This window comes from Culex quinquefasciatus, chromosome 3, assembly GCF_015732765.1.
Source record: "Culex quinquefasciatus strain JHB chromosome 3, VPISU_Cqui_1.0_pri_paternal, whole genome shotgun sequence".
Classification (NCBI taxonomy): domain Eukaryota; kingdom Metazoa; phylum Arthropoda; class Insecta; order Diptera; family Culicidae; genus Culex; species Culex quinquefasciatus.
The window spans coordinates 14,953,254-15,067,013 of record NC_051863.1 but is presented as its reverse complement, the minus strand read 5'-3'; the positions used below and the strand labels follow the sequence as shown (position 1 = coordinate 15,067,013).

General features: G+C 34.7%; 2 protein-coding genes across 4 annotated transcripts; both read left to right on the top strand.

The window, feature by feature from the left end:
- Window positions 1-2,266: 2,266 nt before the first annotated feature.
- Window positions 2,267-9,737, top strand: LOC6042879 (exonuclease 3'-5' domain-containing protein 2). Its single transcript, XM_001853627.2, has 5 exons — window positions 2,267-3,064; window positions 3,123-3,275; window positions 3,335-3,660; window positions 8,394-8,889; window positions 8,949-9,737. Exons 1-5 carry the CDS (start codon window positions 2,391-2,393, stop codon window positions 9,565-9,567), a joined length of 2,268 nt encoding a protein of 755 aa, XP_001853674.2. The 5' UTR covers window positions 2,267-2,390; the 3' UTR covers window positions 9,568-9,737.
- An 8,107-nt stretch (window positions 9,738-17,844) lies between these two features.
- Window positions 17,845-109,036, top strand: LOC6053665 (serine/threonine-protein kinase minibrain). Of its 3 annotated transcripts, none has more exons than XM_038260333.1 (10): window positions 17,845-18,566; window positions 32,135-33,665; window positions 76,427-76,548; window positions 76,615-76,752; window positions 92,696-92,864; window positions 92,931-93,098; window positions 93,170-93,343; window positions 93,408-93,520; window positions 93,579-94,200; window positions 108,019-109,036. In XM_038260333.1, the coding sequence occupies exons 2-10, from the start codon at window positions 32,942-32,944 to the stop codon at window positions 108,894-108,896; spliced, it is 3,108 nt and encodes a 1,035-aa protein (XP_038116261.1). In that variant the 5' UTR covers window positions 17,845-18,566; window positions 32,135-32,941; the 3' UTR covers window positions 108,897-109,036. The 3 variants fall into 3 exon arrangements, with proteins under 3 accessions (XP_038116261.1, XP_038116262.1, XP_038116260.1); XM_038260334.1 differs by lacking the exon at window positions 17,845-18,566 and adding an exon at window positions 20,854-21,216; XM_038260332.1 differs by lacking the exon at window positions 17,845-18,566 and adding an exon at window positions 20,854-21,444.
- The last annotated feature ends 4,724 nt before the right edge of the window (window positions 109,037-113,760 follow it).

The window sequence follows — 113,760 nt, the reverse complement described above, 5'->3', positions numbered from 1 at the left end:
TTTAGAGGTTAACTAAAATCAGATAGTTTTTTATCGTAAAAATCATAACCCCATGGTTTTTCTTCTAAATTTTGTGAACATTAAAAAAAATCAATCTGAAATCAAAAACAAAATTTTGGGTATTTTTTTAATATGGAAAAAAAAATGTTTTTTTTATAATTTCAATTTAATTATTCGAAGTGTTAGTAAATTTATTTGAGCAGGATTCTGTTAAAACCAGCTCTGCTAAAATATTTTATGACTGGGAAAACTGTAGCCTGTCAAAAGACGTCACGACGAAAAACATTTTTCTTGAAATATAACACTAAACAGAACCCGCCCTGTATTTTAAAGTATTTCGTGTAGAAAGCTATTAAGCTATAAAGCTAAATATTTGGATTTCCGGATAATTTACATTTTTTGCAAACAAAATTAATGTTGATCATTTGCGAAAAACCTAACCCAAAGAAAAGTATAATTAAAATCGTACTGACCTGACCTATACACTGCAACCCCGATGAGTTGGCATAGGTTGTTGTCTAACCATATCGGGGTCCATTGATAGAGTTTTTTAAAGGACCTATAACACAGAGTAACTCTGCGCCTTTAAGCTATTGTCTTTCATATTTTTATTAGGACCTATAGAGTTATCTACGTGCGCATGTATTGCGTGTACGTACACGAAAAAGATTGAGGTTAAATTTTGTACCCGCCAGCAAAACAAAGGGGGTGCTAGTGTGCGTGAGCTCGGGCTAAGCTATTTAAACTCTATTTAAAAAAATCAAGATTTTTAGTTGGACACACCTTTCACGCGGTGCTAAACAATAATAAATATTTTTTTCTCGTGTTGTACCCCCGGTCAACCCCCGGTGGTTGGTCACTTTTTCGTTTGACACTTTTTTAGTTTGTACCCCGTTGGTTGATCTAAGTCAAACTAAAAAGTGACGAACTGTCACTTTTTACACAGCGCTCACGCCTCGGCTCACGCACACTATCACAACAATCGTTTGGTAGTGCGTGTGAACTCCGTGTAAAAGGGGTGTCAAACTAAAAAGTGACCCCGTTCGTTTGACAACAATTGGTGTCAAACCATCGGGGTTTGAGTGTACTTTGTTTGTACACTCAAACCCCGATGGTTTGACACCAACTATCACACTAAGATTTTTTTACCGTACTCGGTAAAATTTTTACCGAAATCTCAACAGCCGAGTGCTCGGTACTCAGCTCGGTAAAAGTTTAAACTACCGAGAGCTCAGTAAACGCAAATCTGACAGCTGGTTTGAACTTTTACAGAAGACCTCGGTAAAAAATTACCGTTTGGTCGGTACAAATGCTGAATTTTTACTGTGCTTACGGTAATGCTTTTTTTATGAATTGAATTTATTTGCTTTTTATTTATTCGATAAGAAGACAACATTTATTTTCAAATAATATCTACATACATTCACAATAACATAACAACTTATTTTTTCCTTGATTTGTGCAAATGACGACATAAACCAGCTTCTTCTATAAACGGCTCAGGAGATGAAGCTTCGACGTGAGCTGAAAGAAAAATGATAATTCTAAATAGTAAATAATTGAATTTCCTTTAATAAAATTACACATACCTGTTATTTTGTCACAATTTCAAGTATTAAACTACTTTAAGTTACTTTTTCTGATGGTAGTCAGAAAACAGCCCGACAACAGCGTGCAAATACAAAAAGTGACTGCTACAAAATGACATAAGTTTCAACTATGAGACTCGGTAAATCTTTACTGAGCTTTCAGTAAAACACAAGGTTATTAGCTGAGTACTCGGTAATTAAATTACCGATTACCTATAATTTACCGGAAACTAGCGTTTACTGAGAAGTTCAGTGAATGAAATACTGAAGTACGGTACTTTCAGCGATTTTTATACCGTAGCTCAGTATATTTCCTAAATTCAACCGACAGCTCAGTAAAATTTGATTTTTACAGGGCAATTTCGGTAATTTTTTTACCGAGTATTGCGTTCCTGATTTAGTGTGATTGTCAAACACACACATCAAATACACGGAGTTCACACACATTACCAAAAGTTTGTTTTGATAATGTGCGTGAGTGCCGTGTAAAAAGTGACAGTTCGTCACTTTTTTGTTTGACTTTGTCAAACCTCAAACCAACGGGGTACAAACTAAAAAAGTGTCAAACGAAAAAAGTGACCAACCACCGGGGTTGAGTGTACCCACATTTGATTAAAATTTTAAATTTTCTTTTTTGAGATGCGTCCATTACTTTGCTTGACCGTGTAGCGATGACATCTCGCAATGTTTACCTTTTTTCGGTGTTGTCCAGAAGTGTGTTTTTCAGAAAATTTATTGTGAAATAAATATGTATAATTAGTTTGTAGTAATTAAGTATTTTGAATCACCTTTCGCTGGGCCATGGGTTTTACGGATCGCGAGCGAACCATCGCCGCCACGGTGGCCGTCGTCGGAGTTGGCACAGCCGCCGTTTTGGTCGCGTTGTGCAACAAGCGCAAGATAATCCAGCGCTTCCGGGGTCCTCTGTACGACCAGACCATCCGGGTGGTGACGAACGCGGAGGAATGCCAGCAGGTTGTTGGGACGTTGCGGAACCATTGCCGGGACTATAGGATTCTGGGCTTTGACTGCGAGTGGGTTACGGAGAAGGGCAAGCGTCATCCGGTGGCGTTGCTGCAGTTGGCCTCGCACCAGGGCTTGTGCGCGTTGATCCGGCTGTGCCAGATGAAGCGGATTCCGCCGGAGTTGGGGGAGCTGCTGAACGATCCGGGGATACTGAAGGTCGGCATCGGGGCGATTGAGGATGCCCAGCTGTTGAGGTCGGACTATAATTTGAAGGTGGAGAGTGCGCTGGATTTGCGCCATCTGGCGGAACGGTGTCGCGTCCCGGGACCGTACGGGATGGCGCGGTTGGCGGAGAAGTCGCTGGGGTTGCAGCTGGATAAGCATTGGAGGGTGCGGGCTTCGGATTGGGAGGCGTTGGAGTTGTCCGAGCGGCAGCTCAAGTACGCGGCGAATGATGCTCACGTGGCGGTCGAGCTGTTCCGGCTTTACGCTGATCGGGTACTGAGATGGTAGGGTTGGCGGAGTGCGACTCATTGGCTTTGCTTACAGAAATTTACTTTCTTCCAGCGGCATCTTTACGACTAGGAAGAAATGGTTCGATTCTTTGATGACCGAGATTGAGTGCTTCCTGGACCAGCGATACAAAGATCCTCCAAAGTCCCAGAAAGGAGCGACTAGCGGAGGCAAAAATGGCAAGAAAAAACTGCTGGATTCGAAGAAGTAATTTGTGTGATCCTCAAATTATTCGACAAAGCTTATAACAAAATTCCTATCAACAGTTCCGTCCTCGAGCTCAAGCGCTCAATGTCGACGAGGGCCAAACCGCTGTACGACAACTGCATCATGACGGCCCCGGACGGGGAAGTCCTCTGCACCTGCGACCGCAAAAAGGCCGAGTGGTACGTCATCAAGGAGCTGGCGGACATCGTGTCCGATCAGCCCACCTACACGATCCGGCTGCGCTTCGAGCCGAAGGGGCGCGCCGTCGGCGAAGTTGGCAAGTACTACCAAACGCCAAAGGAGAACAAGTGCGTCGTGTGCGGCGAGAAGGATTCCTACATCCGGAAGAACGTGGTGCCGCGCGACTACCGGAGACACTTTCCACGTGAGTGTTGTTGCTTTTGGAGCGTTTCGCTTTTCTTTCCCTTCTTTCGGGCTCGGTGGAGTATGCTTTGTTACGGGGTTTTGGGGTAGAGGCTAGGACAAATTTTGTAGTCAATAAAAAGAGATTGCTTTTGAGTTTTGCCTTTGTTTGGTTTATCTCTCACTGCTATACGTTTCGTGAATCGACAATCTGGACAATCTGGTATATTTCAAAAATCTACAACATTTTTTTCTACTATGTATTCCTTGTGTGAGAACTATCATTCCTACCACTCAAACCGGGCACTCCATTGCTGGTTTTGAGCATGAGCATGAGCATGAGCATGGTTGACTGCCAATGAGCTGCTACTCCGTTATTGACAGATCAGCTGAAGTTAAACAATGAATCAAAAATGATCAGTGGGAGCCAACCATCCGTTCACTGTTTAACCTCTGAAGACCCCGACTTTATTAGTCAATACCGGCGCCCTCCCAAGAAGCCTGCAGTTCAACGAAAGGGAGGAATGTTAGTCCGATAGTTGAAGTTGCAGACTCATCAAGCACACAGTTTTTCGCTATATACTTGTTGATACCGCTTGAGACCGTTGAATCCACAGCATCTCCTTCAAGCATCACGTGATAAATATTTTTTCGGGTTAGTAAGATAAGGTATTGGCTTTTCGATGCCTCCCGAGCTACGATGCTATGGGGAGGACTTTCATAACAGACCCGTCGGCGAGCCTTCCGAGCAACGATGCTATGGGAAGGTCTTTTTGGTTAACTCACAAAGTCACTCACACACAATTATTTCACTCCACTATTAATTAATCCAAAATGTCAGTGCGTCTTTCGATCATTCTATAGAAATGGCTTTTTCACCATAAAAAATAAAACCTTATTCAAAAAATTAAACACAATTTACCCGACGCCGTGCCTTCCGATCAACGATGATATAGGAAGGGCTTTGAAAATCACAAAACAATTAAGATTAATTAATTAAGATCACAAAAAAAATCACCAAACAAACACCTACTACTCAACGAAACTTACGCTCAAGACATTAATAATTCAGTAAGTCATGCTATTATTCGATTAACACAATCACTCACCCCATACGCATAGCGACACAAAAGCACACACATAAATTAACCTGCATAATCACGATTTCGCGTTCCCACTTCCAGCACACCAATCTCGGGCACTCCATTGCTGGTTTTGACGAAAAATTTTGTCCTAAGATATGGTTGAAAGTTCTTTGCATATTGGTCTTGGTGTGACATAGTCTCCTGCATCTTTTTATGGTTGTATTACGCCTCGCTACCCAATTGCGCTAATTTTGTTGAAAGCAAAACTTGGATTCTCTTGCTTTTTCCTTCTTTTGTTTTGTTTCGGTTTTTTTTTTGTAATGTTTAGTTAAGTTTGCCTCGTCTGTTTTTATTGTATCACCAATATACTTCAACCTCCAATGATTACGTTTTGCCTTTTTTTCTTGTTAAATATTTTCTGTTTACTTTTCTAATATTTGCTTGTTTTTCACATTTTTGGCAATGTCCCGTTAAGGCAATAACGTTATTGTTAGTGTTTTTATTTCGAAAACAGTATTTTTTTAAATGCTTGTATTTCATAATTCGCCAAACGACGTGAATTTTTTTTATGAATTTTTATTATAATATTTTTTTGTGATTTTTTTTGTGTTAAATACTTTTTTTACAACTTACCGTACTTTAGAAAATACGCATAGTTAGAAATTTGCAAAATGGGTAATAAACGATGTCAAAACAGCATATTATGAAAATTTAAGTAAGCAATTTAAAAAACAAAAAAAGCATACAAAACTTCGAATCGCTTAGTACCGAAATTGAAATCCAGAAATTTAGAAGTGTAAAATTTTACAATTCCAAATTCAAAATCCTAAATTTAGAAATTCAACTTTAAAATTATAAATACAAAGTTTCAAAAAATTCAGAAGTTAAAAATATAAAAATGTAAACATCCGAAGATTAAAAAAAACAAATTGAAATTTGTAAAATTATCAATTTACTCACTAACAAACTTTCACTCCGGATAATCGAAACACGAATTTCTCAAAATTTGGGTTTTTGAATTAAAACATGAATCCGAACATTCTTTATATTTTCAGGCTTTCTGTAATCTAAGATGACTGCATTCAAGTACTTTAAAATTTATGAATTTAGATATTTTAGAAATTTAAATCTTTAAACTCAAGAAATTCAGTTTTTTTTTAAACATTAAATATCCTTTTTTTCTGAAAACACTAAACTGACTTTTTCAAATCACAATAAAGTTCTAGAGTTTTTTAAAGGTCCTATAAACTATTTAGCAACTCTCTCTGATTTCGGTCATTCGATTTTTCTTTTTTGTATTTTTTAATCCGGCTAAAACTTTTTTGGTGCCTTCGGTATGTCCAAACAATCCATTTTGCGCTATTAGATTGTCCATATAATTTTCCATACAAATTTGGCAGCTGTCCATACAAAAATGATGCATGAAAATTCAAAAATCTGTGTCTTTTGAAGGAATTTTATGATCGATTTGGCGTCTTCGGCAAAGTTGTAGGTATGGATATGGACTACACTAAAAAAAATACACGGTAAAAAACACTTTTTTTTTATTTATATGTTTTAGGGGACATCAAATGCCAACCTTTTAGAAATTTCCGTTCCGAAAAATCTTTGAACGTGTTATGAATTTTTGAAACAATATTGATTTTTTCAAAAAAAATCGAAATATTGGTCGCAAAAATTACTCAGAAAGTACTTCAGTGAAATTTTGATAAAGTGCACTGTTTTCAAGTTATTTCTATTGTTATGTAACTCTTTTTAAAATAGTCGCAGTTTTTATTTTTTTTAATTATGCGAAATTTTTTTTTTAAGAGCTGAGAAAATTCTCTATGTTTTGCTTTTTTGAACTTTGTCGATACGACCCTTAGTTGCTGAGATATTGCCATGCAAAGGTTTGAATACAAGAAAAAAAATTCTTCAAGTTTTCTAAGTCTCACCCAATTAATCTACCATTTTCGATATCTCAGCAACTAATGGTCCGATTTTCACTGTTAAAATATGAAATTTTCGTGAAATTTTTCGATCTTTTCGAAAACAATATTTTCAAAAAAATAAAATTAAATTAAGACTAACATTTCAAAAGGGCGTAATATTGAATGTTTGGCCCTTTTGAAATGTTAGTCTGGATTTAAAAAAATAATAAAGATCGAAAAAATTCACGAATGTTTCATATTTTACCATTGTTAAAACAATAATTCTTCATATTCTAATATTACTGCGGGCGTTTATAATTAGAGTTCACGCGCGGTGATACTACCGCAAGATAATGGTCGCATGACAGCCGCATGACAACCGCAGAACAAATTGTTGGCTGTTGTCAAAGGTTGCATTGAGTTTTCAGCTAACTATTTGGAAAATATTCAAAACAAATCAAATTGACAGCCAAATCAACGCAGAATTTCAGTTCAACTTGCTGATTTTTACACTGCGGTATTTAGGCGGCAATAATCTCCTGTCATTCACAGCAATGGAAAAACGTGATTTTATCTCGCAATAAGCAATATTTAAATGCCAAAAAAGCACTGAAAATACCTGAAATTTAAAAAAAAACTTATCTTGATAGTTGATTTTTTTTGTAATGTTTAGTTTAGTTTGCCTCGTCTGTTTTTATTGTATAAAAAATCGAAATACTGGTCGCAAAAATTACTCAGAAAGTTCTTCAGTGAAATTTTGATAAAGTGCACGGTTTTCAAGTTATTTCTATTTTTAGGTAACTTTTTAGAAAATTGGGTACTAAAGCCCTATGTCAATTTTTATGTACACGATTAAAAGCCATTTCTGATCACTTTTTTTCATTTTAATGCAATTTTTTTTTTGAAAAGACAACATTTTTTCGATTGATTAACTATGGTCCCCTTGGAACGAGCTGTCAAGTAGGACCTTTGCTGTCAAGAAGGACTGCGAGGTTAATTTTTCAAAATTGATTGAAAAATCCATTTTAAACTCTTTGTGGTCGTACAAAGGGTCATTGTACTCAGAAAAATAAGCTTTATCGCTGTAAACAATAATATCAGCAATCTAAGCTTCATTTTAGGACCCAATTGTCGCAGTTTTTAATTTTTTTTAATTATGCGAAAAATTTTTTTTGAAGAGCTGAGAAAATTCTCTATGTTTTGCTTTTTTGAACTTTGTTAATAATAAAGATCGGAAAATTTCACGAATGTTTCATATTTTACCATTGTTAAAACAATAATTCTTCATATTCTAATATTTAAATGCCAAAAAAGCACTGAAAATACCTGAAATTTCAAAAAAAAAAAATTATCTTGATAGTTGATTTTTTTCAGCTTCATAGATTTTTTTTTCGTTGGTCCGCAAACTCATGTGAGCTTCAAATATGGCCCGCCACTCAAAAACTTTGAGCATCCCTGTTTTAAACCTTTGCATGTCAATATCTCAGTAACTAAGGGTCGTACCAACAAAGTTCAAAAAATTAAAATATAGAGAATTTTTTCAACTTTTCAAAAACATTTTTTTTTTTTCAATGGTGGACAAATATGTGCACTAATTTTAAAAATTAAAAAATTGCTACCATTTTGAAAAAAGGTACCTAAAAATGGCAATAACTTGAAAACGGTGCAATTCATCAAAATTTTACTAAAGTAATTTATCTAATTTTTTACCGTATTATACAAACTAACAATTTGCCTAATTTTTATCCCATCCACCCCAGTGGTCATGAAGGAGCACATCTCGCACGACGTGCTGCTGCTGTGCGCGCCCTGCCACCGTCGGAGCACCATGAACGACGAAAACATGCGCCTCAAGCTGGCCTCGCTCTGTACGGCCCCGTTCACCGCCAACGACAACCCGAAGGAGATCCGCGTCGAATCGATGGCCGAACTGCGCAAGGCGGCCCGAGCCCTCGTTTACTGCGCCGACCGGATTCCGCCGGAACGGCTCGCGAGTCTTCGGCGCAAAATGCAACGGCTGCTGGGAGGGGGGCAAGGGGTGCAGCTGACGCGGGAGGTGCTGGAACATTATGCTAACATCCAGACGGCCATTCCTAACGGGGATTACTTTGCGCACGGGGAGAAGGTCGTGGAGTACTTTAAGGAGCAGCCGGGTGGGATTGGGGAGCTGGAACGGATGTGGCGGGAGCACTTTTTGCACAGCATGAAGCCGAAATTTATGCCGGATCTGTGGTCCGTCGAGCATAATGTTAAGAGGTGAGTTGGGGTGAAGGTTGGAAGTTCTTCAAAGTTATATCTCTATACCTTATTTTTAGATTGGAAATTCGCGCCGACGAGGGTCGCGTCAACGAGGAAGACCTCGCGATGGCCGGAGTGAGTCGTCCCATCCGAAAGCCAACCCAGTCCGCAACCAACAGCAGCAGCAGCAACAGCAACGGAAGCACGACCCAAACTTCGGAGTCAACCCATTCTTCGGCGGTGACCTCGTCCTCGTCCTCATCTTCGGCGGTTCTCCCTCTACTAAGTGACAACGACAGCACCGCCCGGGACGTTTCTTCCTACCGTGACGAGGAGGCCACACTCGAACCACAATCGAAAACCGACAAAACAACATTCTACTCAAACCGCGAAGACTCGCGCACTCTGTACGCCTCGGCCGCCGCTACCAACAAACCGTCAGCCTCCGAAACGGACCAATTCCGCACCGTTCGCCCCGAGGACGACCCCGAGGAGCTGGCCACGGCCAACGATTTCGAGTCGCTCGAGTCGAGCTACGATTCGGACGACTCCGACTCGACGCTGTCGCAACCCTCGATGACGCTGCTCAACTCGACCGACGACTGGGAGGCGGAAGTGGCGGCGAACGAACCGGCCGGCGTCAACGGGACCGTTGCGCTGGAGGGGAGCTCGACGTCGTCGCGAAGGTGGAACTAGAATGCAGGCATGCATGGCAGAAGCGTTTGAATTCGAAAAGCATTAGCTTGAACAACGACAAAAATTGCAATTGCACACACACACTTGTTGAAAGCATTTATCGTTCGCGACGAAATCAATTTTTGCGTTTATCTATCAAATTAACGTGTTAACATACAATGACGAAAAAACTAGAATGTTACAATAAAGTTTTAACTCCAAAAGAGGTTTTTTTTTTATTTTGTGAAAAAGCGAACGCCTAATTTAGCAACAGTGAAAAATGTAATACCGATCTAAACATATTATATATAATATCTATATGCGATTTTTCCCCTTTTAGCATAGCATAGCATTGGTGTCTACCCGTAGCTGCTACTTCGTTATTGACCAGGACCCCCAAACATTGCTCCGTGGATCACAGATGAAAAGTAGGAACCAATCATCACCCCTTCGCAATTTTCAAAGGTCCCTATCGTGCTGATCAATACCGACGCCGGCCACGACCAGAGGTAAGACATAAAGTGCCTAATAGAAAGTGAGGACAAGGCACTCAAAATGCAATGCCACTCACAGTTGGTCACTCAAAATATACCAAGCGTTTAAATGGAAGGTGTTCATTTTTTGACAAAACCTATGGAAGAAGTAGAGATTGTAAGCACCTTATCTGTAAGAGTAAGGTTTTGTCAAAAAATGAACACCTTCCATTTAAACGCTTGGTATATTTTGAGTGACCAACTGTGAGTGGCATTGCATTTTGAGTGCCTTGTCCTCACTTTCTATTAGGCACTTTAGATGAGAATGTTAGCCGATACTTGAGTGATGGGACCGCTAAATCGGCTGCGTCTCCGACAAAGTATCACATGAGTTTTTTGGGGTTAGAAAGATGGGTATGAGGTCAGGATTCACTGTGGTAGGTGATGCGACCATAAGCAATTTGTTTATCGGTTGAAATTTTAAAAATCTTAGGCAGCCGGCTGCGGAAAGATACCTATCTAGGGATTTAAATATAGTATTAATTCGACCGCGTTTCTCCAGAAATTCTCCGTCGACGTGCCTTCCGATCCTCGATGATATGGAAAGAACTTAATCCAGCAATACGACTTGCTTGTCTCAAAAAACAAAAATCGGATCGTTTCTATCGAAAACTATATAAAGAGAAAAAAAAATTCAACGGCCGACGAACGCGCGAACTAAAAAAAATGAAAAAAGAAGAAGAAGAAATCCAATCACACCATGTACACAAATAACGGCACAAAAGAGACGAAAATAACACGAAAAACAGGACTGCGCGTCCTCCAGGCACCGCACTACTAATCAATATCTATATGCGATTTTTCCCCTTTTGAAAAAAAAAAGAAAATTCTACATCAGAGCAATTCTCTGAGATTTCTTTCATTCGATATTTTTTTGCTGTATTTTATAATCCGACTGAAACTTTTTTGGTACCTTTGGTATGCCCAGAGAAGCCATTTTGCATCATTAGTTTGTCCATATAATTTTCCATAAAAATTTGGAAGCTATCCACACAAAAATGTTGTATGAAAATTAAAAAATCTGTATCTTTTGAAGGATTTTTTTGAGTGTGTCACGTTCCCCAGAAAACCATTCCCCCAAATCCACCATTCCCCAGAAAAGTTTCTTTCTCGAAAAATCAAAGTAGTTTCAAATATTAGTTTGTTTGAAATTTCTTAGAAAATATAAAAATTAGACAAGGTTATTTTATCCATGCCAAGAAATTTTCCTTTTTTTGACAACAATTCTTGAGAAAATAACAGAAAATGTTAATTCGGCTTATGATTCGTTCTATTATCCTAAGAAATTTACCCTTCTTTTTCAGTCATGTTTAATTTGTTATACCAATGCCGAATAAATTGCAGTTTCTTTTTATTTCTTGTTTTCCGTGAATGCTATTTTTATTTTGCAAAGAATAAAAATGTTTGTTAAAATTAAAATATGATTATGGGTGTTATTGGTATATTTCCATTTGACATATTGGACATTTGGCATATTGCTCATTTTGCACGATGATTTAAATTTTCTAAATTTGATTTAAGGTGACAAAATTTAATTTATCATTTTTGGAAGAAGAAAACTCTCTTGACTTACAATAACTGACTAATTTTTCCTTCATTTAAGGTCTCCTGACACAAGTTGAATTTCACCTTCTTTAAAGAAAGGAAAACTGTCTTGACTTGTGATATCTGCTAACAGAAGTTGAATTTTCGCTTTAAAGTTTTTTTTTCTTGTATTCTTTCTTGTTTCCATAAGGAAAAACTCTCTTGACTAGTGATAACAAATTTAAAAAGTTGTGTAAGTGGTCAAGTATTTTTTCCCTTACTTAAAGAAGGGAAAATTAAACCCGTGTCAGCAGTTATAATAACAAGGCTATACAATGTATAGTATACATTTTTCCCTTCCTTAAAGAAGGGAAAACTCTCCTCCTCCCGTTTAAAGGTAAAATTCAACTTGTATCAGTCAGTAAAGTCTTTCTTTCAGTCAGTAAAACTTTCTAGCCTTGTAATAACTGCTGACACAAGTTAACGTGGTGATTAATACACTCGAGCGTAATATTTCAATCTTTATTTCTCGCATCACGTTCGAGATTTTTCGATCTAAATATTATGATCATAATTTGTCAATGGTAAGTCAAAAAGTCAAATTAAAAACATTTTCAAAATTCTCAAAAAAAAAAATCAAAAAGTTTGGAAATCAAAATTAAAGAGAAAAGAAATTTTAAAATTAAAAAAAAATCAAATATTATGAATTTTATTTTTTTTAGTTTTTTGAAAATTTGAAATTATGGGAATTTCGATTTTTTTTTTGAATTTTTCGAAAATTCTGGAAATTTAGGTAATTTTGAAAATTTTGTAAATTTTAAAAATTTTAGAAAATTTTGGATAATTTGGAAATTTTGGAAATTTTGGAAATTTTGGAAATTTCGGAAATTTTGGAAATTTTGGAAATTTTGGAAATTTTAGAAATTTTGGGAATTTTGGAAATTTTAGAAATTTTGAAAATTTTGAAAATTTTGGAAATTTTAGAAATTTTGAATATTTTGGAAATTTTGAATATTTTAGAAATTTTGCAAATTTGGAAAATTTTGAAAACATTCAGAAATTTGAAAATTATGGATTTTCTTTTAATTTTGGAAATAATTATAATCACCACGATAAATATTTCTGGGGAACGGTACATTCTGGGGAATGGTTTTCTGGGGAACGGTTCATTCTGGGGAATTGATTTCTGGGGAATGGTATTCGGGGGAATGGTTTTCTGGGGAACTTGACACAATCATTTTTTTATCGATTTGGTGTCTTCGGCAAAGTTGTAGGTATGACTAAGACTACGCTGAAAAAAATTATACACAGTAAAATACTTTTGGTGATTTTTAATTTAACTTTTTGTCACTAAAACTTTATATGTTTTAGGGGACATCAAATGCCAACTTTTCAGAAATTTCTAGAACGGGCAAAAAATCTTTTACCGAATTATGATTTTTTTAAATCGAATTATTGATCGCAAAACATTTTCAACTTCATTTATCGGTGTAAAATCGAATTTGCAATCAAAAAGTACTTGAGAGAAATTTTGATACAGTGCACCGTTTTCAAGTTAAAGCCAATTTTAGGTAACTTTTTTGAAAATAGTCGCAGTTTCCATTTTTTTTAATTAATGCACATGTTTGCCCACGTTTGAAAAAATATTTTTGAAAGGCTGAGAAAATTCTCTATATTTGGCTTTTTTGAACTTTGTTGATACGACCTTTAGTTGCTGAGATATTGCCGTGCAAAGGTTTAAAAACAGGAAAATTATTGTTTTCTAAGTCTCACCCAAACAACCCACCATCTTCTAACGGCGATATTTCAGCAACTAATCTTTTCGAAAACAATACTTCCAAAATAAATTATTCAAGACTAACATTTCAAAAGGGCGTAATATTGAATGTTTGGCCCTTTTGAAATGTAAGTCTTGGTTTAAAAAAATTTAAAATACTGTTTTCGAAACGGTCGGAAAATTTCACGAAAGTTTCATATTTTAACATTTTAAATCGGACCATTAGTTGTTGAGATATCGACGTTACAAAATGGTGGGTTGTTTGGGTGAGACTTAGGAAACATCAATTTTCTAAATATGCAATATGAGTATCAAAAGATGTTTCGTTAGTATCAACTCATATTGCAAATAATAGTAAATTTGAGCATTTTAAAAAATCACAGAAATTTGTGACAATTTTACTGTAAAAAAAAGTGCATTTGCATTCAAAATTTCGCTTCGTTTGATAGCCTTATGACGAATTATAAAAATTTAAGTATATTCGAAATAATACGGCATTCTGTGAAATTTTTAGTATTTTAACAGATATCAACACTAATAAAATAAAAATGCTCTACAAATTTCGATTCGTTTGGTTCCCATAACCCACATATTGAAAATTTTAAAAATTTGTGTATTTTCGAAAAATACGGTATTTTGTGAAAATTTTAGTTAAAAAAAACTCTAGTAAAGTTAAAAGGCATAAACAATTTTGCTTGGTGTGATACCCATAACCAAAATATAACAACTAACATAACATTATCATAATTATAATCAACAACGTAAAACAATTGAAAAAACGTTAAAAAAATTGAAATTAGAAAGTTTTAAATCAGTTTATAATAAATCAAAATTCGGAAATTAAGAAGTTTATAAAAAAAATATTAAAAAATTCAAAAATAGAGCCGTTTTTATTAAAATACTAAAATGTTCACAAAATGCCGTTTATTTTCGTTTGTACTTAAATTTTAATAATTACAATATGGGTATCAAACGAAGCGACATTTTTAATGCATTTGATCTTTTTTTTTGTAAAAGAGCTCAAATCAGGAATTTTTCTGGTACTTTTGTACCCGACCCTCTCCGATTTCAATGAAACTTTCTAGACATGTTATCCTAGGCCTATATAAGCCATTTTTGTGTATATGGAGCCAATAGTACTCGAAAATAACATTTGAGAAGGGCGTAAGGTATTCAAATATTTTTGTATTTTGTAATTTAAAAATTACTGTATCTCGAAGCCGTTGTGTCGTATCAAAAAGTGGTCAAAGACAAACTTGTAGGAAATCGGACGGGCTTTCTGAAAAAATACACTCAAACAAAAATACACGCCACATCAATGAGATTTTTTGATTTTTAAGACTAAAACTTAAATGTAAAGGTGATGTTACGATTTTTTTTCGCTCAAAATTTTTGAGGAAATAGCTTGAGATGTTACCAAAAGACTGACGAAAAATGCAGGATGGTATGTCTCTCCTAAAAAAATATAAAAATTATTTACTAAAACTGTTTTTTTGAAAAGTGGTCTAAACATCAAAATTTTTAAAAACCAGTAGTGGGAATCGATTCTCCAGACAACTTTACATAAAAGTCTTCATATTGACCATTGTCCTATGTCCAATCCGTGGGAAGATACAGCGGTTTTAAAAATAAAAATGTTGAACAACGGGTTTTTTTTGTGGTTTTTGGCAATTTCTATATGACAGACTTGGTTTTTCAGTCTCGTAAATATTTTTACCGGAAAGCTCGTCCAATTTCCCACACCCAAAATTCAGAATCGAGATAATCGTTCTCTCAAAATTTATTGAGGGATCAGTGCCAAAATCGATAGAATAATGGTACCAACTCACACCATCATAACAAATGAGTTCATTCGTTAGTTGAATCAATAAATCTCCAACAAGTGTCATACATCGACTTCTGACTTCTCCATGGTCACCAAGCTGTGGTGGCCGAGGCAGCTAAGTCATTGGATTGGTTTGTCAAAGGTCTCTGGTTCGATTCCCGTTGTCGACACTTTTGGTTTTTTGTTTGACGGATGAACTTTTTTTGCAAATGAACCTCGAGAGAATAGTTCTATCGCCCATCTCGAGCTGTGTTCTCTGCGTCCGTGAATGGTACCACTATTCTCTCGAATCAAGACAATCATTCTCTCGGACTAGCGCTGCCAGTTTTGGGTGCATAAGTTTGCCTTTGACAGCTTTTTGATTTATATCGTTTTTATATTAACGTAAGCAAATTTACTATCCTAGTTTCTACCACACTGAAAAAAATATTCTATTTTCAGTTATGAGCAATGTAATTAGCTTATATCTGTAAGCCCATACATCCAATTGAAATGTGGTCAAAGACAAACTTATGGGAAATTGGACGAGCTTTCCGGTAAAAATATTTTCGAGAGTAAAAAATCAAGTCTGTCATATAGAAATTCAAAAAAAAACATCAAAAAATCTATTTTTTCAACATTTTTATTTTTAAACCCGCTGTAACTTTACAAGGATTGGACTTAGGACAATGGACAATATGGAAATTTTTATGTAAAATTGTCTGGAGAATCGACTCTCTTATCCGGTTTTTGAAAAAAAAAACAGTTTCAGTAAATGGTTTTTGTATTTTTTTCAGGTGAGTTGATCCATCCTGCATTTTTCGTGAGTCTTTTTGTAACATCTTAGGCTATTTTCACAAAAAATTTGAACGAAAAAAATCGTGGGCTCACTCTTAAAATTGGCTTTTAAACTTAAAAATAAAAAAAATCTACAAAGTTTCATGGAAATCGGAGAGGGTCGAGAAAAAAAAAACCTGAAAAATTCCTGTTTTGGGCTTGAATTTCTCACTAGCGTTATCGTGATCGATAATTTTATCGTTAACAATCTTGCCTTTCTCGTGACTAACTTAGGAACAATTTTGAGTCATATTTTTAACCAGAATTTTCGATTTTTTGAACTTTTTCAATTTTTAAACTTCTGCATTTTAAAATTATTGATTTTTGTTTCTAATTTTGTATAAAGAAACAATAATTTTACAAATTTTGATTTTTATTTGTTTTAATTAATTTTTTATTTTTGTGTTTCGATTTTTTAATTTTAAATATTTGATTTCATGAATTTTTAAATTTTGTGTTTCTTATTTTTTAATATTTGTTCAGGTGTGGGGTCGAATTTTACTACTTGACAGCTCATTCCAATGGGTTGGTAATGCATCGTAAAAATGTTGATTTTGTCATTTTTTTGCATTTTTATGAAAAAAGTGGTCAGAAATTGTTTTTAAATGTGCTTTTACCGTTATACATACAAATCGCTTGAAATCTTTATTTAGATTTTTTTCTTAATTTTTTTCAAGTAATGTTTTTTGCCCCTAATTTTTAGAGTGATTATGACCGACATAAACTTAAAAAAAATACAATGGCCATTAAATTTTTGATTTTCAATATTTTACAATATTAAAATTTTTGATTTCTTAAGATATTCGTTTTAAAATTAAATGATTATTTTTATGGCAGAAAATAGCAAAAAATAAAATTTGAATTTAAATGCTTTGCGATCGTTTATAGGGTCATTGTACTCAGACAAATAAGCTTTATCGTTGTGAACAATAATATCACAAATTTCAGCTTGATTTTAGGACCCAATTTTCAGCATTTCTAGATTCAACGTGTTGAGACTCGGCCATATGAGGTTCGTGACCCTAAAATTGAAATAAATATAATATCAAATCCACAAAATTTGAAGATCAATTAATATTTTTTTGAAATTTTAAATTAAAAAACATGAAATTTTAAAATTATTAAATTCTAATAAGAAATAAATTTTCAGATACAGAAAAAAAACTTTGGAGTATTTTAGAATTGTATTTTAGGTTAAAACCTAAATTTTGAGAAAATAAAAAAATCTTGTCGGATATCCAACCTACGAACTGTATTTTTTTCAATTTTTTTTTATTTCAATACCGCGAAGTAAATTTTTAAAAATTGATTTTAGGATATCACAGATTTAAACTTAGTTTTAGGACCCAATTGGGTCCTTAAATGAAGCTTAGATTGCTGATATTATTGTTTACAGCGATAAAGCTTATTTTTCTGAGTACAATGACCCTTTGTACGACCACAAAGAGTTAAAAATTGATTTTTAAATCAATTTTGAAAAATTAACCTCGTGGTCCTTCTTGACAGAAAAGCTTCTACTTGACAGCTCGTTCCAAGGGGACCATAGTTGATCCATCGAAAAAATGTTGTGTTGTCAAAAATTTTTTTTGCATTAAAATGAAAAATAGTGATCAGAAATGGTTTTTAATCGTGTTTTTTACCGTTGTACATAAAAATTGGCATAGGGCTTTAGTACCCAATTACCAAGCTGTTCTCGCGTGGAATTTAAATCCGCACCCAAAATATCTGTCCAATCCAACGAAAAAAAATCTGCAACTCCACCCCAACATCTGCCACTCTGGCACCGCTGCGAACAACAACAAGAGCAGAGCAGCCAACAAGAAGCGGTGCAAGAAGAAGAATTCCGTGTGTCCGCGATTTGGCCGTGTCCGACGGAGGCGACGACGTTCCGCGAGTCTGTTCCAGATTGCACGGTGCAAAGTGCCGCGATTCTGGTCTGACCCAACCGCGTCCGCAAGCGTACGGCTGTCCGCGCCGAAAGTGAGTCACGAGTGGCCGGGGCGGTGTCTCCGGCGTTGGAAGCGGGTTCCTCCGCCGCACTGACAGCACCAAGTTGGGTGAAAATTTTCTCACATTTTTTTTCGGCTCGTGTGTGTGTGTGTGCGTGTCTAGTTCCGATTCGATTGGGGACCGTGCGTTGCCGTTCGGACGGCCGGAAGTGGCCAGCTTTGATCCGGTTTGAGAGATTGAGTTTGGAGTGGAAAATGTGAATCAATCGCTGGATGTTTGGAAGATATTTTTTTTTCTCCCTTTGGAATTGTGCTGGAAGAAGTGGTGAGACGCGGTGGGGTGGTGCTTCGCAGAATCCGTGTCTGAGCAAGAGTGTATCTGTGTGTCTGCCCAACTTGAGGGAAAGAGAGAAAGCAAACAGCTAAACACATATTGCTCTCTTGTGAGAGCGAGTGGGACAGTGTGAAAGCAGTGGTAAACAGAGAGAGAAAGGGAGTGAGATTTTGAGTGAAAAGAAGGCATCGTGCGGTGTACAGATTTTCGGGAATCCAACAAGTGTTGCCAGGACGCGGAACAATAGGAAGCCGTGTTGACGGTAAGAAAATGTCAAAATTAAATCTATAGAGTTATCTACGTGCGCATGTATTGCGTGTACGTACACGAAAAAAAGTGAGGTTAAATTTTGTACCAGCCAGCAAAACAAATGGTGTGCTAGTGTGTGTGAGATCGGGCTTAGATAGCTCTATAGAGCTATCTAAGCCCGATCTCACCCACACTAGCTTACCATTTGTTTTTGCTGGCGGGTACAAATTTTAACCTAAAAACCCTTCGTGTACAAACACTCAATACATGCGCACGTAGATAACTCTATCGAGAAATTAAAAGTGAGAGTGTGTGCAACATGGAGTTAAACTTTCTATGAAGATGCTGTGAAGGTTACCATGACTCTTTGAAAAGTTTAACTCCATGTTGCACGCACACACTCTCACTTTTAATTTCTCGATAGAGTTATTTACGTGCGCATGTATTGCGTGTACGTACACGAAAAAAGTTAGGTTAAATTTTGTACCGTCCAGCAAAACAAATGGCGTGCTAGTGTGCGTGAGAGCGGGCTTAGATAACTCTATTGTTGTTCACTATTATTTTTTTAGTTTGCTCATTTTTAATAATTGATTTTCAGGTACGTCTAGAAAGATTTGAGATTCAAGCAAAACATTGTAAATGGATCAAAGACGAAGTGTAAACAAATAGTGCGACCTGCTTATCCAGATGTAAACATCAACTCGAAACCACTTCACCATGAAGCAGGACGATCTGTTTGTTTACATAACTTCTTCGTTGTTCAATGTTTTGCTGGATTTGATTTTTTTCCAGAAATTTGTGTTACAGATTATCGAAGCCAGATTCTTAGGTACGTTTTTAGGAACCATACCATCGTCCAGGTTTACGACCCAAATGATCCTGTCAACTTGCCGGAGAAGGGGCTGTTTTACGGTCAGCTGAGCAGAGTTGTCGATGAGATCCCGCGAGGTGACATCCGAATCTTTACGGGAGACTTCAATGCGAAGACAACACAAACCTGGAGCGCATCGATCGTGGGGTGACATGGTCTTGGAGAGATGAGCAAAAACGGCGAACTGTTTACGGAATTCTGTGGTAACCATGGCATGGTGCTTGGGGGATAGCTCTCTCCTCATCGATCAGTACACAAAGTCAAAAATTTCGTGGAACGAGTGGATTTCGGAAGTTGTACACCGAGAGTGGAAAAGGCGTGCCCTCGCCAAGTGTACGCAAATCTGGAAAAGACTGTAAAACGCTCTTGTAGGCTGGACAAGATAGCCTGGACGGATTTCGTTGCCGACCAGGTTGGTAACATATGCCTCCTCTATGACATATTTTGACGTTTGTATGGTCCAGCTATGCTGAGAAAAGCAAAGGAAAACTTATGAAATAAGTGTGATCACATCCTAGAAGAACACGTGAAGCAATCGTTTTATACTCATACAGTTGCTGCTACCTCCGAAGTCTGCCACCCTGAGATGAATCCACGACTTTCTGCTACAATAGTCCTTGTAATCAGGATTCAGTGGCTTAATGCTCAAACAGAAAAATAAACCGAGAGAGATTGAAGCCGGGAAGTGTACGAATGCTGAATGGATCGAATCTCCGTAGGAATGCTCAAAATTGACTGTTGTCATCTCAAATGCTGGATTGCTGTAAGAAGCTGAGCCGTGCGCTAAGAGCTTTAAAAAATAAATCTTCTGGTGATCTTGTGCAGAATCAAATCGAAGATCAACGAGATAGCTGGCTTTCGGGGCGACTGATCATGAGTAGACCACATAGTGACAATTCGTGTTATCCCCAACAAGTCGAAGAACTCCAGGACTTCCGTTGATTATGAAAAATCGTTCGACCGTCTCAACCTATGGGAATCTCCTGGGCGGACAGCAACCTGTGCGTCCCGAACAGTCGACCATCTGCCAGCACTGCTGAATCCAACAACCGCGCTCTCTTTCCCACACACACCACACAAGCCGTGCCGCCAGACGACGGTGACGACGACGACGACGACTGACGGACCAAAAAGGTGAATAGACTCTTCTTTTCGGTCTCGGATTGCGTGTGAGTGTGTGCGCGCCGCCATCATCGACCACCCATCATCGTCATCGTCTGTCAGAATCATTCGCGTCGACATTCGATGGTGCCGCTCGCACCAATACGCCTGCACGCAGCGAGTCGACGTTCGATGCGATGAGGTGCGTCGACAGCCCACCTTCTGGTGCGCGCGGCTGTGTGCGTGTGTTTTGACAGCGCGCACTCTCCTGCTGCCAGCTTGCTCCGATGGTCGACATAAGGTTCTGCTTCAGTATATTGGTGTTTACCGTTTGCGAGCGACGGCGAGCGCGCAGCAGAGAGCATTTCCACCGAAATCCAAGTAATAATTTCTCGGGAGGGTAGTTTTTTTTTTCGCCGTCTCGATATTAATTTCCAAATGTTGCGATTCGCGACGGCTGCTGGACGGCGGTGGATGTGTTATTTTGGATATTTCGCGGTGACGGCGACGTTCGAGTCGACATAATGGTGCGAAAATCATCGCGATCGGGAATTTCTCAGTGGGTTTTCCACACCGAAGCTGGACCTTAAGTTTAGAGTGTTTTCCTGGTGTAAGGTGCATTATTGCACCAGAAAAAATTTGATAAAAGTGGCCAACTAGGTTTATCCAACACTATTTTTGTAAAGAGAAGGTGTGTACGTTTGAAACAAGTGTAGCAAATGCAGAGTGCAGAAAAAAGTGATTTTATAAGCTTTCGGGAAGTTTTTGTGCAAAGCATAACACATTGCAGACATGATACAGAAAAATGATGAAAGAAACAATTTTCTTAGAGGATTACTGCAACATCAACAACAACATCAGCTAAACCAAAGGATTACCATTTAGGATTAAATTTGCTCGCCTTAGCAAGACATTTGTGGTAAATATTGCCCAAAATTAGAAGAAGAAAAATTTCAAATAGGACAAAATTCCCCTTTCAAAAAACCCCCTCCCCCCATTTATTCATCTGTCATGCACACACTGCAGTTTTGCAGTCATCCAAGGAGGCGCTCCAGAATCGATTCCTGGTTACGGATTTTTATTTCGTCTGCTCCTGTCGCCTCCCCCCTCCCAAAAGGTACGCCCTCCCCCCCCCCATATAACCCCCCCACCCGGCGCGCCCGTGAGACATGAAACTTTTGCTGTCTGGTGCTCGCTGGTGTGTGTGTTGCTGTGCGCGAAGAAATGGGTAAAAAATGACGTCCACCATTTTGATGCTTCACCAACACACGAACATAGTTGGCCGCGGCGCTCGACACGCACACCGACAGGCCGAAGTCTTCACACGACTTCACACGCTGTTTCTACACATAAGGGTAGAGCGCGTGTGTTGGTGTGCAACAATAACAACAACAACAACAGCACCATAATTCTCTCATAACACATTCTCTCGAGTGGATGGATCGAGTTGCTGTCACAACAACAACAATAACAATGGCAAAAGCAACAACAGAAATTACCGAAAAGGTAAAAAACCTAATTGGAAACGGTTTTAAAGTTGGTGGGAATCTTTGTTAGTGTTTGTGCGGTGGATGCTGTACTGGTGCATCTCGATTTGTCGACAAATTTTGCTAGAAAGAGAGAGAGAGAATGATTGATTGAGTTTTTGAGTGGGCTGGGGTGGTGTACAAGACCAAAATGCAATACAGTATTGCAAATTTCATGCTTTTAGCCTTCCGCACTGGCTACAATATCAAAAAAAAAAAAGAAATTCTCAAATACGTTAGATCTTCACGCATACAAATCGACTCAGGAAATTGTCATTCGAATATTTCGAAACTGGCTGAACCGATTTATTCCGGTCTCGTTCCATTCGGCCCGGTTTGGATTCCCATAAGTCCGTATTGAAAATTATAAAGTTTGGTAACGTGCGGACAAAGAAATACACAAAAAATGATTTTAGTAGATGCAGAAAAGGCATCTTAACACATCCAGCGATGACAGTAATTAGTTGTCGTCATGCGCGCGCCGCTCGATCGTCCTTGACATTTGCCATTCGGCTAGGGTCCGACGACGACCAGACCATAAACGAACGGGTTGTTGATATGCCAAAGTAAGAAGAGGGAGGTTCCGCGAAAGTCGTCAAACCACGCGCTTACACCTCAAAGTGCACATTACTCATTCGGCGATCGCGCCCAAGCTGAATGACGACCTTCTGGGTCGCCATGTATGGCGGGATCTTCGAATGGGTGTCAATTGCACAAAATCAATACTGGCTGCGAAGGTTTTCTGACGACAAACTTTTATTTTGAGAGATGTTCAGAGAAAAAAGATACACATTCATCTTATTTCTCATGCAATTTCCTACTGGGGTGAGTCATACCTTGGGATTTGCCTCAACGGTGGCGTAAATAAACATTAAAATTTATTTATGCATTCTGCTGCACTTACACACTCACACTCACCTCGTCAAAACATTAAACCACATCTACTCCCATACTTTTAATAGCGCTTTGCACCTTGGGTTGTGCACTGTTGGTTGGCAATAAGCATAGATCGCAAAAGTTATTTGTAGGAAATGACTACGAAGTTCTTTTTACTGCTACTTGTCTCAAATTAATGAACGTTTGAAGAAACAGTAAATTTTTGTGCATAGTTAGTATGATTATAAGATAACTAAAAATATGTAGAAATTCAACCTCAAATGAAAAAAAAATGGATGTACTTGGTTGTCTCATTGAAAATCATTATCTTTATTTTCAATATGTTTCTCAAGAAAAAAAAAACAAAATTTTGCATAAATTATCCGAATTTGTGAGTTTTAGACAAAAATATTGAATTGTTTACTAAATAGTTTTTTATTCTTATGAAACATGAAATAAAAGTTTTACTTTGAGCTTTACACGAATCGAAATGCTACACAAATTTTTAATATTTTTCAGTTTTCGTATGCATACTTGAACTTATGATTTATGAAAATATTCTTCATATTTTGTTTAACCTTTATTGTCAAAATATTACTTGGAATGATACCCATAGCTTAAAAAATACGGTATTTTGTGATACGGGAGTCCCTTGCATTACTACTTATTAGATAATTATTTTCGAACTCTTGAATAGTATTGTAATATTTTATACAATTTTCAATTAAAATTCACTTAATTCTCGCTTACTTTTTCAAAAGGTTCTAATAAATATTAATATTAGTTTATCAAACAAGGGCAACATTTAACTAAAAACAACAAAAAAAATGTATTAAGTACTAATACCCCGAGCAGACGGAAATAACTTGGGAAGGTCAGTTTTTGATATTGTGAGAAGATCGAAATATGTTATTGGGATGATCGGATTAGTTGTTAAAATAACAAAAATCAATCGAGAAATTAAAAGTGAGAGTGTGTGCGTGCAACATGGAGTTAAGCTTTTCGAAATGCAATGGTAAACTTCATAGCAACTTCACAGAAAGTTTAACTCCATGTTGCAGATTTGACAGCTCGATACAAAGATTTGTTCGAAGAATAACATAAACTGTTATTATGTTGTTATTGCAATAACATACCAATAACACAGAAGGAATCATGAAGGAATAACAAGATTTGTTATTTTGTGCGGAGAGGTGGAGCAGCATAATAACAAAAAATGTTATTGAACTGGTATGTCTCCATAACAAAAAAAGTTATTGTTTTGGTTTATTTGTAATTTGCAAATAAACCTGCAGTTGCCATAACTCTTCTGTACTAGTCAGGGCTGCAGAGTCGGGTATCTCCAAGCGACTTTGAATCCATACTTTGAAGACAACTCCGACTCTGGATGCAGGATATGACGTCAACGCCGACTTCAGCTCTCCAAAAATACCCGACTTCACAGATTCCGACTCCAAGTAAAAGTTGCTAAAAAATTGCTGAATCCGATGCAGTCTCCGAGGTCTCACTCAAGCTCGAACTTCAACGTCAGCTCCGACTTCCTGGCTCTGTGAAAATAATAACAGTTTTTGTTATTCATACTTAAAAAATTCTCAATAAATAAATCAATTCCGTTAGGGAATATAACAAAATAAAAAAAATATGAACTCTCAAAAGTTAATTTTATCGGATTAATTTTAGCTTGAAACCCCATTTCATGGTAAAATAAATGACCCCGATAAAATTGGTCAAAATTGTTTCATAGTTCTAGGCAATTTTAGTAAAGTCCCTTCGGGGGTATATCAAATAATTAAAAAAATAAACTTTCAAAATTTCAACTTTTCAGAATAATTTTAGCTAAAGGACCCCATTTCATGGCCAACATAATGGCCCCGACGAAATTGGTCAAAATTATCCCATAGTTCTAGCCAATTTTAGCAAAGTCCCTTAGGGGGTAAATAAAATAATTAAAAAATATCAACTTTCAAAATTTCAACTTTTTACAATAATTTTAGCTTAAGGACCCCATTTCATGGCCAAAATAATAACCCTGACGAAATTGGTCAAAATTATCCCATAGTTCTAACCATTTTAAACAATGTCCTTTAGGGGGTATATCAAATAATTAAAAATATCAACTTCCAAAATTTCAACTTTTTAGAATAATTTTAGCTTAAGGACCCCATTTCATGGCCAAAATAATGACCCCGACGAAATTAGACTAAATTATCCCAAAGATCTAAACATATTTAACAAAAGAAAAAATAAAAAAAAACAGATTGTGTTATGGTCACTTAGAAACTTTTCCATTTGTGCGATTTATGGTAATTTTATTTCTAAGTCAGTATACCGAACGAATAACACATTTTGTTATTAGGAGAGTTTTTGAAATGTATAACATTTCCTCTTATTAGCGTGTTATTAAACATTTTCAATATAATATCACTTCAATACCAAATTTTGTTATTTTATCAGAAACTGTTATTATTTTTTCTTCTTGAAGTTGAACTTCAGGATAAAATAATAACACTTTTTGTTATTTTAACAGGATTTGTTATTGAAATATTATTAATTTTGTTATTACCGTCTGCCCGTGATAAAATTAGAGAATAATTTTAACAATTATGATCAGCTTAAAGTTATGAATCTGGTTAATTTGTCACATTGATTGATTTTTAGAGAAAAAAAAGTTTCCAGCTTGAGTTTGGCAATGGGTTTCTGTGGTAAATATTTTCAGCTGTTTTCATTAAGTTATCTCGAAAAAAAATCCCAAATGTTTTCCTTGAACTTTTTTGTGACAAACAGTAAATTACTAGAAATTTAGGTTTAAGTTATTGCAAGTATGTTTAAAGAATTTATCTTTTCAAACATTTTGGATAAAATAGGTGGTAGAACATGTACACTTATCATACTGATTTTTCATTAAAAAAAAATCAGTTGAATACTAAAAACATGACAAATCAACACTGCTTTAAAAAATCAATTTAAAAATTTAAACAAAATAAATGGGAACTTGTAAAACCTTTTCCTGGAATACATGGTTATTTTTCTAAATTCTTTGATAGATTAATAACATCATGTTTAAGCGTTCTTTCATTTCAAATAAAATTAAGAATATAATTTTAAATTCAGTTTGCCATTTTCAGTTGAAGCAAAACTATAATTTAAAAATTATAAGTATTATTAAGCTTTCGGTTTCTTTTCAAAGACTTATTGCTTATGTTTCTACTTTGAATCAAAGCTGAATTAATTTTTTTAAAAAAAAAATGTTGTTAAGTTTCTGTTTTTTTTCGAAAAATGTTAATAGTTTAATTTTTTAATTCATTTCGTTTTTTCTTTCAGATGTTTATTTACTTTTTTATAAACAGTGTTTTGTTTGAAATCATTCTTTAAAAAAGAAATGGCTATTATTTGATTTTCTGGAAAAGTCTGGAACTCTTGTACACATTTTATTCAAAGGTAAAACAAGTAAATTTCAAATTTCATGTTTCTATTAGAGCGTCCAATTTTCCGTCCCGGGGAAAAATTTCCTAGAAGTTCCCGAGATTTCTTTATTTTTTGGATCCAATTTTTTGAAAATGCTCTAGAAAAAATGAAGAAACGCAATTTAATATCAAGATTTATTTCTGATAATATTAGTTTCTGAAGCAACTGGAAACCTTGCTTAATGAAAATGATCTATTAAAATTCAGGTGAACTTTTTAAAGAATAATTGGATATAAAATAAAGAATATTTAAACTTTTTACCGCCAAAGCAAAATTGAGATTGTTTACGTTTTTGTCTATCATGATTTAATTAGATGAAAATTTAATTGGTATCATTAAATATTTCAAAAGCTGGGACCGTGGTGTAGGGGTAAGCGTGATTGCCTCTCACCCAGTCGGCCTGTGTTCGATTCCAGAAGGTCCCGGTGGCAAATTTTTAGACGAGATTTTTCTGATCACGCCTTCCGTCGGACGGGAAGTAAATGTTGGCCCCGGACTAACCTAAAAAGGTTAGGCCATTAGCTCAGTCCAGGTGTAGGAGTCGTCTCCCTGGGTCCTATCCTGGTGGAGTCGCTGGTAGGCCTGAACCTGAAAACCATGTGGAATAAACCATTCAAAAATAATTGAAAAACTACTTTGTATTGTTTAAAAGGTGCCCGAAAATGCAAACATAGTTTAAAAACTTGCTCCAAATATGTGAAAATATTTAGTTGTTTGAAGTAAAACAAACACGAGAAGTTAGATTTTTAAGGAATTAAGAATTTTTAAGATTGTGGAGTATGGATTCATTTTACTTACTGTCCAAACACTTTGATGAAAAAATACTTCTCAACAAAAATACCAGATTTGAGTTAATAAAATTAGAAAAAATGTACATTTTCTTGTAGTTGTGTAAAGTTTTACATGAAGTTAAGCTATTAGTTGATCTCTACACTTATTTTAACCATTAAAGTCGCTGTCCTATTTAATTTTAATGCAAAATATAATTCAGGATCAAGATTGGAACAATTTTCAATAAATTTATTTTTTTTGAAAATTTCCCGTTTTCCGGGAAATTGGACGCTCTATGTTTGCTCCCAAATTAAAAAAAAATCATTGCAGCACAAAATTAATCGTTAGGGACCATCCATAAACCACGTGGACACTTTAGGGGCGGGGGCGGTATGGCGATTGTCCACGCTCCATACAAAAAGTTTTTTTGTATGAACAGTTGTCCACGAGGGGAGGGGGTTGAGATTTCCAAAAAAGTGTCCACGTGGTTTGTGGATGGTCCCTTATTGAATGCATCCTAAATAGTTCACTTTCAATTGTAAAAGTATTTTCAGTGTCATTTTTCGGGAAAATTTTGGGCAAAATTTGTTTGAATTCTTTCATGTAATTTTGCTAATTTAAAAAGTATAATTTTGGGGGCAACTTTGACCCTGTTTCGACTACTATTCGAACCTGAAAATTAAGTAAATCTGTTTGTCTGTGGTCTAGACCCTGTTCAAACAACCTTGCCAAGTCTGTGTTGTGTGTGTTGTTCATGGCACCTAGTTTGATGTATTAGTGTGTGGGATTCCTTCGCATTTAAAGCTTCCGGCGCCGACCCTCCTCGTCGTCGCGTTTGGGGTGGGTGGGTGGATGTCGGTTCGCTTCAACTCGCACAGTCTCTCTGTCGGCTGCATCTCTTGCATTCTTGCGTTTGTTGGCAACTCACCCTTTCCAGAGCTTAATAGAGTGAGGGTGGGAGGCGGCAGTCTTCTAAAGTGCGTGATCGACGGGCGCAATATCCGTGTCTGGGTGGCAGGTTGAAATTCAGCACACTCACAGTCTTTGATTTATTTAACATTTTTGTGTTTAATATTTGCTTATTGTAACTTTAGAAGCCGTTATTTAGTAATTTTGTAATGTTAATTATCAGGTTAACAAAATAACAGTTGCGAAATTACAACTACACGCCTTTAATCCCTCCCCAAACCGTCAGGTCAGCATGACTGCTTGCAAATTTGGGGAAATCCAACCGGGCCACGTCAGTGATCTCATTTCGTCTGGCTTCGGGGCCGCCAAAATGACTCATGAGACAGTTTCATTCGTCGCGGATTGTTGTACCCATGCGTTGCCTACAGACAGGTAACAGATCACAGGACGGCGGCCTTAAATTCTTAAGGTGTAGTTCGTTCACGGCAGGGCGGGATAATTTTGCAACCTGTATGATCTTTAAAACATTCCAAAATGTTGACACAAAATTTGCTTTTAAGCTACTTATGACGATGAATCAGTTACAGTGAACTCTTCAAAAGGTCAAACAAATCCTATTTGAAGAGATTCCATGCAATTGAAAATGTCAGTGCTGCACACAACAACGAAAGAAAGAAAGAAAGTTCATCGGGCAGATGTGAACCGCGGGCTGACTGATACGCCCCCACACAAAGATAAACGAAGTTGAGTTCATTGTTGAATGCTGTAAACAAAACCTTTATTTTTCTATTATCAAAAAAATTAAAAATATGAAAGCCCCTGGTGAGGATGGCATTTTTTACATTTTAATTAAAAAATTACCAGAAGCAACTTTAAGTAGCTTGGTCAAAATTTTCAACAAATGTTTTGATTTGGCATATTTTCCCAGTAGTTGGAAAAATGCCAAAGTAATTCCGACTTTGAGACCGGATAAAAATCCTGCTGAAGCCTCAAGCTATCGGCCCATTAGTTTGCTTTCATCTATTAGTAAATTATTCGAAAGAATAATTCTTAATAGAATGATGACGCACATTAATGAAAATTCAATTTTCGCTGATAAGCAGTTTGGATTTCGCCTTGGGCATTCAACTACTCATCAGTTGTTGAGAGTTTCAAATTTAATTCGAAGCAACAAATCTGAGGGCTATTCTACTGGCGCTGCTCTTCTAGACATAGAAAAAGCATTTGACAGTGTTTGGCATAAAGGTTTGATTGCGAAATTGAAAAGGTTTAATTTTCCGATTTATATCGTGAAAATTATTCAAAATTATTTGACGGATCGCAATCTGCAGGTATGTTATCAGAATAGCAAATCTGATCAACTACCTGTACGTGCTGGCGTCCCTCAAGGAAGCATTTTGGGTCCAATTTTATACAATATTTTTACTTCTGACTTGCCTGATTTGCCCCCAGGATGTCAGAAATCACTTTTTGCTGATGATACAAGCATCTCCGCCAAAGGCAGAAACCTTCGTGTCATCACAAGAAGATTACAAAAAAGCTTGGATATTTTCAATTCTTATTTGAAAGAATGAAAAATTACTCCAAATGCTGCAAAAACTCAACTTATTATTTTCCCTCACAAACCAAGGGCTGATTTTCTTAAACCAAAAAGTCATCACATTATAAAGATGAATGAGGTAAATTTAAAGTGGGAGAATCAAGTGAAATATCTTGGAATTGCTTTTGACAAAAACCTTACTTACAAGGATCACATTGAAAGTATTCAGGTTAAATGTAACAAATATATTAAATGTTTGTATCCACTTATAAACAGGAATTCTAGACTTTGTCTCAAGAATAAACTGTTAATTTATAAACAAATTTTCAGACCTGCCATGCTTTATGCTGTGCCGATCTGGACAAGCTGTTGCTTAACCAGGAAGAAAAAACTTCAGAGGATTCAGAACAAAATTCTGAAAATGATTCTGAAACTTCCTCCCTGGTTCAGCACCAGTGAACTTCATCAATTAGCCGAAGTTGACACTTTGGATGTTATGTCCAATAAGATAATTGATGCATTTAGACAAAAATCATTGCAGTCTTCAGCTGCATTGATCCGCTCTTTATATAGTTTATAAGTTAGTTTTAAGGTATCCCTTTTTCCCTTTTGTACATGTAGGACCTCCTACATTTGAAATCACTGAATAGCGATAGCTACAATATTTCATGAATAAATGAAAGTTGCTAGTATTTAAAATTGAGGTGAAAAGTCATCGTTTGTGATTGGACACTCAATAACATTTTAACTGAATGAATGTACATGGAAAAGAAATTTGAATAAATATAAAAAAATAAAAAAAAAATCATGCACTTTTGGTCAATATTCATAATTCCGAATATTTATTAAATCCTTTACAAAGATGAATCCAATCACTCCTGAAAGTTTCATTGAGATATACCATGATTTAAGTGAGAAGAAGACGATTTAAGTTTAAACTTTTGCCATGTGCAAAGCGGACCAGACGGAAATAACTTGGTAATAACGTTGTTTGATATTTGAAAATACTAGGCCAATAACATTTTATGTTCTTTATAACAAGATTTGTTATTCGACGTTATGATTTTTTTGTTATTGGATTGTTATTGTAATAGCAAACTAAAAACAGTTTTAGTTATTCTTGTTATTATTTTTTATTCCATAACAAAAAATGTTATTTCAGACCAATAACAAATTTTGTTATGATAACATAAACTGTTATAAAACCCTTGTGCAAAAATGGATTTTTCAAGAAGATTCCATAACACTTTCTGTTATTTTAACAATATTTGTTATTGAAATGGCATGAATTTTGTTATTACCGTCTGCCCGGGACTGTCAAAATTTGTGAGCGTTTTTCTCGGGACACCGAGTTGATTTCCGGGTGCCACGATATCTCGAGATGGGATAGACCGAATTGGCCAAAATTTGGGTTGAAGACTCTCAAGACATATGCCGTGACGAAGCTCGATTTTGATTTTTTTTAATACAATAATCAGAAACTGACAAATTGAGTTGAGTCTTAGTATGACCACTAAACTACTCTAAAGTGATTTATTTTTTTTTAATCCAAGATGGCGATCAAAATGGGGGTGATGAAAAATGCACTTTTCCATTTAATACGCAACCAACCATTCAAATTTGACTAAAATGAGGAATCAATGAACTCTGTTAAATAAACTTACGAAACCACGAAAAAAATAAGCCTACTTTTAGGCGATTTTAGGAGCACACAGGAAACAAATTGAATGTAGCCGGATGAATGCCCTATGTCACAAAAGTTTTTGCATAAACATTGGACAGTTATGCAAAAACGGACAGGGCAAAAGAAACCGAAAAGCTACGATATCTTACATGTTGTAGGAAACATCGGTATACAAGCTACTACAAACAAGTATATCTCGAGCCACAAAATATATGCGCCAGCATTCTCGTGCCAGGATTCCAAGCTCAACAACTTGGCGACGAAGCGTCGAAAATCGATGCAGTGTGATTTTTTGCGATTTTTCCGATTAAAATTCATGTCCAGCCATAAAGTAAAACCTATACCTTTCTTTAGTAAGAAAGGCAAAAAGATGAGCCGCATTACAGTATTTTCATTTCTCAAAATAATACTTTAGGCATTTTGTGATATTTTTTTTTTGTTTTACATTTTTGTTATTTAGCCTTGACATTTGAATTGCAGTGTTTATTATTACCTGTTGTGTTGGGGTTTCTTTTTAATCATTCTGCAATCAAAATAATCCAAAAATGCTTGTCAATTGAAGATTAAAAGTAACCTAAATCCTATTGAAAACTTTCATGATTGGTTGTGATGATAACCTGGTCAAAACCTATTCGCAAACACTACTCTGGCGAAATAGTGCTTCATTTCCAGGAAATTGCGATGCACCTTCTAGGCAGGATTACGAGTAATAAAAAAATATAAAACAACTTATTTGCCAACCACTTTCGCTGTAAATTTCTATCATTTGCTTTGTTTCCAATCAATAATCGCTAATTAATTATATCCCTTTCCCATCTCTCGTCCCTCACACACACAGGATTGACGCAGGGCAGCTAAACCTAAATCAGCTCTCATCCCTTCGGAAAACAAAGCGCCGACCAGCAGTGCAACAACCAAGTTCTGCGCAAATAAGCCAGCCGGACCGCTCGACTGAATATAATAATAATAAAGAAAGGCAAATATAAAACTAAACAAACAGCAACAGTAACAACAACAACAACAACAACCAGAGTGTGTTCAGGAATTGAACAACGGGACGGGCGTTTCAGAACTTGTTTATGTGTCACACGGTGCACATCGGCGGGGGAAAACTCGGTTCCGGCAGCAGCAGCAGCAGCTGGAAAATCTTCGTCGTCGGCGGTGGTGACTAAGCGCGTTCGGATTTTTCCCTTTGTGTCATCGCTTGAGAGAGTGGGCGTAGGGCAAAAAAGGAAAATAAGGGAAGAAGGTTGGTCGGAAAAGTTGGAAGAAGATGGTTTTAATGTGTGTGCTAGCGCAGTTCTAGCCGAAGAATCGCGGAAAGATGAGTCTTTTGTATTGTTGTCTCTGAAGAGCAGGAAGAAGTGCGTTCAGCCTGGGCATTGTGCATCTGTCCCAAAAGTGTCACTGGCGAAGAAGTGTGTTCAGAGCAGAAGGGCCGTACGTACGGAGTGGGTACGTGAAAAATTGTGTATTATCTCTAAAAAAAAGAAGTTAAAATTTAGAGAAAACGAAACGAAGTGAAAGTGGGGGAGGAAAATTGTGTGTGGGTCAAGTGCCGGAAGATCTAATTTCCGGCGAAAGGCAAAAGGAAGCGGCCAGATCAATCAAGTTGAACGCCAGGTTGAATGTGCCGACCGGGGGCATGATAGTCCCCCCTCATCTGGCCGCAGCACTCAACAACGGTGGTGGAGGGTCGTCCGGTGGAAGAAGCAACAATAACAGTACAGGCATTGGCGGCAGCAGCACCACCAGCGGAACCAGTAGTGGTAGCAGCAGCAGTGGTTTGGCCGCAGGACACCTCGGGCCGGTGGGCGTCGTAGTGGCACACAGCGGAAGCCAGGATAGTCTGAGTGGAGGAGGAGGAGGAGGCGTAGGCGGAGGAGGAGGAGGGTTCGTACTGTCCGGAAGTGGAGGGGGTGGTGCGGGTGGGAGCAGAGGAAACGGCAACGGAAGTGGTGGCAGTGGCAGCGGCTCCAGCAACGGCAGCGGCAACCGCATCCTCGCCGTCAACCGGAACATTGACGATCTCCTCTTTGGCAGTGATCTGGACTCGCTAATCAATGACAATATCGTCAATGGGTTCAAATCGCTGAAGGTGGCCAAGTCGCACTCGCAGGATAACTTGGATCACCGTCATCATCTTCATCAGCAGCAGCAGCAGCAGCAGCATCGTCAACCGTATTATCACCATTATCACTCGCATTTGCTGCAGCAGCAGCACTCGTTGCCGCCAATTCAGCAGCAAGCTTCACTACATTATCAACCGCATCATCATCATCTGCAGCAGCAGCAGCAAGTTAATCATTGGATAGAATCGGATATCATCGCAAGCACCAAGATGTTGACGGACAAAGCAAAGCAGAAATGTAAGTAGAGTTATTTTTGTTGTTTGTATCAATGCTGCAGAGGGGAAAATTTACCATAAATTTGCCAAGAACAGTTAACCAAATTTTGACGGGCTTCGATAAAAAAATCGACAAAAGTTTATTGTTTTAAACATTTTTTTGATTGAAAAACTTAGCGACTGTCATGATCATTCATGGTCTGGACTATGCGTATGAAAACAAAAATCGGACATAAGTGGAATAGAAAAATGATGGCTTTTAACGTTTGTTATGGATTTTTTTCTCACAGTAGAATATTCAAACATCTCAATGGTGTGTGTTCCGAAAGTACAGAGAATTACAGAATAACAGTAGTTTACTCAATCATCTCTAACTAAAAAAAAAACAAATTATCAATGTTGATGTAAATTTGGGTGGATTTGAGCTCGAAAAATGCAATCATTGGGATATTTAACCACCATGAGAAATATCAAATAAAGACCTCATTTCTATTCAAAATGCACGTAATTCGTAGAAAAATCATGCCAAATTCAAAAAAAAATTAAATTTTTATATGTGATCAACAATTGGTTCAGGTTCAGCTCATCAGCTTTTATATGAACCAAAAGAGCAAAATTCATCTGTGACCTCAATATTTTGCTTAGTTTTACCCCACACAGACTTCATTGGATCTCTAAGGGACAAACATTCAAAACTCGAGGTTTGAAGATAAACTGTTGTTGTTGTTAATTTATTTATTTCTGGCAGCTTTCACCTTTTTAGTAGAGGGTAACGAGCGGGAATTCCCCGGAAAACGACCATTTTTGGACCTCTCGATTCCCGGGAAATTCGGTCGAGACTCCCGGGAAGTTTTAAACATATAAACTAATCAGAAAAACATTTGAAAAATTCAAAATTGTTTAGAACATTGAATGGTCAATGTTCGAAGTTCAAGTTCGAATAAATTAATGCTTTTCTAATCTTCTTAGTCAGAAAATTTAAATTGGAATTTTTAACTTGTCAAAAATTCCAATAACTTGTATTGAGAAAAGCCAAAAAAAATGTCCTTACCTTAAAAATATTAAGCAATTACACCCAGAAATGAAATCAAATGTTCTATTTTCAAATATTATTTTTTTAAATTATTTCCAATGGAGAAAAGCATTTCAAGTTAAGTTCGATTTCCATATCATCTCTCGAGCATATCAATTGTAGTCTATTTTTTGTGAACATTTTCGTTTTCCTGATAACTGAAATATTTCTTCAATGAATATTTACAGTTAACCTTAAAAATAACAAAAAAAAGTTTAATTTGTTGTTTTGAGTCGCTGTTTATTATATTGCCGAATTTCCGATACTGGGAAATTATATATAAGCTGTATAAGCTGTATTAGTTTTTTTTCACAAAAATCTAATAACAAGTTTGTGCAAATTTTTAAAAATCACTAAGTGCGAATTATTATTCGTAAATATTTTAAACTACAATGTCGAGCCTTAGAATGCTCAAGAAACGATTTTTTATTTGTAGATTCAGAAAAAAATCAAGAGGTTTTATATAGTTCCTCAAAATAATGATGCTACTTAAATTAACGTTTCATAAAATTAGTAAGAATTAATTGTAACTGAATTCATTGAAAACAAACAAATTTATTACTTTTCATTTTAAATTTTTGGTCATTCGCTGCCCTAAGTATTAGAAGATAAACTAGTTTTGTCATTATCAATAGATAGAGCGTAAAAAATCGATTTTTCTGTGATTTTTTGGTGATTTTTTCTTGATAAAATATTTAATTTACGAAGATTTCTTTTACATATCTCGTATCCTGGAAATTTCCAAAATTCAAGTGTAATTAATATTTTCTTTACTTTCCGAACAAATTTTAAAAAATGTACAGAAAAAAAATATTTTAAAAAAATGTTTTATTTCAAGATTTCTAGAGTTTTTTCAAAGTCCTATAAGCTATGTTTATTATGTTTAAAAACTCTAGATTTAGTTCTTATCCAACAATTCCCCACGAAAACAGCATGATTCGAAAAAAAGTTCTCCGATCGAGCTCAAAATTTGTCTAGGGGTTCCTTGGCCAAAATAATTAAACCCGTATTTTTTTGTTTGGCCTACGCCGTGTTAGGGTGGTCCAAAAAATTGCAATTTTCGTCGATTTTCGCAAAAAAACACTTTTTTTCAAAAAAAATCATATCTCCGCGCCATTCAATCCGATTTTAGCTGTCTTAGACGCAAAAAAGGTGATTAGTTTGGCTATTAGTAAGAAGTTTCAAAAATCTAGCTGAACATTTGAAAAGGACGTATGAAACTTAAAAATGCTGTTTTAAGGTCTCTGGACCAAAGCGCCTGTCTGAAAATATTTTTACCTGATCCCTTGGAAAATTTTACATAACTTATCAAAAAAAAAAATGGTGAAGTTATCACCGGACCACCCTAACACGACCTAGGTCAGCCTTATAGCCAAACAAAAAAAAAAAAAAAATACGGGTCTAATAATTTTGGCCAGGAACCCCCAGAAAAAAATTGAGCCCGATCGGAGAACTTTTTTTTTCGAATCATTTTGTTTTCGTGGAAAATTTCCGTATAATAATAATTTTTGAAACATTCAATGCTGAAAATAGATCTTGCCTTATAACTACCGTAAAACGGGGTGACTTTGATAGCCGGGGTGACTTTGATAGGTTTGCGATTTTTCTGCAAAATGAAGAGTACAATTAAAATACGTACGGAATGGTTCAGAATCATACTGACCGCGGTAGAGAAGTGTTCAAAGTACCTCAAGAAGAACATTGCATAAAATTTTGAAATGTTTGAAAAGTTAGTTAACTAACATTAAGAAAATGTTGATGAAAGTCATTATTTAAAACTTCTCAAAGTGTCATGATTTTCTCAATGAACATGATTTTGAATCGGTAAACGGAATGCATTTTCGGGTTCTTTGGACAATTTTCCACTAGGAGAATGTTAAATAAGTTTGTAAATAATAAAAATTATGTGTCCTTGAAACACAATTAAAAAAAATCTCCAAATTTTTTAGGCAATTTCAGTTGAACAAATTTCATGTAAAATGTAAAAACTTGTGATTCGTGCTTTGTTTTCAGTTTAAAATGCAATATAAATCGTTAATTTTATAAACAAAACTAGTTTTAACAAATTTCAGGCAAAATTCCTACTTTTCAACAATTTTATGTAAAATTTATTAGTATTTTGATAAAAAGCTTATAAACTTAGTTAACTAAATATAAACATTGATTTTTTTTTTCTTAAAAACTATATCAGCTACTTTAGTGATGGTACATTTAACGTACAAATAAAGTTTGAACATCTTAAATATGATTTTAACAAGAAAAACTATGACTATCAAAGTCACCCCGGAATTTAAACTATGAATTTTTAGCGTAACTATTTTTCTAAACACTATTGAAAAAACTTTTTTTCCAAAATAGTGCATGGACTTTGGTGGCCTACCCCAGTACATGCTTTAAAAATAATAATCTTGAGAAAAACCTTACCTGTTGGAAAATATTTCAAAAACAAATTGAAATCCTATCAAAGTCACCCCGGTTTACGGTATTATATTTAGGTAAGCTTTTTGAAGATTAATTGGTATACCTTCAATTTAATAAAAATCCCTTTTCGCCTAAGAATTTTTTTTTGCTTTTTTATTCATTTTCAAATTGAATGACAATTAAATTGATACCATTACATTTTTCAAATAGTATTGTGCAAGAAGAATTAGTTCGAAACCGCCAATAGAGCAGTTCTCTACGGAATCGGTTTTTTTCCTTAATTTTAATTTTTGTATTTTTTAATTCGGCTGAAACTTTTTTGGTGCCTTCGGTATGCTTTAAGAAGCCATTTTGCATCATTAGTTCGTTCATATAATTTTCCATACAAATTTGGCAGCTGGCCATACAAAAAATTACAAAAATCTGTATCTGTTGAAGGAATTTTTTGATCAATTTGGTGTCGGCAAAGTTGTAGGTATGGATATGGACTACACTGAAAATAATGATACACGGTAAAAAATTTTTTGGTGATTTTTAATTTCACCATTTGTCACTAAAACTTGATTTGCTAAAAAACACTAAATCATAAATCAATCAAATATTTTTTGCCCATCCTGGAAATTTGTGAAAAGTTGGCATCAAAAAATAAAAAAAAATAATAAATATTATTTTTTTTTTGATGCCAACTTTTCACAAATTTCCAGGATGGGCAAAAAATCTTTGACTGATTTATGATTTTTTGAATCAATACAATTTTTTTTTTAAATCGAAATATCGGTCGCAAAAAAATTTCAATTTCATTTTTCTATGTAAAATTCAATTTGCAATCAAAAAGTACTTTAGTGAAATTTTGATAAAGTGCACCGTTTTCAAGTTATAGCCATTTTTATGTAACTTTCTTCAAAATAGTCGCAGTTATTGATTTTTTAAGAATTGTGCCCATGTTTGCCCACATCTGAAAAAAATATTTTTGAAAAGCTGAGAAAATTCTCTATATTTTGCTTTTTCGGACGAACCTTAGTTGCTGAGATATTGCCATGCAAAGGATTAAAAACAAGAAAATTGATGTTTTCCAAGTCTCACCAAAAAACCCACCATTTTCTAATGTCGATATCTCAGCAACTATTGGTCCGATTTTCAATGTTAAAATATGAAACATTCGTAAAATTTTCCGATCTTTTTGAAAAAAGTATTTTAAATTTTTTTTAAATCAAGAACAACTAGAAAAATCAAAACATTGTGCTCCTACATGATTAAAACTGCTGTCCCAATTCGCCTCAGTTGATGGTACAAAATTTAACAATATTAAAAAAATCTTATGGCCTCGTGGCGCGGTGGTCAGCGGCTTCGGCTGCCGATCCCTAAGTTGCTATAGGGCGCGGGTTCGATTCCCGCCTTATCCTCCTGGCCTTCTATCGGATGGGGAAGTAAAATGTCGGTCCAATTGCGTAAAAGAGGTTTTGGGTGACTCACCACACATAACCTTCGGACGCCTAGAAATGAGCAGAAACTTGCAACAGAGCCCACAAAAGACCCGGGGGTCGTTAAAGTGGATTGCTTTGCTTTTTTTTATGTCCTTCTCGAATGTCACTTTCGAGAGCAACTCGCTCCATATCTAATCTAATCTAATATAATCTAACACAAACGCAACCAGCTATATGAAAGCATGCTGGAAAGTCTTGTGATAAGATTACGCCCCAAGCACTTTTCTTAGCATTATTTATAATTGTAGTACATCCGAGAACTCCCGAAAATGTATTACAAAAATTAAAGCGGCCAGCCCTACTGAGTTGTGTTTACCGCCGAGACGATTCTGTGAACGGATCACATTTCACAGAATCTACAGGGGAGGAAGGATACGTGGACATACCGTACCAAACGCTCTAATTGATGATTGTATTGATGTTTTGTGGGGTGTGAGTAGTGCAACTGGCTCCATACACACAAAAACACATTGATATCGAGAGGGTCGAGTAAAAAGTAAAAAATCCTGTTTTTGGCTGGAAATGCTCAATACTTGTTTCTTTGAAAGCTAAGAAACTCGCTCGCTCGTTCCACAGGTACACGTCGTCGTCGTCAATTTCGTCATTTAGCGTGAAAACCGCGCCGCGACGAATGTAGGTCGTCGAAATGAGGCAATATCCGCGTGCGGGCAAAAATAGCCCACCCCTGAGCGGCAGGAGACACAAGCCAGACTGTCCCGAAGACAACACAACAGTACAGTGCAACATCCCACCAATATGAATTGGGGGGGTCGAGGGGTCCAACGAAGGTTTCGTTTTTTTTTGGGAATTGAAGTTCGAAATTTGACTATGTAAAATTATTCAATCTTAATTTCCAAGCAGAATCCCCAAGGACCCCGCCCCTGCTTACGCGACGTACCCCTCGGCGTGGTTTGTGTACCTAACCTATAAAGCACGGACCTTTTACACGCGCTGCGTCGTTCCAGATTCGAATTTTTGCCGACGACAACGACGACGCTCTATTTCCACACTCACTCACAAACGCGCGAGTTAGAACGCGTGACTTGGCGGGTGACGTCCGGTTGCGCGCGCGCGGCCACGTTATCAGTTCCCAGAAACGAAGAAAGCGCCGCGCCGGGTGCGGTAACCGGTTGCCGGCGTGTCGCGTAATCTCGATCTGTGCCGGCCAGATATCGGGCACCGCTCAGAGTCCACCGGGTTGAACTGAACCCGCGCTGGGGCTGGCACAGACAGCAATCAATCATTTTGACGGTTTGAGTATTTTTGGGGCGTATCAGAGCGGGTCCGGTTTGGGTTAGTTTCTTGGGAAGGAGTATTTCCCGTGGCAGCGTTGGACGACTTCCAATCCCTCTGTAAGACCTGGCACGCGTCCTGTTTCCAGTAGTATTACGAGATCGTACAAACGTGTACGCCTAGATTAGAAACGTTATCAACGTTTGGCGCCCTAAACTAGGTCAGCTTAACAGCAGGTTACCCCCCCATTTGTACACGTGAACTACAGGTGATAAGTACGACCAAACACCTGATAAAGTGGTCGCCGCAACAGCAGCTATAAATACGCACCACAGCAAAGTGCAGCGCGCGCGCGTTTATCAACACCTCAGCGATGAGCGTTACATTGTTGCCACTCGTTGATTGTTACAGCGCCATCAGCTGACTTGGTAACGACTCGGCAGGTCGACGCAGTTTGTGCATCAAATGCAACTCGCTGAAGCCAGCTTTGACGACAATTTTCACAAACATTTCGCTCCAAAACTTCCTGCTCATCGCGCGCACGCTTCTGTGAAAGTGATAATCGCGCCTGCGACTTCGGCGAATCACGCGGCCAATTTAACAGCGACGTCGACGATGATGATGTCGCGTCGTCAGATAGCTTCGCGTGACAACGGTGTTATGCGAACTTTGCGGTGGTGTACGGTTCTGTGTGTGGATCACTGAGCGTCACGACACTTTATCAACGCGCGGTGATTAGGGAAGTAATTTCGGTTTAAAAATACTCGCGGGCGCTGATAATCTCTAGACTAGACTTTTTTTGGATTCGTTTTATAATTAGGTACTTTGTTTTCTTACTTTTTTTATGTTTGAGCAACTTTGGTGGCACAAAAACTCTCCGTTAACAAATGAATCTTTGTGGACATGTTATTGAAATTTGAAGGCCCACGATTTTTTTCGTTTAAATATTAGCAGAAAAATGTTGTTTAGTATGTCTCTTCTAAAAAAACTATATAAAATACATAATCCTTTTTCAACTGTCAACTGTCTAAACGTCAACATTTTTAGAAACCGTTCCCGGGAATCGATTTTCCAAACAATTTGCCATAAAAGTCTCCATATTGACCTTCGTCCTAAGTCCAATTCTTTGTAAAGATACAGCGGTTTTGTCTTCCTCACCTTACTGAAGAAAGGCTATAAAACCACTCGAAAATGAACTTCTTATTTTGACCTCCTAGACCAGGGGTGACCAAAGTATGGCCCGCGGGCCAAACGTGGCCCGCGAGGTGATTTTTTGTGGCCCGCGGACCCATTTTGAATGATCACGTAAAATGGCCCGTTGACCACTTGTAACGTGATTTTATGCTTTTTAAAAAATAATGGTTTATTTTAAACATTTTTATGCTAATCTTTTATACTTTTTGTTAATAAAAAAGCTAATGATTTATCAGTATTTTGATCCCCATTTTAGGACACACATTTTTTGTCAAAAAATCCTTTTAATTAAAACAATTTCACACGGTTCAATGTGAGTGAAACTAATAAATATCGTGAAAACTTTCATCAAACAATTTTGGAAATATTTATAAAACATTCAAATTTTACTTAGAAAACCTGTAATTGTTCTTAAAATATAAGTATTCTAGATTTATTTGATTTGGATTCGAACTCATGACAGTTTTATAACGAATCTTATTGACTACCATCTGATTCAGGTAGACACAATGTTGAAATCGGAGGATCGAGGCTATTGCAAATATTTTACAAAGCTTTTGTCAACCGACCCTCCCTTCCCCAATTATTAAAAATTGCCTCAAAAAAATAAGGAGCAAAAATATTTATAAAAAATCGAAAAATCAATGAAAACTTAGGTATACACTCAGCTGAAATCAATTAAACATGAATTCCTCTTCGTTCAGAATCATTTGAGCATGTTCGGGTTTATTGAAAATAAATTTTATTTTTGTAAATTTTCGATGAATCAATGTTTTTTCGCCAAAAACAAATTCGTAGAATCTTATTTTTTTTTGAAAATAATGATTGCAGTTTAACTTTACGGTTGCTTAAAACATTTTCTATCATTGAAATTCTAGCTCTAAACGATTTTTCATTAGTCACACTCGATTTAAAGATAAAATTACCCCGTTACATAAATTGATCAGTATACATGTCACCACTATGAAATATAAATACAAAACTATTATTTGTAATTACCGAAAATGTTAAAAAAATAAATAAAAAATCATCTTATAGATGTATTTTCTAGTCTTTTAAATTAAAATTATTTAGTAAATCTGGCCCGCAAGCTCAATTGTGCTTTAAATTTGGCCCGGCCTCCAATAACTTTAAGCACCCCTGCTATATGCAGTAAATACAGTATACAATGCACGGAACACATAGAGCTACATTGGCTTTGATAATCCAGTTTTCACAGCGGCGAGTTGGCCGTGCGGGATGGGGCGCGGACTTAGTAAGCTAGATATAACTTTCGCCGGTTTGATATTTTTTTGGGATTACAGATATTTTTTCCTAGCGTCTGCCAGATGTAAATTTACACATTATTAGAGGTAAAATTAAAGATTTTCTGACATAAAATCTGTACTCCTTTTTAGTTGAAATTTTACCACGATTTTTTCACTTAATCAAGAGTTATGTCAAAGTATGGAACGTTTCGGCAACATATGAAAAACTAATAAAAACAGCAACTTTCCGCGGATTCTCATCATCATCAATCGATTCCTCGGAGTTTTTCTTGCAAGAAAAGTCTTGGTTGAATGTTATAATTAACCTGCATCAATTAAGTCCTTTTTTGCCTCGATTTTTCCCACTGTTCGGTGGATTAAGTAACATAGGGGTTCCTATGTGTGTATATGAGTTTTATTAAAATGCTTCCAAAGGTAAACTCATGGGAAAGATTGACGAACATTTCACTAAAAATATTTAAGATGCTGAAAAATCAAGTCTTACTTATAGAAATGGCCAAAAACAACAAAATTATCTCCAAAACCCTAAACAAAATCAATATTTTTAATTTTTAAAAATTTTAAAACCAACAATTGTACTTAAAAAAATAAAAGTCAATATGAAGGCTGTTATGTAACATTTTCGGAAGATTTAAAAGTTAATTACAGGTAAAATCATGATTTTTTTTTTATTTTTCAAAAAGATTTGTTTTTTTTTTACAAATGGTTGAAAAAAAAATCTGCAATTTTCGTTTTTGAACTTCGCAAATTGCAATTCCGATAAAATAAATCTGCAAGTGTGAGTACTTTAACTGCTCTTTAAATAAAACATTCAAAAGTAAGTCCTCTTGGATTTTTTCTTATGTTTACAAAATGTCAGGTCAACCCCAACATTTCGACATATGTGCTTTAAGCTCATCAAATAGTTATGCAATTTTTTTTTTTGCAGAAATAGTGCAATTTCTGCAAATATAATATTTTGGAAAAATTATGTAATTTTTCATAAATTATCTGTCTCCGTGAAAACATTTTTTTTAATAGAATCTACCGACATTCCAATATTTTTGTAATGGGGATTTGGGAAATTTGGGTTAAAGGCTTTCAGGATCCTGTGTGCATAATGAAACCGAATTGAATAAAACTATAGACTATGGTGTTTCCAATGTCAAAAATAAAAAAAAATCAAATTTAAGATAATAAGCGTTAGTTTAAAGTGCTTTTAAAAACATTAAAATTTGCCATGAATTTTAAAACTGCTGTATGAGAATGACCGAAAACCACTTACAAAAAGTTAGGGAGTGCTAAGTAACAATATCAGTTTCCTAGAGTTACCTTGTCGGTAGGTCCATCAGGCGTTAAACAACATCAACTTGGTAGAGTGCACTTTGTCGAATTAATCGCCGGCGAGAGCAAGTCGCAAGAGCTTAATTTAACCGAGTATTTAAAAGGCTTTTTGTTTCGCGGAGCTGTGGATGAGTAACGCAAGAAATCGAAGTGGGTGGTGTGGGGGAAAGGTCGGGCATAAATTCCGGGTGGCTTTATTTATAAACACACCAATCTATACTATTCTATCGACGGGTTCACCGGCGATGACGACGACATCGTCTGACGTCGACCAGTGTGCGTTGCTCAAAAGTGCTCGAGTAATTGCACAAGTGGCGTACATCATACGTATCTCGAAAACGACATCAGTCCCGCTTGCGCCCAAACCTGTCCATTCAATCGCGGTACACAATATTTATAGATTTTCCGTGTTTTGCCGGCAGCAACACTGCGCGCAACGTCGAAACTCCCGACTGAAAGAAAGAGCGGCAACGTGAGTAAAAGGCTATAAAAAAAACCCCTCCCTCCGCATCCGAAACGAAAAATAGATCAAAATTGAATCGTTGGAAGACTTATTTTAGCTTTCTCAGACGAAATAATGGAAACGTCTGCGTCCGACGGAGCCGTGGGCGTCTCGGAGGAAACTTTCAGGGTGTTTCCAACGTCAGCGCTGACGGATGCCGATTACGCCCGTGTGTAGGCTTCCGGGAAAAGGCCACCCCCACAACGTCGTCCACCCTTGTCAAAACGCGTGCTACAAGTGGTCGTTTTCAAAACATAACCTTTGCAACACGCAAATCTCCTTCGCTTTTTGGAGTACACAGGGCTGAGTTTGGGGTTTGGGCAGTGGGCGATGTTGTTAATATGTAAATTGAATCGGGGAAGGTTTTTGTTTGGATTTGGTCACCCGAAATGAGTTTCGCCTACGCGCCGCTTTTACCGCAGGTAAAGTTCTCCAGAAATACAAAAAGGTTCTCACAATTTTTACAATCAAGTTGCAGAAATTATCGTATTTTACGAATACGAGTTACACCAACTACAGTGAGCGATCTTCAGCCTCTTGACGGATTGTGTACTGAGACAAACGGCGTTGTTCGACCGATTCGGTGCAATTTCTCGCGCATCAGCGCCATTACCAAGGCACCTCTCGCACTGCACAGAACGTAGGGGATGTTGGGGTAGGACTCGTAGCGTTTTTAACATATTATTTTTAATCAGTAGTCTGTTGGCCAAATTTTCTTTCAAAAATTTATATTTTCGTGGGGTTAGGAGGCCTCTGGATTTTTTTTTTAAATTTTCTTGTTAATTTTTTTATTTATGTTTTTTATATTAAATTTTAAGTATTTTGATTTGCATTTACCTTGTTCAGTTTTTATTTGTTTGGCTTATTTTACCACTTCTTATCAGTAACATTTTTAGTTTTAGAGTTAATTTATATTTTTTACATGTTTTTTGAAAACATTTTTTGATAAATTGTTAAAAATAAATGGGTAGAGGCATAGTCTGGGACTATTAAAGATGGTTGAAAAAATATTTTTGGCGAATTTTTAGATTGAAGCCTGCTTAGAGATGGGGTTAGGTTGTATTGAGTTAAGATCGAAATCTTTAGAAATCAGGCAACAAATATGAAATATATCCAAAATATTACGAAAATACTTGAAACAAAAATTACCTGATAAACAAAAAAAAAAAGACGAACAAGCGTGTTTGAGTACAAGATTTATCAAGAAATTTTAAACAAAATCACCTTAAATTTGTTGATTTATTGTTTTTTTTTTTGTATTTATCTTTGTTTGAATCTTCTAATCAGTACCAATGTGATCAAAATGACTACATAATAAGTACATCCTAAAAACATAGTTTATAGTTTTTTGCTAATATTTTTTTAATAAAAATTCGCATTTTTGTTTTTGGTTAAGTACTGAAAATTAAAATAATGTTTAAATCAGTTCAGAATTCAGGAAATGTATATTTTTTTTAAATAAATTTTGAAAAAATGCTTTTGAAATTTCCTGTTTTACAAAAATTGTTTTTGGAAATTAAATTTTAAATTTAGCAACAAAAATCATAGAAATGTACCTGTAAATTTCGATTTGTAGCTTTTCCAACAGAAAAAAAAACAATTTTAACTCTCTTGGACCCAACTCTGCTTCTAGACTTGTGCTTTAACTTGTTTACAATTTTCTCAAACTTTTTGATTTTTTAAACCTTTCCTTGGTGTTTAAAAAAAGGGGGGGGGGGGGGCTTTTCGGCCCCAAATTAAAAAAAAAAAATCAACCAAAATCCAGTTTAGGTTACCCCCTTTCTGAACCACTCTGCATAGTAAAAAAAATCCGTGTAAAATCGCATGCAAAAGCATGCACATCCCCTTTGTGAGCAAAAGCATGTAATATTGCGAGTACACAAAAAGCATGTACGCAAGAAAAAAAAAAGACTTCGCACACCCTAAAATAACATCAATCCGGTGAGAATCATTTCCAGATTTCCAAGTCCGTGCCCCTTTTTTCTTGCGTACTTGCTTTTTGTGTACACGTTTTCTCATGCAAAATTACATGCTTTTACTCACAAAGGTGATTCGCATGCGTCTGTATGCGATTTTACCACCGGATTTTTTGCTGTGTATCTTAATTTCAAAAATGATTTATTGTCAAGGGAAATAGGTATGGGCCCACCGTGACGAAATTCGAAAAAAAATCTGCTCAAAAGAAAAGGCGCATAAAAAAAATGTTTTCAAAGAATTTAAAAATTTCAATGAAAATAGGAGTCTAACCGACTGAAAACTATTTTTTTTGCAAGAAAATTTCCTGCATTTAGAACCATATAAGGAAGGCATGTTTGGTATCATTTAAAAATATTTAGAAATTTTGTGAAATTCCGATGTACGGTACCGTAAAAAGTTTTTTATCCGGCCAAAAATTTTTTTTCGCCAATACTTAGATACTCTTGCTGAGCAAAAATCCGATATGACACCATGATATAAGAAAAACTTTGAAGTAATTATTAAAAATTTAAAATTTTGGGATTTAAAAATGTAAAACTGTAACGTTTTTGCAGCTTACAAATTCCACTTTGCTATCAAGGTGCTTATGACTTTCATGTTCAAACATATTCACAAAACAAACCGTGATTTGCTGAATCAAATCTTAATTTTTTTTGTTAAACCCTTAAAAGTTCACGGAATGTCAAGTTGCTTTTTAGGAATAATATCAGTCTCAGTGTTTTCGCGAAAACATTTTTGGTTTTTTTTTATTGAAAGGGTCCAATAGACATGTGCAACACAATAGCTTACAGAAAGAACAATAATTGATAATCCACTCTGAAATAAATAATTTCTGGAAAACTATCCAAGTTATCTCTATAAAATCGATCTGACAGTGAAATAACAATGCAAAAGTTTTGGCCAAATAAAAAAAAAACAGTAAATTTTTTTACAGTTATTAAAATTCCGTACAAATCCGTATTTTGTGAAAATTCCGTACAAAAATTCCGGCCTGTTAAAAATCCGCGAAAATGATTGAAAATCTGTACGGTAAGGAAAAAATCCATACAGTTGGTAGCCTTAACTAAACGATATATAAGCAATTTTTACAAAAAAACAATCGTAACAAGACCTGTTTGAAGAGGAGCAGTCGTGGCTGAATGGTTACGATGTTCGCTTTGTAAGCGAATGGTCCTGGGTTCGATTCCCATTCGAACAGCAATGCAAACGGTCGTAACCACTCGCCTAGGGTGGCTCCCTTAGACCATTCACCTTCCCAAAAACCGTCCAACTCCAAGCGAAACTTACTTGGGGACACCGTGGTGATTTGCCTTTTGACCCCTTAAACAAGTGGAGCATCAACACTTCCAAATCCAAATTTCGTGTTGGTCGGAAACTTTAGTTGAAAAATGCCATTTTCCAGTATTTGGGCAGATCACCTCTATATCACCTATAAACTAAAAGTTTGAAACAAAAATGAAAGTAGGACCTTTTGAAAAAGTACACTAGAATTTCCAGGTTGCATAGGAATCGATCATTGGGAAATAAATCAGCGCCTTCCTTGTCAAATCCTGAACAGTTGGACTAACAGTTCGAATCCCGGGTGGATGGAAGCCAGGTGTCAAAAGAGGTTTGCAATTGCCTCAACAATCAAGCCTTCGGACACCTAGTTGCCGTAGATCGAATAATTTGATTTTACACTCAAAACAAACTGTGCTAATTTTCCCCACCTTCCCCTAATTTTCCTTCACCAAAGGGGGCTCGTGTCCAAGGTTTCCAACACGCGCCAGTTACGACTTAAAGTGTGTGTATACGTTCGTACTGTTGCAACACGCCCCGGTGACAGTCGGCGGCAGCAGAAGCAGTCGTGCTTTGAAGTTCTGACGGAACGGATGCACCCCGTCCCCGTCCGTTCGTCCGTCTAGTTAGTCAAGTCTGCAAGCGGGTTCGACGAGTTCGCGTCGTGCGCCGAGTTTAAGACGGCTGAAGCGTTGATGTCTCCAGGAACCGGGAAGGTCGCGCAGCTTCCGGCGGCAATTCCCCACCGGAACGGAGTTAGTTTTGTGGATTTCGTCAGTGGAAAATAACTCCGACGACGAAACGGTGTTATTGTGAGTGTTGCATAACCGTCAAGTGCCAAGAGTTGCGTCGTCGTCGTCGTCGTGTGTGTTGTTTTGCTTTGCTTAGAGGCAAGAACTAGGAAGCAGCAAAAATAAAACAAAAATAAATCGGCGGTGGTGGCGAAAATTGCTCGCGCGCGCACTCTCTCCACCGCACGATATATAATAATAGACATTGAGTTTTTCATCGAACGGTGCGGCGGAGTACATCATCGCGCGTTCAGCGATTGAACGGTGAAGAAGATATCTTTGGATAGATTCAATTTGAGGCCTAATCTGCGCACGGGTGGGGTTCAAGGCAGAGCACCACAATGAGCAGCGCCGCCCTGTGCTACATCTCGACGAGCCAGTCGTGGTCCCAGCAGCTGCAGCTCAACCAAAAGGGTGCTCGCGTTGGTGGTGGCCACGGTAAGACATCAGCCCCGCCAAGGGATAGGATTGGAGGATCAACGCACCCGTCCGTGTCCGAGTTGCTCGGAATGTGTGCGTGTGTGCTGACCTTTCCCAATCGAAGGAATGTGAGCGTGAACGGTGCGCCATCTTTGCGATGTTACTTCGTTTTTGGACACCCCACACCACTGATTCGAAGAGGGATGCTGTAAACTGATCCGTTTTGTTCTAATTTCAACCGTCTAACCCTTTACTAGGGTTGTTAACGATAAAATTGTCGATGTTCGATAACAATAACGTTAGTTCTATTATTATCGTGGGACGATAACGATAATTTTATCGCCGATAATAGACACTAACTAATTTTTATAATCTCTCTTAAATAGTTTTTTTTTTTAAATCTAGTCTTGACGTTCTCGATTGCGAAATTCCTACTCGAAACTAGGTGTTCGTAGGCTTGATTGTTGAGGCAATTGCAAACCTCTTTTTACACCTTAGCTTCCATCCACCCCGGGATTCGAACTGACGACCTTTGGATTGTGAGTCCAACTGCCTACCAGTGACTCCACCAGGACAGGACCCAGGGAGACTTCTCCTACACCTGGACTGAGCTAACGACCTAACATTTTTAGGTTAGTCCGGGGCCAACATTGACTTCCCGTCCGACGGAAGGCGTGGTCAGACAAATCTCGTCTCGAAAAATGCCACCGGGACCGTCTGGGATCGAATTCAAGCCGACTGGGTGAGAGGCAACCACGCTTACCCCGAAGCAAAATATTTACTCAAAATTAGAGCGTCCAATTTCCCGTCCCGGGAAAAAATTTCCCGGGAATTCCCGGGATTTCCCGAAAAAATATATTTCCCGTTTCCCGGGAAATTTGTAAATTTCCCGGGAATTCCCGAAATTTAAGCAAAAGTACACATTTCCTACACTTTTTGGAACCGTTTTTTTTTATGCTCAGAAAAAAATAAAAGAAGATGATTTTGTTCAATTAAATTTATTTTATAGCTCATATACAATTAATCAGATTATCAGACACTTTGATATCTGAGAATATTAATTTTTGAAGCTACGGGAAAATTAAGTAAGCTTTGTCAAGAATATTTGGAATTATTTCATAAAAAAATATATTTAACTGAGAATTTTTACGTTTTTGTTTACCATGATCTAATGAGTTGAAAATCAAATTGGTATCTTAACATTTTTAAAATAGTTTTTTGCAAAAGAAATTAATTCAATTTGTTTAATACCTGGTATACAAGAAATTACAATATGTTGTTAAAGAAAAATGGAGCACTGGTGTAACAATTGGTGTTAGAAGGTTAAATATCAAAAAATGTAAGACTGATTGTGACATGATGTTAATTCCAAATATTTGAAAACATTGAGTTGTTTGAAGTAAACAAACAAAAGAAGTTTGATTTTTTCTTTGCCATTTTGTCCAAGAACTGAAACCATTATGACTTTTTTAGAAAAGTTATTTGTCATGAAAAAAAACATAATTTGTGCATGTTTTTTTCCAACTCTTTGTATCAAACCACGCTCTCTTTTACTAGTCACAGAGGCAAGAAAATAATGGGTATGATTGTGGAGTATGGATTCATTTTAGAGGAAATTCTTGTAGATTTCGCAGGTTAAGCACTCGCTCCTAACTCCATCCAATTTGCTATTTTTTCTATTTAAACAACTAATTTTGCAAAACTTTTAAAAGTGACTTGCTTGCTTACTTCTTATTGAGCTATTTATCACTCTATTTCAGTTGAAATCGCCTTCAATGAGTTGTAATTGAACGTCAAAGTGCTGACTTGCCAACATAAGAGGTACGACGGAATAAGATGCTGTTCCACTACTCACTGTCTAATTACCTTGATTAAAAAATAAATGACATTATTTTTTGATTTATTGTACTATTGGAACATGAAAAATAAGAAAAAAATAACATTTTCTTGCAGTTTTATGATTTTTGATCTGCAGTTAAGCTGTTAATTGATCTTCACACTTGTTTTAGCCTTTCAGTCGCTGTTCTAAACAACTTAATTGCAGCAGAACCAAGATCAAAACAATTTTCAATAAATTTTCAATTTCCCGGGAATTCCCGGGATTTCCCGGGAAATTGGTTGAAAATTTCCCGTTTCCCGGGAAATTTGTAACCCCGGGAAATTGGACGCTCTACTCAAAATTGTCCGTATTTTCTCAAGAGTACTAAAATTTTCATAATTTGAACTTTTTGTAACACATAAAATAAATCATAAAATACCGTATTTTTCAAAAATACTCAAATTTTAAAAAAAGTTCCATATGGATATCAAACGAAGTGGAATTTTAATTGCTTTTTTACTTTATTTAAGCTTTTTTTGTAAAATACTAAAATTTCCACAAAATACCGTATATTTTTGAGAATACTCAAACGACGCAAAATTTTGTATACATCAAGAAAATTTGAATGCATGTATGAAGCATGCAAAATTTCGCTTCGTTTAGTACTCATATTGCATATTTTAAAAATTTGAGTATTTCCGAAAAATGCGAAAATTTGAGAAAATTTTAGTATTCCACAAAAAACTCAAATAAATTTAAAAAGCGTACGAAATTTCAATTCGTTTGATACTCAAATTGCATTTTTTTTAAATTTGAGTATTTTCGAAAAAATACGGTATTTTGTGAAAATTTAAGTATTCCAAAAAAACTCTAATAAAGTGAAAAAGCATTCAAAATTTCGCTTCGTTTGATACCCATTTGGCATATTTTGAAAATTTTAGTATTTTCGAACAAATACGGTATATTGTGAACAATTTCAAGTACATACTTAAACTTTGAAACTTATTAAATTTTCAAGAATTATATTCTAGGTGAAAGCATTCAAAATTCAACATGATATGGTTGAATTAATCGGGTTTAGAATGTTTTTTAAAATGAGTTATCGTAGAATTATCGAAATAACGATAACGATAGTCATCATCGTTATCGTCAGACGATTTTATTGACGACGAAAATTTCATCGATTTTCAACCTTGATGTTTACCTTGTATTATTGCAGCAATTCCATTTGAAAAGCGCCTAAACCGAAAAAAATGTTCTCTGATCGGGCTCAAAATTTTTCTGGTGGTTCCTTGGCCAAAATAATTAGACCCGTATTTTTTTGGCCATTAGGGTGACCTACATCGTGCTAGGGTTGTTCGAAAAATGGCAATTTTCATATTTTTTTCTCAAAAACCTCTTTTTCAGAAAATCATATCTCCGCGTCATTTCATCCGATTTTAGCTGTCTCAGATGCAACAGAAAGGTGGTTAGTTTGGCAATGTGAGAAAAATAGTAAGAAGTTTCAAAACTGCGATAACTTCAAAATTTCAGCGATGACCTATACATTTTAGGGTACTAAAAGCTGCAAAATTTTTGGTTCCATAACATGTAAATTTTTAAGTTATCGCAGTTTTAGTGAAAAAAGTCTATTTTTTTCGATTTCGTCATTTTCATGTTTTTGCGCGTGGCGCGTCGAAAAACTCAGTTTTTATTTTCAAAAAATCATATCTCGGAAACGAACGGTTCGACATCGCCAATTTTTTATTTGTTAAGTGAAATTTTCCGAGGAATCCGATAAAAATATTTTCAGACATAAGCTCTTTGGTCCAGACACGGTCAAGACGCCATTTTAAGTTTTCATACGTCTTTTTCAAATGTTAAGCTAGATTTTTGAAACTTCTTACTATTTTTCTCAAATAGCCAAACTAATCACTTTTCTTTTGCGTCTAAGACAGCTTAAATGGGATGAAATGAGATATATTTTTTTGAAAAAAGTGGTTTTTGCGAAAAATTACGAAAATTGCCATTTTTCGAACCACCCTAGCACGATGTAGGTCACCCTAATGGCCAAACAAAAAATTCGGGTCTATTTATTTTGGCCAAGGAACCCCCAGAAAATTTGGAGCCCTTTTTTTCGGTTTAGGCTCTTTTGAGAAGTCTTTGCTTTTTTTAACAAAAATATTAAATTTTCTTTTAATTTAAAAAATTAAGCGCTGAAAAATTAAATTTAGAATTTCAAGCTAAATTTGATTTTTTTAACAAATTTTTTAAAGGTCTTCTGAAGTATTTAAAATGAATTTCAATAAGTTCATAAAAATATTATTTTTTGAAAAGTTTTTCTTTAATTTCCAATCTGTGGTTCAAAATCCACTATGTCTAAAAATTACTGCATTTTTTGGTCCCCTGCATTTTTTTTACTTTTTAATAAGTAAATTTGAAAAGTGCATTTGAAAAATCCCAAATTTAACAATTTACATTACTAAAATTTTCATAATTTAACATTTGGGTATCAGATTAATGTAAGAGAAATTTTGCATAGATCTAGATTTTTTTTTGTGTAAAACATTTAAAAATTACACGCAGTTCCGATTATCCAAAGCTATCCCTGGACCCTTCGGATAATGAAATCAATTTTTCTTTTTTAAGACCATCCGAGTTCAACGACCGCCCAAATGAGTCAAATTTGAGTGAATTGCCAAAAATTACAATGGAAAAATAATGTTTTACTGATTCGATTTGTTCGTAATTCTACAAAACAGAACTAAATTGTGTTGAAAATATTACCAATGTTAACTTTTTGTCAAGCCCATAAAAATTATTTGAAAAATCAGTTTTTGAGTTGTTAATTTTTTTAAGACACTAATTTTTTTTTTATTTGTCAAAGTAACGGTTGGATATTAGGGTGACTAGAAAAACGATTAATGATTTATTTTAGACTTTTTCCCAAAAGGTGGTGACAATTGTGTAGAAATTTTGTGAGAGTGAGATTCTACTGTGAAATTTACAATTTTGTCGAAGATTGCAAAACGATCCGAGTTGATCCTGAAAAGTTATGAGCGGTTTAACATAATACGTTTTTGCTCACACATTTTTTTCATTAACTTCGAAATTTCCACAGATGCTTAGTTTTTCCTAGAAACAGTTAAAGGTTTTTTTTTTGTAAAATGTACTCAACATTACAAAAAAAAAACTTCTTTTTTAATTGCAATATAATTTAAAAATTATAAGGATATTTAGAAATGTTAGGCACGATTTTGAAAATTTGGGAATATTTTGTTTCGAAAGATTGGAAAATTTTGAAAATCGGACCAAGCCTTTTAGTTTAAAAAAATCTTTTTTGACGATATCAATTTTTTTAAATGTTATTTCTCAGTAACTTTTTGTCCTTTTTTCATAATCCGGTACTGAAAATTGTAAAGAATTTCCTTAGTTTTTGCAAAAAGTATTTTCAGTATTTCAATTATTTCAAGTATTTCAAATGTACAACTTTTAACACTACTTTAAAAATCTAAAATATACTTGTTTTTATGTTAACCCTTAAATGACTATAACCTGAAGTTGATTACAAATATAAAAAAAAAATTTCTCAAAAAAACACAACTTTGCGAAAAAACGCAAATTTAAAAGATGCAGGTGGGTATGTTACACATGACCAATATGACAAAGAGTTTTGTACAAAGCTCTTAAAATGATGTCTTTTATTTGTGGTTTCGATAAAAATTTAGGCGGTAGTCTTAAAAAAAAAAATACTGAAATTTGTTTTGTTTATAAAAGAGTTTTTGAAAAAATTGTCTCAACATTGTAGTTTTTGTTAAAAACTGAAAAAAAAAAACTGTGGAGTAGAAGGTTATCCTTGAGAAGGTGGTCAACAATTGACGATTGAGGAAGTTCGCATCTTGCTGGTTTATGACGGCATGCCTGTTTGTCAGCTGGACCGGGAAGAAGATGACTCACAGCGGCTTGTCATCGGCAGCAGCTTGAGGGCCGCCTCCGTCATCACTTGCATCGAGATTTTTATGGCCAACTGTTTATTGCTTTGCAAACGCCAAGTTTTATTACAAATGGTGATTTCAGCGAGATGCAATTTTTATTTCTAAATCTCTTCTTTGACAATTTCTCAATTAAAATAAATTATGTTAAATCTAACAACTCGACGCAGAGAAAAAAAAAATGAAGCCATGCCCAAAATCGCAAACTTTTACCCTGTCGCCTCTCCGGTAATTCAATCAGACACTTCCGTTCGTTGGACGAGAGACGCACTTGGCACAGATTTCCGGACTCCGATCGTGTCTTCCCGTCCAACCAAATTTCCGAACATCGCCTAATCAAGCAAACTCTCGCGCTGCTCGCCGTCGTCGAGTTTGAAAATTTATTACTACCAGACCAGACTGCTCCCCCCCGCGTCTCGTCCCAGTCTTTCAGGATGACCCACAAGGACTCCCCCCGAACACCCCTCCGGTTAGGTTAGATTTTCTTCGCTAGAAGAGTGTTGTTGTTCCTCCTCCGTCTGGCGCAACGAGTCGTCGGGTGATACCTCCGAAAATCTTCTTCTGTCTGGTCCGTCTGGGAATTCTTTGTCTTGTTGCGAGAAACACGCTCAAGGCAAGACTTTGACTAAATTATGCTCTCCGAGTGACCGCGCGGTGCGGTCGATGAACATCCGGGGCTCGTCGCAGAATAAAAGAGGTACCTTCGATACAGTCTGAACCTTTTTTTTTAGTTGTTGAGAAGGTTGACACCAGACCCGAATCGCGTTGTTCTCTGCGTTCTGACACACAAAGAAGAATCCAGTCCCCGTCTCTGTTTGTGTACAAAGGTAAAGATTAAAGTTGATGCCCCCGTCGTCGTCGTTGGCGTCGTCAACGACGACTGTGTACGGGTTCAGGGGGAGAAGCCATTCACCCGGCGGCGGGTCTTCGAATTAGTCATCGAGCGCTTCTCGCTGACTTTGTCGAAGCATCATGGCTTTATTGGGACTGCAAGCAGATGTCTGCGCGTCGCAGAAGGTCCTTTGTTGCACATGGGCAAGATGCACCCAGGAGAGGTTATGGGTATGGTTTCGTTGACCTGGCCTGGGTTGCAAGTTGAAGTCGATGAGGGGTATCAACGATTTTTCGTGAGTTCTGTAAGAATTGAGTTCTACCAACGTAAGAAGCATGAGGTCGTCGGATTTTGACACTGGGATATACTTACCAAGGTTGTTAATCGACAGAATTATCGTCGATGATATTATCGTCTGACGATAACGATAATGGTTATCGTTATCGTCGGGACCATAACGATAATCTATCGTTACTTCGATATTTCTATCGGCGAGAATCTTATCGCCGATAGTGGACGATAACTCATTTTTAAAATCTTTCTTAAATCGATTAATTGAACCATGTCGTGTTAAATTTCAATGCTTTCACTAAAAATATATTTTTGGAAAATGTAGTAAGTTTCAAATTATAAATATGTACCCAAATTGTTCACAAAATACCATATTTTTTCGAAAATACTCAAATTTTCATAATTTGCAACATGGGAAGCGATATTATGTATGCTTTTACAATTTATTAGAGTTGTTTTTTAAATTCTAAAATTTTCACAAATTACCGTATTTTTTTTTGAAAATACTCCAATTTTCAAAATATACAATATCAAACGAAGCGAAATTTTGCATGCTTCATACATAAAATCAAATTGTGTATGCTTCATATCATACAAAATTTTCCGTCGTTTGATACCCATATTGCATTTTTGAAAAAAATGAGTAATTTCGGGAAAATCGGTATTTTGTAAAAAAGTTTGTATAAAGTGAAAAAGCATACAACATTTTGGTTCGTTTGTTACCCATATTGCATATTTAGAAAATTAGATTATTTTCGTATAAAAATACGTTCTTTTGTATATTTTTTTTTTGTATTTTCCAACAAAAAAAACTCTATAAATGTTGAAAAAGCAAACCAAGTATCGCTGCGTTTGATACCCATATTGCACATTTTGAAAATTTGACTAATTTTGAAAAATACGGTAATTTGTGAAAATTTGAGTATTTTTGAAAAATACGGTAATTTGTGAAAATTTTCGTATTTAAAAAAATCATATATAGTGAAAAAGCATACCAAATTCCGCTTAGTTTAATACCCATATTGCATATTTAGAAAATTTGAGTATTTTCGAAAAAATACGGTTATTTTTTAAAATTTTAGTATTTAAAAATTCTAATAAAGTGAAAAAGCATGCAAAATTTCACACCGTTTGATACCCATATTGTATATTTAGAAAATTTTAGTATTTTCGAAAAAATACGGTAATTTTTTAAAATTTTTGTATTTTCAAAAAAAAATCTAGTAAAGTGAAAAAGCATGAAAAATTTCGTTTCGTTTGAAGAGCAATTCTCTACGAAATCGATCATTTTTCTTCAATTTTAATTTTTGTATTTTTTAATCCGACTGAAACTTTTTTGGTGCCTTCGGTATGCCCATAGAAGCCATTTTGCATCATTAGTTTGTCCATATAATTTTCTATACAAAGTTGGCAGCTGTCCATACAAAAATGATGTATGAAAATTCAAAAATCTGTATCTTTTGAAGGAATTTTTTGATCGATTTGATGTCTTCGGCAAAGTTGTAGGTATGGATACGGACTACACTGGAAAAAAATGACACCCGGTAAAAAATGGTGATTTTTTTATTTAACTTTTTATCACTAAAACTCAATTTGCAAAAAAACACTATTTTTAATTTTTTTATTTTTTGGTATGTTTTAGAGGACATAAAATGCCAACTTTTCAGAAATTTCCAGGTTGTGCAAAAAATCAATTTTTGAATCAATACTGATTTTTAAAAAAAATCGAAATATTGGTCGCAAAAATTTGTCAACTTCATTTTTCGATGTAAAATCAAATTTGCAATCAAAAAGTACTTTGGTGAAATTTTGATTAAGTGCACCGTTTTCAGGTTAAATCCATGTTTAGGTGACTTTTTTGAAAATAGTCGCAGTTTTTCATTTTTTTTTAAATTAGTGCACATGTTTGCCCACGCTTGAAAAAATATTTTTGAAAAGCTGAGAAAATTCTCTATATTTTGCTTCTTCGGACTTTGTTGATACGACCTTTAGTTGATGAGATATTGCAATGCAAAGGTTTATAAACAGGAAAATTGATGTTTTCTAAGCTTACCCAAACAGCCCACCTTTTTCCAATGTCGATATCTCAGCAACGAATGGTCCGATTTTCAATGTTAAAATATGAAACATTTGTGAAATATTCCGATCTCTTCGAAAACAATATTTTCAAAATTTTCAAATCAAGACTGACATTTTAAAAGGGCCTAATATTGAATGTTATGTTCTGGTTCTGAGTCATTCGAGAATTCCCTGGAGTTAAGATCTACAAGTCTACCGCCGTAACAAGCAAGAGGTCGCCGGATGTTGACCCAGGATCATGTGCGTATAGCATCAGTGCATATGGTACACTGCTATGTAAATGTGTTAGGATGTCCATGGTCATCTAATGACTCCCAGGAGGTTAAGACCTGAGAGTCTACCACCGTAACAAGCAAGAGGTCGTTGGATTTCAACTCCAGATCATACTCGCATAGCTTCAGTGAGTTTGGTAGACTAGTTTGCTGATATGTTCGGACGATCCTGGGTCATCTAAGAACTTCCATGAGTTAAGACCGGTGTGTCTACCGCCGTAACAAGCAAGAGGTCAGTGGATTTCAATACTCGCACAACTCCAGTGAGTTTGGCAGACTACTTTGCTGATGTGTTTGGCATGTCTTGGGCACTCTAAGGACTCCCAGGAGTTGAGACCTGTACCGCCAAGAGGTCATTGGGGTATCCTTAGGCTGTAACTCCAGGACATCTTCAGAATATCAAAAAGTTTCAAAGCCTTGAGTTTCAATCAGGCCAAATTTTCATTTTGTTTCTAGTTGCCAAACCCGCTTTGCTTGGCAGCACCTGCAAGCCGAGTCACTCTTTAAAGCCTGCGGGGAGGTCCGATGACCTCGGAACAGTTACGCGCAGTGTGCTTCTTCATTCACCAAAAAGGTGGCGGCTTCCGTTGGCTAATTAAATCTAAATTTACAACGCGCTCTCGGAGCGTGGAAAACGCGATTTCTCTTTCATTTCGCACAGAGAGAGAGCATCAGTGGGCTGGGAATCACTGCTTCGAAAATCATCATCATCGTCAGGCCTGAGCTGAAACGTTAAAGTTTCACCTGTGTGTGGATAACTTGGGGGGTAAATAAACCGAACTGGGCGATTTGTTATGCTTGATCGTTGCGAAAAAAAAGAAATTTAAAAAGTGAATTAAAAAATAATTATAACTATAGGTAAGATTCGTCGATGTGCCACCCCAAGCTATGTTGCTATGCAGTGAGCCTGATTGATCAAATGTATCATTCCTGAAAAATTTACGTAAATATAAAATCGAAATAAGCTTCTTACCACAACAAATTACAAAGTTTTTTTTTCACCAGCAAAAGGTAAATTTGTCGACGTGCCACCCCAAGCAACGATGCTATGGAGAGAGCCCATTTGTTGATTAAAATTGAAACAGAAGTTCAGTTCACAAAATCGCAACTAATGTCGATCAGTGTACTGCAAATGCGCAAAACCATCAACGAATCTGTTTGCGAAGGGGTTTTTCCCTCACTTTAAAGAGGGATTACCGGTTCGATCCAGCAGTCGGCTCCACAAACAGCGGATTATCGGAGAGAGAGAGAGAGAGTCCAGTCTCCAGGAGCCAGTTGTTGACCTGACTCAACACGGTCTAGATTCCGGGTGCACGTGCACACATTACTTCGCAGTGATGAAGTGCTGATTGGGTCGTTGTTTACGAACTCGGTTGATTGTAATCGGAGTGGACTTGTTTTGAGGATTAGTTGACTTAGTTGCCTAGTAACGGAAATTGATTCTGGAACAGTGCTCTAATAATCCAAGTTTTCTTTATTGGTTTAAATTTTGAATTAATAACAAAATATTAAATAAAATTTGAGTTGAGAAAAACGTTTATTTTTTTTTCAAAAATCAAATTAAATTCTTGATGTCCATGACTTTATTTTTTAACATGGACAAGACTACACTTTCACTTTTTTCTGTTCGCACCGTATGGTTATAATTAGCATTGTTACACCACAATAAGTCGTCCTTTCTAGTATGAAAATGTACCAAATCCAACTTTTAAAAGTTAAATGATCTCTTTTTTTATAAATACAAATTTGCACTCAAGTTTAACTTCCAAGACCGTGATAACGTTACCATCTGCCGCACTTAATTGCTTCTTTCGTGTGGGGCTTGTTTGCATTAAGGGTGTCAAGAAATGGACTCGTGGCCACCACCACTTTCCAGCAAGCAAAAGTAGCGAATAAACCAAACTGCAATCCTTGCCATATGGTCATTAAGACACATATGTGAGACGTTGGCGCCAGATTTGCTTTTATTTCTCTTTTGTAAGATATTTACTTAGATTATCTTATTCTACAAGTTCTACAATAATTGTTGCCAACTTATTTAAATTCATATTAAAAGTTACTTAAAAGATACATCTACAAAGCTTCTGGAGAAATGCACCCCAGAATGATGCAAACATTGGAAACAGCCGTGAAATTTGGCGACACGCGCTCGCCAAACCAAACAAGACATAAAGGAGTTATTCAACTCGGCTTGAGTCATAAAAAAGACGTCAACAGCGCCACCACGCCAAGTCAGTTTAACACTGCCCTGTGGTGAACACGCGAAAAAAAAACCATGTGCGGAGTTTCGAAAAGAAGTCACGTTGACGGACATGAACCGTCCCGCAATGACGTCAGAGAGGTTGCACTCAGTTGCACAATAAACGGGGTCAAAATTTAGTGGCAGTGTTGCCATTTTTTAAAAAAATCATAATTTTTGAAAAATGTGAAGTGAAGTTGAACAACTTGTTTTGATATTTTTAGACAGATTTAGAAATTAATTTTCGCTTCGCGCAAGGAGATGGTGATTTAAGCGGATTGCAGACTGGATTTCGCCATGTTGAGTGGTGATTGTTTAAGCCCGAATTGCCTAGGAATTAATGATTGGGGATCAAGTAATTAATTTACAGCCAAAAAGAACTTCACATGAAATTTTATTTCGTGCACCGTTTTAATGTTATAGTCACTTAAAATTATTTTTTTTAATGAAATCTTTTTTTTTTATTGACCCTGTAGAAGCCATGGCCAAGCTTGATCATCTCTGAAAATATTTTTTTAGAAAAGTTTTTTTTTATTAAATGCATCCGACCATACATAAAACATTCAATTGGATGGTTTTCAAATTTATGCATCAAAATAAAATAATTGATCAATTATTTTAATGCATAAATTTTAAAATCAACCAGTTTTTTTTATGGTCGTAAGCATTTATTTTGAAGAAATTTTTGATTCTTTTCGTTTTTTTCAGAGATGATCAAGCATGGTCCATGCCATCTACAGGATATAACAAAGTTTTCAATGATTGTTTTGAAATTCCGTTTTGAAAATATAATTTTTTCCGTCACTTTATTGTGACGAAATAATTATGATCACCAAAAAAGTTCCACTTTTCAGATCTTGTACCGAAAAGTAACACTTTTTGACACTGTTCGCAATTGCAACAAAATTTGTGTTCAACTCGTTGCAAAACACGATTTTTTCAGCACTCGTCGTATTTATCCAACTTGGCAGAGTTTCGTTCAATAAATGTATGACTAGTTTTGCAAATAGTTTATGCAACAAGTTTCTAAAAGAAGGTTTTTCAGTAGATCTACCATTTCAAAAAGGTCAAATTTTCAATATTTGACCTTTTTTAAATTCAAATATTCAATATTACAATATTCAATATTTTGTCCATTTTATATGTTAGAATAGATCAGAATTTTTCACATATGTTAATTTTTTTAACATTAAAAAGCTGATGGTCCGTCTGAGATATTGATACTGTAAAATTTAAGGCCATTTAGGTGAGACTTAAGGGGTTACATACATGTAAATTGGCAAAAATGTCAAGGGTTGGTATGAGCACAAACTATTTTTTTTTAATTTGTTTTCAGGGCATTAAAATATACATTTTCATCTATTAGCAAAATAAATATGAATACATTTGGATGTACCATTGCGGAGATATAGCTATTTTAAATTTGCAGTTTCAAAAAAAAAAACTTATGCCACGATATCTCAACACTGCGTTGACCAATTCGACTCAAAATTTTGTTGAAGACTCACAAAATGAGTCCCGTGTGCATGACGAAGGCCAATTCTCAAACAGTTTATTTAAAAGAAAATATGAAGATATTTTTATGTTTTTCATATAAAAAATCAACAGTTTACAGTGGACAGTGGACTACACTGAAAAAAAATGATACACGGTAAAATTGGTCGCCAAAATTTTTCAACTTCATTTTTCGATGTAAAATCAAATTTGCAATCAAAAAGTACTTTAGTGAAATTTTGATAACGTGAACCGTTTTCAAGTTAAATCCATATTTAGGTGACTTTTTGAAAATAGTCGCAACTTTTCATTTTTTTAAATTAGTGCACAAAATGAAGTTCAAAATTTTTTGCGACTAATATTTCGATTTATTGAAAAAAATCAGTATTGATTCAAAAATTCAAAACTCGATCAAAGATTTTTTGCACAACCTGGAAATTTCTGAAAAGTTGGCATTTTATGTCCTCTTAAACATAAAAAAATAGTGTTTTTTGCAAATCAAGTTTTAGTGACAAAAAGTTAATAGAAAATCATCAATTTTTCTACCGTGTATAATTTTTTTTTAATTGTAGTCCATATCCATACCTACAACTTTGCCGAAGACAGCAAATCGATCAAAAAATTCCTTCGAAAGATACAGATTTTGAATTTTCATACATCATTTTTGTATGGACAGCTGCCAAATTTGTATGAAAAATTATATGGACAAACTAATGATGCAAAATGGCTTCTTTGGGCATACCGAAGGCACCAAAAAAGTTTCAGTCGAATTAAAAAATACAAAAAAATAAAATTCTAAAAAAAGGCTCCCCAAAAGTTTAAGCCAAATAAGAGAACACAAAAAATGCACAAAATCAACCGATTTCGAAGACAATTGCTCAATTGTATAACATGTTTTTTCTTCAAAAACTTTGTTAAATTTAAAATAAATAAATATCAGATTAAGCTTTTTTCACCAAAACCACAAAAAAAAACAACAAAAAAAAATAAAAATGCATTATTGAAATCAGGTCAAACAATTCAAACCAGTATGATCCATGGCATTGATAAATCGTTCGTTTTGTTTTTGTAGAATTCAAAAGGTCAGAAAAAGTTCCACGTATTGGCATGGTATTTTGTTCCGAACAATCCTTCCTTCCTGGAACCATCGAACCATTCGGGAGCGATAGCATAGATATTTATTTGCCCCTTGCTTGATATGTGAAAAAATAAAAATAAAAATAATAGGTTGAATTAAACCTGCATTATGCACGTGACTTTTGAGGTCGATTGGCGCTTCTGAGAAAGCCCAAAACCAACCCTAACCGGTTCCAGCGCGCAGACCTGTTGTTGTTGTTTGCATCGTCGTTTTGCAAGCGGAAAAAAAGGTGCAATTAATATTCATTCTAAACAGCAGCGGTACATTGCGTCAATTGGTTTGCAAACAGAAGGGAAGTGATAGTGTGAAAATAAGTAAAAAAAAAAATTACAAAATTTGAAAATCAATTATGAGGAGCCTTGCAACTTTCAATGAAAAGTATTCCTCAAAATTTAATTTTCGAAAAAATCACAAAATTTTTCACTGTGCACTTATTTTTCCTATGACGGTGATAGTTTGTTGCGCCGTGTCGCGTGGAGACAGCAAAATATTTACTTGCACCGGTGACAACAATAACAGAGCAAGAAAAGTGCGCCGTAGGAAAATGCACTCACTTCCTTTGCCCCAATGATCGCATCATATCGGTGAGCACACGACGAACGTCATCGACGACACTGTTGTTGCTGCCGCTGCCATGTGACTTGGTTACAGGCGGGAAACCCGATTTTTGGGGAATTTTTGTTATGAGCAGTTCTCTAGGATTTCGGTCATTCGATTTTTTTTGTATTTTTTAATCCGACTGAAACTTTTTTGGTGCCTTCGGTATGCCCAAAGAAGCCATTTTGCATCATTAGTTTGTCCATATAATTTTCCATACAAATTCGGCAGCTGTCCATACAAAAATGATGTATGAAAATTCAAAAATCTGTATCTTTTGAAGGAATTTTTGATCGATTTGGTGTCTTCGGCAAAGTTGTAGGTATGGATACGGACTACACTGGAAAAAATAATACACGGTAAAAAAAATTTGGTGATTTTTTTATTTAACTTTTTATCACTAAAACTTGATTTACAAAAAAACACTATTTTTAATTTTTTTAATTTTTGATATGTTTTAGAAGGCATAAAATGCCAACTTTTCAGAAATTTCCAGGTTGTGCAAAAAATCACTGACCGAGTTATGAATTTTTTAATCAATACTGATTTTTTCAAAAAATCGATATTTTGGTCGTAAAAATTTTTCAACTTCATTTTTCGATGTAAAATCAAATTTGCAATCAAAAAGTACTTTACTGAAATTTTGATAAAGTGCACCGTTTTCAAGTTATAGCCATATTTAAGTGACTTTTTTGAAAATAGTCGCAGTTTTTCATTTTTTTAAATTAGTGCACATGTTTGCCCAGTTTTGAAAAAAATATTTTTTGATTGGTGCGCTGGAAGTGGGGACGCGAAGTCGTGATTATACAGGTTAATTTTTTTGTGTGCTTTTGTGTCGCTGTTCGTATCGGATGAGTGATTGTGCTAATCGAATAATAGCATCATTGGTGCGCTGGAAGTGGGGACGCGAAGTCGTGATTATACAGGTTAATTTTTTGTGTGCTTTTTGTCGCTGTTCGTATCGGATGAGTGATTGTGCTAATCGAATAATAGCATCATTGGTGCGCTGGAAGTGGGGACGCGAAGTCGTGATTATACAGGTTAATTTTTTGTGTGCTTTTTGTCGCTGTTCGTATCGGATGAGTGATTGTGCTAATCGAATAATAGCATCATTGGTGCGCTGGAAGTGGGGACGCGAAGTCGTGATTATACAGGTTAATTTTTTTGTGTGCTTTTTTGTCGCTGTTCGTATCGGATGAGTGATTGTGCTAATCGAATAATAGCATCATTGGTGCGCTGGAAGTGGGGACGCGAAGTCGTGATTATACAGGTTAATTCTTTTGTGTGCTTTTGTGTCGCTGTTCGTATCGGATGAGTGATTGTGCTAATCGAATAATAGCATCATTGGTGCGCTGGAAGTGGGGACGCGAAGTCGTGATTATTCAGGTTAATTTTTTTGTGTGCTTTTGTGTCGCTGTTCGTATCGGATGAGTGATTGTGCTAATCGAATAATAGCATCATTGGTGCGCTGGAAGTGGGGACGCGAAATCGTGATTATACAGGTTAATTTTTTTGTGTGCTTTTTTGTCGCTGTTCGTATCGGATGAGTGATTGTGCTAATCGAATAATAGCATCATTGGTGCGCTGGAAGTGGGGACGCGAAGTCGTGATTATACAGGTTAATTTTTTGTGTGCTTTTTGTCGCTGTTCGTATCGGATGAGTGATTGTGCTAATCGAATAATAGCATCATTGGTGCGCTGGAAGTGGGGACGCGAAGTCGTGATTATTCAGGTTAATTTTTTTGTGTGCTTTTGTGTCGCTGTTCGTATCGGATGAGTGATTGTGCTAATCGAATAATAGCATCATTGGTGCGCTGGAAGTGGGGACGCGAAATCGTGATTATACAGGTTAATTTTTTTGTGTGCTTTTTTGTCGCTGTTCGTATCGGATGAGTGATTGTGCTAATCGAATAATAGCATCATTGGTGCGCTGGAAGTGGGGACGCGAAATCGTGATTATACAGGTTAATTTTTTGTGTGCTTTTTGTCGCTGTTCGTATCGGATGAGTGATTGTGCTAATCGAATAATAGCATCATTGGTGCGCTGGAAGTGGGGACGCGAAGTCGTGATTATACAGGTTAATTTTTTTGTGTGCTTTTTTGTCGCTGTTCGTATCGGATGAGTGATTGTGCTAATCGAATAATAGCATCATTGGTGCGCTGGAAGTGGGGACGCGAAGTCGTGATTATACAGGTTAATTTTTTTGTGTGCTTTTTTGTCGCTGTTCGTATCGGATGAGTGATTGTGCTAATCGAATAATAGCATCATTGGTGCGCTGGAAGTGGGGACGCGAAGTCGTGATTATACAGGTTAATTTTTTTGTGTGCTTTTTTGTCGCTGTTCGTATCGGATGAGTGATTGTGCTAATCGAATAATAGCATCATTGGTGCGCTGGAAGTGGGGACGCGAAATTGTGATGATGCAGGTTATTTTTTTTTGTGTGCTCTTGTGTCGCTGTTCGTTAGGGGTGAGTGATTGTGGTGATCGAATAATAGCATGACCTACTGAATTATTTGTATCTTGAGCGTAATTTTCGTTGAGTAATTGGTGTTTTTTGTGATTTTTTTTGTAATTTTTTTTTTTTTTGAGATCTTTATTAATTGTTTTGTGATTTTCAAAGCCCTTCCTATATCATCGTTGATCGGAAGGCACGGCGTCGGGTAAATTGTGTATAATGTTTTGAATAAGGTTTTATTTCTAATGGTGAAAAAGCCATTTCTATATAATGATCGAAAGACGCACTGACATTTTGGATTAATTAATAGTGGAGTGAAATAATTGTGTGTGAGTGACTTTGTGTGTTAACCAAAAGACCTTCCCATAGCATCGTTGCTCGGAAGGCTCGCCGACGGGTCTGTTATGAAAGTCCTCCCCATAGCATCGTAGCTCGGGAGGCATCGAAAAGCCAATACCTTATCCTACTAACCCAAAAATAATAATCACGTGATGCTTGAAGGAGATGCTGTGGATTCAACGGTCTCAAGCGGTATCAACAAGTATATAGCGAAAAACTGTGTGCTTGATGAGTCTGCAACTTCAACTATCGGACTAACATTCCTCCCTTTCGTTGAACTGCAGGCTTCTTGGGAGGGCGCCGGTATTGACTAATAAAGTAGGGATCTTCAGAGGTTAAACAGTGAACGGATGGTTGGCTCCCACTGATCATTTTTGATTCATTGTTTAACTTCAGCTGATCTGTCAATAACGGAGTAGCAGCTCATTGGCAGTCAACCATGCTCATGCTCATGCTCATGCAATAGTCGCAGTTTTTCATTTTTTTAAATTAGTGCACATGTTTGCCCAGTTTTGAAAAAAATATTTTTGAAAAGCTGAGAAAATTCTCTATATTTTGCTTATTTGGACTTTGTTGATACGACCTTTAGTTGCTGAGATATTGCAATGCAAAGGTTTAAAAACAGGAAAATTGATGTTTTCTAAGTTTCACCCAAACAACCCACCATTTTCTATCGTCAATATCTCAGCAACTAATGGTCCGATTTTCAATGTTAATATGTGAAACATTTGTGAAATTTTCCGATCTCTTCGAAAAAAATATTTTTGGAATTTTCAAATCAAGACTAACATTTCACAAAGGCCAAACATTCAATATTACGCCCTTTTAAAATGTTTGTCTTGATTTGAAAATTCCAAAAATATTTTTTTCGAAAAGATCGGAAAATTTCACAATTGTTTCATATATTAACATTGAAAATCGGACCATTAGTTGCTGAGATATTGACGATAGAAAATGGTGGGTTGTTTGGGTGAAACTTAGAAAACATCAATTTTCCTGTTTTTAAACCTTTGCATTGCAATATCTCAGCAACTAAAGGTCGTATCAACATAGTCCGAATAAGCAAAATATAGAGAATTTTCTCAGCTTTTCAAAAATATTTTTTTCAAAACTGGGCAAACATGTGCACTAATTTAAAAACATGAAAAACTGCGACTATTTTCAAAAAAGTCACTTAAATATGGCTATAACTTGAAAACGGTGCACTTTATCAAAATTTTAGTAAAGTACTTTTTGATTGCAAATTTGATTTTACATCGAAAAATGAAGTTGAAAAATTTTTACGACCAAAATTTCGATTTTTTGAAAAAATCAGTATTGATTAAAAAATTCATAACTCGGTCAGTGATTTTTTGCACAACCTGGAAATTTCTGAAAAGTTGGCATTTTATGTCTTCTAAAACATATCAAAAAATAAAAAAAATTAAAAATAGTGTTTTTTTGTAAATCAAGTTTTAGTGATAAAAAGTTAAATAAAAAAATCACCAAATTTTTTTTTACCGTGTATTATTTTTTCCAGTGTAGTCCGTATCCATACCTACAACTTTGCCGAAGACACCAAATCGATCAAAAATTCCTTCAAAAGATACAGATTTTTGAATTTTCATACATCATTTTTGTATGGACAGCTGCCGAATTTGTATGGAAAATTATATGGACAAACTAATGATGCAAAATGGCTTCTTTGGGCATACCGAAGGCACCAAAAAAGTTTCAGCCGGATTAAAAAATACAAAAATTAAAATTGAAGAAAAAAGACCGATTTCGTAGAGAATTGCTCTTATGAGCCATTATTTTTTTAATGAACCAAAATATAAGTAAAATTAAAGATTATTTTTGCAAAAATGGATAATTTTTTTAAGGTACAAGATTTTTGCATGGTAATAATGTAAAATAAATTGGATAATAAATTCCAGAAAACAAATGTAAAAGCAAAAAAACGTAAAAATTGTGACAAAAAAAAAACCCCGGTAGGCAACAACAACCGCCAAGGAATGCGAAGAATGCGCAGCGCACTTATGGTACGTTGCGCGGATTTTGTTTATAACTGTGTGTCAGCAGACAATTTCTTCCATCACCGTCACCACCACCACCACTAACGAAGAATACTCCAATGTGTAGTGGAGTGTAAAAGTGCTGACGAAAGTGTTGGTGGGGCAACATTTTGCACGACCACTGTGTCGAACCTTTTGTCTAGAATTTAATGGATGTCGTTATTTTTAGTGTAAAGATACATGACATTAAAATTTATAATTTAAATGATTTCTCTATGGATTTTTATGAATTATAACCCAAATTAACTGAATCTTGCAACTGAAAATTACAAAATAATGAAAGAACAAACCGATATTCGGTTACGAAGTTCATCGTAACGATCGATTTTCGGACATTTTTGTTAATTTTGACATAACTGTCGATCTAAACTTACAAATTTATAAATTGCTGATTTCGGTCAACAAACTTGGTGTGTAATTCTAGACTGTTTAGTTCAATTATTTTGAAATAGTAGAGTGGTATGGATGTAAATTCTAACTATGGGTGAAACTTTATAATTGGAGAAAAAAAAAACATTTCAAAACTCGTAAATTTTGATGAATAAATGTCTACTCTCACATAATAAAAAATATTTTTAATGTCAGAAAAATGTGTAATTATCCATAAGTCTAATAACACACTTATGCTATTGGAAAATTTAACAAATTTGATACAAATTATTTGCAAAAAATCCAGCAATAATCCTTCAATGCAAAATTTTCTCATGCATTTTGATTTCTAGGAGGTTTATAAAAAAAACTTCATTACACAGTAGAGAAAATCATGGTAATATTACATCTGGGAAGGGGACATCTTTCATGTCAGAAAATATGTGTAATTTTAGGTAAGGTAAAATTACATCATAAAATATGTAATATTGAACCTTCCAAATTTTTAATGTGTAGTTTCCCCTTTTTTTCTTTCAGAAATTTAATTATCAATTGTTTGTGTTTTATTTATTTTGAATATTTTTATGTCCAATCTTCAACCCCATGTCTTATTTCTTTTTCGTGTATCTGTAAAAATTAAAAAAAAAAACTTTAAATTAGAGAAAATCTAGAAAATATGTCAGACACTTTTTTCAAAAACTGTTAATGTTAGAAATTGAATTAATTTATTAAATTTAAACTTTTTTTCATATTTTATTCAAAAGAACTACCCACATTTGAAATATTTCAGGAACAAGAATGTGTTTTTATAAATGTTTATTTTTTTTTTTAATTTGAATAATTTTATGTCCATTCTTCAACCCTGTGTCTTATTTCTTTTTCGTGTATCTGTAAAAAAAACCTCTTCCAAAAACTGTTCATGTGAGCAATTCTCCACCAAAACCGGAAATGGATGTTATTTGTATTTTTTTATTTGGCTTAAACTTTGTGGGGGCCTTCCCTATGACCAAATAAGCTTTTTTGCATCATTGGTTCACCCATACAAGTCTCCATACAATTTTGACTGCTGTCCATACAAAAATGGTATGTAAATATTCAAACAGCTGTAACTTTTGAGTGAATTTTCTGATCAATTTGGTGTCTCGGCAAAGTTGTAGGTATTGTTGACTATTGAGAAAAAATAGGTATACGGAAAAAAATTGCAGATTTTTTAATCAAATTTTTTTCACAAAAACTCAATTTCCCAAAATACGTGTTTTTTTTATTTTCGAGATTTTTTGATATGTTTTAGGGGACATAAAACCGCAACTTTTTAGCCATAGAGAAACATGGTCAAAAAATCTGCCGCCGAGTTATGAATTTTTGAAAAAATAATGATTTTTGGAAAAAATCGGAATTTCATGCAAAAACAAATTTGACATTATTTTTTAATGCAACATTGAATTTGCAATCGAAAAGTACTGTACAGATTTTTTGATAAAGAGGTCCGTTTTCAAGATATAGCCACCGAAAGTTTGATTTTACCTAAATATTTGCAGTTTTTCAATTTTTAAAAATAGTGACCATGAGTGACCATTTCTAGAAATATTTTTTTTAAAAGTTCTTAAAATTTGAATAGAAACACGAAAATTGTAGTTTTCTCACCAAAACAACTCACAATTCTCTAATGTCGATATCTCAGCAACTAATGGTCAAATTTTCAATGTTAAATCATGAAACATTCGTGAAATTTTCCGATCTTTTCGAAAAATATATTTTGAATTTTTTTAAATCAAGTCTAACATTTTAAAAGGGCCAAACATTGAATATTACGCCCATTTAAATTGTTAGTCTTGATTTTAAAAATTTCAAAAAAAATGTTTGAAAAAAAAGTACAGGCACATTTATTTTTTGAACTAGAATGTGTTTTTATAAAATCAAAAAAATACATTAACATTTATTAAAAACATTGTTAGCATTAAAAATTAAATGGTCAGTGGCATTTTCAAAAAAAAAAAAAAATAATGCATTAAATTTGAGTCTGGACTGTTTTATAATAAATTAAATAATACGTTTTAGATAGAGGAATTAAATTCAAGTCTTATTCATTTTTTTATTGTTTAAAAAACATTTTCTTTGTTTTCACACTGCCCTGAACTCTGAAAAGTCAAATATCATTCCCTTTTAACCCATTCCTTCGAATATGAAGTCACAAAAATTGGTTTCTCTCCCTCTCCTCTCACTCTGCCTACATCACACATCGACAGCAACAGCTCCAGAAGTGTGTATAGAATCACACCAGAAAAGGGAGCTGCCAAACTGAGCAAACGAACTAAACCGAACCAAAAAGAAAAGAAGACGAAAAAACAACAACAGAAAAACACAGAAGGGAGGCGGGAGAAGGCAAAATAATTGAACCGGAAATAAGGTTAACGAACTTCGATCTTTGCTGGGCGCTCAACGGGCAGAAGAAGTTTGATTTTTGTCTTGCCTTTTCTGTTAGTGTGAGTATGGTTGGTTGGGAAGACTAAAGAATCAGGAGGGAGCTTTGTGTCATCATCCATATCGGAGCAAAGACACGTGCTTTATTTTTTGTAATATCGAACAGAGCTCTTCACTGATAAAATGGGATTAATTTTAAACGAGCCTTTATTTAATATTTTCATGTTTTCATTTATATTTTTAACTAAGATTAAAAAATTATTTTAAATGATTACTAAACTACGGATAAAACAAAAAAAATATGTTTTTTTTTCAAATTGTGATAACTTTTTCAACTCAATTATGTTTTGTGAAGGCATCACACAAATACAGACGTGTGCGTGTATTATTTTTGCTCTCTTTTTCGTTTTCTGCTTTCTCACCTGTACCTTGGACGAAACAAAAATGACTGCTGCTGTTGCTGGGGGGCAATGATTGTTTGGCGAACAGGTGCGCGCGTGAAATGACGCGCGTTTTCGGCAAAGGTTTGTGGCTTTGGAATCGAAAACAAACTTTACGTTGGAAGCTTATTTTGTATTTTTGATGGAGGAATATTTTCTTAAGCTGAAAATTTGGTCTTTGCGGAAATTTAGGTATTCTTTTCTAAAAATTATTTGCTAGAAGACAGTTTACAGAAGTTTATAAAAATCAGAACTAGAAACAAATCCGTGAGTTAAAAAAAACTCACAGTAAAAAAGTTATGAAAAGAATGATAATTTTATAAGGTCGAAACATTTGAGCAGTTCTCTAGGATTTCGGTCATTCGATTTTTTTGTATTTTTTAATCCGACTGAAACTTTTTTGGTGCCTTCGTTATGCCCAAAGAAGCCATTTTGCATCATTAGTTTGTCCATATAATTTTCCATACAAATTTGGCAGCTGTCCATACAAAAATGATGTATGAAAATTCAAAAATTTGTATCTTTTGAAGGAATTTTTTGATCGATTTGGTGTCTTGGGCAAAGTTGTAGGTATGGTACGGACTACACTGAAAAAAAATAATACACGGTAAAAAAATGGTGATTTTTTTATTCAACTTTTTATCACTAAAACTTGATTTACAAAAAAACACTATTTTTAATTTTTTTTATTTTTTGATATGTTTTAGAGGACATAAAATGCCAACTTTTCAGAAATTTCCAGGTTGTGCAAAAAATCATTGACCGAGTTATGATTTTTTTTAATGAATACTGATTTTTTCAAAAAATCGAAATTTTGGTCGTAAAAATTTTTTAACTTCATTTTTCGATGTAAAATCAAATTTGCAATCAAAAAGTACTTAAGTGAAATTTTGATAAAGTGCACCGTTTTCAAGTTATAGCCATAATTAAGTGACTTTTTTGAAAATAGTCGCAGTTTTTCATTTTTTTAAATTAGTGCACATGTTTGCCCAGTTTTGAAAAAAATATTTTTGAAAAGCTGAGAAAATTCTCTATATTTTGCTTTTTCGGACTTTGTTGATACGACCCTTAGTTGCTGAGAAATTGCCATGCAAAGGTTTAAAAACAGGAAAATTGATGTTTTCTAAGACTCACCCAAACAACCCACCATTTTTCAATGTCGATATCTCAGCAACTAATGGTCCGATTTACAATCTTAAAATATGAAACATTCGTAAAATTTTCCGATCTTTTCGAAAAAAATATTTTCAAAAATTTTAAATCAAGACTAACATATCAAAAGGGCGTGATATTGAATGTTTGGTCTTTTTGAAATGTTACTCTTGATTTGAAAATTTTGAAAATATTTTTTTCGAAAAGATCGGAAAATTTCACAACTGTTTCATACATCAACATTGAAAATCGGACCATTAGTTGCTGAGATATTGACGATAGAAAATGGTGGGTTGTTTGGGTGAGACTTAGAAAACATCAATTTTCCTGTTTTTTTTAAACCTTTGCATTGCAATATCTCAGCAACTAAAGATCGTATCAACAAAGTCCGAAGAAGTAAAATATAGCGAATTTTCTCAGCTTTTCAAAAATTTAAAAAATGAAAAACTGCGACTATTTTCAAAAAAGTCACTTCAATATGGTTATAACTTGAAAACGGTGCACTATATCAAAATTTCACTAAAGTACTTTTTGATTGCAAATATGATTTTACACCGAAAAATGAAGTTGAAAATTTGTTACGACCAAAATTTCGATTTTTTGAAAAAATCAGTATTGATTAAAAAATTCATAACTCGGTCAATGATTTTTTGCACAACCTGGAAATTTCTGAAAAGTTGGCATTTTATGTCCTCTAAAACATATCAAAAAATAAAAAAAATAAAAGTAGTGTTTTTTTGTAAATCAAGTTTTAGTGATAAAAAGTTAAATAAAAAAATCACCAAATTTTTTTACCGTGTATTATTTTTTCCAGTGTAGTCCATATCCATACCTACAACTTTGCCGAAGACACCAAATCGATCAAAAAAAATCCTTCAAAAGATATAGATTTTTGAATTTTCATACATCATTTTTGTATGGACATCTGCCAAATTTGTATGGAAAATTATATGGACAAACTAATGATGCAAAATGGCTTGTTTGGGCATACCGAAGGCACCAAAAAAATTTCAGTCGGATTAAAAAATACAAAAATTAAAATTGAAGAAAAAAGACCGATTTCGTAGAGAATTGCTCATATGTATTACCTTTTTTATGCAATTTTACCTAAATTTATGTGGAAATAGTAAAGTTTCACATAAAAAATGTAAATTTACACCTTTCTAGAGGGTAATTTTTTTGACATAAAATTTTTCAAACAGTTATAAAATTCATAATTTTGTTTTTATGCCTTTGCAAATATTTTTCAAAGTTAATGTGTCTCTTGGTCTCACAGGTGCGAAGATATTGTAAATATTTGACGATATTTATATTAATCTTCAATTTGTTAGTGCAAATTTATGATAATCAATTCAATTTGATAAAACCATGCTCATTTTTGCAATCTCCTACCGCAAGCATACTCTGGGACAGTGCAGGGTGGCAACTCAGTCGGGAAATCGTTAAAGTCTCGAAAAAGTCTGGAATTCGCCAAAATTCGCAAAAAAAAATCGAAAAAGTCGGAAATTTGTGATTTTCTGTAAAAATAATCGGGAAATGTCTAGAATCGCAAGAATTCTTGTTTGAAAATTATTTTATATCTTTTGAAAATTTTTGTAATATTTGCTTAATTTTCAATACAGATACACTCAATTCGTTTTCAGCACTTAACAACAAATTCAAAGTTCCTTTCATTTTTTATCTAATATTTTCGGTTTTGTTGATTTGAGTTCAGAACCAATTGATTGGAAACTTTTTTAAACAAAACTGTTGCGAAAATGTTGTTTTCTGTTCTTTACTATTTGAATGACAACACGTAAAATAACCTGAAATTAAAAAAAAAATCAACTAAGAGATACATTTTTTAGTTTAAAAAAATGAAAAAAATGTAACTTAAATTTTTGTAATACATTAAAATACTGACTTATTAAAAAATCATTTTTTTTTCAGAATTAGGGGAAATATGTCCATTTTAATCACTCTAAGCCGTTCGACCAATTCTCATCACTTTTGCCGTTTTCCGCTATTAAATCAACATTTTCAGATATATCAACAATGGAAAGTTGCTTGCTCACTTTTATTTGAGCTATTTATTACTTTGGAACAGTCAAAAACACTTCATGAAAGCTGTAATTCATGATCAAAGTGCTGATAGGCCGATAATAGAAATAGGCTGAGAAAGGGTATAGTTCCCCTAGATATCAAATACAAAACATAAGAAAGGAAAAAAAGTTTTTTCTGTTTGAGTATTTCAAAAAATGTTATTTTTTACTTTTTGACTAAACTAAGAACAAAAACTGAATGTTTAAATAGAATCACAGAATCTTATGTATTCTTTGGGTTTTTTGTTTATTATTTTGGATTACCGTAAAACGGGGTGACTTTGATAGTTTTCAGATTTTTCAGCAAAATGACAAGTACAAATCAAACACGTACGGAATGGTATGGAATCATACTGACCGTGTTTGAGAAGTGTTCAAAGTACTTCAAGCCGAAGTTTTCATAACATATTGAAATGTTTTAAAAGATAGTTAACTACAATTAAGAAAATGTCGATGGATAGTTTCATTTTAATATTCTCAAAGTTTCTTGATTTTCTCAAGGAATATGATGTCGATTTGGATAACGGAATGCTTTTTTCGGATTCTTTGGACAATTTTCCATTAGGGAAATAAAATAAGTTTTTATGATATAAATATGTGTTTTTGAAAAATAATTCAAAAAAATCTCCAAATTTAAAAGCATTTTCAAAAGAACAAATTATATAAAAAATGTAAAAAAATTCATTGGTGCTTGTAATTAAGTTTAAAATTTAATATGAATCGATAATTTTATAATTGTTTTATAAAATTATCGATTCATATTAAATTTTAAACTAGTTCTAACAAATTTCCGGCAAAATTCTGACTTTTTGACCATTTTACTTAAAATTTATATGTGTTTTGTTAAAAAGCTTTTTTTCTAAATCTACAGCAGCAACCTTATTGATGGTCCTTTTGTGGTGAAAAGAAATTTTAAAATCTTAAATCTGATTTTAACAAGAAAAACTATGACTATCATAGTCACCCCGTGATTCAAAGTAAGAATTTTCAACGCAACTTTTGGTTCAAACACCATTGAATAAACTTTTTCCAAAAATATTACATGGACTTTGAGTGGCCTACCTCAGTACAAGTTTTAAAAATAATAATTTTGAAAAAAAAACCCTTTCCAGTTGAAAAACCCGGTTTACAATATTTAAATTTTCTTGTTTTTGTCAAAATTACGAGTGCTTCAGTGTTTTAAGTAGTTTTTTTTTAAATAAATTTCTTGTTAAGTTTTTGTTAAATTTAAAAAAGCTTTTTTTCAAATTTATTTAGAAATTATGTTTTATGGACCATGTTCACATTTCATAAACAGTTTTGGCAATCATTTTTTTTTGTTTTGAAAAATGCCAAATTTTTGAGGTTCTGGAAAAGTCGGGAATTCGGCCACCCTGTAGATTAGTAGAACACAACTATAAAAAGATTTGGGAATAACATGTTCTATTGCATTGGAAAAAAAATTAGAAATAAATTAAGTTTATTTCAATGATTTAAAAAAAAACCTAAATGAGCTAAACATTATGAAATGGTTACCTTTTTGGAAATCAAAGATGAATCCTTTCAATCAAAAATTAAATTTTTCAACTTCGAATTCAATTTTAAAAATAGGCCAATTTCAGTTTTTGTTTCAAGAATTCTAAAACTGAGGCATGTTGGCAAAATTGATAAAAAAAAAAATGTTTCGGTTAACCAACCTTTGCAGCATAAAGAGTTCTTCTAGATCCAGACCAAATCACTTGTTTTCAATACTCATCAAACTTTGTTCTGTCTCTTTCTCTCCTTCAATGCTTACAGTAGCAGCACAATATGCATCCGGAAATGTTCCTGACTCAACGCGGCAGCGGCACCACGCGCCGCTCTACGGAAGACTGGTTACAGAAGAACACTTACCTGCCGTTCATCGTGATATACATCAGGTAGCGTCATTTGCCACGAGCCCCTTAATCATCTGGTCAAATCGAAACTTGTTTTTCCCCCCCTAGCGTTCGATAAGTCCTACATCATCGACCGACATCCGGGCGATGCAAGCCCGGATACCATCGCATTTCCGGGATCCCGCGACGGCACCGCTGCGGAAGCTCAGCGTCGACCTGATCAAAACCTACAAACACATCAACGAGGTGAGTTTTAGGCTGTTTTGGCTTGGCTTTTAAAGGTTGGATTCGGCTGTTCTGACAAAAAATAAAATCGAAAAAAAAATGGACGGTCCAAATCCCGGCGACTAGCGCAAGGACCCTTGACCAAGAGTTCCGTTTTAACGAGCAGCGCCGAAACTCTGGCCACAGTGCATTTCTCAATAATGACCATGGTCCACACTGGTCCGGCCGGGGCCGTCGGTCGCCGCCAAGAGGCCAGAGCAATTGAATTTTTCAAGAGGAGTCTCTCTCGGCCAGACCCAGCCGCCACCCAGCTCTTGAGCATCTCATTATCTAACCGTCCAACGGGGCTGGTCACAGCTACACAGTGAAAAAAAAATTTACCTCCGAACATGTGTAATTTTACCACTTTTCTAGTGCCACTTTTTCAGTCTGAATTGATGTAAAATTACATCATAAAAGAGATAATATTCAACCTTCAAAAATTACACCTTCCGAATTTACACAATTTTTTACTGTGCCGCTATGCTAGGCTAGACTAGGATGCTTCCGTCGAAATGATGTACCTACTAAAGTTAATCAGAGCTCGATTCTCGATTTTTCTGGGAAGGAAAGCGAGATAATAAACTGCATTTGAGTGTCCTTTTGTAAGCATTTAATAGGCAATTAGTCGATTTTTATTTTTGATGGGCAATATTTTTTTTTTGATTTTTAGGTTCTTTATGCTTTCCATGTAAAGAAATTTGTCTCAAACTTGACCTAAAAACAGTTGATAAAACTTGCCTTGCGTCTCAAATGTTTTGATTTATACGAGCGAATTAAATTATTTTTAACATTTTTTTTAGATTATATATTACTTAAAAAAACAATTAAGAAAGTACACAGTGAAAATTGCGTAAATTTTTAAGGTGCAATTTTGGAAGGTAGAATATTATCTCTTTTATGATGTAATTTTACTTCAATTTAGACTGAAAAAGTGTCATTACACCAAAAAAAGTGTTAAAATTGCACATTTTCAGAGATAATTTTACACATTTTTTTTGACATGAAAGATGTCCCCTTCTATAGATGTAATATAACCATGATTTTTTTATGTGTACTGTTGCAATTTGAATCTATGAAAAATTTCTTATTAAGCAATACCCGCATTGCAAAACATAAAATTTCAGTAGTGTTTTTGCTTCCCCCACTATCTGTCATTAACGTGTACGTGTTGCCCATTCAAAAAATTGTCTTCTCAGAAAAAAATAATGTAAATTTGGAAGCTGTAATTTTGGAAGGTTGAACATTACCTCTTTTATGATGTAATTTACCTCAATTTACACCAGAAAAGTGGTAAAATTACACATTTCCAGAGGTAAAATTACACCTTTTTTCTGACATAAAAGATGTACCCCTTCCCAGATGTAATATTACCATGATTTTTTTTTCTGTGTTTATTTTAATGATTCGAAATAAATTTTCGTTTTTAACATTGAAAATCAAACCAATAGATTCGATTCCGAGTTGAAAAATGGGAAAAAAGAAAATAAAAACATTTTTCACAAAATTAAAAAAAGGCTGCCTTTCTTAGCAACCAGCAATCGATTAACAGTATCAAAAATGTAAATTGCTGGATTATTTCAGCCTTTCAATGTTTTTTTTAATGCTTTCCGTCGGAAAATATTTTTGAAATGCAAAAAACTATTTTTTTTTCTGAAACTTATACCTTAAAATGTCGGTCATTGCATCTTAAGAATAATTTTTAAAATTTAGTTTGAGCATATTTTTGTTTTGTTTTTTTTTTCTTCAAGAAACATATTTTGCACCACCGTAAACTCCGTCGCAAAAGTTTCAATTTTTCGTCATCTGAAAAATATCAATTTTTTTAAAAATGATCAACTAACCAAAATTACCAAATAAAGAACAAAAGATTTTTTTCCGTGTACAAATCGTAACCTACAACTTTGCCGAAGACACTAAATCTATCAGAAAATCCGTTCTCAAGATACAGATTGTTGAATATTCACATGCCCTTTTTGGCCTTTTTGGAAATGCATGGACAAAGTTTCATCCAATTCAAAATATGAAAAAAAAAACAGCTATTTGTCCAGTTAAATTTTTATACAAGTGCCAAAAAGCTGTTAGGAACAACAAAATAAATTGTTTGGTAAACCTATCAATGTTCAATGTTTTTTTGGATCCTTTTCTTTGTAAAATATTGTTGAAATGAAAATTTAATTTAATGGTTTGAACAGCTTTGATTTTTTTTTATCAAAAAATAACTATTTTTCATATCTTTTTATACAAATTTTGCACCACCGTAAACTCTGTCGCAAAAGTTGCTATAAAATTAAAATAATAAAAAGTCAAATAAAAAAAACATTTTTTTCCGTGTACAGATCGTAACTTACAACTTTGCTGAAGACACCAAATCTATCAAAAAACCCCTGCTCAAGGTACAGATTGTTGAATATTCACATGCCCATTTTGGCTTCTTTGGAAATAGTGAGTGTATGGACAAAGTTTCATTCAATAAACAAAAAAAAAAAAAAAAAAAAACTCGCAAAAACGTAAGAATTACTCGAAAATATACTTTTTTAGCTGATTTATTTTAGAGTAATTTTAATGTTTTTTTTTCGAGATTTTTTTGTTTTAAACTTTTTGAATAGCCGAAAAAAACAGCCATATTTCTTTCAATTATAAATGGGATTTCACAGAAAACAAGTAAAAAGTCTACAAAAATGCGAAAGTAAAATTGCATGTAAAACATTTTCGCGAGAAAAATAATGTAAAATTACACACTTATTGTTCAGTTTTTTTTGTACAAATAAAATTATTTTATTCCAAAACAATATTCTAATTCTGCGGGATTTCAACCTACCCCAAACTGAGATTGCTTCGCCTTAGCCCACACGACTATCAGGCCGTTGAGCTAAAGTTTTGAAATTAAAAAAAAATATAGTTTACGGGGTTTATGGATGTCCCTCATATACTAGAACTTAAAGTTGAATTAGAGATTTTTCCATTTGAATCAATGTATAGCTTCAAGAGATGAAATATTTTTTCCACTTCAGCGCGGTTGACATATTCGATATTGGACGGGCACGCATTCCTCGCAAACACATGCACGAACACACACATATCCAACGCACTGTTTAACCCTTCAATATTGGAATTGCAATGTGAATTCCTCACATCACTTGAATCTGAAAACTCTTCCGTTACTGCCAAATAAGAGTCCATAATTTTGAACTATTTCTTCGAAGCAGAGTGTTTTATGCGCATGATTATTAATATGTATTCTAAATTAGATTTGACCTTTGAAATTTAAAAAATGTATCAATTTAAGAGTAGACTGTAAAATTCCCCAGAATCCTTGCAGCTTTTCCTGCAACTTTACCCTTTTCCTTTCTGCCAAACTGCTCTTTTTTTCCTACTGGCGTTCTCTTTCTACCATGCTGTGAACATTGTGATGCTGTAACAGACAGACATCCCGCCCGGCGATGTCTTGCCCCCTTTCCTTATCGTCGCATAAACCCTTCGGCAAGATCCCTTTTTGTTAGCAGGGCGCTATGACTCTGTGTGTGTGTGTGTGTGTTGGTGAGAGGACCCCAAACCCGAACCCCAATCGCAGGTCTCGTCGTCGTCGTGCTTCACTGTTTGTGCACGACGACGAGAAGGTTGGAGCTTGGAACTCGATATCGCGGTAGTTTGCGGGATGGGTTTCGTCCACAATGAATTTCCACATGAAAATTAGTTACTTAAAAAAATCTTTTAAAATCTATAGAAAACAAAGTTAAAGAGCGAAAATATGGTTGAAAAAAATGTTTTAAATAATTTTAAAGATGCTACGTTCAATTTTCAACTGACTTCAAATATTTTTTTTTCATTCTAAAATTGGATTGGTTGTACTGATTTTTCTAAAAATAAACGTAAAAACCAATCATAGCATTATAGGTTTGGTCTCTACCATCTCTACGGTACTTCAGGGGACAAGGCCAAGGATATGGGATTAGGTCGACGGAAATTGTTGATGCTCTCCTTTTTTAAGAGGACAAGGGAAAATTCCCCCGGCATTCTCAAGTAAGTTTCACCTGAAATTGGACAACAACATAATTTCAACCTTTTGAAAACTTAGACTCTGCTTCCAAAATTTGAAAAAACTGTATTTGAAAGATCTTTCTGACATCGGAAATCGATCGCGAACACTCAGTTGACACTCAGAAAACCACATCATTTTTCTCTCTGAGATAGGATATTGGTCCCTATTTTGGACCCACTAAGCAAATCGCACTTTTAATTTGATGCTTTCTCAAAGGCTGCTATAGACAACCTAGCTTATATTACACAAATAAGTTGGTTTTTTTTTAAATGCTAATGCTCGTAATTAATAACATTTGTGACAATCGTTGTATGAGCAAGACAAACTAAAACATGTTTTACCCCTATTTTGGGTCTATTGATCCTAGGATCCGATCTTCAATGTGCCTATTTTCGACCTACCTTCTAGTTGGTTGAAAGCTTTGGTGATTTTTAAAGATACTTCTTCAATGGCCTTTGAAAAGGGAAAAAGTAACTTTAATTAACAATTGAAGAGATTTGGTGGTGGTTTTTTCGCTCATTTTGGACCTATTTCGCAACTAGCAATATGCCAAGAAAAAAGTGAAGAGTAATATATTTATTGCTTTATTTTTAATTTAAGAGGAAAATAATGTCAGCACATATCATTTTCATGTAGCAGATTTCTGCCAGATTTGGTGAGATGCACAGTTTAGTTAAATTACGTTTTGTAGACCCAAAAAGTTACAATACCCTTCAATTGGTCCAAATTTTAATTCTATGTTTTTTGAGCCAAATTTTTTTTTTTTTTTTGCAAAATATTATTTTCTAAAATTTATAGCTTGGCCAAAAGAATTTTGATCACTTGTCTCAAAATATGGCATTTAGTTATCAAAAACATATAAAAAAAAAATTGTAATTTTGCGTGATTTTTGTGATTAAACGTTAAATTAAAAAAAAAATCAATGTTTTAATGTTTTTTTTCTCGAATTCTCTTTACGAAATTTGTTTGAAGCAAAATGTTTACCTTTCTTGTTTTATTTTTTTTTTCATTATTTTTTTTTATTTTGATATGCATTTATCTTTTTTAGATTTTTTTTATTGGTGGTATTAGGCTTCTTCTACAACTTTTTTTTATCATTTTTCTAGCAATTTTTTTACACAGAAAAAAAATCATGGTAATATTACATCTGGGAAGGGGTACATCTTTTATGTCAGGAAAAAGGTGTAATTTTACCTCTGAAAATGTGTAGTTTTATCAATTTTCTGGTGTAATATCACTTTTTCAGTCTAAATTGAGGTAAAATTACATCATAAAAGAGGTAATATTCAACCTTCCAAAATTACAGCTTCCAAATTTACATTTTTTTTACTGTGTATTTATTCTCATGTTCTTCACGTTTTTTAACATAAATTTACTTATTTTGACATAAAAAGAAGGGAACATTACGTCGCTTGTGTGCTATCTTGTGAGACGTCTGCTGTAAAAAGATAGGACTTGTCACAAGAGAGCACACATGGAGCAATTAGTCAAAAACACAGCCAAAATTGACAAAAAAAAAAATCTTTTCAATGCTTTCCCAGTAAAAAATGTGAAAATTTGGAAGGTGTATTTTGGAAGGTTGAATATGACACATTTTAGGATGTAATTTTAACCTCAATTTAGACTGAAAAAGCGACATTACAACAGAAAAGTGATAAAATTACACATTTTTAGAGGTAAAATTACACATTTTTTCTGACATAAAAGATGTACCCCTGCCCAGATGTAATATTATCATGATTTTTTTCTGTGTTATTTTAGATTCAAATTTGGTCCAAAAATTATTTTTTGGTAAATTTTCAGACTCTTTTAGTTAGTGTTAGAGGCAGGGTTACCAGATAAATCTGAGAATGCTAGTTTTTTCAAGTTTCAGTCAGAATTAAGCTTTATTTTCTGCCAATTTCGATCATCTTTTTGATTTAGATAATGAAGTTTTTGAAAATCGAAGAATAATAAAATATCAATTTGAAGGGAAATTTAACATTTTTGAGGCCGAAAATCAATTACATAAATATGTCGGAAGTTCCTGTGATTCCTTGGTTTTTTCCCAAACTCAATTCCTATAATGATTTGCTTGGAATTTGACGAATTCTGCTCAAACAGTATTTGTTCGATAACTGGGTGTGGTTCAACTGAGCTGCTTTTTAACTGGGCACTCAATAACTGGACTGTAGGTAGTTTAAAAGCAGAAGAGTAGTTCTCTACGAAATCGAAAAAATTATACATGGTAAAAAAATTATACACGGTAAAAATTTGTTGGTGATTTTTAATTTCACTTTTTGTCACTAAAACTTAATTTACAAAAAAACACTCTTTTTTCATTTTCTGATATGTTTTAGGGGACATAAAATGCAAACTTTTTCGAAATTTCCAGGATGTGCAAAAAATCTTCGACTGAGTTATTAATTATTGAATCAATACTATTTTTTTTCAAAAAATCGAAATATTGTTCGCAAAAAAATTTTCAACTTCATTTTTCGATGTAAAATCGAATTTGCAATCAAAAAGTATTTACTTTAGTGAAATTTTGATAAAGTGCACCGATTTCGGGTTAAAGCTGTTTTAATACACTTTTTAGAAAATGGTTGCAGTTTTTCATTTTTTGAAATTAGTGCCCATGTTGGCCCACTTTTGAAAAAATATTTTTGAAAAGCTGAAAAAAATCTCTATATTTTGCTTTTTTGAACATTGTTGATACAACCCTTAGTTGCAGCAAATAATGGTCCGATTTAAAATGTTAAAATATGAAACATTCGTGAAATGTTCCGATCTTTTCGAAAACAATATTTTCAAAAAATTTAAATCGAGACTAACATTCCAAATGGGCGTGATATATAATATTTGGCCCTAATTATTTTTGTTGTTTTATTGAATTTGAATTATCATATTCCGAATTACCTGCAATCATTTTCCCGTGGAAATTATGTCTGAAACGGAAAACCAACAAAAGAGAAATCCCGTTCCAACCATTCCTCCACAGGTCCTGGTCCTGGCTAGCAACTCACATCTCGATCCTTCCCCACGAAAGCGTTGAGCATTTTGCAAAAGTTTCCAAACGTCGTTGAATCCCATCGTCGTCCTTCTCGCCGTCGTCGTCGTCGTCGTCGAAACTCATTTCAGCTCAACCAGAAACGAGAAGCTCCCCACAGCATCATCATCGCCATCGCGCCCAACCCAAACCACCCAAATGGTATCGATTTTCTTGCTCCCCTCCCCTGCCGGTGGTCCCCCGATTTCCAGCTTCCGGCAGGTCCTTTTCTGCCTCTCCTCTTTTGGGTTCGAGTTGAGTTGAGTCTGAGTCTGGGTCTGGGTAGTCTGCAGTTCGCAGTTTTTGCCTTCCTCGCCCTTTCCGCTGTGTTATCCTGCTTGGGCGACTCCCGGCCTGGCCTGGCCTGTCGACATCATCGTCATCATCGTCATCGTCAGTGGAGTTTAGAGCTTCGGAAAAGGTTATTCAGTTGGCAACAGCAGCAGCAGCAGCCTTCGTGCTGGAAACTCGGAATTTGGACTGCAGTCAGTCAGTCTCGAGGATTGGGTTTGGTTTGGCGTGTGTTGGAAATGCTGAATAGTTTTGGCAAAAATATGAAAAGCTCAGCTTTTGAAATTTATTTTGACAATCTTAACTTTCTTTATATTTTTTTTTAAATATGTAGTGAAGTACTTGGTCCGCAAGATTTCACAAATGGTGGTTTTTGAAAGTAAAATCTTTATCAGAAATATATTTAGAATGTTATTTGAGAGAACTTTCCAATACATCTAAAAAACGAAAACAAAAAAAAAAAAAAAACGAATAATTGGAGTTAAATTTGAAGAACCTTTTTGTAGGTCGGACATTGATAATTTGGAAATAAATGATCCATGTCCAACAATTTCATATGAAAGGCTCACAATTGTTCAAGTGTTCTTTGGTTCGTTTAGTCATTTGTGTGGTCATTAGTGTAGGAATCAAGTTAAAGTGGTTCCAAAATTATTTTTTTCATTTCATTTCTAGAGTTATTTTTTTTTTGAAAAAAAAACCCTATAATCTATTGTCATATAAAAGACAATAGATTATAGAGTCTTTCAAAAATAATAATCTTGATTTCTTTTTGACGTTTTTTTAAAACAATTTTACTCTTTTTTTTAAGCGCCAACATTTCTTATCATTTAAACGAAAATTTTAATACCCAAAAATGCATAGGGGACCATCCATAAACCACGTGGACACTTTAGGGGGAGGGGTATGGCGATTATCCACAATCCATACAAAAAGTTTTTGTATGGAGAATTGTCCACGAGTGGGGGGGGGGGGGGGGGGTTTTTAAGCTACGGAAAAAGTTCAATTGTTTTTCCAAGGAAACTCTTAATCAATTTTGGACCTTTTTTAATATCAAGTTTTGTTCTGTGGAATTACTGATTAATGAGAGGAAGGCACCAACAACATCAATGTGGATTAAGCTAGGTTTTTTTTTCAAGTCTAACATTTGAAAAGAGCTTATTATATTCTTATTTTGGACATTTTGAAAGATTGAAAGATATGGACATTTTTATCCCGAATTACTGAATTATTATTTAAGACGTTACATAAAATTAAGCAGAAAAATCATTTTGCAAAAACATTTAAAGATTTGCTGTTGTACTATCGAGAAAAGGATTACTCCGGATTAATTTATCTAGGTTCTACAATATTGCAAATTATTTTTGAATTTTAAAATTAAGCTTAACTTTCAGTAATGTCTAAAATAGATAATTTTGCATGTTTCTCATTTTGGATCAAATTATTATTATTATTTTATATTTTTCGCAAAAGTTTTAATTTTAAAATCGGACCAATAGTTTCCGAGATATTGTCAGTTTAAAATACAGACTTATTAGGTGACACTTGAAGACATTCATTTTCATCGATTCGAATTCTTCTCTGTGGGGCTGTATCTCAGAAACAAATTGCTCGTTATTCTAAGTTCCAAGTAGAAAATTGTAGGAAATTTTGTAAGCTTTTCAAACATATTTTTTCATGGGTGCTTTCTTTCAAGATGTCTAGAGTTTTTTTTAAAGGTCGTATACTGCCCATGTTCGCATAAATGTCCCATTTGCATTTTTGTCGATTTTGACTTAAATATTGGAATAGCTTCGTTTGTTGTGTTACTTTCACCTACATTAATAATATTTACCACTTTGTTCCAAAAATTCAGTAATCAACGACACATATGTTTGTCCCATCGGAAAAATGTTCAAATATGTGTCCCATCGTGATAATGTTCACAATCCTGTCCCTCTACAAAATATTATGTCCTGAACATACCTTTCGGATTCTCCAATCTTTTAAATATAGTCAGCAAATATACAGACAGGCCATCTTGAAGGGTTTTCATCCATTTCATTAGACCTTTTTTAAAAACCAGAAATATTTTTTAAATGAAAGAAAATCGAAAAATTTATACTTGCAATTAGCTATTACATAAAATCGGTACATTTCAAGCATTTTTTCAAAAATCTATAAGCTTTTTTGTTTCATATGTTTGAAGGACCTTTTCAAAAAAACGAGTCTAGATTAGATCAATCAATATTTTTGATTAAATTTATTAAATATTTTCGATTGCTAAGTTGATTGCAAATTAAATATTGCTATAAGAAATATTTGAAATATTTGTTTTGTCCGGATTTTTTTATATGTTTCAAAAGCACAATTATTTTTCAAAATATCATATCTCGCTTACTTTTTCAAAAGGTCCTATGTATATAGGAAACCCATGGCACATTGGTTGTTTTGAAAAAGTAATCTAGATATCTTCTAAACCAGATTTTGCACCAATAAAAAAAGTATTTTGGAAATTTAATTTTTAGTCATAAAAAATTTAATACCAGCGTGGGATTTTTTTCCGTGTACCTTTTTCTGGAAAGTCCTAATCATAACCTACAACTTTGCACGAAGACAGAATGCAAGAAAAAAAAAGTCGATTTGCGAAATCGTAGATTATCAGGCGACAATTGGTGAATTGGTGGTCTGGGACGCTAAACCGGCGTAAATTGATCGGTAGTGCTTTTACATAATTCAAGTCTGATACAATCAATACTTTTTCATAATTTCGCTGCCGACTTTCTTTATCAAGATTATAAAATTTAAACAATCACACTTAACAAGATATTATTGTATGATAATATAAATTTACATTAGGGTGACAAAGATTTTTTTCTTTTAAATCTTAAGGCTGGTACAAATTTTATTTAAAGTTTTTGTCCCCCCCCCCCTTTAATGTTGGCCCGACAAATCAGGGGGCAAAAAAATATTTTTTCAAAAAACTTTAATATTTTTATGAAAATTTAAGTGCAATTAGTTAAAATCAATTTAAAATGAATGCCCCTGCGTTTAGAATCATTTTTAGCATGTTTGGGTTGATTTAAAAATCTTTTGAATTTTTGAAAATTTTCGATGTCTACTATTGCTTAAGTTTTTTTTTCGCTAAAATTTTTGTTTTCGTCAAATTTTACATTTTTTGAAAACCCCCCCCCCCCCCCCCGACTCCGGCCAGAGCCGAGGGACAAAAACTTTTAAAAATATTTGCATCGGCCTAAGTATCGTATTTTTCGAAAATACCAAAATTTGTGCAAAAGTTGGTATTTAAAAAAAAACTCTAATAAATTTAAAAAGCATACTAAATTTTATCTCGTTTAATATCCATATTGCAAATTTTTAAACTTTGGTATTTTCGAAAAAAAAATCGGTATTTCGTGACAATTTTAGTATTTTCAAAAAAAAAAAAACTAATAAAGTGAAAAAGCCTACAAAATTTCGCTTCGTTTGAAACCCATATTGCATTTTTTTGGAACATCTGAGTATTTTCAAAAAATATGGTAATTTAGGTAAATTTTAGTGTTTAAAAAACAACTCTTATAAAGTGAAAAAGCATAAAAAATTGCGCTTCGTTCGATACCAATATTGCACATTTTGAAAATTAGTAGGACCTTTTCAAAAAAGACTCTAGATTTCATCAAAAATATTGTCAAGAAAATATTTTTTATTGCATATTGAATATTGTTTAAATATTTTTATTATTTTATTTTATTTTATTTTTATTTTATTTTATTATTTTTTTTTGCTTTAAATATTTTAAATATTTTTATATCCGGATTTTTTTATATTTTTCAAATACATTTTTTTTAATTTCATCTCTCCTGAACCAGATTTTGCACCGTCACGTACTATAGCTCAAAAGATATCTTTTTGGACCCCTGATTTATGCAGTAAAATTTTAAAAAAAATAGTTAAAAAGTATTTTTTAAATTAAATTCATAGTCATAAAAATCTAATTTTTAATATAAATTTTTTTACAATAAGCCGTATTTTTCGAAAATACTAAAATTTGCGCAAATTTTAGTATTTAAAATAAAAAACTCGAATGAATTTAAAAAGCACACGAAATTTCTTCTCGTTTCATATCGGTAAAATCGGTATTTTGTGACAATTTTAGTATTTAAAAAAAAATCTTATAAAGTGAAAAAGCTTACAAAATTTCGCTCCGCTTGAAACCCATATTGCATTTTTTGGAAATTTGAGTATTTTCAAAAAAGATGGTAATTTGTGTAAATTTAGTATTAAAAAAAAAACAACTTTTATAAAGTAAAATAGGATACAAAATTGCGCCTCGTTGGATACCCATATTGCACATTTTGAAAATTTGTTGGACACTTTCAAAAAAAAAAAAAAATACAATTGTTTCTCGACAAAAAAAAATAGCTATGAACATTTAACACTATTTTTTCAACCTAATGATTGACGGACGGTGTCACCTTAAGCGATCGGACATCAACCTGCCCGCCGCTTATTTGGGCTCGTCCTTAATCGTTACAAAATATTGCCCGTATCGTGTCTTATACGGAGGAAAACCCAGCCAGCGACTCGCACCAAAACACCAAACAGCGAGCGAGGGGGGGCCAAACCATCAATTAATTCATTAAAAAGCACTTGCCTGCACTTTTCCCCTCGCCACCGCCTTTCTTCCTCCACCCCACCAGACCAAATCAAAACAACCCGCTCCACCAACCGAGCGAGAGAGAGAGAGAGAGCGTCCTCGACTAAACTCACACATACTTGCACGCGGGAAAAAGGGATTCCTGACAAGTGCAAAAGCTCACTGATTCCTAAAAGAAGGGAAGAAGGTTGTGGGGAGGGGGAGAAAAGCTCTTGCAAAGTTGTGTATGTGTTTGTGTGTGTGTGTGTGTGTGTGTCACACAGGACTTGGTATCGATCCTGTGCGCTACTTTTGCGAGCCCCACCACGAACATGTGTGTGGTTGTGTGCGTGAAGGAAGAAGGAGATTTATCAGTCAAACTATTACCACTACTAATTCAAAAAGGGTGGCCCTTGATTATGTGTGTGTGTGTGTGTGTGTTTTCAGTAGAAAAGAGGGGAGGTGGGGGTTCGATGGGGAGACTGTGTGACTCAAAAACAAAACCACCCTCTCGTCGTCCTGTCTGAAAATGGCAGCTGCTGCAGGACTTGTTGTTTTTGTTGTTGATGCTGATGTTTGTTTTCATCATTTTAACTCGAATTTTCTACTTAATTTTTGTTCAATGCTTTTATAATTATTTACAAAAGAAATCGTCAATAGATTCATTCTTTTTCGTATTTTTTTTCATTTGGCCTCAACTTTGCACATCACCTTCGTCAAAAAAGACACTTAATATTAAACACTGCATGTACAACTTTTTGGAAACACAAAAAAAGGTGCAACCGACGGGAGTCAAACCCAGCACCAACTGTAAGGACTGGCGCCTTAGCCCGCTCGGCCATCCATCAAACCGATGAAAATAGCAAAGGATAAACGCATATGAACAATTCTCTACCAACACCGGAAATGGATTTTATTTGTATTTTTTGATTTGGCTCAAACGTTGTGGGGGCCTTCCCTATGACCAAATAAACTTTTTTGTATGATTGGTTCATCCATACAAGTCTCCATACAATTTTGGCTGCTGTCCGTACAAAAATGGTATGTAAATATTCAAACAGCTGTAACTTTTGAGTGAATTTTCCGATCAATTTGGTGTCTTCGGAAAAGTTGTAGGTATTGTTGAGGACTTTTGAAAAAAAAAAATAGGAACACGGAAAAAAAATTGCAGATTATTTAATCAACTTTTCATTTACTAAAACTCAATTTCCCAAAATACGTATTTTTTGATTTTCGAGATTTTTTGATATGTTTTAGGGGATCCGCAACTTTTGAGCCATAGAGAAACATGGTCAGAAAATCTGCCGCCGAGTTATAAATTTTTGAAAAAATAGTGATTTTTGGAAAAAATTGAAGTTTCATGCAAAAACAAGTTTGACATTATTTTTTAATGCAAAATTGATTTCGCAATCGAAAAGTACTCTACAGATTTTTTGATAACGGGCTCCGTTTTCAAGATATAGCCACCGAAAGTTTGATTTTAGCGAAATATTTGCAGTTTTTCAATTTTTAAAAATAGTGACCATGAGTGACCATTTCTAAAAATATTTTTTTTGAAAAGTTCAGAAATTTGCTATAAAATTGTCTAAGAGACTAACCAGCACGGCCAACTCGGCGCTGTGAAAACTTCAGTTCAGTTTTTTACAGAGGCGAGTTGGCCGTGCGGGTTAGGGCGCTGACTTAGTAAGCTAGATGTAACTATCGCCGGTTTGATATTTTTTTGGGATTACAGATATTTTTTCCTAGCGATTGCCAGATGTAAATTTACACATTATTAGAGGTAAAATTAAACCTTTTTTCTGACATAAAAGATGTACCACTTTTTAGATGTAAGTTTAACATGTTTTTTTACTGTGTACTTCTCAACACTTAGGAGTTTGATATATAGTTATTTGTTGTTTCGAAATTTGCAAAATAGTTGCAGCTGTCTAAATTCTTATGCGCCCTTTTCAAATTTGCTCCAGAAATAAAAAGTGTATTTTTTAGATTTCACTTTTTTACAGATTATTTATGTACACAGTAAAAAAAATCATGGTGATATTACATCTGGGAAGAAGGGGTACATCTGTTTTGTCAGAACAAATGTGCAATTTTACCTCTGAAAATGTGTAATTATACCACTTTTGTGGTGTAATGTCACTTTTTCAGTCTAAATTGAAGTAAAAATAGAACATAAATGAGGTAATAAATACCTTCCAGATGTACACTACCAAAATCCATTACCATTACCAAAATCCATTACCATTATCCATTACCAAAAAAATAAGTATTATTCAACCATCCTCATTTTCCTCCAAAATTAAGCTTCTTTGTTACTGTGCAGCCAGTTAGGCAAGTTAGGCCATTGCAAATATTTATCAAACATTTTGTTTTCCTTTTGAAGTATTCGCAAAAACCAGTACTACAATAAAAAAATGTATAAATTTAATTTTCAGAGGTAAAATTACACATTTTTTGTGACATAAAGATGTACCCTTCTCAAATGTAATATTACCATGATTTTTTTTACTGAGTAGTTCTCTGCGATTTCGCAGATCGACTTTTCATTGTATTTTTATATTTTGATGTTGTCCATACATTTCCTATGTCAAAAGAAACAATTTTGCGACATAAGTTTGGTCTGGTCTTACAAAATGGGTCCCCGAACAGACGGTTATAACTAAATTCATGCCATTTCAATAACAAATACTGTTAAAATAATAAAAAGTGTTATGGAATATTCTTGCAAAATCCATTTTTGCATAAGAGTTTTATAACAGTTTATGTTATCATAACGAAATTTGTTATTGGTCTGATATTGGTTGAAAGCCAAAAAAAACTTTGGAGTAACATTTTTTGTTATGGAAGAATACCTCAAACCGTTATTGGGATGATCGTATTAGTTGTTAAAATAACAAAAAATAATAACAAAGATTTGTTCGAAGAATAATTAAAATCGTTATTAGTCTGTTATTACAATAACAATTCAATAACAAAAAAATCATAACGACGAATAACAAATCTTGTTATAAATAACATAAAATGTTATTAGCCTAGTATGTTCAAATATCAAAAAATGTTATTTCGAAGTTATTTCTGTCTGCTCGGGTCGTAAATATATGAATATTGAGATGGGATTTTCTGATCGAGTTGGTAAGTCGGCAAATTTGTAGGTTATAATTAGGTTTTTTGTTAAAAATAGGTACACGGAAAACATCAGTATTTTTGAAATTTATTTTTTATCAATAAAAGTTAAACTTGATTAAAATTAAAAAAAAAAACAAATTTGCAATCAAAAATAACTTCTTGGATTTTTTGATAAAGTGCACTGTTTTAAAGTTAAAGTCACTTTAAGGTTATAATGTTCTGAAATTTTAATTTTTTCATATTTTAAAATGCTTCATGAAGAAAAGCGACCCGTAAAAAAATATATTTTTGAAATGATGAGATTTTTTTACAGCCCTACAAAGAATTCGAATCGATAAAAAGTGGATTTATTTTTCAATTGTCACCTGATTCAAGTTAAATTTTCAATGTTAAAAAAATTAAGTTATTATGAAATTTTCTGTGCTTTTCAATAAAAATAATATTAATTTTTTCAAATCAAGCATAACTTTTTAAAAGGTCCAAACATACCTAATTTTCTCCGTTTCATATTGTAGACCAAAGTTAAAATTTTGAAATTGAAAATTGAAGTTCGCCGTTGCATTCCAATGCATTGTTATGCCACCAACCTAAAAGTGGCCAGGCCCACTGCGTAATGTTTACCGCAGCGATGATTCGTTGAACGGTGTTGAGCTTGAGCACTAGTGTTCAAGCAACACCACAATTCTGAATCTACAGGGGAGGATGAAACGTAACAACACTTTTTTTTTGAATATGCAATTGCCAACAAAAGAAATTCAATAAAATTTAAGCAATCACTTCATATTGTCTAATGGCTTTCTGTTTTTCTCTCTTCCTTTTTTTCCTGCAGGTTTACTATGCCAAAAAGAAACGAAGAGCTCAACAAACCCAGGGCGAGGACACGTCCCACAAGAAGGAACGGAAGCTGTACAACGACGGCTACGACGACGAGAACCACGACTACATCATCAAAAATGGCGAGAAGTTTCTCGACCGCTACGAGATCGACTCCCTCATCGGTGAGTTGGTTTTTTTGGTCATTGATTTGAGATTTACAATTAATAATTTTTTTTTCGAAATCAAAGGCAAAGGCAGCTTCGGCCAGGTGGTCAAGGCGTACGACCACGAGGAGGAGTGCCAGGTGGCGATCAAAATCATCAAAAACAAGAGACCCTTCCTGAGCCAAGCACAAATCGAGGTGAACCTGCTGGAGATGATGAACCGGGCGGACGCGGAGAACAAGTACTACATCGGTAAGGAATCCCTTTCTTCGACGGTTCGACAATTGAAGTTATGACACTTTTTTTTCTGATGCATTTTGCAGTCAAGCTGAAGCGGCACTTTATGTGGCGGAATCATCTCTGTTTAGTATTCGAGCTGCTGTCCTACAACCTATACGACTTACTGCGCAATACGAACTTCCGCGGCGTGTCGCTGAACCTGACGAGGAAGTTTGCCCAGCAGCTGTGTACGGCGCTGTTATTTTTAAGTTCACAAGGTGCGGAGGTTCTTGTTCGATGAGTTTAAATTTGTTCTAATCAAAATTCTGTCCGTCTTTTCAGAATTAAATATCATACACTGTGATTTAAAACCAGAAAATATATTATTATGTAACCCCAAACGGTCAGCAATTAAGATAGTAGATTTTGGCAGTTCATGCCAACTAGGACAAAGGGTGAGTGTGCACGATCTGATCGAAGGCAACCTCTTGAAGCAACTCTCCCTCTTTCCAGATATATCAATACATACAATCACGCTTCTACCGGTCGCCCGAGGTGCTGCTGGGGATCCCGTACGACTTAGCAATAGACATGTGGTCCCTCGGGTGCATCCTGGTCGAGATGCACACCGGCGAGCCGCTCTTCTCCGGCTCTAACGAGGCCGACCAGATCAACAAGATCGTCGAGGTGCTCGGGATGCCCCCGAAGCACATCCTCGACCAGGCGCACAAAACTCGCAAGTTCTTCGAGAAGCTCTCCGACGGCAGCTACGTGCTGCGGAAGACGCAAAACCAGCGCAAGTACAAGGCGCCCGGCTCGCGCAAGCTGCACGACATCCTCGGCGTGGAAACGGGCGGCCCGGGCGGCCGGAGGCACGGCGAACCCGGCCACAGCGTGTCCGACTACCTGAAGTTCAAGGATCTGATACTGCGGATGCTGGACTACGACCCGAAGACGCGCTGCACACCGTACTATGCCTTGCAACACAACTTCTTCAAGCGAACGTCGGACGAGAGCACCAACACGGCGAACACGGCCATCAGCAGCAGCTCGCTCAGCACGAGTCCGTCGGTCAGCAGCAGTACGGCGCAACAACCCCTGCAGCAGCAGCAGCAGCAGGACCCAAGCAGTCACGGTAAGGCGTTACTTTGAGTTTTGTTTGTTTGTTTTTACAACGCTTCCGTTACACTTCACACAACCACACGCTGTTACTACCAACAACTACTAACCATCATCATTCAATGTGTACCATCTGGTGTCGGAGACATAACTTCACCTGGCCTAACGTAACATTTGTTTTAGGATTTGTTGCTTTTGCTGCTTCACCAACGAAATTTAACTCACCTAACAGCGTTACTAACATTGCGTACTAATCAAATTTGTTTTCCTTTTGAAACTAAAAAACCTAACTTAATCCACCCTTAGGTGGTTGTTGACTTCCTCACATTTAGAGGGTAATGCTATCCAAAATAGATACACAAGGGCGGACCTTTCAGTGTTCTATCAATTTGATTCATTATTCATACCATCAGATCTTCATAATTCGGGGCACGTATGTGCTTATAACTTTTGATAGGGTTGTCAGATCTGCAATCTACTGAACTCGTTGGAAAGGTCTTATGATTACCAATCCATCGACAGGTCGCATGATAGATCCGGACAACGTTTTCATCGAAATATACGAGATCCGGCATCTAAAAAGTGCATAAATAACACTTAAGTGCGCATAACTTTTGATAGGGTTGTCAGATCTTCAATCTTTTGAACTCGTTGGAAAGGTCTTTTGATCACCTATCCAACGACAGGTCGCATGATAGATCCGGACAATGTTTTCATCGAAATATATGAGATCCGGCATCTAAAAAGTGCATAAATAGCACTTAAGTGCGCATAACTTTTGATAGGGTTGACAGATCTTCAATCTTTTAAACTCGTTGGAAAGGCCTTTCGAATACCTTTCTAAAAATGTATAGCATGACGGGGTTTCTTACAAAAACCACCCTTTTTACAATCTTTCGGACTTTTGTTAGAATAGTTTTTTAGCATAACTTTTGAAGTACTTTACTAAACTTTATAATTTTCAATGGCGACTTATGGGATCCCAAGACGGATCGAATGAGACCAATACGGTTCAAATCGGTTCAGCCAGTGCCGAGATAATCCAGTGCAAATTTTTTTGATCAACAACCCACCACACACACAGACATTTGCTCAGAATGTGATTCTGAGTCGATAAGTATACATGAAGGTGGGTCTAGGAGGTCAAATTAAGAATTTCGTTTTTCGAGTGATTTTATAGCCTTTCTTCAGTAAGGTGAGGAAGGCAAAAAACTTCAGATCAGTCATACATCAAGGCAACGCATAGACGTAATACCTATGTGAGCGATCTTTTATTACGTAACGCAAAAAAAACAAAATTTCGTAACAAAATTTCCATACAAATTTTAAACATTTTTATAGAGCTCAACAAGGCCTTCGATCCACCCCCTTACTGCGTTACGTAATAAAAGAACGTTCTCTTTCAAGATTAAAATTATGTATTTGCCATATCTGTAAATTTAGTTTCGTTCGAGATTTAAGACATTTTGTTATTTATGGATTTTTAGGTAAAAATTACAATTTTTCGCCAGTCAGATGGAACAAAATATTGGGTAGTTGAAGAATCCAGGTTATTAAGCGAAGATGGCGTTCAAATTGTAAACGTCCCAAATGTCAAAATCGCTCAGTAGCACCAACATTAGAAAAAAATTTGACTGTCATGCCATGGTACACTTTTTTGTAATGTTGGAACCACTGCATGACTTTGACATTTCGGGCGTTCACAATTCGAAAGCCATCTTCGCTTAAAAATCTGGATAGGTTACCCTTAGTTTTAATGTCTTCCCCCCTTTTAAATATGACCTGTCAGAACTAGAGGTGGGGAGCCGCTTTTTTGAATGGCTCTTTCGCTCTTTTTCAACATTTTGATCAAAAGGTTATCTTCCAGAATGGTGTGATTTTTAAAGTTATTTTACATTGGACTTTTATAAATCATTTGCATTCATTTTTGCTAAAATTGAACTTATGTTGACAATTTTTTTGGAGAAAATATTCTGCGAACTCTTTTCTAAATTTTGATTTAATCGATGAAGTCTATAAACGCTGAAGTTTAATCAGGCAAAAGATTTTTTTTTATATAAAGCTCTCAGCTCGCTCCGCAAAAAAATATCTCTCAGCTATTTAGTAGATTTTTGGTAATATTTACAAGCTAATAAATTTTAAACGATTAGATATATAGAAAAGTGTTTCATTTTGTTTAGAAAATCATTTACTTTTGGATTTTCTAAGAAAAAGAATGCTATTTTGGGATTAATTTTGCTAAAAACAAATTTTATGATGCAATTTGTTCGAAATTCAATTCATTATATTTATAACAAGTTTAAAAATCATTCCATCTTGAAACGGTTCTTTTAAAAATCCGGAGTTTAAAAAAGAACCGCGGTTCTTTTTTTTGTGAGCCTTGGTTCGTTCGCTCTTTATAGTGAACCGGCTCTTTGAGTGGCTCGTTTTTTTTTTGCTCAGCTCTAGTCAGAACCTAAAAAACATCTTTTAAGTCCATTTTCAATTAGCTGAGCAAATTCTCAACAATTTTCTATTTTAAGGTCGGATCAACTCGTACCAACGGATCCCCGACCTTTAACACCCAAAAGGCCATGCTCTCTTAGAAACAACATTTTAAAATGTAAAAAATCATATCTCCGGTTGGTTTCAACCAATTTTGATGAAACTTTCAGAGCAGGTCCAGTTTTTAGTAAAGTTTCAAATGAACTTTGAGTTGGGTCAGAATTCCGGATTGTTCCGGATTTATCGCAGATTCCAGTTAGTGGGGTCACTTTATGTTTACTTAATATTTTTCTTTAACAGTATAAAGTTTTAGTGGAAAAACTGAAGTATTATCAAAAACAAATACTCCTATGCGTATATGGCATATGATGACCCTCCACATAGCCCTGGGACCACCGGAACCGGTTCCGTAGTACAACTAGAAGTCACAGAAATATATCATGCGACATGTCAAAAATATCTACTGGCTCTGAAAAGATGATTGCTATCACTCAAAAGACTTTCTGAGACCATCCGGACAATTTGGCCACCTGGAACCGGTGAATCCGGAACATGGTTCATGGTAGAAAAATGTTATCTGTTATTCCCATAGTGCGACATGTCAAAAAACATCTACTGGCTCTGAAAAGTTGATTGCTACCCCTCAAAAGAGTGTCCGAAGCCATCCGGACACTTTGGCCACCTGGAACCGTCGAATCCGGAACATGGTTCATGGAAGAAAAATGTGGGTTCACCGGTTCCAGTTGGCCAAAGTGTCCGGATGGTCTCGGAAAGTCATTTGAGTGATACCAATCAACTTTTCAGAGCCAGTAGATGTTTTTTGACATGTCGCACTATGGGAATTACAGATAACATTTTTCTAACATGAACCATGTTCCGGATTCACCGGTTCCAGGTGGCCAAAGTGTCCGGATGGCCTCGGACACTCTTTTGAGGGGTAGCAATCAACTTTTCAGAGCCAGTAGATGTTTTTTGACTTGTCGCACTATGGGAATTACAGATCACATTTTTCTACCATGAACCATGTTCCGGATTCACCGGTTCCAGGTGGCCAAAGTGTCCGGATGGCCTCGGACACTCTTTTGAAGGTTAGCAATCAACTTTTCAGATCCAGTAGATGTTTTTTGACATTCGCATGACATATTTCTGTGACTTCTAGATTTTGTCCCCCACGGTTGTACTACGGAACCGGTTCCGGTGGTCCCAGGGCTATGTGGAGGGGTCATCATATGCCATATACGCATAGGAGTATTTGTTTTTGATAATACTTCAGTTTTTTCCACTAAAACTTTATACTGTTAAAGAAAAATATTAAGTAAACATAAAGTGACCCCACTGGCCAAAACAAAGGTACCCCAAGGGAATCTGCGATAAATCCGGAACAATCCGGAATTCTGACCCAACTCAAAGTTCATTTGAAACTTTACTAAAAACTGGACCTGCTCTGAAAGTTTCATCAAAATTGGTTGAAACCAACCGGAGATATGATTTTTTACATTTTAAAATGTTGTTTCTAAGAGAGCATGGCCTTTTGGGTGTTAAAAAGGAAATTGTGAAACAATTTCTCAGCTACAAAAAAAAAATATATTTTTTTTTCAAAGATTGACGAGAATATAATCTATACGTAACATTTGAAAAATACAAAATTGTTACTAGTAGAAAAGGGTGCACTTTTTCAAAAATGCATTTTTCGATTGCAAATTAAATTTTACTTCCGAAAATTTTGCTTGACCATATTTCTGAGTATTTACGAAACATTCCAAAAATTACTGTTTATTGAAAAAAAAAACTCGATCGTCATGCACTACAGATTGAAAGCTGGCACTTTTAGTCTACTTAATCGTACAAAAAAGATTTTGAAAAAGTCGATGAAGTTAAAATTGGTCAATTTTTATTTTATTTTTAAAGATTTTTTTTATGGACAGCTTCAAATATGTAGGGAGCCTCGTATGGAGAAACCAATAATGCAAAATGGCTTATTTGGCCATAAGTTGTTGTTTATATTATTTACGTGACATTGACCTAGAATGGTCATTCGTCACATATATTTGGACATAAGAAATCGACAGATTTTTTAAAGGTTCTATTAACTAGGACCTTAAAAAAACGCTAGAAATGGATTTTATTTGTATTTTACTTCTGAGCTATTCAGTACGGAAAAAACCGCCAAGTTATGATATTTTTAAAACAAATGTTTTTTTATTGAAACCTTACCCAACAAAATAGGCTTACTTTTGCAAAAGAAAAGAACTTACCTTTTTCTGATAAAATGAATCATTTTCAAGTTATTGTCATTTGAAGCCTACTTAATGCTAAATTATCATTTTTTTTTGGTTTTCAAACTCAGACGATTTGTGTCTGAAGGAGGTATTAGACTACAACAAACAAACTTGTTGACAGTTTGGAAGTTTGCCTGCTTGTTTGAAAAAAAAACTTCAGCGTGCATACATTCGGCGAGCTCGGCAAACTGTCAAATACAACAAAAGTACGAGTTTGTTTGTTTGTCATAGTCCAATACCTTCTTGAGATGTAGAGAACAAAAATCGATAAAATTTGTTATTTTTAATGTCATCCAATTAAACTATTTTTCATATGGAGATAGCTCGGCAACCAATCGTTGGATTTCCAATGTTAAAAAAACGAAACCTTTGTGACATTTTCCAATTTTTCTGATTTTTTCTTTCTTTTTTAAAAGTCACTGAATTGGCTAAAATGGCAAACAAATTAAAGGCTGATAGATCACATTCTACATAAAGCAGTGTATGTTGATTCAGGCTGAAAAAGTGCATTTCCGTTGAGATATTGCATTTTGAAGTCAATATAAATGGTGCTCTGGAGTAACCATGGTCGTTAGACGTTTTAACATTAGCTTATTACAGGGAATTTTCTCAGCTACTCGAGAAAAAAAAATCAGAAATTCACAATGATGGACAAATGTTTAAAAAAACAGTTTTGTTTTTTTATTACAAATTTTATTTAACATTGAGCAATTTTATGTCAAATAGGGAATCGGTTGTACCCAACCCTCTCCGATTTCAATGAAACTTTGTAGACATGTTATCCTAGGCCTATAAAAGCCATTTTTGTGTATATGGAGCCAGTTACACTCGATAATGAAATTTAAGAAGGGCGTAAGTGTTTTAAATATTTTTGTATTTTGTAATTTAAATATTGCTGTATCTCGAAGCCATTGCATCGTATCAAAAAGTAGTCAAAGACAAACTTGTTGGAAATTTGACGGGCTTTCCGAAAAAAAATACACAGAAAGAAAAAAAACACGCCACTTTCATGAGATTTTTTTTATTTTTAAGTTTAAAAGTCAAATTTGAAAGTGAGCCCACGATTTTTTTTCGTTCAAAATTTTTGTGAAAGTAGGCTAAGATGTTACAAAAAGACTCACGAATAATGCAGGATGGAGCAACAATTTACTGAAACTGTTTTTTTTTTCAAAAGTGCTCTAAACATCAAAATGTTCAAAAACCGAACACGAGAGTCGATTCTTCAGACAATTTTACATAAAAGTCTCCATATTGACCATTGTCCTAAGTCCAATACTTGTGAAGTTACAGCGGTTTTAAAATTAAAAATGTTGAAAAAAATAGGTTTTTTTATGGTTTTTGGCAATTTCTATGTGACAGACTTGATTTTTTAGTCTCGAAAATATTTTTATCGGAAAAAAATTTCCCATAATTGTGTCTTTGACCACATTTCAATTGGGTACTAAAGCCCTATGTCAATTTGTTTGTACAACGGTAAAAACACGATTAAAAACCATTTCTGATCACTTTTTTCATTTTAATGCAAAAAAAATATTGACAAGACAACATTTTTTCGATGGATCAACTATGGTTGGAACGAGCTGTCAAATAGGAACTTTTCTGTCAAGAAGGACCGCGAGGCTAATTTTTCCAAATTGATTTAAAAATTAATTTTAAACTCTTTGTGATCTTACAAAGGGTCATTGTACTCATAAAAATAAGCTTTATCGCTGTAAACAATAATATCAGCAATCCAAGCTTCATTTTAGGACCCAATTGGATGTATGGGCTTACAGATATAAGCTAAGATTTATCCTGTGTGCATGACGAGGCCCAATTTAAAAATTCGAAAATCTAAAATTGAAGATGGTTTGTATTAATAAAACATAAAAATTAGTTTATTTTTTTTAAATAAACTTTTCGAAAATCGGAAAAATAGCTATAATGGCCATGGTCAAACCAAATGTTTTCAAATTTGTTTTGTTAATACACTAGTTGTTCGGTAACTGTGCGTTGTTTAACTGGCCTGCTTTTTAACTGGACGTCAAGTTCAAAAGCAGACAAACGTCAAAAAACAAAAACAAACCAGAATGACCAAGGGGTCATAGGATGCAACAATCAAGTGTAATAAATAAAACATTTTTTAATGTTTTTGTGATATTTCAAGTCACAATTTAAGGAAACTTTGTTTGGCGCTGAACTCAAATTTAGGTAACTTTTATTTTTATTTTTTACTAAAAAAAATATAATGCGCATTGATGGTCCCCTCGGCATTTTCCGTTCAGCCCAGTTAGCGAGCAGCATTCGGTAACTGAGCTACGTTCTCAGCCCAGTTACCGAACAAGTAATGTTAGTTGAAAATGTATCCAGGTTTTTAAGCGAAGATGGCGTTCGAATGGTGAACATCCAAAATGTCAAAATCGCGCAGTAGTACCAACATCAGAAAACAAATATGGCAGCCATGCCATGGCACACTTTTTTTTCGGAATATTGGTACCACTCCGTAATTTTGACATTTCGGACGTTCACCATTCGAACGCCATCTTCGCTTAAAAACCTGGATATTTTTACACTCTGAAAACAAACTTGAAATAAGTTAAGGAAGTTTTAATAATTTTATTAAGACTTGTCAGTAATCTTTGATGCTAAAAACCCCCTTAATATAAATAAATAAAAAAGACGGATTTTGAAAAATTAACTTTTGTGTTTCGCCAATCTGGATGAAGAATATGTGTTTTTTTATGAGAAGAATCAGTGAGGCCAAATGTCGTGTCTTAACAATAGTAACAGTAACAATTGTCAATGATGATGGTTGTCAATTTTATGTTACCTCAAATTTTCGTTTGTTGTTTTCTGTAAGAAACCATTGTTTGAAAATTATTACAAAACCATTCGTCAACTCGATATTTTTCTTTTCTCGCACCATTACTTTGGTGCCATCTCTTTCCTCCCACGAACACAAAAAAACACCCCATCAAACCATTCTCCAGCCGCCGACGACCGTCGATGACTCGAGTCCGGCGAACGCCAACCTCCTCCTCCGCCTCATCACCATCATCATCCGGCGGTGACTGCGTCTTCGTCACACCAACCGCAACCACAGTCGTCTCATCCCAGTTCGAGCAGTAGCAGCAGCAGCAACAGCAGCAGCGGCAGTAACACTAATAATAATAATAACAATAATAATTCTAACACTAACAGCGGCGATAACGGTAACGCTAACGGCAGTAAACAGCAGCAGGAACAATAGTCGGCGCGGCCACCAACATCAGCAGCAGCAACAGAGAGACAAAGTTCAGCGGCAGAAAGTCGTGTGATGGAGGGACGAACAATGGGATTAGTCAGAGTAGCGAACAACTCATACACATACAGTCACAGTACATTACATACATACATACATTACACATAGCGTCAAGAGCAATAGTTTGGGCAGACGATGGTCGACGATGTACAGAGCAAGGAATCCCCTCATTCTTCCACCTATTTTTTGGACAAACGAATGTAAAAAAAAGAATCTGTAACCGGCAAAAGTAGAGTTCCCTTCCTACCCCCCCAAAAAAAAAGAGAAAAAGATTCCAAGTTAGAAATCAAGAAGTAAAAAAAAACAGGTACAGAACTCCAAGCAAAGGCAAAAAAAAAAGATATTTAGATAATCAATACAAACTAAAACAAAAAAGCAAGACAAAGAAAATAAAACAAGAAAAAAAAGTAATAGAAACCTGAGTACCAGAACGAGAAAAGAGCGGAAGAGGGTAAAGAAAGTAGAGTCGACATCTTCAGTAGCAAAGTACGAGTGAGTGATTGAAAGAGTGAAAAAGTGAGAACTAAGCCAAGCTTAAGATTGTGAGAAGAAGGTGTGTGAATGAGACTAGGAAAAAAAAGGGTTAGAGAGCGATGAAATGTTTAATCTTGAAGGTAAAATTAAACAATCAAATCACACACCAGCAAACAGCCACAACAAAACAAAACAAAAAACAGTCGGGAAGAGAAATGAGAGACAATGAACCAGTTCAGTATTGTTTGAAATGTTAAGAAGTACACTGAAAAAATCACACACCACACCACAAAGCAAACACCTTAAATCGCATCTGTTCTTTTTAATACGCATTGTCATTACGATTATTATTATTATTGCTGAAAACTCAAACCATCATCAACAAAGTCGAGTCGAGTGCAGCAGCAGCGTCACCGTCACCGTTACGTAGAGTTTCGTCATCTCAAGACAAATTTGCCAAACAAACCGTGTTCCAATAGAATAATTTTAGGTAACTAACTCCATCACACTACTAACAAACTAATCTAGTGTTTTTGATTGCAACCTCCTCTGCTGGTAGTGTTAGTGCGCATGTTTTACGTTTTTTTTTTTTTGTAATATTCTTCTTTGGTATTCTTTACTTGTTGATTTTTTGTTATTGTAAAATAAAAACAAGCCATTGCTTGTTTTGTATCCATAAGTTTTTTTTTAATATCTAATTCTTATTCTTAAAAGTTTGTAAAACCGATGAAAAAAAAAATCAGATTGTCAAAATTTAAAATTTTCAAAAATTATTGATATGGTCCTAAAGCCTTATGTAAATTTCTAGACTTTTTTGATTAGGTTCTATAGACATATGAAAGATAAGCTTTTGGACCTATTTAAAAAAAAAACTCTAGATTTGTATGTACAACGGTTAAAAACACGATTAAAACCCATTTCTGAACCCTTTTTTACTTTAACGCAATAAAAAAATGACAAAACAACTTTTTTTTCGATGGATCATCTATGGTCCCCTTGGAACAAGCTGTCAGGAAGGACCTTTTCTATCAAGAACAGCCGCGAGGTTATTTTTTTTAAATTGATTTAAAATCAATTTTAAATCCATTGCGGACCCAACTCTAAAATTTCAAAACTCCTAAAAATCTTAAAATTTAAAAAAAATCAAAATTCCTAAGATTGTAAAAATGTCTAAAATTCCTAAATTTACAAAAAAATCCTATTATCCCTTAAATTTCTAAAACGCCTAAAATTTCTAAAATTCCTTGCATTGCTAAGATTCCTTAAACTAATAAGTTTTGACCTTTTTTTTAATTTCTGAAGCTCCTAAATATAATTTTTATCAAAATTCTGTAGATTCGAAAAATTCTCAAAATTGCTTTAAAAAATCCTAAAGCATCCATTACACTACCGCAAACAAACTTGCCCTTTTTCGTGTGACAGTTTGTCAAACTCGCAAACAAGGCAAAATGTATGCACTTCGACTTTTGCCCTTTTAAATTGTTTTGCTTGAATTTTAGGCATCTTAAGGAGGTATTACACTACCCCAACAAACTCGATCATTTTGACAGTTTGCTTGCTTTGTTTGTTTGCGTGAATTTGTTTGTACAAACGTTAGTCCGCTTACATTTTGCCTTGTTTGCGAGTTTGCCGCAAAATGTTTGCTAGTTTGGCAAACTGGCAAACACGAAAAAGGGCAAGTTTGTTTGCGGTAGTGTAATGGCTCCTTAAGGATTTTTTAAAGGAATTTTGAGAATTTTTGGAATCTAAAGAATTTTGATAAATATAATACGAGCTTAAGAAATTAAAAAAAAAAATGTTGGTAAAATCTTATTAGTTTAAGGAATATTAGGAGTTTTAGAAATTTTAGGGATATAATTTTTTTTTGTAGATTTAAGCATTTTAGACATTTTTTACAATTTTAGGAATTTTAGGAATTCTATAATTTTTTTTTTATTCATAGAAATTTTAACACTCATATAATTCCTCACATTCCTTAAATTTCTACAATTTCAAAATTTAAAAAAAAATCCTAAAATTTCTATTATTTCCTAAATTTCTTATAATTTCTTGAATTCCTAAAATTCTTAAAATCCCTAAAATTGCAAAAATTCCTATAATTTCAAATTCCTAAAATTCTTAAAATTCCTAAGCTCCTTAAAATTTCTGAAAAAATATAAGATTCTTATTTTTTTTAAATCCTAAGATTCCTGAAATTCATAACAATGCTAAAATTTCTTAAACTAATTTAAAATTGTTAAAATTTCTTAAACTAATTTAAAATTGTTAAAATTTCTCAAACACTTATTATTTTAACATTCATAAAATTTAAAAAAAATAAAAAAAATACAAAATTCAATTAAATATATTTTTTAAAATTCTTGAAAATTTATAAAATTGTTTGTACCAGTCTAATTTCTAAAATTTCTTAAATTCTTAAATTTCTTTCTAATCCTGAAATTTTTAAAATTCCTGAAATTTTTATAATTCATAAAATTTCTTCAATTCCTATAATTTTCAAATTCCTAAAATTCCAAAAAACTTGAAATTTCTAAAATTCAAATAAATCTTGAATTCCTAAGATTCCTAAAATTCTAAACAATGCTGAAATTCCTTCAACTTAATATAAATTCTAATAATTTGTAAATCTCCTATTATTTTTAACATTCATAAAATTTCTAAAAAATTCAAAAAAATTTCAAAATCTACAAAATTAAAAAAAAAACAAAAATTTATATTTTTTAAATTTTTGAAAATCTATAAAATTATTTGTACCAGTCTAATTTCAAAATTTCTAAAATTCTAAAATTCTAATTCTTCAACAAGAAAATCCTAAATTTTCCAAAAATTCTTAAAATTGTTATAATTCATAAAATTTCTAAAATTTCTATTATTTCCTAATTCCTAAAATTCTCAAAATTCCTAAAATTTTTAAAATTCCTAAAATTTAAAAAGTGAAATTCCTATTTTTTTAAAATTCCTGAGATTCCTGAAATTTTTAACAATGCTAAAATTTCTTCAACTATTTTTTTCAATTGGTGTTTATTAGAATTTAACAGTTCTGCTCCAGGATGTTACATTTGCAATTCAGAGATTTGGAGAACCTTTCAACTGAGCTCAATTCATAAGCCTTTACAGGGAGGGTACATGTTTCTAAGTTTAGATTTTGCTAGCTGCGTGCTTATACTAAATTAAAATTCTTAAAATTTCTAAAACTCCTATATTTTGTTTTTAACTTCGAAAAATTGTAAAATTTCTAAAATTTTCAAAAATACTAAAAAAGTTTCTAATTTTTATAATTTTTAAAAATTTTAGAAAACCTATAAATTATAGCCTAATTTCTAAATTTCTAAAATTCTTATAATTCCTTAAATTTCTAAAATTCTTCAAGTCTTAAATTCTTAAATATTCAAATTCTAAATGCAACTTTTGATTACAGAAAATCAGACAACTTTAGAGCGTTTTTGGGGTCATATTTGAGACTACAGACTCGTTGAAAAAAAAAAATGCGAAACATTGAAAAAAAATGCGATTCGATTATCTGGAGTAAGATTGTGGCGTACACTTGGAATAATCGAGTACGAACCGTATTTAATATTTTGGAATCCCTAGTGTGAATCTTCGCATTTAATTTTTATGGGTAGGGTAGGGTAGTCATCAATGAGACACTTTTGGTTTTCAACTTTCAAAGATTTTTCTCATTTTTTCATCAGCATGTTTTAATGAGCTTTTTGTTGCATTTTCTTTCTTTTAATGTGTTCAAACATTGACCAAAATATGAGATCGATCCGACATCTACAGCCAGAGTTATTCAACTGTCTCATTGTAGACGCACTTGGCAGGAACAATGAGACAGCTGAGGAACAATGAGACACACTACGAAAATCAAGATTTTCTAGTAAAACATCATGTTTTTGTATTGTTCCATTGCAGGTAACTTTCCTTGAACATTTTAGAGCAATTTTGCCAACATGAAACTTTAATTAACAAAAGTTATACCAAAAAGTATTTAAATTTTGTAAAATCCGTATATTTATACCAAATAATTTTGTATTTTTGGTTAAATGAAGTTTAAACTCTGTAAATATGCCAAAAATCACTTTTAATTCATGTTTTGAAAGATTTCCATAGATTTTGAAAAGTTTAATGAAGAAAAATCAAAGTGTCTCATTGTTACCCATGAGCTGAAATGAGTGGGGAACAATGAGACAGTCCTGGATACTGGGTATATTTTAAATTTTGGCCAAACCTAATGAAAGGACATTGTAGCCCAACTCAATCCCTATGGAACGTCGAAAGAAATTTGAAGAAATATTAGTTTTGGTGTTAATGGCAGCCTACGAGCGAAAAAGTAATTTTTGTCCATAATTTACTTTTACATCCTAGAATCAAACATTTATGAATAACTTTTCAAGGAAGCGTCCATAACCAAAGCCACTATAATGGCAGACGTGTATCCAGTAGACACACCTTTTCCCCAAATATGAGCCTGATTGGTTGAAACTACGACTTGTGAGAGCCATTTAATCATTGTTCCCCGTGTCTCATTGATGACTACTGTACCCTATGTAATTTCTTGAATTCATATTTTTTGTTTGAATTTTTAATTTACAAATTTCACAATTTCTATATTTTTTTTATTTCTTTATTTTGAAATTTAAATTTTTTTAATTCACGTTGTCTCTATTTCAGGAAATTTGTATTTTTGAATTTATAAGGTTTTGGGTTGCTTAATTCTAGTGTTTTTAAAGTTTATAATTTTTGAATAGCACTCGCTGTTTCGTTTCGGCATTTAACCAAGCAAGCTGATCGTGCTGCCTTCTGTCTTGAAGAAAAAGACGATGTTTTCAGCAGTGGTGTTATAAATTCTGTTACATTTTAAATATTTGACAAATCTTTTCGCACTCTTCGGCAAAGTTGTTCCCTGGACCACGAACTATGGGGCGGTAAGGTTTTTTGAAAAATTCAAAAATTGTTTCGGGCCAGGTTCCGTCGCAACCAAACAAGCTCATATTTGGAATTCGGGCTCAGTACACACAGAGGATCATGCCCTGAAATGCCCGCTAAAGTGACTCTTTTATTACATCCTATTTAATACGATTTCCAAAATTTAAATTATATTAATTTTTCTAGTTCTAGGTTTTTTTTTTCTCATCACGTTTATTACTTAAAAAAAAGTGTGAATTTGGTGTAATGCTTGAATCACCTTATTTGTTAAACATTCATAACTGCATCCTTGCACTGCATGCCATCACTTTTGGTTACAGTAAATTGTCGTTCATCCTTTTCAAATTATCAACATACTAAAGAATTTCCATCTTCAAACCTTTCCTCACAGGTCTACCATCGTTGCAGCCCAGCAGCCACCAGCCCCAATCCTTACCCCTGCCGCAGTCCCAGGCGACGAGTATGCTGCTCCTGTCCCAAGCCGCCGCGGCCGTCTCCGTAAGTCAACTGCAGCAGCAACAACAAAACGCCGCCGCCTCCGCCAGCAACAGCCTCAGCAACGCGATGGACTGCGACCCGCCCGCCGTCGGCAGCAATCCTACCCACTACCACCGCAGCAGGTACCTTCAGCAGCAGCCCCAACAGTCGCACCACCAGCAGCAGCCCCATCCACTGCTTGGCCACAAAAGCAACAGCACCAGCGCCAGCGTCAGCAGCTCCTACGCCCCCACCTCACTGCCAATCGACCTCGTCGGGGGCCTGGCGCACGCAACCTCATCCGCTGGAGTTGGCGTTGGTGTTGGCCAAGGGATGGATCCGGCGGCGGCGGCGGCCGCAGCAGCAGCAGCAGCCCTCATGTCGGGCAGCTTTACCAGTCATGGAGGCGTCGGCGGAAGTCGAAGTTTACACGGCATCGGCGGTCCGTACGCGCCCTTTTCGATGAACGACGCAGCGCTGCTGATGGCGTCGAGTTCGTCGATTGGAATCGGTAGTGGTGGCGGCGGCGGCGGGGGTTTTGCGGTTCCGATGGGCGTGATTGGGGGGCCGAGTTCACTGAGCGTTAGCAGTAGCAGCGGGAGTGGTGCGGGGATCGGGGGAATTGGGGGAGGGAATGGAGGAGGAGGAGGAGGTGGAGGAGGCGGGAGCAGTAGTAGTAGTAGTAGCAGCTCGAAAGGGTTAGGAAGGGCGGCGGCCGCGGTCGCTGCGGAACGGGACGAGTCGCCCATGGTTGGGGTGTGCGTGCAGCCGAGTCCGGTCATCATTCACTGATGGTCGCCGTAGAAGTAGTCGTAGTGAGCACTTATACCTTGGTGTCAATGGTCGTTTCTTCAACAATTGTGGATGGAAGAAGCATGACATTATGTTTAGAAAATATATGAAATTCGTATTTTCCAATTTAGAAGGGCAAACCCGTGTTGTTTGATTTTAAATACTATTTTCTGATTTGAAATTGAAAAAATGGAGCAAAAAGTTTATTAAAAGTAACTGGAACAGAGCAGCTAATTGTTGCACTTCAACGATTCATCTTTGCGATAAACATTAGTCGCAGTAGGCCTGGCCACTGCAAAGATGGAAGTCGGGAGTACTCAACCCATCACTCTCTAGCGGTTAGGTTTATTGTCTGCATTCCCTAAGAGAAGTAATAAAAAATATATATTTCAAGACAATCACGATAACTGTTGCGAATGATAATCAGATTGCGATTATTTTAAGTAGATTGGCGATCTAATAATGATCCTTGGATTAAAATCAACGCCTTTCAACATATTTTTTTTTCAAAGGTGGGCAAACATGGGCACTAATTAGAAAAAAAATGAGTAACTGAGACTATTTTCAAAAAAGTTACCTAAAAATAGCTATAACTTGAAAACGGTGCTCTTTATCAAAATTTCACTGAAGTACTTTTTCATTGAAAATTCGATTTTAATTCGAAAAATAAAGTTGACAAATTGTTACGACCCGGTTAACATTTTATCACCATTATTAGTAATCCTCTTGCAGTTAAACACGTAAACAAGATAAAATGCTTAGTAAAACTCATGATTTCGTGATAGAAAATACTTGGTGGGACAATTAGGGGAACAGCATCTAATTCCAGCGTGCCTCTAATGTTGGCAGGTCAGAACTTTGACATTCAATTAAAGCTAATTAAAAGCATTTTCAACTAAATCGAGTGATAAATAGCCCAATGAGAAGTGAGCAAGCAAGTTTCTATCAAAAGTTTTGCAAAATTAGTTGTTTAAATTTGTATTTGTATTTGTATTTGTATCTTTATTTCAAAAATATACATAAGGGCAAGCCTTTTATCGTATACAGAGACATCATTAAGTTCGAATATGATAAAACTACAAATTAAATATGATAAAACTACAAATTAAATTATATATTAAATAGTGAAAATCAGCAAATTGGATGGAGTTAGGAGCGAGTGCTTAACCTGCCAAACATACGAGAATTTCCCCTATGCGTAGAAGTTCAACGATGGGACAAGCAGACTTGGTGTTGTTTTCAATGATTTTCTTAACAAAGTACTAGATTTTATGTGTTTTTTCTGAAAGTATACGGAAAACTAAACATAAAAATGATAAAAAGTCAAAGTCGTCCAAAATTGTCATGGGACAATTATGCGTAGAATGGCAGTGTAGTCCACATCCTACAACTTACAACAACCTTCAACTTTGCCGAAGACACCAAATCGATCAAAAATTTCTTTCAAAAGATACAGATTTTTTGAATTTTCATATACCATTTTTGTATGGACAGCTGCCAAATTTGTATGGAAAATTATAAGGACAAACTGACTTCTTTGGGCATTCCGAAGGCACCAAAAACGTTTCTGCCGGATTAAAAAATACAAAAATTAAAATAAAAAAAAAAAACGATTTCGTAGAGAACTGCTCATTTGTAATTTAGATCTTTCGATAACAATTCGATTCGATTCAATTGCGACTCTTTTCATATATCTTGCTTTCAGATTGGATTAGCCTATTTTACGGGTACCAATAAATTCAAAACTCAAAACGTTGTTAAAAGATAAGATTCTCGTAAATATTTCTACCGTCCGACGATAACGATAGATTTATCGTTATCGAAAAACTTTTATCGACAAAACAAAAATTGGCGATACCCGACGATAAATTATTAAAAATAACTTCTAAAAATAAACATATTCAAAACAAAATCTTTCCAGACTATAGCGGTATACGCACTTCGGAAGGAACCGGTCAAGAAAAAAATCAAATGGGCAGCAGCGGCAGCGAAAGCAAGCCAGAGAGGGTGAAGAAAAGCCCCAAGAAAACGCTGCCTCTCCTTTGTTCTACTGTTCGTTAAGCTGTTTCTTGACCCCTTTCCTTCCTATCTGCGTACTAGCCTTATGGAAGAATGTACTAAAAGCTTATTTTCCTGATGATTAAGCAGCTGGAAAAGTACAGCACTGAAAAATGTCATAAAATGCGGTTTCTGAATATCACAATTGTAAAGATTTCGACGTGAGCTTTAAACGACGAGTCTTTTTCAATGGATTTTCACAGTTTTAAATGTTAGTGTTGAGTACTAAAATGTTCACAAAATACTCAAATTTTCTTAATTTCAACAAAGGGACGACGCAATATTTTTTTATCTCAAAAAGTGTTAAAATAAGAAATCTGGAATCTCAAAATTTCACAAAAGTTGTTTTTTGAAAATATTAAACGACTTAAATTTCCTTATTGACATTTGCATTTTCCAATTTTTACTGTAAAGTATTAAAATTTTCTAAAAATACCGTACTTTTTTGACAAAAAAAAAAACTAATTTTCACGAGCTTTTTTTTTTGAATGGAAAACTTGTTTCAATTCCTATTTAAAAAATAAGCTTGACTGATGGAATTTTTACTGATGATTCGATAAAACACATCATTATCCTCAACTCTGCTTTACTGCTTCTTAATTTATGTTGATTTTCGCAATAAAACTCATAATTTTAAAAAATCTCGTTATTAGGCCCTTTTAGCTTTCCAACTGCTGTTCATAATGGGCCCTTTCTAAATGCAATTTCGAGAGAACGAAAAGGGCACTAAAGCACTGTCACCGGATTGTTGTTTTGAATAATGTTTATGGGCCCTTTTGTTTAGTTTGAAATAATGAGGAGTTTGAAATAATGAGGAAACACATCATTATCCTTAACTCTGCTTTACTGCTTCTTAATTTATGTTGATTTTCGCAATAAAACTCATAATTTTAAAAAATCTCGTTATTAGGCCCTTTTAGCTTTCCAACTGCTGTTCATAATGGGCCCTTTCTAAATGCAATTTCGAGAGAACGAAAAGGGCACTAAAGCACTGTCACCGGATTGTTGTTTTGAATAATGTTTATGGGCCCTTTTGTTTAGTTTGAAATAATGAGGAATTCAGTGGAAATTTTGATAATTGGTGATTGAATGGTGTAGATAAAGTATGAAAAACATAAAAATTCTTCAAAAGCGTACTGAACAGCAGCCACGGGTCCGTATTAAATAGTGTATTTCGAAGAAGTTTTTTTTCTGCAGAAATGCTTGGTGAAAAGTAAACCAAACTTTGCTTTGAAGTGAATTAGTGTTTAGAATGTATGAAAAGTTCACTTTATAACACAAAAAGTTCCACAACTACGAAAAACAAAAGGGCACATTTGAACTTTTATTTTGGGTTTGGAGTGAAAATTGTTATGTACCCTTTTGTGTTTTTGATTTTTTCAATTGTAAATTGTTTGTTATCAATCTGATTCTTGGAGGGCATGTAGGAAGTGTACTAATGAGTGGAATAGTGGAATAATCCCGAATGTTTACTTTTTGGTTTTGTGCCCTAATGAAATGTTTGGCTCGATATGTAAGCCACTAGTTTAAAGGACCCTTAAAAAAATATCCTAGATTTTTCACTGCGTTTCAATTTTGAGTGTTAAACAAAAACTATCATTTTCCCAAAAAATGCTATTTTACTGAAAAAATTGCGCTACAAATTATGAAAATTTCAGCACTTTTTAAAGTTTGCAATATTTTGTGAAAATTTGAGTATTTACTAATAAAAATTGTCATAAAGTAAAAAAATATTTAGATTTTGTATAGTTTTGCGTTGTATGATACTCAAATTACAATTTGTGAATTTATATGGTATTTTTCAAAAGAAATGTATTTTTGAAAATTTTTGAGCGCTTGTACTTTTTAACATAGCGTCAAACTGGCCTGTCCGAAGTCTTCAGAAAAAAAATCTATCCTGGATAACCGAATCTCGGTTTAATCTTCGTCGACTTGTTGTGGGTCGTTGGGCGTTGACGGTTATGAAATATTGAGAAAATACATTTTTTATGTAACAGGAATAAAATATTCAAATTTAGTTAAAATTGGTTCTAAAGTTTCTTAGATACCTTCGAATATTCAAGTCTGGACTGTTTTTAAAATAAAAAAAAAATGGTTTTCTCAAACATCAAAAATTTATATCTTAAAACTCAAGTTTTGCTTTTGACTTTTTTCTTTCAAAATATTAAAAAAAAACATTTTTTTAAGTAAAACTGAAAAATTCATGCGTTTTCTTAACTTGAAAAAAATGAAAAAAGCATGCATTTTCTTAATTTGATTAAGTTCCAAATTTAAATAAAAAAAATGTTTAAAATAAAATGTTATGAAACCTGAGATTTAAAAAATCAAGAAATTAAGAAAATGCATGAAATATTTTTGTAAATATTTTACAGCAAAAATAAAATACAAAGACATGAGTTTTTAAGTTCTGGACACTTAAAAAAAAACTGCGAAAAATGTTTTAAAATAATTTCAAGCCAAAAACATTTTTGTATGGCCAGCTGCAAAAATTGTATGGAAACTTTTTTGGTCAAAGTGGGAACCTCCACGAAATTCCAGCAATTCCAAATTGATGATGATACAAATGATGTCCATTCCCGGCTTGAATGGAAAATTGCTAAACAAGCGGATTGATTTTTTACTCAAAAGTTGTAAAAATTTAAAAGCTCTTTACTTGGTTCAAGGAAGTAACAGTGTTCACAAGAATGAGTCGCAATACGTTTTAGTTTAGAGTGCAATAAAATCAGTCAAAAAAAGTGTCAATCTGTTAACAAAAAAAAAAACCAATTAAATAAAACCAAAACGGTTTGTACTGGAAATAAATTAG

Bases quoted from the DNA above. Each gene is read 5' to 3' on its own strand.
- LOC6042879 (XM_001853627.2), top strand. From the start codon at position 2,391: ATGGGTTTTACGGATCGCGAGCGAACCATCGCCGCCACGGTGGCCGTC. The intron at 3,065-3,122 runs GTAGGGTTGGCG...ACTTTCTTCCAG, and splicing joins GCTGATCGGGTACTGAGATG to CGGCATCTTTACGACTAGGA. The intron at 8,890-8,948 runs GTGAGTTGGGGT...CCTTATTTTTAG, and splicing joins GTCGAGCATAATGTTAAGAG to ATTGGAAATTCGCGCCGACG.
- LOC6053665 (XM_038260333.1), top strand. From the start codon at position 32,942: ATGATAGTCCCCCCTCATCTGGCCGCAGCACTCAACAACGGTGGTGGA. The intron at 33,666-76,426 runs GTAAGTAGAGTT...CAATGCTTACAG, and splicing joins GGACAAAGCAAAGCAGAAAT to TAGCAGCACAATATGCATCC. The intron at 93,099-93,169 runs GTAAGGAATCCC...TGCATTTTGCAG, and splicing joins GGAGAACAAGTACTACATCG to TCAAGCTGAAGCGGCACTTT.